General features: G+C 38.2%; 8 protein-coding genes across 13 annotated transcripts; 4 read left to right on the top strand and 4 right to left on the bottom strand.

Moving 5' to 3' along the window:
* Positions 1-1,714: 1,714 nt before the first annotated feature.
* On the top strand, positions 1,715-2,140 carry LOC117597637 (uncharacterized). Its single transcript, XM_034305681.1, has one exon. The coding sequence runs from the start codon at positions 1,715-1,717 to the stop codon at positions 2,138-2,140; it is 426 nt and encodes a 141-aa protein (XP_034161572.1).
* A 15,642-nt stretch (positions 2,141-17,782) lies between these two features.
* On the top strand, positions 17,783-21,966 carry LOC128318562 (C-C motif chemokine 14-like). The gene is made up of 3 exons (XM_053235225.1): positions 17,783-17,897; positions 21,512-21,629; positions 21,777-21,966. Exons 1-3 carry the CDS (start codon positions 17,828-17,830, stop codon positions 21,889-21,891), a joined length of 303 nt encoding a protein of 100 aa, XP_053091200.1. The 5' UTR covers positions 17,783-17,827; the 3' UTR covers positions 21,892-21,966.
* Positions 21,967-34,479: 12,513 nt separating this feature from the next.
* On the top strand, positions 34,480-35,712 carry LOC113546677 (C-C motif chemokine 13). The gene is made up of 3 exons (XM_026946654.3): positions 34,480-34,597; positions 35,225-35,339; positions 35,491-35,712. Exons 1-3 carry the CDS (start codon positions 34,528-34,530, stop codon positions 35,546-35,548), a joined length of 243 nt encoding a protein of 80 aa, XP_026802455.1. The 5' UTR covers positions 34,480-34,527; the 3' UTR covers positions 35,549-35,712.
* Positions 35,713-55,838: 20,126 nt separating this feature from the next.
* Positions 55,839-93,243, bottom strand: LOC113546645 (septin-7-like). 2 transcript variants are annotated; one of them, XM_026946602.3, is made up of 13 exons: positions 92,987-93,243; positions 85,752-85,851; positions 76,101-76,207; positions 71,906-72,006; positions 71,571-71,705; positions 69,632-69,749; positions 69,430-69,522; positions 67,078-67,174; positions 62,158-62,209; positions 61,178-61,303; positions 60,529-60,664; positions 59,101-59,246; positions 55,839-58,640 (listed from the first exon to the last, which is right to left on the bottom strand). In XM_026946602.3, the coding sequence occupies exons 1-13, from the start codon at positions 93,023-93,025 to the stop codon at positions 58,601-58,603; spliced, it is 1,290 nt and encodes a 429-aa protein (XP_026802403.2). In that variant the 5' UTR covers positions 93,026-93,243; the 3' UTR covers positions 55,839-58,600. The 2 variants fall into 2 exon arrangements, with proteins under 2 accessions (XP_026802403.2, XP_053091197.1); XM_053235222.1 differs by having other exon boundaries at positions 85,752-85,848.
* Positions 93,244-105,165: 11,922 nt separating this feature from the next.
* Positions 105,166-121,278, bottom strand: LOC113546661 (C-C motif chemokine 3-like 1). Of its 5 annotated transcripts, none has more exons than XM_053235224.1 (4): positions 121,090-121,278; positions 106,909-106,985; positions 106,157-106,277; positions 105,166-105,393 (listed from the first exon to the last, which is right to left on the bottom strand). In XM_053235224.1, exons 2-4 carry the CDS (start codon positions 106,970-106,972, stop codon positions 105,285-105,287), a joined length of 294 nt encoding a protein of 97 aa, XP_053091199.1. In that variant the 5' UTR covers positions 106,973-106,985; positions 121,090-121,278; the 3' UTR covers positions 105,166-105,284. The 5 variants fall into 5 exon arrangements, with proteins under 5 accessions (XP_053091199.1, XP_034161590.2, XP_034161589.2 ...); XM_053235223.1 differs by lacking the exons at positions 105,166-105,393; positions 106,157-106,277; positions 106,909-106,985 and adding exons at positions 114,601-115,997; positions 116,757-116,877; positions 117,509-117,626 and having other exon boundaries at positions 121,090-121,248; XM_034305697.2 differs by lacking the exons at positions 105,166-105,393; positions 106,157-106,277; positions 106,909-106,985 and adding exons at positions 114,601-115,997; positions 116,757-116,838; positions 117,509-117,626 and having other exon boundaries at positions 121,090-121,248.
* A 536-nt stretch (positions 121,279-121,814) lies between these two features.
* LOC113546673 (C-C motif chemokine 13) lies at positions 121,815-122,842 on the bottom strand. The gene is made up of 3 exons (XM_026946648.3): positions 122,731-122,842; positions 122,453-122,573; positions 121,815-122,255 (listed from the first exon to the last, which is right to left on the bottom strand). Exons 1-3 carry the CDS (start codon positions 122,792-122,794, stop codon positions 122,126-122,128), a joined length of 315 nt encoding a protein of 104 aa, XP_026802449.3. The 5' UTR covers positions 122,795-122,842; the 3' UTR covers positions 121,815-122,125.
* A 3,606-nt stretch (positions 122,843-126,448) lies between these two features.
* LOC113546633 (C-C motif chemokine 13-like) lies at positions 126,449-127,287 on the top strand. Its single transcript, XM_026946588.3, has 3 exons — positions 126,449-126,596; positions 126,785-126,905; positions 127,095-127,287. Exons 1-3 carry the CDS (start codon positions 126,533-126,535, stop codon positions 127,219-127,221), a joined length of 312 nt encoding a protein of 103 aa, XP_026802389.3. The 5' UTR covers positions 126,449-126,532; the 3' UTR covers positions 127,222-127,287.
* Positions 127,288-132,974: 5,687 nt separating this feature from the next.
* On the bottom strand, positions 132,975-135,370 carry LOC113546668 (monocyte chemotactic protein 1B). Its single transcript, XM_026946640.3, has 3 exons — positions 135,127-135,370; positions 134,263-134,383; positions 132,975-133,362 (listed from the first exon to the last, which is right to left on the bottom strand). The coding sequence occupies exons 1-3, from the start codon at positions 135,194-135,196 to the stop codon at positions 133,254-133,256; spliced, it is 300 nt and encodes a 99-aa protein (XP_026802441.1). The 5' UTR covers positions 135,197-135,370; the 3' UTR covers positions 132,975-133,253.
* Between the last annotated feature and the right edge of the window lie 8,809 nt (positions 135,371-144,179).

The following is a 144,179-nucleotide window of genomic DNA, read 5'->3' as shown; positions in this document are numbered from 1 at the left end:
GCGAGCCCCACGAGCGCAACCGCCGCTCTGCCTTGGCAGAAGCGGGGCCGGCACCGCGAGGCACGCTAGTGAGGGCTCCCTCCTCAAAGAGAGCCCAGCGGGAGCGGAGAGTGCGCAGCGGTTAACGCTCGCAATGTGCGCAGCCGGCTCCCTCGAGAGCCGACTGAGCGTGCTCCGCTCCCAAACAGGAAACGCACAGACTGTGTGTATCCCCACCTGTAATAAATCGTGGACAGGGAGGAACACACAGCCTGAAGCGCTGCCCGCTCTCGCCCTTCGTCTTATCCTTGGCTTTCGGCATGCCAATGATAAAACACCAACCAGACAGAAAATAGACAGACAATAAACACAGAGCGCTTGCTGAAAACAGGAATCTAACGTGGGGCTCGCCGCTCGGGCTTTTATGCTTCCGGGTTGCTACGTCACCCCGCCCGTGACGTCTCGCCCATCCATTGGACGGATTAGACACGTGATTCAGAGCGCGGTCATGCGGGGGCGTTCCCATAGCGTTTCGTGACGCAGCTCGAGTTCCTGAAGGGGAACTTTCAGTTCATCCACACTAGAGCATTGACAATCTGCTCATTTCTTCTCCACTGCATCCAGTAGATGCTCCATAAGGTTTAGGTCAGGGTTCTTGGAAGTGTTCCTTTAATAGGTGACTGGTATGCTTTCGATCATTATCCTGCTAAAAAAAAAAAAAACTTTGGAATAGTTTGTTTCGGATTGTAGCCTTATAGACTTTAACCAGCCGGTGAGCTGCGCTTTCCTTTGGAATTTACCCTTGTATGGATTCTTGCTTGCTACCAGTGAGTGTGAACTGTTTTTTTGTTTCTGAGCTCGTTATCTTTCCACTCCCTGCTTTAGGAGAACTGCTTAAATTCATTAAAGACTTTCAAACCAGTATTCCTGTCTGTGTCCTGCATGTGGGTCCAACTCAGTCACTCTGACTGTAACATCTGCCCAGACATGGACCCAGCAGGCACATAGAATTTACAGGACCTGCTGTACTCGCTGTCTAACACCACTGCTACCCAAGACCTGGTGCAGCACGTTAGCCAGCTCAACCCGCAGTCCTCATCTTCCATGCCATCACAGCAGCAATCCCGCGAACCTATGATAAGATAAACTTTATTGATCCCACAGTAGGGAAATTCACTGCCTCACCTGCGAACCTCACCTGCCACAACTGTTTCGCTGGAGAACCAGGTCTCTGCCCCTTTTTCCTTATGCAGTGCTTGGTGATTTTCTAATTACAGCCGTCATCCTTCCCCACCATCATATCGCTACTCACTGGTAAAACCAGGCTATGGGAAACGGCAGAGTGGGAGCGGCAGTTGGCCATCTGTTCCTCATATGACGCCTTCACCTGGGAACTTTATAAGATGTTCGATGCAACCACTTCCAAGCACGAAGCCTCACTGTCTTTGTTTGAGATGGCACAGGGGGATATGGCACCACGGCGTATGCAGTGGAATTCAGAACGGTGGCAGCAGACAGCGAGTGGAACCCGGCGGCGCTCTACGACACCTTCTACAGATCCCTCTCTAGTTGCCTTGATTCCTCGTTTCTGGCCCGAACTCCTGCCAAGGAGGACCCAGCACCGGACCTCAGTTCTGTTCTGCCAGCTTATCACAGCCTTATCAGCAAGGCCAAGGCGTCTTCGTTGCCCCCACACTGACCCTACGACTATGCGATTGACCTCCTCCCGGGAACCATGCCGCCGTGTGATCGGCTTTATCATCTCACTGGTCCCAAGAATCACATCCGGGCTGTCCTTCAAATGCTCCTGCAGAACCATCTGTATGTCAAAGCCGAAAAGTGTGAGTTCCACGTTACCACTATCTCCTTCCTGGGATTCATACTATCAGCCAGTAGCATACAGATGGATCCTGCCTGCCTCCAGGCGGAGAAGGACTGGCCATGTCCTGAATTCCGCAAGCAAATGCAAAGCTTCCTGAGCATTGCCAACTTCTACCGGAGGTTCATCAGGGGGTACAGTTCTGTTGCCACACCCCTTCATCAGCTCACCTCCTCTCTACGCATGTTCATCCTGGTCACCAGAGGCAGAGCAGGCCTTTCAGTAGTTAAAGGACCTCTTCACTTCGGCTCCTGTCCTGTCCTGACCTTCCCGTCTCTTTAGCTCATTTTGGAGGTCTCTCCCTGGCCGAGGGAATTATGCAGTGGGTGAATGGGAGCTCCTCGTGGTCAAGCTGGCCCTTGAGGAATGGCGGCATTGATTGGAGGGTGCTGAGCAGCCGTTCATCATCTGGAAAGACCATAAGAATCTCGAATACCTCCGGTCAGCAAAGAGACTGAACCCCAGACAGGCCCGTTGGGCACTCTTCTTCGGGCGCTTAAACTTTTCACTATCGTATCGCTCAGGCTCGAAGAATGGCAAGCCCGATGCCCTTTCATGCCAGTTCACGCCCCCAGGAGAAGAACCCGTAGAGGAACGAATCCTCCTGTCCTCCATCCTGGTACTAGCTCTCCGGCTGGATATTGAAAGGATGGTGCAGCAGGCCACTGCCAACCAGTCCGTCTCGGAAGGCTGCCCTGAGATTAAGCCTTTTGTCCCCAGTCACATGTGTTCTCAAGTCCTGCAATGGTGCCATGCCTCCAGGTTGTTCTGCCATCCTGGCACTACCCATACTCAAGCAACTCAGCAATGCTTCTGGTGGCCCACACTGAGGAGGGACGTTCGGGAGTTCTTCACCGCCTGTCCCATCTGTGCCCAGCAGAAGTCCTCCAACACCCCACTGGCTGGGTTTCTCCGACTTCTGCCTGCACCCAACAGCCCCTGGTCTTGCCTGGTTTTGGACTTTGTCACGGGCTTACCTCAAGTACACCATACTCACCATGGTGGACAGGTTCTCGAAGCTGCCCTCAGCCCAGCTCTTGGTTCAGCATGTCTTCCATCTCCACGGCCTACCGCGTGACAGCGTGTCTGATCGAGGACCCGAGTTCACCTCACTCTTCTGGAAAGAGTTCTGCCGGGTTCTTGGGATCTCAGTTAGCCTATCATCCGGCTTCCATTCTCAGACCAATGGCCAGACAGAACGTTTGAACCAGGAGCTCGAGACTGGTCTACGCATCCTGTGCTCCCAGGAACCTGCATCTTGGCCCTCAAACCTGGTCTGGGTTGAGTATGCACACAACTCCCTGTCATCAGCCACCCCGGGTCTCTCACCCTTCCAAGCAGCCTACGGGTTCCAGCCTCCTCTGTTCACTACTCAGGAGATAGAGGCCTCCGTTCTGTCAGCCCTGGCCTTCGTGAAGCGGTGTCGCCGCACCTGGAGGAGAGCTCGCCTCGCCCTGCTAGGAAGCTCCAGGAGTTACGCCAGGTGGGCTAACCGCAATTGGCGCAGTGCTCCACCCTACTGCATTGGCCAGAGAGTGTGGCTGGCCACCAAAGACCTGCCCGTCAAGATGGCCTGCCGGAAGCTGGCCCCCTGCTTCGTGGGACCCTTCCTTATATCCAAGGTGCTCAACCCTGTGGCTGTACATCTGAAGCATGGAGCCCAGAGCCCTGCGGATCCACCCGACCTTCCACGTGTCCAAGCTCAAGCCCGTCCAAGCCTGCTCGGCACATCCTGGACCCAGACTCATTGCTCAGTTCCACAGGGACCACCCGGAGCAGCCTGGGGGGATGTCACTAGACACCCCTTTGAGGGGGGTACTGTCATGATTGCATTTCCGGGTCGGTGGCCATTTTGGGAGGAGTTCTTCCTGGGGTGGCCATTTTGTGTCCCAGCACTATAAAAGGACTCCAAGAACATGTGCTCATCACCAGATGGTCTTCTCTGTTTACTTTGCGTATTAGAGTTGCTATCCCACCTGTTTTTTCATCAGTTCTCCCAGTTTGACCCTGCCTGTTGCCCATTTTTTGGTGTAAGTCTGCTTTGTTCTGCTGTTGTTTGTTGTTTGCTGGACCATTCAGACTGTTCTCGACCTCAATTTCAGCCTGCCCTTTGGATTAGTTTGTTTCGGATTTTGCCTTGTGGACTTTAACCAGCTGGTGAGCTGCCCCTTCATTTGGAATTTACCCTTGTATGGACTCTGTGCTTGCTACCAATGAGTGTAAACTCACTGTTGTTTTTTTTTTAAATTTCTGAGCTCATTGTCTTTCCACTCCCTGCTATTGAGAACTGCTTAAATTCATTTCAAACCAGTACTCCTGTCCGTGTCCTGCATTTGGGCCCAACTCAGTCACTCTGGCAGTGTTCTTTGGCTGAATCTCTGAGGGAAGTTCTATGTAGAACCCTACAACAAAGTGTTTCTCCATTAAAAAGGATCTCAAACAGGAATAAAACAGGAAACAGAATGCTTTTAGGAGGAGGCAATTTTAAAGAACCTTTTTTAATGATCCGTGAAGCATAGCCAGGGGAATTTTGTTGTTCTCATAGTTGTGGAAATCAGAAATCCACCATTATATTTTTTGTTGTTCTTTTGGCTGCTCCTGTTAGGCCAAATGCCCTTCCTGACACAACCCTCCCATTTTTTATCCAGGCTTGGGAAAGGCACTCAGAGTACACTCCCAGTGGCTGGGTTGGTTCCCTGCTCGGGAATCGAACCCGGGCTGCAGCAGTGAGAGAGTGGGATTCTTAGCCATTAGAATGGGTTTAATCCAAACCTCAATATCTCAAAAAACATGTTGGTAAATAATGTCAGCTGGAATTTAATGACAATTTTAATAAAAAGGTTTTCTGTTGGTGGAAAGTTAAAAAAAAAAAAAGCCAAGATACTGCTGTACATGTGTCAGGCAGCAGAGACGGCGACATTTGCAGAGAATGCTTTTATTAAAAAGAGTTGGCAATAGAAAAGAAATCCAAATCGTCAGGCAAATATTAAAATGACAAAATAGGCAAAGGGTCAGGTGATGTGCAAACAGAGTCTTCAAGAGCAAGGCAATAATGAAATCACTAGGAAGCAAACTAGGGTCGAGACCAGAGAGAGCAAACACAGAATACAGGCTTGGTAAGTCAGGTGAAAACACAGAGCTGAATGAATACTTTGCAAAGTTCTGATGTTGTGAGAGTGCTTTCTGTATGTTACAACCCCATTTAGTCTAGGGGTATGTGAGGAATAACAGTTATTTGATTATTAAAAAATATCAGTTGTCTGTGTGTAGTCAGGGACCATAAACAAGTAGTGCGAATCAACCAGGTGATTTGTTTATCTACATACAAGTGGAAGAGTGTGTGGTGCCAAGTGATAGTGATAGTATTTACAATTTATTTACAATAACAAGTAACAAGACACAAAAGGGGAAAAGGGATGCGAGCGGCCCCAAAGCAAAGAAATGAGCAAAACAAAAACAAGTCTAACTAGTTCCAAACCCTCTAACCTAACTATAACAAAAGATAGCAAAATAAGTCTTCAGTGTCCAGGACACGGTAACTAACCTACTCTATCTATCCAAACCAAAACGTCCAGAGGGTGGTGCTCACTCCTAACCTAATGTGTCTAATACAGAAAACAGAATTCCTACGTGCTGTACAATGTATGTCACGTGACTTACTTGTCTGTCCACTTTTCCCCAAATTAACAAAGTCACATACCAGGGTAACGAACACTAAGTTTAACTACACAAAACATGTGACTAGAACAAAGCATGGGTAACACAGACCAAATGACATACAAGAACAAAAAAACACAGTAAGGCAGCGTAACTAGAATAAAGAAAACAGGTAGAACTGGGTTTTGTTTTAACAGCCAGAACAACTCCTCATGAATGAATGGCTGCAGGTTTTAAATAGGCGGGGTCAGAGGTTGATTGGTTGTCACGACCAATGACATCAGTGGGGATAATCGAGACGGACAGGAACGTTATCCAATGAGGCAGTGCTGCAGAGAGAGAGAGAGAGCAAGAGAAAAGGGGAGAGAACAAAACACAAAAACATGCGAACATACCCCAGAACGTAACACTGTATATAATGTGTGGAGGAGTTTGAGTCCAGGTGTGTGCAATCAGTAATCAGGTGACTGTGAATGTGACATTGAATGTGGTGTGTGGGTGCTGTAGTCCAAGGTGTCCATGTTTGTAACCGGAGGTGGATTGAGGGAAATGAGTTCGACTCCGATTCCGGCGTTCACTTGACAACATGTTTAACCAATTAGCCCAATATCTCAATAGTTTATGTTTCAGTTTCAGTTTCAAATTTAAAATTTATTCCAGGAATACATGGCCTCTCAGCCCATTGCTCCACAAAATCATAATGAAATGGCAGATAGTCTTTTCTTCATTCCATGATATATATACAATGCCAATCTCCATGCATACCCCGAATCACAGATACTTCACACATCAATACAAACATCACCAACAAGAACAAGATCACCTAAGTATTTCTTATACAAATCCTCATACAAAGAGCAATCATACAAAAAATGTCTCTCATCTTCTATCACAGAAATATTTGATGTTAACTTACAATAACTACAGATTCTTTCTGCCATTGGTGTATTACTCCATCTGCAAGATGATGACTTGAACATCTAAAAAGGAACAATGATCGTACCAGTTGCATGTTATACACGCACGCAATGTAGCTCTCTTGTATCAACGAAGACTTGCATTGTGAATATATATTTAACTTATTATTTTCCAAAACTGATGTATACCACGCCTCATGTGCTTTTTCTTTCAATCGTTGGTTAAGAATAGCTGTAAATGTTCTTATATCACCTATACTTTGAGCCTCCCAGGCACTAAGTACAATATTTTGCACTAACCATTGTATATATTTGTTTTATTTGTATTTGTCTATTATGCCAAAACCTTGTGAGCTGCTAAACAGTCTTTCGTTGTTCAAAACAATGACAATAAAAATCTATTCTATTCTATTCACTAGAAAAACCATAAAAATACAGCAGAACTCTAATACAAGTAACCCATGTTTTTACTTGTTACTTCATCTAATTGAAAAAGCATATTATAAAATTTTCTTGGATAACGATTAGACATAGACACTAATTTTATCCAATACATGATACATCTTTTCATATAAGAAGTAGACAATACAAATCTACCCACATCACACAAGACAGCTACAGTGCTCACACTTGTACTGATACACAAGAGTTTTTTACAAAAAGACACCTGAAAATTTTCGATACACTCCGCTGGTTCAAAACCCCATAATCTCAGATCCATAATAAAGTATAGGTGCAACCATGCGATCAAACAAATACAAAGACTGATTGCAGCTAATTTTATGTTTACGAACAAACCTTAGCAAGGAAAGCATTGCTTTCTTGCCTTGGCTTGCTGAAAGTTGTCGGGTTTTTCACCATGACAACTTTGGTGTAAACCACATACCTAGATATTTGTAACAATTAACCACTTCAATCTGTTCACCAGCAAAATACCATTTTTCATCCTTATTTAGAGAGCCTCCTCTTCTAAACACCATAATTTTCATTTTACTCAAATTCACTCTCATACCATAAAGATTACAAAATTTTTCCAGCTGTTCAATCTGTTTCTGTAACCCTCCAATTGTATCTGCTATATTAGCCATATCATCAGCATATAGCAAGGTCTGTACTTCTGTGATACTTTCAATCTGAATACCTTTACAGTTTTTCTTCAACATTGTTATATATTCATTTAAGAAAAGAATAAACAAAAGTGGACTCACCATGCAGCCCTGTCTTACACCAATGGTGCAACCAAAATACTCTGTTAGACCATCAGTTCCTTTCACACATGATCTAAGTTAAGAATACATAGATCTCAATACAATAAGAACCTTTCCACCAATGCCATTCTTAATAAGAGTGAAATACAAAAGATTATGCTGAACACTGTCAAAAGCATTAGAGAAATTCATAAATATACAATACATCTTTCCTTTTCGCTTTGTAATATATTTCTGAACCACTGACTGTAAAATAAAAATATTATCTATTGTAGAATAACCTGACCTATACCCTACTTGTTCTTCATAAAACATATTATTTACTTCTACATAAGATACTAATCTCCTGCTCAAGACCTTTGTAAAAATTTTACCAAGCACATTAAGCAATGAGATCCCCCTATAATTTCCTACATCATTTTTATCACCATTCTTGTATAGCAGACAAATCACAGCCTCACACCAAATCTCTGGAAAGTCCCCTGTGTCTAATATTTTGTTATATAAAGACAGCATTATAGAACATAACATATGTGATGCTGCTTTCAGAATCTCAATAATAATGCCATCTGGTCCAGGGGCTTTTCCATTACTCATTGACATAATAGCTTTAAAAATCTCATTATAAGTAATACTACTATCTAAAATTTCATCTTCATTAAAAAATGCAACTTCATGATTATTCACACAATCTGTGACAAAGTTTTCAAAATCAGCATCTATATTAAATTTTGAATCAGATAATAACTTTATAAAATATGCTAGCCACTTATCATGTGCGATATTATTAGACTGTATATTATTAGACCTTCCATAACTTTTCATTTTCTTCCACAGCTGCTGTGTTTTCATGTTTTCCTGTAGTATTTTAGCTAAAATATTTAAATTATACAGTTTTTTTCTTTCTATTACATACTTTTTTAAATTTTCGTTTCTCAAGAATATAATTGTTCATAGTCCCCACATTACCTGTCCTTCTGAATTGATTTAAAACACTATATTTTACAGATTTCTGAAATGAACAATCTTCATCCCACCACTGTGGTTGTTTACCTTTAAATATAGACTTTTTAATTAGAAATCTACCTGCTTCATGTAAACAGTCTGTCAAAATCTTACCTGCTATTTTAGTATCTTCTTCCACTGCAGTAGAAAAGCCACCTAAAAAGTTTCCATTCGGTAAATAAGATAATCTTTGCAAAAACTGCCTCTCACCATTAGTTCCCAATTTAAATCTTGTCCAGGGTCTTACATCACTGATTTTTCCTCATTTTTGTCCTTGATTCAACACTACTTAACCTGGTGTATAATAATGGGAAGTGATCAGAAATATCTACATATAAAATCTCAAAATCTTTAACATGTGTAAAGAGTTCACTGGATATAATGAAATAATCAATCACACTACATCCAGCTGCTGACATAAATGTGAACTCTCCATCGATATCTTTCCCAATCCTTCCATTTACAAAATGAATATTTAAATTACGACACATATCTAAAAGACAGCGACTAAATGTATTAACAACCTTATCTTTTGATTTTCTATACCCTTCAAAATGATCATTAGTATAATAACTACCACATGCTGTATATTCAGAATCATCACACTCAATGTAATCACATTCATTACCAGTTCTAGCATTAAAGTCCCCTGCAATGATTAACTTTACATCTTCTCCAACTTGATCTAACACATTTAGAATTTCATTTTCAAAGAACTAATACCTTTTTACATTTTTCCTTTTACCTTAATACATTTTTCTCTTCTCTATCTCTATATGAACTAGATCCCTCAGGGAAGATATAAGTAAAAGTAAGAACAATATTATCACCAAATAGTCCACTCTTTTTGTCAGAATATAAAAATATGCAGTCAGTTGCTTGTTCACAAATCCGAGAAAAATATTTCACAATAGAATCATGTACATACACGCAGATACCTCCAATATTACGACCAAAATTTGACACACACTTATGCATGAGACAAAAACATGTATAATCAGACAATAAATGACAAAACTCAGTCTCATCTTGTGACCAAACTTCACTCAAACATATAATAAAGTTTCCCCGCAAGGTGTCCAATAACTCACTATTGTTGACTTTAGTCTTTAACCCTTGAACATTTCATGTGATTACAGTGAGTTCATTTGGGCCGAGGCCATCGTCCTACCTTACACGAGCGTCAGATATTCCTTCATTGTTCAATCCAATTTCAACCACAGACTCAGACTCGGTGTCATAAGTAAAAACTCTACCGTCCACAAACAATTTATCAAAACAAAGTGACAGCCGTATATTTGGTTGATTTTGATGTAGAGTTTGCATGTAGTTAACCAGCTTTCTCCGTATCTCACGCACCCGAGCACTAAAGTCCTCCGACACCCTAATTTGGCCATTTATTCCATCATCTTCAGTGTTACTTAGTTCACGCCATTCCCGTGCTTTCTGTCGTACTTTCTGTAGAATCTCTTCCTTGTCCTTCCACCTGGTGAAACGGACCACCATCGGCCTCGCTCTTCCAGGTGATCTCTTTCCAACACGGTAAGCACGTTCAATCGGGAGGTCCACATCGCTTTTGGCTCCGCCCAGATCAAGATATTCAGTAACATGGTCCCGTACCTTTTTCTCACTCTCTTCCCATGTTTCTCGATCCGACTCCGGGATGCCATAAAAGTCAAGATTATCCCGTCTATTCTGATTTTCCATGCGCTCACGCGTTTCCCGAAGTTCAGCGTTTTCATGCTCAAGTCTCTCAACTGTCTCCACACACTTTTCAACAAGTTCTTAAGTCCATAATTTCCAAACAGTGTTGTTTGCCGCGTTGTTCTCTCCGGCCTAAGCATCGTGTCTGGAATGCCACGCTTGCCTCTCGCGGGGCTGGGATTCTTTTCCACATCGCCCGCTAAGATTAAGAGAAGGCAAACAGCTAGCCGCAGCCGCTAGCCGCAGTCCACCAGCAAGCATACCACTATGAAGAATAATTGTGGCCACTGGATGGGAATATCGGCCTATTCTCTGCCTCCATTGTTCAATGGTGATCCCTGTGATACTGGAAGTTTATGTTTATGGTTTCTGTTCATAAAATACATACGTACTGACAGAGTCCATGGAGTTTCATTTCTAATTAAAGCCATGAAGTCATCATGAACCAGCAACTTTTCACATATCACATTTTATCGACCATTTATTGTGATGCTTATTGATGGTACAGAAGCTTAATGCAGTGGATTAAAAAAAAACTTTTAGACACACCACAAAATTAATTGGGCCACTTAAGGACATTCAGAGATTTGTGTGAAAGCCACTCCAGTGTTGTCTTGGCTGTATGCTTTGGGTCATTGTCAAGCTGAAAGGTGGACCTTCTCTCCAGTCTGAAGTTGTGTGCACTCAGGAGCAGGTTTTCTTCAAGAATCTCTCTGTATTTGGCTGCATTTAAATTCTGAAAAGTCTCTTTGTCCCTGCTGCTGGAAATTGCCCCCAAGGCATGATGCTGCCACCACCATGCTTCACCATATGTTTGGTGTTAGCGGTTGACGGGCATTACGTGTTTTTTTGCGAAATCTCATTCAACCAGAGAATCTTTTTTTTCTTCCTTATGAGTCTTTTAAGTGCCTGCCATATTCCTTTTACTTACAAATGGCTGCTTTGTCAGAAGTCCATGGAGGCGTGAAGTCCATGACTTGGTTTTTGGTCTGACATGCACTGGCAGACCTTATACACACAGGCATATTTTTAATAAATTTGCAAAAAATTTCTAAAAACCGAATTTCTCTTTGTCTTTACGGATTATTGTGTGTACATTCCTTTTATTGAATTGTTGTGTGTACATTCCTTTTATTGAAAAAAAGGCCTGTAATGGCATTACTACACTATATTTTTACTATAATTTCCACCCAGTGTGGTCACGAAGTCCCGAATGAAGCAGCAAATTCAGCTGACATGCAATACGTACATACACACGCACACACTCAAATGCACACTATTTACTCATCACATAACCTTTATCATCATAAACACACCACTGAGTGAATTACATGATTGATGAACATTAAAATTCAGAAATGAAATCTAACAGATACATGAACAATGTCGTAAAACTAGCAAATGTTGGAGAAAAGTAATGATTTTTAAACATTATAAATTTACATAGAGTGGCATATCTTGAGTATATGTCTAAAGCAGTTTTATAGCCTGAGTAGAGGAAGTGGTGATTTGAGGGGTGTGTTTAAAGAGGGTGGGGGAAAATAAGATAAAAAAAACAAACAAAAAAAAAAACGATGTTTGAAATGAGCCTGAATAAGCAAATCTGATGTTAGAGAGAGAAGAGAGCACAGCTTCACACACCTGCTGAGAACATGAAGATGAGTCGTGTGTTTCTGGTCCTGGGCTTCGTCATGATCATGGCGCTCTACTCAGACGCTATGCGTGAGTTTATCACACACTTTTTAATGGAGCTGTACAACATTAGTTTTATATGTAGTATAACTAAATATATAATATATAGGACACACCCTTTATTAGGTATTGCCTTTCATGTGTATACATATAGACATTAATAGGGTATCTTATTGTCCATATAGGTCATTGACTTACTGAACCTCATTTGTTGCACTGCACAAAGTATCGGCACCCTTTATCCTGTTTATCAAAGGGAAACGCCACCACTGAGTTGATATATTTTTTTGGGTGTGGAAGATTCAGCATTCTCATCACAGCTGTGCGGTCAATTAATGGATGGGGTTAGGGGTGCCAATACTTTATACAGTTCTACACATGAAAAATGGATAAAACATAACATAGATGTGAAGCATCTAAAAACAGCAAGTGTAAATTTCACATCTGTATTTGATGTATTTCTCTCTGTAATGGTAGTATTAAAATTAATAGCTGTAGCTGTACAACTTCAGTTGTACATATAGTTTAAGTAATATATTATTATTTATTATTATTATTATTATACATTAGGTATACCTTTCATATATACATATCTACATACATTGGTTATGTTATCACCCATTTAGTTCATTTTGTAAAATTACCAAATGTAGCATTTTTTGTTACTCTTATTTGTTCGTCAATGGAAACAGCTACCACTGAGTCGATATAATTTTGGGGTGAAAAACTCACAGATGAGCTGAAGTCAATAATTTTACAACTACAATGTGACTTATGTAGTAGCTATACTTCATAAAATATTACTCAGTTTATATATTTTAGTACAGCAGTGACTATATTTGACGTACATGTGAAAAATAAAACCACATCCCATACATACAATAACAATGATCACATCCCATACATCCAAACAATAAGACATTTGAGTGCATTGCAGAAGATATACAAAATGTGTGATGTGTTTATTAATTCTGGCAGTTTCTAATGACGTTTGCTTTTAAATGAAGCTGTAGTGCTCATTTACATTTATGCACTGATTATAATGTAATTTGAAAGAGTGTCCCTGTCTCTCTCTCACTCAGCGCTGAGCTTTAATTTCGTCCTGTGCTGTTATAACTTTTTTGAAGACGAAATTTCTCCTCAAAAGATCCTGAAGGTGGAAAAGATAAATTCACACTGTGCAAAGCACGGCTTCATGTGAGTATCTGCCTTCAGACATTAAAAGAACACGTATTACTGTTTTATTATGCAATTGAAAATAATGATTTTTTTTTTAAAACCAATTTCACTCCTGAATCATCTGTTATAAGACTCTGATCTGATTTATTTCAGACTTTTTTGACATATATGTTTTTTTCTCATTGTGAAGCCCATTGGGGGCTAAATCACATGATTTAATAAAATTTAAACATATAGTAAACTGTTAGCACCCTGAAGTTGATTATATTATTATAACAGCATGATATAGTAGTGTTTTATTCCTCCTATACCAAAGTATTTTTTTCATTTATTAAATAATGACACATCACATACTATTTATCACAAAGTGATGGAAACATTCCTTTAAGTTTCTGTAATTGAGGTTCGTTGTACCACATCCCAAATGTGCTCTGTGACTGTGACGGCCACTAATATATGTTATATTCCAGTCAAATTTGGCCAATTTGCTATTTTCCTTTATCATAATGATAGTTCCTCTCATCTGACTGGCCTAAAACTTAAGAACTTTGTCCAGACTATGCATCAGAACACATAAAATGAATGGTTTTGTTGATGTTTCATTAGTTTGTTTCAAATTTCCAACAGCCATCCTGTTCTGTTCAAATCTGACCAGCCTCAGAAGATGAATGAACCAGACCATAAAAAGATAAAAATAGAATAAAGAATGAAAAGAATAAAAATTCTCTCTCTTTCACACACACACACACATTCATCCGCTATGAAATTTCAAACACTACATTTAATGTTTCTGTTAACGAACATTATACTGGATTCTGATTGGTCAGAAGGTGTTGATTAATTTTCTAGAACAGCAGCTCTGACAGTAGTGCAGCTGCAAATCACAGGTTTATATTAATGCGCTCGTTCTAATACGTTATTGTGCAGGGACTTGTACTGTGGATGCTCCACATTAACAGATTAAAAAAATTTGTGTAATCCATGATATGGGTAAGGTTTTTCTGAGTAAGTCCCGTCATCCCATGCATTTAGCGGAACCCCCCCAAAACCTGATATCTTAATCTGATGAAATGACTGGTTTTCAACCTCCCCAAATAAATATACTGTATAACCAAAACAATATGCAAGGAAGGTATGGTGCCACCTCACTGCTCCAGGGTTCCTGGTTTGATCCTGAGTTCAGGTTAATGTCCGTGTGGAGTTTCACGTGTTCTTGCCATGCTCCCATGGGTTTCCTCAGGGTTCTCCAGTTTCCTCCTACCTTCCAAAAGCAAGCTGGTAAGGTGGATTTGGTACTTTAAATTGCCCATATGTGTGCATGATGACCTGTGCTAGGCTTAGCCTTTAGACTTAGATTTCAGTTAATTAATAAATAAATAAATAAATGTTTTCTGTGACAGAGCTAGTTTTGGAGGGGAAAAACATGAGGCAGCTCAGATTGATTTTTTTCCTAAACAATATTCTTTGCTAGCATTAGATTCCAAAATATCAAGCTATCTAGCCAATAAGGATAACAACTATAGAAAAAAATTATATATATTTTGCCAGGTTGCAAGATAGATACTACACATATCAGATGCTTCTCAGTGTGGTAGGGAGATTTTGTGTTCGCTTAGTGGTTAAGATGTTGGATTTCTGATTAGAAGGTTGTGAGTTGAAATCCTGGCACTGCCAAGCTGCTACTGCTGGGCCCTTGAGCAAGGTACTTACTCCTCAATTGCTCAGTTGTATAAATGAGATGAATGTAAGTTGCTCTGGATAAGGGCATCTGCCAAATGCTGTAAATCCCATTCACTTCTTGGACCCATGTACAGTTAAACTGTTAGCTAGTGTGGCGGAGCGAGTGCAGTACAGGTTTTAACACAAGCCCAAGTTCATCTACTTATAGAAGATTCGACTACGCCACCTGGGGGATTTTCACCCAGGAAATAGAGATAAACCCTAAAGATTATTATTAGGTCACACAGGTTTGCTTCTCTTTTAAAAAAAAGGTAGGCAGGAAACGTAGGGATCATATAAAAATACAAAATTTATTCACAATGAATTCAACAAGATAGAAAAATTGCTTAAAATAATCACAATGATAAGGGGCCACTCCTAGCAGCTCACTCTCAAATAACAGTCCAATAAACAAAGACAGACCAACCTACAGGGCTGAGGTTACCCACAGGAGTGATCACCAGCCCTATTTATCCAAACACACTTCCACACACCCCACCGTGCACTCAGATCACACACCCAAACACTGCAAAAGTGTCCCACGGCAAACGTTGACGCAGCCACCACCACCCGTGGAACCCCAGCTCCTGAAAGACAATCAAAAACAAAATAGATAAATCTTCTAACAGAAATGAAATTACAATATACAAATATTCAAAAAAAAAGGAAGAAAAACAAACTCAATTCAAACTACGAGGAAAACAGGACTCGTAAGGAGCGGCCGCGTAGTCTGTACGCCAGCTCCAATAATCAAATAGACGATCCTCCGCCCCGAGATAAAACAAAGAAATTAAATAAACCAAAAATAAAAATAAACAGAAACCAGACAGCAGCAGCAATCCCCTTTTATTAGTTGCGAGGTAACAGCGTTCTTGCAGCGCGGTAGCAAAAACGACAGCGCGGCAACAATAATCTCCCAGAACGAAAGGGAGAATCCTGCGGCAAATACGAATGACAAAACAGTGTTACTAATTACATGATCACCCACTAAAATACCCCACTCGTAACCACATGCAAGACACTTACCAACGAGGACAAATGTGCTTTATGATCCGTTCACAGGCCAGGATACACAGCTTTCATATAACGCGCTGCTAAACTAAAGTACAGGGAACTGGACATTACTCAATCCGACCGCCAAACTGTCAAGCCCCGAGCAAAGCTAAATCCATTTGCTACAAAACAGCTTTAACATACCTGAAAGGAGGGCAGTCATCAACTCCACTATTTGAAGCAACCAAAGGAGACACGCACAGATGAAAAGACAAGCTAGGATGCAACAAACGAATCATTAATGCCACATGAACAGTAATTGGAAGGGTCAGCGAACTGCTACGTGCTAACAGCACATACCTGAAACCATCGTCAATGAACAGAAAGGGGCAGATCCGGACGTGACGCATCACAGGCTGCAACCAACCCGCACTAAAATAGGAAGCACACGTCACTAATTGGTGGTCACAAGTGTCAATCACCACCACTTACCTCATTCATACTGTCACACTAGCAAAGACTATCTAGCCAGATCTTTTGATGTTGTACAGTATGAAAGCTCAGTATTAAACTTAAGATATAACTTCGATGTTTGTTATTGATTGCCTGTTGTGTTAAATATATTTAAGTGCTGCTATAGCCTATAGGTAATGTTCAGGATAATGTGTAAAGGGCATCTTTTCTAGAAACATGATTGAATTAACATGCTAGCTAATTAACCTAGCAAGCCTGATTTGATATAGAAGGAAAGTATAAAAGAACAAATCCCTGAGCCCTTTGGATCCTCTCCATGTAACTTCATATGACGGTCTCTCTGGGTTTTCTAAGATCTGCTATATCAGCTCTCACCCAGACCTCCACAGCCACCCAGTTGGTATTGCAGAGCTACCATGAACCCTGGCTATCACATCAGTCACAAAAAGTCTACACCATGCCATCAAGGCAACCTCAGCTGAAATCTAAAGGCTTTTAATCATTTGTTCCTTCCATTTACTCTCCACTCTTAACTGCTTTTTCATTGAATGATCTTGCCTAGTTTCTTGGTCTCTTGTCTTTTGAACTACTCTTGTCTCATCTTGGAAGTTTATATTCCGTGTACTTGCCTCTGCCTGTGACCTTGACTTTGCCTTCAAATTACCCTTTGGATATTATTGTTCACTGCATCTGGACTCAGAACATGAGCAAAATGACATAATTACAGAGATGACAGCTGAGCAAACTCCGCAGTGGGCAAACTTCTTCCCATAGTTGTGGAAATTGTCAGGAAATATTTTAATGGGCCACCTGCAGTACTCCCTGTTAACATGCTGTAGGTCATTTGTTTGTATAAATAAATTTAAGGCATTTAAAGGTGAGGAAAACAGGCATTTAAAGAGTGAGGAAAACAGTGCTAACAACACCAAAAGACAATATTTTTTAAAATAATTTTTCACAAAGCTGGAAAAAGCAAAACAAACATTAAAGTCATTAGAGGTAAGTGGAACAAAACTACAGATTTATATCACATTCTGAACTAAAAATTGCTCTCAACACACACCTTTTTTTTGTTACTGGTGATAGTGAGCGAATATCTGTAAAAGTAACTTGTGTTAAATGTTAGTTTCATCATTTCAAAGTTAAGCGTATGCAAACTTTTGCACTGTACTCTGTATAGCAGTGTTTGATGTTTAAATGATAATAGATGGGCCAGTTACTAACTTTTAGACAAATCATGATTATAGATCTTCAGCAGATGTTCGTTCAGTCTAGGTGGAGGATGTGGTGAGTTTAGGAGGGGGGGTTGGGGGGGTTGGGGGTCTGACTTTAGGTAAATAAAATGAGACGATAAAACCAGACCCCAACTAATCTGATGTTAGAGATAGAAGAGATCAGAGCTTCACAAACCTGCTGAGAACATGAAGATGAGTCGTGTGTATTTGGTCCTGGGCTTCGTCCTGATCATGGAACTCTACTCAGACGCTATGCGTGAGTTTATTACATATGTTTTTGTACAATCAAATACATATATAAGTTATTATTTTAGGGGCGTAATGCAATGCCACTATCTGTATCTATGTCTGTACAGTACTCAAAATTTTCATATCTGTATACAGAATCAGAGTCTGTCAGAATCAATTACAAAGCTGCTGTTTTTCCTTATAATGCCTGTATGATTTTTCAGGAAGATTTTCAATTGAATAATGATAGAGAATGTTACATGCACAAAGAATGCACAAGTTAATATATTTTTTGTAATTATTATTTTTTTTGGAGATCCTAGCAGAGATATGCTGCTGTGTGCACAGTGTGCGGTCTGAGTGAGCTTTGTGGAACAGTGGCTCTATAAATAAAAGCATCTTTCTTTTTTGAATTTCAGCCCAGTTTTGAGGAAAAAATAATAAAAATATAGGCCTCTTTGTATCTGTTTAGAACACATTATCTGCTCTATCCAAATGTACTCGAGGTAGAAATGGTGCAACTGTCACCAAAGTGTACATTATCTCATACATTATCATTTTTGTTTGTACCTGCTGTGATATTTTCGAAGAAATTTAGTAGGTACTTTATCCTAAAATCTAAACATATAACCAAAATCATCACCATCATCATCCTCATCATCATCATCTTCAGTAAACACTTTATCCTAGTCAGGGTGTCAGGAGCATATCCAGAACCACTAGGTGGATGGCAGGAGAATTCACCCTGGTGAGACTCTAGTCCATCACAGGACACATAAATATACAACATAAACATCACTCTAAACGCAAAGCCTAATTTAAACCCCCATGACCCTGACCAGGGACCACTGCAATTTCACATTAATGAACCCGCAAGCTTTATGCTCAAGCATGTTTGAGGCTCACATGATTCTTTTGTTCCTTTCCATGGGATCTAGTCTCAAATAAAAATTAAATAACATGCATACTATTCATAATCTCTATTCGTATTTGTTTAACGTGCATTATCTGTTCAATCTGGATAATATACTCTGAGTTCGGTTACATCCCTAATATACAGCACTGTGCAAACGTCTTAGGCACATGGAAAAAAATACTGTAAAGCAACGATGCCTTAAGAATAATGAAATTTTTTTCTACAAAAAAAATCTTCTGTAAAGGGCAGCAAACAGTGACAGACTAAACCATCATAAAAAAAAAAAAAAAAAACAATATTTGACATGAAAACCCTTTGCCTTTAAAAATTCTTCAGTAGTCTCAGGTTCATTTCATATACTTTACTAAGAATTTTGGCTGGTAGGTATTTCTTTAATGCGTGCTCAATAATGCAGAGGTCATGAAATAATCTTTATAACTTCTATGTATATAGAATATGCAGTATATATTCCATTCTCCTCCACTGACCTCGCTCATCAATAAGACATTTCCAGCCTGCAGGGCTGTAGCTAACTGGATGTTTTATATTTTTTGCACCATCCTCTGTAAACTCTAGAGATAGTTGTGTGTGAAAATCCCAGGGGATCAACAGTTTTTGAAAAATACTCAAATCAGCATATCTGGTACCAACAACCATGCCATGGTCAAAGTCAGTGAGATCACATTTTTCCCCAATTCTGATGTTTGATGTGAATATTATGTTAAGCTCCTAATAAAGTGGCCACACACACACACACACACACACACACACACACAAAACCATGCCAGTGTCAATGCTGTACTGAGAATAAACCAGCACTCATATCATATCTGCTCAGTGGTGCTCCTGCTCCTATGGTGGTCTTTTTACATTGATAGAAGGTGTCCTGGGGTGCCAATATTTTGTGACAAAGCAACAGATGAGCTACAGCCAGTGATTGTTCACCTACAGAGTGACTTTATAGGAGTTGGACTTGATAGCGTGACTACTCAGAGTATATACTGTAAAGCAATAATGATTACAGTTAAAGTTAATAAAACAAGACTCAGAATTAGTTAGAATCAGCATTTCCCTTACAGAAAGATCACACACATTTCACATGATCAAATGCTTTTTCCATGTGTTATTATCTGAGTAATCTATGATCACACATGAAAAAATGATTCGTGTGAGAAAATCTGAAAATGAAACCTACACGCCCTACATGTGGAAAAATAATCAGCCCCTGAAAGAACACGGTGTAATTTTTTCAGGTCATTTTTGAATGTACATTAGATACTATTGCGTGCACACCAGATATTATCTCATGCACAACTGAACGCTGTTGTGTCTGCACCAAATAGCTGCACAAACACTATTTAACATCCGGTACAATGAGTGTGTGTACAGCAGCATTGCTGGTCACTCAGTTGGTCCTTGAACCAAAGTTAGGGTTCTATATCTACAGCATGGCACGAATCTACAACTCCTCCAAGCACAGTAGCTACTATAACAAACAATCTGAGCAGAGAGAGAGAGAGAGAGAGAGAGAGAGAGAGAGATTATTAAAGCACAGACACTGAATCACACAATCACAGATCAGAGACAAGAGAGTGTGTTTGCTTGACTGTGAGTAGTCAGCTCGTACTGTTTTCTATGCCTCTTGTTGTGTTCTTGTTTTTTTTTCCCTAGCTTTTGTTTTGCTCATTGTGACCCCGGTTAATTTGTTTGTTGGCTTGGTAATTTTATTCAATAAAGACAATCCTACATCTGCATTCACCCCCTATGAATTGTGACAACTTGTTTTGGCGCAATACAATCGACCACTCAGTCACACAGAACATGAACTATGAACTCGAGCAGAAAGAAATACAAGGACTAAGGAATGTAAACCATACGATGGCAACACAAGACAAGAGCTAGACAAAGTATGTAGTGCAAGATGTAACTTAAATACTAGTGCTCATTAACAAAAATGTGACACAGGTGCAGGTGGTCATGTGACATTCTCGAATGGGGTGCAGTGGCTAATGGGAAATGTAGTCAAGCGCCAAAATCATTACAATATCATGACAATAAAATAAGTCATAATCATGACAATAAGATACTTTATTGTTATTGTAGCTTGTACAACGAAATTCCATTGATGACAGTCCTTAAAAGCAGCTTAGTAAAGTGATTAGTGATAAAGAAATATACATAGAATACACAGTAAAATGCACAGTATCTGATATACACAATGACATTAACAGGCTCAGTAAACAAATCAACAAAACTCGAGGACAGTAGCTTAAGAGCTTACAAGAAAAGGGCATGTATAGTGAGGTAGACTGTAAAAAGATCAGAGATAAAATAATACTATGGTTATTGTTTTAGGGTTACATACAGTACATGTGCATGAGACAGTATCTAGTGAGCACACAATAGTATCCGCTGAACAGGAGGTGCACATGTGATAATAATAAAAAAAAAAGACATCATTTCAGGGGCTCCTGAATGTGTGAAATATAACATACAGTTTGGCTTTTCTGTAAAGATAGAATTATACACAATACATACAAGATAATAATAATAATAATAATAATAATAATAATAATAATAATAATAATAATAATAATAATAATACTTCAAAAAGTGTTTCATTAACTGAAGAAATTAAGGATGAAATTTTGAATAATGTTCCATGCACATTTATTTTTTGTGAGTTTTTATTTAACTAAAAGTGCTTGTCTGTCTCTCTTGGTCAGCTTTGAGCCTTAATCAGCCCGCCTCGTGCTGTTTCAACTTTTTCAATGGCAAAATTCCTTCTGACAAAATCCTGGAGGTTCAAAAGACGGACTCACGCTGTTCACAGCAAGGCTTTGTGTGAGTATCGCATATACTCACATAGAATACTGTTTTATTGTGTGATTTAATATAAAAAAGTGACATTAAATCCAGTTAATTTCTAAATGAGACAAGAAAAGAAATTGTATTGATGTGTGTTTATTGATGTGTGTTTGTTTGTTTCAGAGTTACTACGCCTCGGTTCTCCAAGCTGTGTGCTCGTAACATCACTGTCAATGAAAGTGATACACCTGTCAGTGAAACTGTTACACCTACGCCACACTCCACACACACCACCTAATAATCTTCAAGCTTTGCCCATTTAAAAACTGAATCACTTTTTATCAGTCATTTATTACGGTTTATTGATGCTACTGGCGCTTATTATAGTGCAGATTCAAATAAAAGTTATAAATGCACCAATGAGTGAACTGCTTTTACAAATGTGACACTATTTAGGAAACAGTCAACCAAAACCAGAGGAGAAAAGCTAATATCAAAAATCAAAAGCAAGAAAAGGGCCATACAGAAGTCTCTATCACAATCAAAATCAATCTCACAACAGCTGAGCACTAAGCTGCCAGTGTTCCCTCTGGTGGCGCCCTTTATACCGTTGGGGATGATGACATCAGCGCACATGCAGATGTCCTCATCCCCAACAGATGATGTGAAAGGACCCTGGAAGTGAACGTAGCAGGACCTGGACAGAATATAAAACAGATGGAAACACAAACACACACACCCACACACAGGAAAAGGGCAGAGCATAACAAAATGCAGATATTGATCAGTTTCACAGACACACTGCTGATTCTGATAAAGTGTGAAAGGACAGATCCAGGATCAGATCTGATTTTATTAAAGTTCTCAGTTTTTATACTATATACAATTTTATATCCATTATGCTTTATATGAAAAAAAAAGATAGCTATTATACTAAGTAGTAATATTCATAATGTGTGTGGATTGATGTATGCTAGCTTAGTAGCACAACATCAGGGAAGAATAGAAAACTTAAAACATGTCCATTAAAATGTTGGAAAATTTAGTAGTTATTAAGGTCTAGGTGACCAGATTAGGGGGAAAATGCTATGCAGTATAGATAAACTGTAATTTATGAAGTAATTTAAAACAGTGAGTGTAGCGATAATATAAAGTCATGAAAACACTTGAAAACATCTTTCTGGATATGATCTATTTATGTATATTCTACAGCAGGAAGAAAAGTGACAAGAAATATACGAAAACAGAGGTTATTGACAAACACAGGTCTGAATCTTTACCACATTTAGTAGAATTTTTGGCAGAAGATTACCATACCGACATGTCTATATGTATGCTACCTTACTAGGCGATACACATATACATACACACACATTCACACTTGAGAGAGCAGTTTATTGTAGCCAGGGCATCTACTGTCATTTTTTGTGAAATGGGAGGAAACCACAGGCGGAACTTGTGAAACTCTGCACAGTCACCGAGCTCAGGATCAAAGCATGGACCGTGGAACTGTGAGGCAGCAATGCTACACAGTGCACCATCCTGTCAAACTCTCTGTAGACATGCTGTAATTTATTTAAATGTGCCTTATTAAGGCCTCTAATGATTTTAAATAATCTTGAAATTCCTCAAGGATTGAACAACACTTCTCTAACAAAACCTAAAAACAGTGCTTTTATAAAATAAAATTTCTCGGAACTGGAAAAAGCTGAGCAAACAGCAAAGTCATTAAAAGTAAATTTAATAACAGTAGAAATTTACTGTATGTCACTTTCAGAAAGGACTCTCTAATCACACATCTTTTTAATTCAATTTCAATTCAGTTTTATTTGTATAGCACTTTTAACAATGGACATTGTCACAAAGCAGCTTTACAGAAATAAATGGATTCAAAATATTCTGTAAATATGTCAATTTATCCCTAATGAGCAAGCCAGAGGCCTCAGAGACAATACGAGGAAGAAACCTTGACTAGGAACCAGACTTAAAAGGGAACCCATCCTCATCTGGGTGCAATGGATAGTGCAATTATAAATAAATCTCTTCTATTATTGTGTACTATATGGACAAATAGTGCAAACGTGCAACCAGTAAATTCATCACAGTTTTCGCGAGAAGTCCAGTTGGTTAAAGTCTATCCACTGTCCAGTGATGGAGTCCTGAGTACGAAGGTGCTCGTGGCAACTGCAGCCCCAAAACCACCACAGCAATCACAGTCCCAAGCCATTACAGTACAGCTCCCCATATGTGATCCCCAAGCCATCGCCACAGCCCTCAGGTGGCACCATCCCCAGCAATCCAAACAGTTCTTCAGGCCGTCCATATGGGGCCACCTCAGCAGCAGCGAGCAATCTCAACCGATGAGACTCCAACCAGAAGTAGGGCATCAGGATGGGTCAGGCAGGTCTGGAGAGCAGAAGGGGTCAGGATCACTGGCATCTCAGGAGCAGCATGTGTAGCTTGACAGAAAGAGGGAGAGAGAGGGAGACAGAGGGAGAGATTGTTAGGAAAGCAGAGTGCAAGCAGGGACTCCGGCAAGACTAGCTATGACAGCATAACTAAAAGGGAGAGCCAGAAGCTAACACAGACATGAGGGCACCCTGGGACATAAAGCAGCCAGCCACTCCACCTTCAACAAACCTGAGTGAACACGTGAGAGTGGGAGGGCGGCAGCATCCAAACATCCCAGTTCACCACAACACTCTATGCCTGTGAACCCTCCAGATCTGCTCCTTTACCTAAGAAAAAAAGCTATTCACAAAAGGCTTGACTAAACAAATATGTTTTCAGCCTAGACTTAAACACTGAGACTGTGTCTGAGCCCTGAACACTAAGTGGAAGGCTGTTCCATAGCTGTGGGGCTTTGTAAGGGAAAGATCTACCCCCAGCTGTAGCCCTCACTATTCAAGGTACCAACAAATAGCCTGCACCCTTTGATCTAAGTAGGTGTGGTGGATCATAAAGGACCAAAAGTCGCTCGGGTACTGTGGCACGAGATCATTTAGTGCTTTAAAGGTCATTAGTAGTATTTTATAATCAATACTAAATTTGATTGGGAGCCACTGCATTGTGGATAAGATAGGGGTGATGTGGTCATATCTTCTGGTTCTAGTAAGAACTCTTTCTGTTGCATTCTGGACTAACTGGAGCTTGTTTATGCATCTACTGGAACATCCAGACAGTAAGACATTACAATAATCCAACCTAGAGGTAACAAATGCATGAACTAATTTTTCTGCATCATGTAGTGACAATATATTTCTTACTTTAGAAATATTTCTGAGATGAAAGAAAGTGATTCTAGTAATATTATCTATATCAGCTTCAAATGAAAGACTGGAGTCAATAATCACACCAAGGTCTTTTACTGCTGCACATGTTGAAACAGAAAGGCTATCCAGAGTTATTATGTAACCAGAAAGCTTACTTCTAGCTGCATGTGGTCCTAGTATAAGTACTTCTGTCTTGTCAGAATTAAGTAAGAGAATTTAATAAGCATCCAGTTTCTAATGTCCTTTACACACTCTTCAACTTTATTAAGCTGGTGTCTGTCATCTGGCTGAAACATACAACTGTGTGTCATCAGCGTAACAGTGGGAGCTAATACCATGTATACAAATAATTTTGCCCAGAGGTAGCATATATAAAGAAAAGAGCGGTGGGCCTAAAACAGAGCCTTGCGGGACACCAAACTTTCCCTTAGTATGTGTAGAGAAGTCACCATTTACATCTACAAACTGATAACAATCAGTCCAATAAGACCTGAGCCAGGAGAGGACCATGCCCTTAACACCAACAGCATTTTCTAGTCTATCAAGGAGAATAACAAGATCAATGGTATCAAAAGCTGCATGAAGGTCAAGCAGTACAAGCAAGGAGACAACCCTAATCAGAGGCCAGCAGTAAGTCATTTACAACTTTAACCAGCGCTGTCTCTGTGCTATGATGAGGCCTAAATCCTGACTGATACATTTCATGAATGTTATTCCTATGTAGGTATGAGCATAGCTGCTGTGCTACAACCTTTTCTATGATCTTGGAAATAAAGGGGAGATTTGATATTGGTCTATAGTTAGACAGCTGACAGGGGTCAAGGTCAGGTTTTTTTAATCGAGGGCTTGATAACTGCTTGTTTAAAAGATTTAGGTACATAGCCAGTGCTAAGGGAAGAACTGATTATCTTTAGAAGAGGTTTGATTGTTTCTGGAAGTATCTGTTTGAAGAAATATATAGGTAAGGGATCTAGTATACAGGTTGATGATTTTGATGATGAAATTAGTTCAGTCTCTCAAAGGGGAGTAAAACATTGTAATTGTTGATCTGATATTATTATGTTATTATCTACAGGGTTAGTTTTAAAACTGTCTGGTTTTAAATTAATAGTCTGAATTTTTTGCCTGATATTTTCAATTTTACCATTGAAAAAATTCATGAAGTCATCGCTGCTATATAATGATTGTGTGCGTGTTTCTATTGTGGTCTTATTCCTAGTTAATTTTGCTACAGTATTAAATAAGAATCTAGGATTATTTTTGTTATCTTCAATTAGGGTGGAGAGATACATTGATCTAGCATTACTAAGAGCTTTTCTATAGCTCAGAAGGCTCTCCTTCCATGCTGTTTGAAATACTACCGATTTAGTTTGACGCCATTTACGTTCTGGTTTTCGAGTGATCTGTTTTAAGATTCGTGTGTGATTGCTATACCAGGGTGCTAGCTTTTTCTCTCTAATTATTTTTCTTTTAAGTGGAGCTAATTTATCTAGCGAGTTGCAGAACGTTGATTCTAAGCATTCAGTTGCTTGGTCAAGTTCTACGGGATCAGACGGTGATCCAATCATGGTTGATAAATCTTGGAGATTACTGATAAAACTCTGTGCAGTTGCTGACTTGAATGTACATTTGATGCGGTGACGTGGCAAGGTGCACATATTATGATTAAGACACATTTTAAATGAGATGAGGTAATGACCTGAGATAGCTTCAGACTGTGGAAATGAGCTTATATTTTCTATATTTAATCCGAATGTTAGTATTAAATCAAGCGTGTGACCACCACTATGAGTGGGTCCTATTACATTCTGGTTAACCCCTACTGAATCAAGAATGGACACAACTGCTGTTCTCAGAGGGTCATCTGGATTATCAAAATGAATATTAAAGTCCCCAACAATTAATGCTTTGTCTAAGGAAACAACCAGATTAGAGATGAAATCCGCAAATTCACATAGGAATTCCGAATATGGCCCTGGGGGTCTGTAAATAATAATTACTGGAATCACCTGGGTAGACTTATTTTTAGTGGCTACTTATGTTATATTAGCATAAAGACCTTCAAATGTGTTGAATTTATGACTAGGTTTTTGTGTGACGGCTAGATTATCATTATAGATGACTGCGACATCTCCTCCTCTGCCAGTTAGACAGGGCTGATGTATGTAACTGTATCCGGGAGGACTAGCTTCATTTAATGCTACGTACTCGTTTGGTTTAATCCACATTTCTCTTAAACACAGTACATTAAACTCCTGATCAGTAATGGTTTCATTAACAATAAGCGCTTTAGACGTAAGAGATCTAATATTCAACAGAATATTACCATGTTACACATTACGTTTTTACCATGTTTGTTACTGGTTATAATGACACAACATCTGTAAGAGCTAACCCGCATTAAATGATGGTTTCATAAACTTTTGCTGTAGGCTGTACTGCAGTGTTTAATGTTTAAGTAAAGATAGATGGATCAATTACTATCTTCTAGATAAATCTTGATTATAGAGCTTCAGTGGCTTGTATAGACTCAGTGGAGGATGTAGTGAGATGAGAAGGTGTGTGTAGACATACACTGGGTGGGAAAAAAATCTTCCATTAGTTAAACATTTAAATAAAACAAGAGTATTAAATCCAATTCAAGCAAATTTGATCTTAGAGAGAGAAGAGAGCAGAGCTTCACACACCCGCTAAGAGCATGAAGATGAGTCGTGTGTTTTTGGTCCTGGGCTTCGTCCTGATCCTGGCGCTCCACTCAGACCCTATGCGTGAGTTTATTACACACTTTCTGTGCGATTCTGTAGCCTTACAACAGCGGGTACAATAATAACACTAACAGCTTGCTAACAGCTACATTTATTACTAAATTGTGTGGTTTACGTTCCACTGATGGATGGGGTAGAGGGGTGCTAATACTTTGTCCAAAGCAACAGATGAGATAAAATCAGTAATTTTTATCCTCCAAAGTGACTTATATAGTACTTAAACTTGATAAATAGTGACTCTGTGTATATTGTAAAGCAGCAATGATTACAATTGTCCTAATAAAAACCTGTTCTGCACGTGAAAAAAGTGTAATTAATAATCAATTGTGATTTTATTATTCTTAGTAGCAGGTTTACATAAAAATGTGTTTCATTGCCTGAAGATCTGAAGGATGAATAATATTTGTTTGACATTTTATGCACATTAATTTTATCATTAGTTTCTATTTGATGAAAACACCTCATCTGTCTCTCACTCAGCTTTAGCTATTAGGTCTTTAGCTCTGGAATGGCCGGAGAACTGCTGTTTCACGTTTTACCTCGGCAATATTCCTCCCCAAGAGATCCTGCAGGTGAAAAAGACAGGCTCGCACTGTTCACAGAAAGGCTTCATGTGAGTATCTGCAAATTACACATGCATTACTGTTTTATTACATGATTTGATATCTGATGTTAAATTGAGTTCATTTCTAAATTAAATGAAAGTGGATGAGATTGTGTTAATATGTATGTTTATATATACACACAAACACAATTATTTAAAGCAGTGACAATATAAAAGTCATAAAAAAACAAACAAAAAATATAATTATTCATGTATTCTGCAGCAGGACGACTACAAAATTTCAAAAACCTATAGTGCTCAGTCAGTTATTGACAAACTCAGGTCTGAACCTTTACCACTTTTAGTAGAATGTTTGGTAGAATTTCATCATATTGACATGTCTATATGGATGCTAACTTACTAGCGTAACATAGAATAGAAATAGAAAGAAGAATAGAAATCCTACAGTTGAAGGATTTAATACTCATTAAGGTCTTTATTGTAAAAAAGTGATTTTAGACAAATTAAGACTTTTTAAAGACCAGAAAACCTCAACATGTACACTGTGACAAAAAAGGTCAAATCTAGAACCGCTAAGGGTTCTTTGGTTGTCCCTCTGTAAGAAGTGTTCCTCCATGAAAAAGGATCCCAGAAAAGGAACAAAACAGGAAACAGGAACACCTTTAGGAGGCAATTTCAAGAACTCTTAACTCTACAAACACTTGAAGGAGGATCCAGGGGATCCACAATTTTTGTTTTTCTTATAATTGTGTGTGTGTGTGTGTGTGTATATATATATATATATATAGCAAAGATGCCTTCAAAAATAATGAAACTAAATGTTTCTACGTTTAAAAAATACTATAATGAGCAGTAAACAGTAATAAATGAAACAAAGTCAATATTTGGTGTGACAATGCTTTGCTTTAAAAAAAATAGTAGTCTCAGGTACAACATGTGCAGTTTTATAAAGAAATTAGCTGTAAGTTTTACTGAGAAGCAGCCACAGTTCTTCTGGAGACTTTGACTGTCGACTCGCTTCTTATTTCTGCAGCGAAACCCAGCAGCCTTCATTAGGTTTTTATCTGAAAAGTGTCTCTTATGGAATCTGCTGCTTTCTTTACTGACATACAAACATTTTTCTGTAACATTTCATTTTGTGCTGGAAAACTAATATTTGGAATCTAAAAAGTTTTGGAATCTAAAAAGTCATAAAAAAAAGTCTATGACAAAGTTTGTAAAAAATAGGGTGCCTAAGACTTTTGCACAGTACTATATATATATATATATATATATATATATATATATATATATATATATATATATATATATATATATATATATATTTACACATAGTACTGTGCAAAAGTCTTAGGCACATGCAAAGAAATGCTGTAGAGCAAAGATGCTTCAAAAATAATAAAAATTAAATGTTCCTACATTAAAAAAAAATACTATAAAGAGCAGTAAATAGTAATAAATGAAACAAAGTCAATATTTTCTGTGAGGAACCTTTGCTTTAAATAAAAACAAGATTAGTTTCAGGTGCAGTGTGTGCAGTTTTATAAGGAAATTAGCTGTAAGTTTTACTTAGCATCTTGCAGAACCAGCCACAGTTCTTCTGGACACTTTGACTGTCGCACTTGCTTCTAATTTTTCCAATGAAACCCAGCAGACTTTTATGTTTGACTTTTATAGACATTATATTTTTATCTGAAAAGTGTCTCTTATGTAATATAATACATAATATAGTACATGAAATAAAAATCTATAACAAAGTCTGTACTGAAAAAATATACAGTACAGTATACAGTACAGTGCAAAAGTCTCAGGTACATGCAAAGAAATGCTGTAGAGTAAAGATGCTTCAAAAATAATGAAATTAAATGTATAGTGGTTAGGCCTCGGAGCTCTCAACACCGCAGCCTGGGCACGAGTCCTGGCCAGGGAACCAACCCCAGCGACTGGGGTTGAACATGACAGCCCAGTCCCAGCACCTGTCTCAAGCCCAGATAAAATTGGAAAGGGTTGTGTCAGGAAGGGAATCCGGTGTTTATTTAAAAAAAAAAAAAAAAAAACTCTGCCAAATCAAATATGCGGACCAATGATCTGCTGTGGCGACCCCTAACAGGGAGCAGATGAAAGAAGATTATATTTATTATGGAGTTCTTATAGTTTTTTTCTAGTCACTTGGACTGAAGTTCTGAAGAGCTTAATTGAAACCTTGATAATTCAAAAAAAGAAAGTTTATAAATAATGTCAGCTGCAATGTAATGACAATTTTAATAAAAAGGTTTTCTTTTGGTGGAAAATAGCCAAGATATTGGTGTACATGTTTAACCAGGCATAGACAAAAATTTGAGACAAAAATTTGACTAGTTGGATCATGTTCATAAAATAAATCTGTACTGACGAGGTTTGAGAAGTTTATTTTACAAGTAAAGGGTTCTCTGACTTTAAAACATTTGACAATCCCTGAAAATCCCTTTTATGAAGTGTGTGCATGAGAGGAAGATGTGTTGAGCAGGTGTAGATGAGAGTGTATTGATGTGTGTTTGTGTGTTTTTCAGTGTTACAACACTTAAGTTTTCCAGCCTGTGTGTTCGTGAAGTAACCCAAAATGAAGCAGCACCTGAGAAGGAATACTCAGACACATCCACGGACGCAAATGGACGCTGTGTACTCATCACAAAACCTTTATGAATCATTAATTATGATGCTTTTTGATGTTACTGATGCTTAATGCAGTGCTTATACTGTAAGTTATACTGTACACACACAACTGAGTGAACTGCATAACTTGTTAACATTAAAATGTAGATGCAGATTTCAGATCAGTGTCCTATCCAAGGTGTATTCCTGCCAGAGAGCCGGGGATCGGCTCAGGATCCACTACAACCCTGACCAGTGTAAAGCGGTTACTTATGATGAATGAATGATCAAATGTAAACTCTGGGAATGACGGGAAACTCGTGCGGCACTTCCAGTTGTTTTTTTTTTTTTCTTTACTTTTATGAGCAATATTAATCACCAACATTAGGTTCCAAAGCAACAAGCTATCTAGCCACTTAAGATGACTACATTAGAAAAAAGTCATGTCACAATTTCCTCTGTACACACTGCTCTTGTGTTATTAATGGTCCAAGAATAAAGTTCTGGTATCCTATCGTTTTTGTTTGAGTTTTCTCTTCTTTTTCCCTAAAACAAATCACGCAGACCAAACCATTAATCATAGAGACATAAAACTTTGTCATGACTTGGTACTCAGCCAGGTGAGACAAGCCGATGGTGGAGCTATAACGCAATGTTTTGGCCATAACATTGTTTTTTCCCCCGCTGTAATTCTTTGGGTTCTGCAAACAAAAAATCCTCTAGAAGCATTTAGCTCCATTCACCTTCTGAGCTAATTTTTATAATATGTAAAACTTACTTTTCTGAACCAGTCCTAGAATTTTTGGCATAACGTCACAAATTTGGGGTCTAAGTATTCATCAGAGTCTGAAACTCAATGATTGTCAAAAGCATGTTGAGATTTATACACAATATGGCTGCTACATATGAATCAATTCTAGCAGTTAATTTACTCAAAGAGCTGTAACTCATGATTGTTTGTTTGCATGGATTTGGATGAAACTTGAGAGATATATTCCGTATACAGCCATACATAAGGGACGGTGTGTTGGTCCTGTCTCCACCCCTGTCCTCTCATCGATCTGTTTCTGATTCTGATTCTGATGTTTCACTCAGATTAGTTTATCTATTTATACTCTCCGGTTTATTACATTTCTGGTTGGGGATCAATAAAGTACCATTTATCTATCTATCTATCTGTCTATCTATCTATCTGTGTGCGTGTGTGTGTGTGTGTGTGTGCGTGTGTGTGTGTGTGTGGGTGGGTGGTTGTGGTTATGTGTGTGATGCTCTTGCTTGCTGTTGGTTAATAATTCTATAATTCTATAGTTAGTGGCTGTGTGAGTGTGTGTGTGTGTGTGTGTGTGTGTGTGTGTGTGTGAGTGTCTGTGTGTGTGTGTGTCTGTGTGTGTATTTTGCTACTATCCGCACCAACACATAAATAGGGTTATACAATGGTATTTAAATTTGTAAATGAATCAGTTACTATTAATTAGAATATCTTATCACATGATCGTCAGCAGATATTTATATAATATTAATATATTATTGATTAATATATAATTTAATAGTTTTTAATTGGGAAACTGCTGTGGTATAATAGGAATAAAACACTTCAGGATGTGCTTTTATAGTTTCTTTCTTTCTTTAAAGGTAGATTGCCCCCTATCCCCTCTACATCTACACAGCTACACAAACCTCCTCAACTCACCACTTCCTCCAGTCAGGCTATACATCTGCTGAAGAGCTCCAGTGTAATCAAGATATATCTAGAAGATAAAGAGAAGTAGCTGAATCATCTATCATCATTTAAACACGAAACACTGATACACAGCCTAGAATGCAATAGTGTACATAGCCTTAGCTTCAAAATGATGAAATAACATTTAAGGCGAATTAGTTTTTACAGAAAAAACAGTTCCCTTAGTTCCCTCATAAGTAATAAAAATGGTATAATTTTTTTTTTTTTTTTTTCTTTAAAGTGTGTGCTAGCTAGATAGCAATGTTTTGTTCTGACTGTGAGAGCCACCCAGGATAACACTCTCTTCCTGTTTCAGCATGCACTTCTGGTTCATTGGCTATAAGAGCACACACCATACACCACATACACACCACATACACACACACACACACACAGGTTTATGTGAGGTCTACATCTGGTGTGTAATTTCTGAGCATTTGTTATCCTGTTTCTGCTTTGCCTGTTTTTTGACTTTGCTATTTCCTGTCTGATTGACGCTCTTGGCTTATCCCTGATTGAGTTTGATATATATATGGTGTTTTGTGTATTATTTTGGATACTGTCTAATAAAACACTCCATATGGATCCTAACACTTCTCCGGAGTCTAAAAGCATTATTCCACTTATCTCTAATGACTTTGTGGTTTGTTTTGCCTTTTCCAGTTTTATGAATTTTTTTTTTTTGTAAGTATTCTGTTTAGGTTTTATCAGATTTGTTTTGCTCACTCTTTTAGGAATTTTAAAACCTCATAATATTTAATTGTGGAAAAAAAAACAATATAGTTGCAAAATTACAAATAAAAAAACAAACATTTAAAAGTGATTGCATAAGTATTCACCCCATTGCTGTGAAACCCCTTAATTAATTCTGGTGGATTTTAATATAAAGTTTGTTAGAGAACCGAAACACACAACATCATAAATTCAAAGTTCTGGAAAAGCCGTCAATCAGGGTTTGATTCTAAATAAAATATCCCAAACTTTGAATATCCCACAGAGAGACATAAAATCCATTATTTAAAAAAATAGAAAGAATATGGCGCAAGTGTGACTTGCCTGGAGAAGAACATCCACCAAAAGTCAGTGACTGGGGAAGATAGCTAGAGAAGCAACTAATATTATGTGCTATTTTGTGTAGTCTCATGACAAGTCCAGGTTTTAACACTACAAAATGTCCTTAAAATGCCACGGGGTCAACTGCTTATGCAAGGCACTGTAAATATCACAGCAACTGAGTCTAAGTCAGCAGTTTTCATTATTAGCGAGATCAAAGGTTTGCATCTCTTTTAAGGATTTAAACTGTCCTGAAATTGTTCAGAGAATGAGCAAAATAACTCTAAAAGCTTTAAAACCTAAAGATAGTCATTCTTTTTTTCACAGATCTGGAAAGGGCAAAACAAACTTGAAAATGTCATTAGACGTAAAGAGAACAGCGGTACAGATTTATGTCACATCCATAAATAACTATGGCTACAGTATTTTAAAGGTGCAATAGTCTATTTCTCTATTTCTTACTTTTACAAATAATCTGAAAAATATGTAGAACATGATAAAAAATAATGCTTTAAGGCACGGCCTCAGCGAAAGTGTGTTATCTGGCTTGTGTCACGGTGACTCAGCTTTCTAACAACTCGGGATATATGAAGAAAAGAATTTCACTGTACTGTAACGTGCATGTGACAAATAAAAACTTTCACCTCTCTTCTATAAAAGCTAACTCTCGTGAAATGTTCATCAACTTTTGCACACAACTGTAGTCTGTAGTCTGGAGGATTGTAGGATGGATTATTTGATATCTTCTAGAAAAATCTAAATTATCAGCAAATGTTGGATGACAGCAGCCTGAGTGGAGGAAGTGATGAATTGATGATGTGAAGGGACGTCAATTAAAGTTTCTATAAAACGAGCCAGGAAAACTCAGCTCAAGCAAATTTGATGTTAGAGAGAGAAGAGAGCAGAGCTTCACACACCTGCTGAGAACATGAAGATGAGTCGTGTGTTTCTGGTCCTGGGCTTCGTCCTGATCATGGCGCTCTACTCAGATGCTATGCGTGAGTTTATCACACACTTTTGTATTTAATGTCTACAGGTGCAGATTAGACTTTAATACAAAAATAACTATTACAACAACTTAGATACAAAATACTATGTGTAATATTAATTTATTAATAAAAGAATAATATATTATACGACTACAATCAAGTGTAATTTAATAATTCATTATTAATAATATTAATAACGTTCAGACTAAAAATTCTTAACAGTTAAAAACAATTTGTGATTCTATTCTATATATCTGTTAATAAAATAAAAATAAAAATAGTTGATGATGACTATTCAAAGAAAAATAATTATTAATTTGATTGCTATTACTCATTAATTAAGTAATAATATAAAAAATTATGTTAAATACTTTAATAATAGAGATTATTATTATTATTATTATTATTATTATTATTATTATTATTATTATTATTTAGTATTGCAATATTTTTAACATATAAGTGTCTCCAAGGTTAAAGAACTGAAAGAGAAATAAAAAGTATAAAATATCTGATGTGGAGTTATTAATTCTGACAGTTTCTATATTTTTAAATACAGTGTAGTAATAATATTTTTAAATACAGTGTAGTAATTACAGTGTAACCTGAGCGAGCTCATCTGTCTCTCTCACTCAGCGCCTGATCCTCTTGCTGTCTCGTGCTGTTTCACTTTCTTCTCTGGCAAAATTCCTCCTCAAAATATCCAGCTGGTGAAAAAGACGGACTCACACTGTGCACAGCAAGGCTTCATGTGCGTATCTTTCTTTAGAGATTAAACACACTTATTAATGGTTTATTATGTGATAATAACAAGTTATCTATACTATTAAAGCTATTTCACTTCTGAATGATGTGTTATAAGCCTCTGTTAAACTGTGTGTTAATCTGTGTGTGTGTTTCAGTGTTACGACGCCTAAGTTTCCCAGCCTGTGTGTTCGTGAAGACCCCTTTAAAAAATAGTGAACTTTAATTCTGCAGCATTGATTGGAAAAAAATGCAAATGTAATAAACTTCATGTAACTCTTCATGCAAACTTTTATGCAGTTCAGTCCATATTTTTTGTCCCAATGTGAAGCTTCAATTCAATGTTCTTGAATGCTATGAATAAAAAAATAATAAAAAAAAAATTACACATATAATGCACACTGACTAAATCGCATGATTTCATAATATTAAAATGCATTGAGTAATGAATAAAACACTGCATGTCATGCTGTTATTAGCAAATAATCAACTACGGCATTATGTGATGAAGTGAAATTAATGTTACCCCCTGGAAGTTGATTATTTTCTTATAACAGCACCTTCTGACCTTATTTATTGTATACCACAGAATTTACAATTTTTTATTAATTAAAGAATGACGTCAGTTTTTTTTAGCAGTTTGTAGTTACATTTAATGTAGTGGATCATCTGTTAAACACATTAGTCCCTGTTTTTACTTAGCAGTTATAAACAGTTGTTCCCTCACCAGCATCTCATTTTTTCTCTCTCGTAAGGTTAATAAGACAAAATAAATGCAGGTTGTCATGTTACCGAGAAACTGTAAAGTGTAAACTCCTCTGTTCTGAACATGTCGGAAAACTTAAAGTTACAGCTTTACCTCTGACTATTGCAAAGCACTGACACTGGAGACTCCTTTCATAAATGTTAAATATATAAATCTCCTTACAGAAAACCTCACCAACAATTCAATCAGAGATTACACATGTTTTTTATATCTATTTAATTCTGTTCAATTCTGCAGAAACACATATTAGAAACCAATAACATACAATAAAGAATGTTATAGAAATAATAATAGAATCCAGAATTCAACAGTGCTGACATCAGTTAGTTCTGGTCCATTAATTCCAAGAGTGCTGATATTCACTATAACAGCACTGTACATTTCACTGTTTGTATCACTCCGCTTGTCTGTTACACTGAAACTTTACGACACTTACTTCAGTCAGTCTGTGTGTTACACGCAATACTCTATGCAGCTGCGGGTTATTTGGAACTACACTATATGGCCAAAAGTTTTTGGACACCTGACCATCAGACTCATATGTGTTTGATGAACATCCCATTCCAAATGTATTCCTCTGTGCTGTTATAATAAGCTCCACTATTCTGGGAAGGCTTTCCACTAGATGTTGGAGCGTGGCTGTGGGGATTTGTGATCAGGTGCTGATGTTGGGTTGGTGAGGAGGTCTGGGGTTCAGTCAGTGTTCCAGTTCATCCCAAAGGTGTTCAGTGGGGTTGAGGTCAGGGCTCTGTGCAGGACACTCGAGTTCTTCTACTCCAACCTTCACACACCATGTCTTCATGGAGCTCGCTTTGTGCACAGGGGCGTTGTCATGCTGAATAAGGTTTCCAGTGAAGGGAAATTGTAAAGCTACAGTATACAATGGCATTCTATACAATTGTGTGCCTACAACTTTGTGACAACTGTTTGGGAAAGAGCCACATATGGGTGTGATGGTCAGGGGTGCACATACTTTTAGCCATATAGTGTATTTTCATTGAAGGTGCAAACCAAACAAAATATTTGGCCATGTTGGTTCTGAAATGTCAGTTACTTGATATTAATTTCTGTTAACTGTTGTATAAAAGCGATATCACACTCACAGTCATGCTGCTGTAGTGAATATCAGCACGGCTGTGATTACCTGCAGCCTCGTGCCTGTGGCCCAAACACAGCTGTGCTGATGTTCATTTGTTTCCATTTTTGCCAGTGAAATCAGCCTATATTTTATTTTTATGGGCTGTATTACTTAATCTGTTACTTACTTTAATGTTATACAAACATTTAATTTTTGGAAAATTTATCTTTGAAAACCTAAAGGTTTCTGACACAGTAATAATTGTGATAATCGCTGACACATAAATATTTATATACAGTGGCTTGCAAAAGAATTCAGCCACCCTGAAATTGGTCAGATTTGTGTGAATAACAAATAATAAATACAGTATTTTTAGTGCAAACGCATGTTCTTTTAGAGTGAATTTTCAAAGCACCAAAACAAGACAGACAGTGGTGAAGGACGCCACAGTGAGGCCAGCAGTCACTCTGAAGGAGTTACAACGTACAGTGCCTGAGAGTGGATGCGCAACCGGATGGCCATTTCAAAACATCAGCGTAATTGAGGCCTGTATGGGAAGATGGCTAGAAAGAAACCATTGCTCAAGAAGAGCCTAATGAAAGCACAAGTGATCCAGTGAAGATGTGGTTTTTTGGTGTGATAAGGCTAAAGATCAAGATATGGTATTTGGGCAAGTTTCAAAGTGCTATGTGTTGTGCAAACCTAACAGAGGTCATACCATAATTAACACCATCCCTACAATGAAATATGGTGGTGGGGCCATCATGCTCTGGGGGCATTTTTATTCCTGCTAAAGTCTGCTAAAAACAAACAAACAAATAAACAAACAAAAACTAAAGCTTGGGAGAAACTTCACCTTTCAGTAGGACATTCCAGGCACAAGGACAAAGCAATGCAGGAGTGGTTAAAAAACACAAACGTGAATGTTCTATAGTGGCTAAGTCAAAATCCAAATCTGGACTTGAACAACCAACTAACTTGAAGCCCCTGGAGCAAATCTGCCAGGAAGAATGGGCAAAATCATTCTTTAACAGTCTGCAAAACTGGTAGCAACTTACACCAACAGACTTAAAGCTGTTATTGAAGCAAGGTGGTTCTACCAAGTCTGAATAAGTTGAATACTTATTTCAGTTTTTCATTTGTTTAAAGATCTGCTGCCAAGTAATGCATTTTGACTTTAAAAATGTATTTTAAGAGCAGATTGATTTGCAAGAAAAATACTGACTGGAACAATCTGAGTAAGTGCTATTTCTAATCCAGATCAATCTGATGACTTTTAAGGGGACTTTTAAGGATGACTTTCAAGACCCTGCAAAAGTTCCACCCTATTGTAAATTTCCATGAAATGGTAATTAGCGTAACATTTACCATATAAGGTAGGAATATGAGACCATTAAATAAGCTGTTGATGCTGAATAATAACTGCTGTATTCACTACTTATTAGTTGTATGTAATAATAATGTATGATCCCTGTTGCAAAAGTGTAGCTAAACAGATAAGCAGTGTAACAGAGAAGAAGATTGTGTTCGATAAGGTTGCATTTAATCTTAAATTTTTAATAACACTGCAAGCTCTTCTGCAGAAGTTCAGATGCTGTGGGAGATTTGGTTTCATCAGCAGGATATTCGTCTTCGGTTTCTATGCTACATCTTAAAACATGTTTGATTGTTTGGTGATAGCGATGGAGGAGGGTCAGAGATGGTGCTTGAGATGGTGTCTGGTCTGACCATGAACTTTATTTCCAATTCACTGTCATTCCCAGCTATTGAAGTATGGACAGAAACCTTTAGCGTCACTGCATACATGCAGATGGGTGACATTGGTGTCACTATTTTGACGCACTTGGTAATCATATTGTTATCAATAAAATGCATTTGCTTTATCTTTCCAATGCAAAAGGCAAATGCATTTACTGGCTTTTTATGGATGAACCTTGTGCTTCAAAAGTATGATGCAAAAAGGTGAATGAATGAACAAAATACAGTCCATAGTAAAGGATAACACTTGTGATTTTCTATTCACGTTGTTATTTAGAGCTAGATCCATCAGCAGAGGATCATAATATTATCATTATGATATTTCTCAGTAAGTAACGGAGTATAGCTTGTTTGTTGAAATCTCTTCGTTAATGTTTTTTTTTTTTTTTTTTTTGGCATGCTATCACGTTGACTGATCAAAAAACTCCAGGAGTTTTGGGGAAATTTACTGCGTAAAATTTACAATCAGGAGGACAAAGTAATAAATTTGACTTATAGTGAATCTTGTCCTAAGCGCTTCCTAAGTTCTAATTAATGATAAACTCCCCAGATGCCAATTCTATCAGATAATGATTCCAGCAGTATCATGATACATTTCCTGTTTATTTGAGCACCTTTTTCCACTGAATACATTCAGACATTCAGACTCTTGCCCACACACACACACACACACACACAAGAACAGGTTTCTAGTTTCAAAATGATTTGATCATGTTAGCCACATTTATCTTCACAAACTCTTTGATGTGTATTTGATGAAGACATGCTGTGTTATTTGGTGAGCATTCAGTTTCTGCTATTTTAACTGCCAAAATTAGCCTCGTTAGCCTGTCTTTAACTAGCTAATTTGGTGGTGGTAGATGATGATGCTATCCAGTGGAGGTTTGTCCACAGGGGCACATGGTGTAGAGCCCTACTTTATATACTATATCAGCTATTCAGCAAATGTTAATCTTCATAAAGATGTCCCCCATTTAGCTGTACAGAGTTATCATTGCACCTAGTGGTCAAAAATTGGAACTAAATAAGCTAATAAAAAATAATTGGAATTAAATCTAAAACAATTTCGCCAACAAAGTGTAAGTGCACTCAGTGTCTAAAGGTGTCTCAGTCTTCCAAAGTTTGGATTTATTTTTAGCTATTTGGAGATGTAGTTGGGCTGGAAATGTTGCTGAAACCTGACAACCCTGTTTTGTCTCGCAAATGGGAAACACACCAGCTCTATGGAACACAGTTCAATTGAAATATGTACAAAACCACTCAGAATGAGCTGCACGCTGCAAGCCTGTACGCTGGATGACTGTATGTTGTCGAATCTCAGCTGATTATTACAGTAAAATTTCATTCGATGGTAGCCTACAGGAGATGTCAAGTGTGATAGCCTCTCGACTTCATTTTGTTTGAGGCTATGATGTTTTCAATGTCATCCTGCAACTTCAAAATCTGTGGTGCCATTTTTGATGTTATCTAAAGTCTGATGCAAGCTACCATTAGATACCAAACTCAATCATTTTAGGTAACATTCCTGGATAAGTAACAGCAAATGATGAAATCAGCACTTAGTGTTGGTAAAAAGCACACTAATGTTTGCCATCTAACAGTGTTAACCAAGCTTACTCTGCACCTCATTTTATTTCACATAATGCTCAAAAGTCATTTTGTATGTAACATTATGGTATCTATCTGTATTTTTTTTTAAACCAATCGTTTTTAACAGCTTTGTGTTCCATCCACCGAGGTTGCAGCAGCTGACCCAAATGCTGGATTATCAGCTTTCTTATGGAAATTAAAAAAAGAAATGTCAATGTGATGTAACTGTTATGGCCACCGTGGACAATTCCTCCCACAGCCACCAGAGGGCACCCTCACTCACTTTATGAATCTGTTCTTTTGTTGTCTGCTCCATTTCCTTTCCTGATTTTGCACACCTGTTTTGTATTTCCCTGTTAGTTACGCTGTTTAAGTTCTGTGTTTTCCCTCTTTATTGATGGAGCGTTATGCTTATGTCTGTGTGTGTGTTTGCGTTCACGGTTAGATTTCAGTTACTGTTTGCACTGTGAATAGCTCTTGTTTCCAAGTCCAAGTTTTCCTTGCCTTGCTGTGCCTATTATTAGCCTTTGTTTCCTCTAGTATTTTTGGTTCTTTCTCAGTCCTTGCTTGTTTCTTAGCTGCTGTTTTTGTTCATTAAAGAGATTCTGCATTTGGACTCTTCGCATTACAGTAACAGCAACTGAGTGTAACTTTTCAGAGGAGATGGATGCAGGTGCTGGCTTTTCTTAATTTCTTTTCTTTTCTTTTCTTAAACAAAATACAAACTAAATGAAGACAGTCAAAGCAAGGATCAAAATGCTAGTGAAATGAAAACTAGGTACAAGACAAGGATACAACAGATAGCAGCTGTAACAGACTACATACAGCAACGGAAGCTGAGCAGCTAAGGAGTGAAAACACAGAACATACAGGAAAACTAACCAAGCAGGACACAAGCCCAACACAGGAACTCAGTGGGACGTAGACGTTGTTCGAAACTATGTAGGAGGCTGCCCTCTGGTGGCTTGATGGTGAACTGTCTGTGGTGGATGTGGTGTCGAGTAGTTAAGATGGGATAACATAAAATGAAATGACTCGTGAGTCATCAGGTTCTGTAAAACAACCCAGCATTTGTGTAATATTAATTAATACATCATTATATACTATATCATTTTAATATTATAAATTGATAATGGTTATGTAAATATATTACATTTCATTAAATATAATGAAATATAATTGATTATATTTAATATAATGTATTAGATTATTTATATTTAAATTAATTATATTTCATTGAAATTGTTGTTTGTCAAGTATCATTAATTCCATTTTAAGTGTTAAGTATTTGCTAATGAATGAATGAAGACTTTAGTCAACATAAATACAATTTGCAAATAAGCACCATAGATATTAATAAGTTGTTCAGCAGTGCTTAGTTCCTATTAATGATTTTTAAGTCACATGAGTTAATACTTAAAAAAAAATGTAATATTGGACATTATGCATCATGCTAATCATTACCATCATTAGTTAATGGTTAATCAACTTTAAACATGTATAAATTAATTTTTAATAATACTATATATAACTATTTTATATAGTTATTTATTAATTGCATTTGATTTTGTATTTAAACACACACACCCACATATTATATATATATATATATATATATATATATATATATATATATATATATATATATATATATATAAAATTAATATAAAGGTATATAATTAATTAATTGAAGTAACAATATTTTTTAATAAATATTATTGCATTGCTTCTATTATTAGTAGCAGGATTACAATTTTTCTAAGACATAAGTGACTCCCATATGAAAGATCTGAAGGATGAATCACTTAAAATTGGAATATATAAAAAATCTCATTTATTTTTTTGGTTTATTTACTTTAATTAATTCTGTCATTTTCTATTTGACATTTGCATTTATGCAGAGCTCAACTGTCTCTCTCACTCCGCGTTAAGAACCAATATTATCTCGTGCTGTTTTAAGTTTTTTGAACACAAAATTCCTCCTAAACATATCTCGAAGGTGAAAAAGACAGACTCTCATTGTCTGCATCAAGGCTTCATGTGAGTATCTGCCTTTAGACATTAAACATATGTATTACTGTTTTATTATGTAATAATAACAAGATAAATTTACCCATTTTACCCTGGATTCACCCTGGAACTCTTTTATAATGCTCTGTTGATTAGTGTGTATATCTCTGTGTGTGTGTGTGTGTGTGTGTGTGTGTGTTTCAGTGTTACGACACCAAAGCACCCTAGGCTGTGCATTCATGAAGATCCCTGGCAGATTATGAGGCAGAATGAGATAGAAATGCAAATCGGATCAACTTTAAGCATCTTTTTATGCAATTTATTTTTTTTTCTCAGCTTGACGCTTCATTTCAATGTTATTGATGCTTAATGCAATGAATAAAATAATTAAGTAAATTGCATTATTTCATAACATTTAAATGCATTGAGTAAGGAATAAAACACTCCATATCCCGCTCTTACAGTGAACTCTCACCACACCCGAAACCTAACGTTACAGCTTTACCTTGTCTGTTACGAAGCATTGACACTGGAGACTCCTTCCATCAATGTTAAACAAAGGTCACTATATCACATGGTTTATAATCCGTTAATATGGAGAGTTCACTGTACATGTCCCTGTGAATGAGTTGTTGCTATAGAAACGATAATTTATTAGAATGAGCACTTTAATATAAACCTGTGATTTGCATCACATTCAGAATTTAACAGCGCTGCAGTGTAAATGTCTTCAGCAGAAACATTAAGTTTCTGTGTTTGAACTTTTTGAGACATGCGTCTCTTTCTGCAGGTGAAACTAGAAACAGTCTCCATTTTGTTTTTATCTGCTCTGTTACTTAACCTATTACTTACCTTACTCGTATACAAAGATTTCTCTTTAACATTTAATTTTTGAAACATTTAAGTTTGGAAACCTAAAGTTTTCACTTTTCTACTGACATAGTAATGCGCAATGTAAAAAATTGCACGCTATTCTACATTTCCAGAAAAGGTTATTAAGATAACACTTAAGTATATTCAGGGCCGGGATAATGAGGGGTGTAAAGGATGCATTGCCTCCAGGCCCAGGCCATAATGGGGCCTGTTGCTAAAAAAAAATGTTTTATAAACGCAATTTGTGAAATAAATGTAAAAGTGCATGTGATTAAAAAGAAAAATGTACAACCTGGTTTCACAGAAAAAACTTTTGCATGCAACTTATTTGCAGCACCTTCTACACGATTTCTACTGACGCTCTGTCACATCTACATGATGCACATCAACGTATCAGTCTTTCACCCGAATGCTCTGTATGTCGTGTTCCACACTAACATCATTTAACCACGCTCACCTCTACCACTTAAACACATTGAGCGTAGCTCACTTCATGCATCAAGTTTGTGTTTTTCATGACATATAATTAAACTTACCAGGATCATGAAGTTATTCTAACTTCTCCTCTTCTCTGCAAACACAATCCAACACCAACGCAGCTGCCAGACTTCTCACGGGGACTAACAAGTATGAGCCTGTTACTCCTATTTTAATTGCATTGCACCGGCTGCCTGTTAAATATAGAATCGATTTTAAAATTCTTGTGTATGTTTACAAAGCCCTCAACAATTTGGCCCCTCAGTATCTGACAAATTTGCTCCGTCCATATACTCCCTCCAGAACTCTGAGATCTTGTGAACATTGGCTTGATCAAGGTTTTACTACTGTATTTGCTTTACTTCGTTGTCTGTTTTGTTTTTCTTGTAGTTTTACTTTTTGTATTTTTCATAGTTTTATTCTTTGTACAGCACTTTGGTCAACATTGATTGATTGATTGATTGAAGTCATGGTAATGCAGTACGGTAACACTCATATTTTCAAGATGCAGAAATTTCAGATAGTCTTTGTAGCCTAAAGAATACTCCACTCCCACATTATGTCTCCTTTAGGAGTATTCTTTAGACTACAGAGACTACAGTGTAATGTCAGTATGAATGTCAAGTAAGGGGATTGTCCTGTATCATTCAGGAGCAATACCTTTATTATCTGGCAATTTTAATCGCACTTGTTTCAACAATTTTATTTGTTTTCCAACAATTGTATTGGATAACACATCATACAATGTGTCACATAAACCCATAAGTTTAGCAAGGTGTGCTAATATGCAAAACTGATGCAGAGATGTAAATCAGGCAGTGAGAGACAGAAAGACCAGAAATGATGTTTGTCTGGAGATCAGCGTGAAGAAAACAACGTCACTGATTGTAACCTTAGGCCTAATGTTACATCCACCAGTGTGGCTCATCACGGTGACAGCGCTGAACACTGCATCTCTACAGCTCCTGACCATACTGACTACAGCACTGACCGCCCCAGCCCATCTAATGTGCTTCAAGGGAATAACCATAACCATGTTGGAGAAAAACCTGCAGCTGAGTTCTTGACTGTGATGATTTTTGTTGTCCCAGATAACATTAGATCAGATATTGTGCAGTATAAACCTCAACAAATTAGAGACTTTTGCTGGGAATTAGAGAATTCCCAACAAATGATGGCTGTTGTTTCACATCAGCTAATTATTTTCACAAAAAGTGGGCTCTCAGACTGTGACTGTGCCATCTTGTCATAATATTTCTTCATTCGGGATTGAGAAATCTGTAGAGCTTCTCTAGCCAAATGACAAGATTTATGCAATTTTTCATGCATGTGACTAACATAATCCAATACATTACACCAGACATCATTTTGGAAAAAAAGGTCTTCCTTTAAAACTTTTAATGGACCCCGAACTGCATGTCCAAACACTAGCTCAGCAGGACTAAAACCTAGGGATTCTTCTATGGCTTCTCGTACTTTAAATAATATAAATGGAACACCTTCATCCCAATCTTTTTCTGTCTCAAAGCAATATTTTCGGAGCGTCGATATTAAGGACTGGCGAAAGAGCTCTAAAGCACCTTGCGATTCTGGATTCAGGCTAGAAATTTGATAGTGAATTTTCAAGGAGGTCAAGGATGTAGTGGAGCAGGTGGGATGGTCTGGTGTGGTTTACCTACACTCTAACAAACATGACACGACTGGCAATATTTAGTGACATCACTCTTTAACACGGGCCAGAAGAAATGTTTAAGGACCAGAGTATAAGTCTTATCAATTCCTAAATGTCCAGACCAAGGGTTGTCATGAGCTAAGTGAAGTATTTGATGACGATATGCAGACGGCATGACAATTTGACGCACCGACGTTTCTACCAGATCAACACTGGGCGACCATTTACACATTAAAACTCCATTTTCCAGATAAAATCTAATTTGTTTTGATGCTATACTCTTAAGATTACAAGCAACGCGGAGACATCTTGCTAGACTAGGATCTGATTGTTGAGCCTGAATAAGCTGCTAACAATCAGCTTTCCTTTATCTCCCTTATTAAGGAATTCTACGTTGGGTGACAGAAGTGGCGTAGGAGCTAATAAATCAGCTTCGCTAGTAGCTTCCTTAGCCAAGAATGAATCAGTCAAATCTATAACATTGGCAAATTTACGCATCTGAGCCCTTGTAATCACACATGCAGGGAAAACTTTGGTCAAGCCCCGACATTTGTCAACTGGAAATAAAGAACAGTCTGGATTATCTAAAACTTCTAGGACAGGAAGTACACTGCCACTGGCTAAGCTGTTACCTAGAATAAAGTGTGCTCTGTCTACGGGCAATAACTGAGACACACTGCAACATTAACTAGACCAGTGACTAATTCGGAGTGTAACTGGATTTGTTGCAAAGGCAACTTCACATACGCCATACCAATACCACGACAAAATACATGGGTTCCACAAAACGTTTGCTCAATCAAGGGTATTACTCCTGCCAGGAGACGGTACCAAAGGAAAGAACAGAATAAAAGGCTTCTAACACTATTCTTAAATTTAACCTCTTACCCTGCTCCACTACCTTAACCTTTACCAAAATACAAGGGGTGGTACCCGCCTACTTACCTGTAACTAGACAAAGAAAACACTACGCGAGGTGAATGTAAGTGCAGGGACAGGGAGATATCACTGAGGACACACTAACTAACTCACTAAGACTGTTAGCACTATTAGCACACATTTAAGTACAGAGGCTTAGCATAAAGCTTAACAAAGCAAGCAGTGTCAAACACGAAGCAAACCCGAGCAAAGCACTAAAACAATGAACGGCGTGTATGTGAGCATGAGCCGAAGGCTGTCTCGCAGTCGTCACCATGAGTCTTTTAAAGCCAGAGCTCCTCCCATTTCAGCATGTTACCGTCACTGATTGGCCTAGCAGTTATGCTGAATGACGGTCAGTCCACCGTCAGGCAGGGACTGGGGAGAAAGGGAGAGAGTGAGAGAGAGAGGGATTTGGTTGAAAGAAAATACATGAAAATACACAATGAATTGGTTGAAAGAAAATAGCAGACAGACAGTGATGGCTCCTGGATCAGCAGTGGAGGCAGAGGTGATAGTAAACCTTCCTGATGCTTGTCCCTGACCACTTGGTTGTCAGAGATATAGCCTAAGTAGTGTGTTGGAAAAGGCGTTTCTCCACAGGTGGTTATCAAGCAAACATCTCAGAACCTTGAAAACCTTTACCTCTTTATCCAGCATGTCCCAGAACACATCACTGATGAGGGCCTAGAACAAAGTGTGGGTGTTAACCAGTCCATAAGGCATTACAAGGTACTCCTATTGCCCTCTGTCTTCTATTCATTAGCTTTGTGCATGTGGATACAATTTTATGCACTATGGAGTTCAAGTTTGGTGATGCAATAAGAGATGTTCAATGGCTGAAGGTGCCAAAAGGAACACAGACTATTATTTGAGTATATGTTTACTGAGTCCTCTTTGGAAGTGAGTGCACAATACAGTTTCATTCCAGCCACGAGCAGCAGCAGTGAAGCAGTGCATATGTAGCAGCTGGTTTATTAAAGCATACACAGATGAAACAAACTAAATCAAAGCAAGAACCATAAGTAAGAGCTGTGAATCTGTGGCATGAAAACACAAAAATACTATACAAGATAACAGGCTGAACATGACAAAAGCTTGACAACTGAACACACAGAAAACAATTTATATAGTGTTACTAATTAGGGAAACACAAAATAGGTGTGAGTAATCACTGAGACATGTAACCAGGTCATTTGATTTGCATGGAGTCCTTGTCGGCCATTTTGTAGCTGAAACCAGTGCTGACGTGACAAGTGTTTTCTTACCCATTAAAGCATTGCTTAAGTGGCAGCACTTTGCAGCTTCTTCCTGTAGTCATTGAAATGGTCATGAAATTTGGTTTCATTGTTGCTCAAAGTGTGCAAAGTTAGTCATCTCCTCATTAAATATGCTTAGGCCTCAGGTCAGCTCTTGTACATTATATATTATCATGGTAGGTATTATTATTATTAGTATGTTATCATTTGGAAGTTAAGGGTATGCAAACTTTTGCACTGTAGGCTGTACAGCAGCATTTAATGTTTAAATGATTATAGATGGATCAGTTACTATCTTCTAGATAAATCTTGATTATAGATCTTCAGCAGATGTTTGTGTAGCCTGAGTGGAGGATGTGGTGAGTTTAGGAGGTGAGTGTAGAGATGTGTAGATGTAGATGTAGTGTGAGTGGTGGAAAATCTGCCTTTAAATCAATTTGTATAAGACGAGCTAATAAACCCAGACTCAAGCAAGTGTGATCTTAGATATAGAAGAGTGCAGAGCCTCACACACCTGCTGAGAACATGAAGATGAGTCGTGTGGTTTTGGTCCTGGGCTTCGTCCTGATCATGGCGCTCTACTCAGATGCTAGGCGTGAGTTTATTACACACTTTTCGTACAACATAGAGTACAACTTAACACAAGAATAACTGTTAATTACTTATACGCTAAGTGGAACACGTTAGCGTGCATGCAGTGTGTGTTACTGGACCTACTTTTTTGAGCCACCTTTCAGGTGTAAAGTCTGAGGTTAAGTTCCTCTTTTTTTTGTACCACGCACAGTATTCATTAAGTTGAATTCAATTTGCTTTGTATAGCGCGTTGAACAACAGACACTGTTACAGATTGTAATCCTACTAATAATAATATTAGTAATCTAATAATGTTTATTAAAATGTACTTAACCATACTTGTAATTACGAATGTTATTTTATTAATATTAATTAAATTACCTTATAATCAATAGTACAAATTATATCTATTCTTTTTTTTTATTATTTCCTTGTAATTAATAATATGTTAATGCAAAAATTTAATTATTTTTAATTAATTACACAAAATTACAAAAAAAAAATCTAATCATATTTATCTCTTTAGTCTATATAGTTATTTATTCATTGTTTTGGTTTGTATATAATTACTTGTAAATAATAAACATTTGTATTAATATAACAATATTAAAAGTAACATATTAATTATAAATATATACAAAAAAAGAATAGGTAAATATGTACGTGAATAGTTAAAATATGTATAGCTATAATTATTAATCATAATATAAAGTTTATTTAATTATTTATTTTATTACTATTAATAACAATAATAACAATAAAAAAAACCTAAATATTAGTTTTAATAACCATTATTATATTGCTAATATTACTATTGTTAGGTTTGCAATTTTTTTAACACATAAACATCTCCAAAATGAATGATCTGAAGGATGAATCAATTCAAAAACTATAAAAATGTTTTTTTAAAATGTATATATAAATGATATATAGAAAGTATAAAATGACAAATGTGTTTATTATTTCTTACAGTTTCTATTTAGTGTTTGCTTTTTAACAAAGCCATTGTGTTAATGTACATTTATGCAGTAATTACAGTGTAACCTGAAAGAACTCGTCTGTCTCTCTTACTCAGCACAAAGCCTTAACGTTCAGTGCTGTTTCAAATTCTTCCATGGCAAAATTCCTCCTCAACATATCCTGAAGGTGGAAAAAACTGATCCACGATGTCCACAGCAAGGCTTCATGTGAGTAACTGCCTTTACGCATTAAACACATGCATTACAGTTTTATTATACAATAATGACAAGGTAAATTTTATATTAAACTCATTTCACTCCTGAATGATCTGTTATAAAACTCTGGTGATGTGCGTATTTATCCGTGTGTGTATTTCAGTGTTACCACACCTAAGTTCCCTAACCTGTGCGTTCGTGAAGACCCCCGGTAAGGAAATTCAACTTTAATGCTGCATCTTTGACGGAACACAAATTTTATGCAACTGTTAATTCACTGTATAATTTCAATGTTTTAATCTGTAATGCAGTGAATCAAAAATGCATACTGATTAAATAAGATGATTTCATAACAGTAAAAAGTATTACGTAAGGAATAAAACACACTGTGTCATTCTGTTATTGGAAAATAATCAACAACTGCATGGTGCGTTGAGGCAGAATTACTGTTAACATCCTGATGTGTTAAATCACACTGCAGATGCTAAATGAATCGATTTGCATTGACTCCGCCTCCACCCTGTATTTTGCACCTTTAGGTAGATCATATATTCTGATCTGTGTCCTTTGGCCCATCACATAAGGGCAGTCAGAGTGATATGGAGTCGCCGCTGTCTTTACTGCGAAAACATATTAAAGATAAATAAGGAGCACTATGGATTAGAATTGATATGAATAAAATGACAAAATAATCACTAAGTTAAAATGTTAAATGTTCTTTTAGAATTATGTAGTAATTAAAGCATTAAGCTTTAAGCATTATGGGTTTTCCTGACAAAATTCCCACAAATACATCCCGAAGGTTGACAAAGGTACGATCGAGCTGTCCAGCACCAGGCTTCATGACTATGTCCTTATCCATATACACCTGTATTACTGTTTTATTATCTAGTGTAGTATAAACTAATTTATCATATCCAGTGTTTATGTGTGTGTTTCAGTGAGGAATCAACAAAAGGTAGCCTGTACGACTCCCGGAATGAAGACGACACACCAGGACAATGTGCACAAATTACACACTGACGTGAAATTTGTGTGCTAATTTGGAGACATCACAACATTGTTTAATGATCATGTGCTTCCAAACGTAAATTACACACTCTGTGATGCCATCTAATAAACATCTCGCACCTGTTGATTTGTTACTTCACTTTTATTCTTTTATTTCTAAATTTGATGTGTCATATCTATCTTATGTAGGGAATAAATATAACAGGATGTGCCTGTTAGAGGAAAAGAATCAATTCCCAGTACACCAGCAGAGGCTTTGTATATGTTTTGCTACATGATTAAGGAATAAAACATGACGGGCTGTGCTGTTAGAGGAAAATTATCCATGCCTGAAGTGAATGATTTTTCTATAACAACTTGCTGAAGAGTTTTATTCCTCTTATACCACACTAATTTGCCAACAATTTTTTTTTTTTAATTTATTCAAGAAAGAAATGTCATGCTTTTTAACCATTTATAGTTACATTTAATGTTCGTGAATCAAGTTAGTTCCTGTTCTCTCTTACGCTATAGCAGCTGTAAACAGTCGTTCCCTCACCAATCTCTCTTTTTTCTCTCTCTCTCTCTTGAAGTTAATAAGACAAAAAAATGCAGTTTACTGAGAAACCGCAAAGCGTAAACTCCTCTGTTCTGAAGATGTCTGAAAACCTACACTGTTACAAAGCACTGACACTGGAGACTCCTTCCATAAATGTTAAATACATGTCTCCTTATAGTAAATGTCACCATATCAACTATCATAGACATTTCTCTTTGTTTTGTTGTCTTTTTTTTTTTAATATGTTTATTATTAGCATGAGCTCATGTGGCTCATGTGATTCCCCAGGCACGGAATCAACCCCAGCCACTAGGAGTGTACTCCCACTCCAAAAATGGGAGGGTTGCATCAGGAAGGGCATCTGGTGTAAAAAATACAGACCAATGATCTGCTGTGACGTCCCCTAATGAGAGCAGCTGTTATTAGAACAACAATATTAGAATGTGGCGCATCCACCATACCAGTCCCTGTAAATGAGCTGTTACCTTAAAAATGGTAATGAATTAGAACGAGTGCATTAATGTAAACGTGTGATTTATGTTAGAGCAGGAACTACTATCAGTACACTGAAAAATATTAAACATGGATTAACGTATTTAAAGTAAGAGCTTAAGTAAAATATGCAAGAAAAAGGAAATAGATAAATAAGAGTAGGTTTATGTTAAACTTGTTAAATAGAAATACATACATTTAAGAACTTGGTTTTTTTTGTACTAACATGGACATTATATCAATATGTAAAAGCTACATAAAACCATAATCACTTTTTAGAGTGCACAGGAAATTACAAAACATTCAAGAATTCAACCATAAAACATAAAGTTGATTACTTTCCTATAACAGCACATCCCCAAGTGTTTTATTCCTCTTATGCCACAGCAGTTTGCCAACAATTACAATCTTTGCGTCCATCAAGTCCTGCAGAAACAAAAGAGCTACAATTTTCAGCTGATTCCAAATGAGTGTGTGTGTGTGTGTGTGTGTGTGTGTGTGCGTTTTCAGTTGTTAAAGATATAAAATGAGCATTATTCAGTGTGCAGAATTCGACAGTCCAGTTCTGCCTGATGACTCAACACTGAGTCTACAGGACATGCTTTTATCAGTTTTCACACTTTTCCTCTTTCTATACGCTGAGAGGAAGATGTGGTGAGGGGAGGGATGTGTGTGTGGGTGGGGGCGGGGGGCCGCGGGTGTAAAACGGGTGGAGGAGTGTGTCTGCTTTTAAATAAACATTTGTGTATAACTCATCTATAAAACTCTGTGAATGCCTCCATCAAACATGAAGCTGAGACGTGTGTTTTTAGTCCTGGGCTTCGTCCTGATCATGGTGCTCTCCGTAGACGCATCCCGTGAGTTCATTACACACTTTTACACAACAGATTAGCTTTAAAAGGCTTTTAGAAAACACATTAATAACTTTTAACATTAACTTATTAATTCCAAAGTAAGGTAAAGTTAACACCCCCAAAGTTTTCTTGTATTTTCAAAAAGTATTTATTTTATAAACATGAATATGAGATGAAAGATCAAAATTTCAGCTTTCATTTCCTGATATTTACATCTAGATGTGTTAAACAACTTAAAACAATTTTTAGGTGAGCAAAAATATAGGAACAGATAGTCATAAAGTAAATTAAATTAAATAACACTTAATATTTGGTTGCATATTCCTTGTTTGCAATAACTGCCCCCTTGCTTGCTTAACTGCTGATGTCCCACAGTCTCCTGGAGCTGAAATGCTCCACTGGGTTAAGGTCTGGTGATTGACTTGGCCAGTCTAAAACCTTCCACCTTTTCCCCTGATGAAGTGCTTTGTTGTGTTGGCAGTGTGTTTTGGGTCATTGTCTTGCTGCATAATGAAGTTCCTCCCAATTAGACTGGATGTATTTCTCTGTAAATTGGCAGACAGAATGTTTATGTAGACTTCTGAATTCATTCTGTTGCTACCATCATGAGCTCCATCATCAGTAAAGATTAGTGAGTCTGTTCCAGAAGCAGCCAAGCAAGCCCAAGCCATGACACTACCTCCACCGTGCTTGACCTATGAGCTTGCATGTTTTGGATCATGAGCAGATCCTTTCTTTCTCCACACTTTGGCCTTTCCATTACTTCGGGAGAGGTTAATCTTGGTTCCAGAGCTTTTCTGGATCATCTCTGTATTTCTCTGTGAATTCTAATCTGAATTCCAATTCTTACTGCTGATGAGTGGTTTGCATCTTGTGGTATGGCCTCTATATATCTGCTCTCAAAGGTTTCTTCAAACTGTGGATTGTTATATCTTCATCCCTGCCCTGGGAAGGTTGTTGGTGACATCACTGCCTGTTGTTTTTGGGTTTTTCTTCACAGCTCTCACAATGTTTCTGTCATCAACTGCTGTTGTTTTGATTGGCCCACCTGTTCCATGTCTGTTCCATGTCTGGTTGTTAGCACACCAGTGGTTTCTTTCTTTTTCAGGACATTCCAAATTGTTGTACTGGCTATGCCCAATGCTTGTGCAGTGGCTATGGTCGATTTTCCTTCTTTCCTCTGTTTGAGAATGGCTTGCTTTTCTCCCATAGACAGCTCTCTGGTCTTCATGTTGGTTTATCCTTTTAACAACAAATGCAGTCTTCACAGGTTAAACCCAGGGCTCAAACCAAGAGTAGACATTCAGTGCTATTAACTATTTAAACAATCAATCAATCTAACAGGACACACCTGGGCATTTTTTTGATGACTTGAAAACTGGGTGGGTTCAAACGAAAGGTGCCATGTTGTAAGGTGTTTAACATATCTAGCTGTAAATATCAGGAAATGAAATCTGAAATTCTGCTCTATCGGCTCATATTCATGGTTTTATCTCAAACCCAAATGTCTTCAGTGTATAGCAAAAACAAAATGACTGACCTTGCTATTCCAATACTTTCAGAGTTTTTTAATTATTATGATTTTCATTGGTTTGGTTTTAATTATAATGATAATTATATAATCAAATGATAAAGAAACCATCTACCAGCTAATTATATTTTTTGTCAACAATATTTGTATTATTTGTAGTATTTCATTCCTATAAAATAATGATAATCATAACTGATTATTATTAATTCATGCCATATATATGATTATATTCTTATTTTAAGTTATGCATACACACAATAATATACATAACTGTATATACAGTTATGTATATTATTAATTTAGTAAAGCTCATCTCATCTCTCTCTTGCTCAGCTCAAGTGCTCATCGGTTCCAACTCATGTTGTTCCTCCTTCTTCCGTGGAAAAATTCCCCCCAAGTTAATTGTTAAAGCGGAAAAGACAGACCCACGTTGTGCAAAGCGAGGCTTCGTGTGAGTATCTGCCTTCAGAAGATGCATACAGGAAATGATTAGCTCATGAATTATCAGTAAGACTCACTCTGTGTGTGTTTCAGGGTCACGACACCGAGGCAGCAGTTGTGTGTTCGCAAAGTCTCCGCTACGGGAAAGTAAACTTTAACACTGCAGCTTTCAGTCAACTGAAATGCAACACATGCAGCAGAAAAGAAATAAATGTAATTCAGCGCATAATGTTTGTCATTTTAGCTCAGTGTGAAGCTTCATTTCATACTGGTGCTTAACGCTGACTAAAATAAAGAACATTGAGTGATTCAATCTCATGATTTCATTACATTAAAAAGTTTTATACTTCAGTGCTGCTGAAATCTGATTGGTCAGGAGGTGTTGAGTAATTTTCTTTAACAGCAGCTCGTTCTAATACCTTATGGTTTCTATAGTAACAGCTCATTCACAGGGACTTATACGGCGGATGCTGTGCATAAAGTCTTCTGTAAGAAGTTTTTTTTTTCCTCATTTTTGGAAGGAGTCTCCAGTGTCAGCTCTTTGTAACAGTCAGAGGTAAAGCTGTAACGTAAAGTTTTCCGACATCTTCAGGACAGAGGAGTTTATGTTTCTTTGCGGTTTCTTGATAACATGACAAGCTGGGTTTTTTTTGTCTTATTAACTCGAAGAGAGAGAAAAAGAGGCTGATGAGGGAACGACTCACTGTAGTATAAGAGGAATAAAACATGCTTTTTACAGGAAAATAATCTTCTAACTTCATATATTCTAACTTAACTAAATAATCTAACTTCAGGGTTGTAACACCAACTTTGCACTTTCATCGCACCACCCTGTTGTTGATTATTTTACTATACTTGCACGACATCGAGTGTTTATAGCTGCTGTAACAGGAACTAACTTGTCTCGTGGATATCCCACAATATTAAATACAACTATAAACAGATAAAACATACAACGTGTCATTCTCTAATAAATAAAAATTATAAGTGTTGGAAATTCACTGTAGTATAAGAGGAATAAAACATGATTTTATAGGAAAATAATCAACATCAGGGTTGTAACTAACTTTGCTTCATTGCACCACCCTGTTGTTGATTATTTTACTGCACCTGCACAACACTGAGTGTTTTATTCCTTACTTAATGTTCCTAACTAACTAATAACTAACTAAGCAGTAACTAACTAACTTCAGAGCTAAAGGTTGAGAATGTGTGTGTGCATGTACATGTTACTAACATCTACATGAACACTTATATAGGTTTGTACAGCAGTATTGTTTAAAAAAAATTAATCTGTTATTGTGCTATTATTAAAATCTGATCATGTGATCTTCAGGAGATGTTTGATAATTCAGCACTGAGTTTCTGTATCAGACATTTTCTCTGATTATTACACTTGGTTTCTTAGCACACACAGTGTTCAGTGATCAGAGGTGTGTGTGTGTGTGTGTGTGTGTGAGAAGATTCAGGATAACGAAGACGCATCATGATGTGTTTAGCATCACCGTCTCATCTTTAATAGTAATAATGTACAGTTAGGATGGACAGAATAGACAATAATAAAATGCAGGGAAAAAAAACACATTATGATGAAAACAGAATACATATAAAAACATAAAAAGTGTGTGTGTGTGTGTGTGTGTGTATGTGTGTGTGTTGGGGGATTGATGTTGGGTTCTCATGGTAAAGGTTGAGAAAATTTTAGATAAACTTTGAGGTTAGTTCTAGTGAGATGTTTGCAGCGTGAGCATTCGCTAACTGATAGCCGGAAGAACTGTTATATTTGCATAGTGGAAACTGTGTGTGTGTGTGTGTGTGTGCTTGTGTGTGTGCGTAGCTGTACAGACAAATAAACCAATATTGATTACAAATTCTTAAGAATTAATAGCTGATGTTAGCAGCTGTATGTGTGTGTGTGTGTGTGTGTGAGAGAGAGTGTATGAGTGTGTGTATTTATGCTAGTATCCTCACACACTACTGTAAATATTCTATTTCGCCTGACTGAAGCTAATCTTAGCGCCTCTTAGCTGTCCATCAAGCCCTCTGTTCCACTTCCTGTCTGCGAGAAAGCAGGAGAAATGTCAGAACGGACCGATACACTACAGATATACATATTAGAGACACACACACCTTAAAAAATGAAACTTAGTGAGTGAAAATATCTTAAATTTAATCAAATGTATTTAATATTTCCTATTAGAAGATTACAATAAATCGAATATATGATCATTAAACCCATTTCTACCGATTATTTACTCATTTTGAGCTTTTTTCTCATTTTAAGCATTTACTTCTATAAAGAAACAAAAAATCTGCCAACATAATAAGAACAATTACAGCTTTACGTGAGTAAGAGCATCTAAAACAGGCTGAAAAATGTAATATTTGATTTATAATCATCTCATAATAAGAAATATTACATACATTTGCCCATATTCAAGGTATTTTCTCTCTCCTTATCTATATACTGTATATAGATATTTTTCTATTGGTTAATAGAACATCATATCATAAATTTTTCCATTGTTTTAAAAGTTACGATGCTTACATTACTTAAAAGATGATTAGCTAAACTAGCTAGGCAATTTTCTCTGCAAACACATTAGCTAGGTAGCTTAGCCTTTTATATGCCACTATTTATTTAGTGAGATTTACTTAAGCAAGTAAGACTTCAAACAAGTCACTGTTGTAGAAGGAGTAGATTTACAAATAAAATTTACTTGTAAGTAATTAGAGGTGATGTTGCAGTGACTTTTTGAAATTTATTTAAAAAAACAAACAAATAAATTGCATTATAATGATGTATCAAGATAGGAACTGTATTTTATTAGCACAGATTGAAGAAATATCTTCGATTCTGTCATGTGCTTTAAAGAAAAACACGAATAAAGTCAATATGAGCTTGGCTAGGGCTCTAATATGTACATCTATACTGTGTTCGCACACACACACACACACACACACACACACACATATTACTGTGCACATGATCAAACGGGGTCAGAATTAAAGCTCAGGTCTCCTGTATACAAATTCCCAGTATTTGATGGTCAAAATTTTAAGAACTGTGTGTCAGGGCCGGCGCCGCGAGGGGGCGTGAAGGGCGACGCCCCCTCCCCGGGACTATCCCACCCCCTCAGTCAAGATGAATATGTAAAGGGATTTTAATGATGAAATACGCTATTTTTTAAAAAAAAATCACTTTTGCCAGGTGCTTCAGCTTTGTAGTGTGAAAACAGCGATATTTTATTTAAGGGCAGTATTTTACACAAAGTCACATTTTGATTGGTTGTTTGATTAAAGCGTGCTTTCACACATTAGCCTACGTTACGTTACGTTAAACTTCCTGTGGCACGAAAAGCACAAAAGTACATGCATTGTATAATTTCAAGGCTGCACTGCATTAGATCGTTTAAACATGGAAATTCGGAAATGGATTAAAAAGAAAGAAACTAGAAGAGCTGCTACTACTGCTGGTCCTGGGCTCCAAACAAGCAGCCAAGCAGACGCAGTTAACTGCTTTTGGTGGTGGTGGTGTCATGGCAACTTGTCTGTATTCGCTGTAAAACTGCTGAAATGGTGCATCTGAGATGTATTTATATCTGGTGGTCTAAGACGTATTTATATCATGGCAATCAATGAGTCGAGTTTTTGAACAGGTCTAGGCTTTAGTAAGATTATCTGTACGTTGCTCTGTAGCTTTTAATTTCATGTTGTAGTAGCGACATGTTTGTTTACGGCCCGACAAATATGTTTTTTTTTAATAGCTGGGAATACTTTGCATTACGTTATCGCCCCTTTCGGTATTTCAAACTCCCCCTCTTCAGTACTCTGCTGGCACAGACTCTGCTCTGTGTGTGTGTGTGTGTGTGTGTATTTGTGTGTGTGTGCTTGAAATGGAACGACCAGGCCTTCTATTAGCTATCAGAGGACTGGTAAATAAAATCCTCTTCGTCATTAAAATCTAGGATGCGCTCAGCCGTGAGTGCAGTAACAGTCAGCGTCCACACGAGGGCGTCTCATATCATCGAACCGCAGTTACAGAGCTGTGACACAGATCAGTTCATCTACAAAACAAAAAAATCATGCGTCTGGAATGTTCCAAAAGAAATGTGGGTGCAAAGCGAGTGTGTGTGTGTGTCTATGTATGCGTGTGTGTGTGTGTGTGGAACCTGGGGGTCATAATCATGCGAGCAGGGAGTTTAAAAAGGAGTGTGTGGTGCTGAGGCAGAGGGGAAGGACGTCGGCCTCGTTAAAAGATTTTCCCTTTTTTCTTGTTCTTCTCCATGGTTCTGAAAGAAATGAGACAGAGGATAAAATTTAGCAAACGCTAGCAAAAGTGGAAGACTCAATACTGATGACAGAGCATTTTAATATAAGGTAAGAAAAAAAAAAAACCAAGGGGTGTGTGTGTGTGTGTGTGTGTGTGCGTGCGTGCAGGAGTACATGACTGGAGTACATAACAGATTTTAGCCTTTAAGTGGATGACTGTCTGGTCCTCAAGGAGAAAAGTGTGTTTGGGTTGTGTGCTGGAACTTGGAGGTGTGTATGATGGTGTGTGTGTGTGTGTGTGTGTGTGTGTGATGAATAATGTGGATGTTTATGATGACAGATAGTTCAAAATTGGGAACACAATCTAGGGCAGATTAACTTCGCAACTGTGCGTGTGTGTGTGTGTGTGTGTGTGTGTGTCTATCTGTGTGTGTGTGTATGTTTGTGTGTGTGTGTGTCTGTGTGTGTGTGTGTGTGTACTTGGAGGCGTCGAGTTTCTGCTGCTCCAGCAGGCGTTGCTGTGCCTCCCAGTTTGCCTTCTCCTCCTCATACTGCCTCCTCTTCTCCTCCAGCTCCTTATACTGCACCTCCAGGTTCCTCTTCATCTGCTCATGTCTTCTCTCCAGCTGCGCACACACACACACACACACACACACACACACACACAGTTATACATACACGTATCCACCAAAAAAAAAAAAAAAAAAACACATTTACATTAGTGTTCAAATGCATTTCAGTAATGACGACTCTTATTATTTTCCCCTGATACACAGGGCTGGCCATTACGACCAAAATATCATCGTACACATCATGAAACTTTAAAATATTTGTATGACACACAATATCGAACATGATATACACATAATTTAGTTAAAAACTGCCAGCAAGCCAGATGTGCTGCATTAATAATTAAACACTGTTAAACTGAATTCAATGCTCCTTTTATTTAATGTCTACCAAAGTAGTAGACATTAAAAGGAGGGAAAAAAATCTTGAAAAAATTCTAATTTTAAAGATTAAGTGGAAAAAAAAAAAAATAGAGAATCCTTTACATCTAATCAGCTGCTTCCAGTCAGTCCCACTTAGTTTGTAGTTATTTCAAAAACGTCCTAAAAACATATGCTAAAAATCAGAAAAGTGTATCGTGGCATTTTATCACGATAATTTATGACAATATCGATATTTTATCATCATATCGCCCAGCCCTACTGCTACAGATAAAGAAAACACTAGCACGAGAGTGACATCATTTGTGTTCGTATCACATAAACCACAGAAGATGATTGCGTGGTTCACAGTTTAACAATAATCATTATTGTTGCAATTGTTTTTTTTCCCTTCTCACTGATTTTTAGCTTGATTTTAAATTTTTTTCTGCTACATGAGATCTAAGTCACTTTCAAACAGGAAACAGGATTTTATTTATTTTTTTAATTTAAGCCTCAAATACACAGTTAGGCCAAATCCCAAATGCATTTATATTCCGTATATAATCACATTATTTATTCAGAAACCTTTTTCTGCATCAATCAAGGGTCATTTAGACATAAAGTTTAGAAAATAAGTGTTTTTTGACAGATTTACGTTACTCGACTTAAACAATATGGATTTTTTTTCTTTGTATATATTACAAACTATAGAGAGTATTTGAATAGTGCAGTTTCTTCTGAAACCCTGAGTACACATCGATTACACTCACACACCGTGCTATAACACACACCTTACTGTCATGATGACACTAACACACGTCACAATAACAGATTCTTCTTACAATATTTACACTGTATTATTTACACAAGGGGTGGGACGATAAACCTGTGTGACAGTACTGCATAATAAATCTAAAGAGTCATATGGTTTGCTAACAGCTAAAAGAAACACACACACACACACACACACACACACCTCAGCCTCAGAGTCCTTCAGTTTCTGTTTCTTCTCTTTGACCTTCATCTCAAACACCTGCTCCATTTCACCTTCCATCTTCTTCATCTTCATCACATGCTCCCTTCGTTCCTCCTCCATCTGAGCCAGCGGACTCCTGAAACACACACACACACACACACACACACACCCCTTTAGCAACTGTTAGGATTCATTAGCAGCGACATTTGCATTTATTCTAGCAATGTATCGCTCATAAATGAGTCGACTCTTTGAGACAATTCTTAATTTGAGAGCCGACTCATATTCATATATGTTTTTTTTAACAATGCTGTTACTCTGGCTGTGTAAATGAATTAAAATGCAGTAAGACAGGGAGCACTGCTGTACTGTCACTTAGACATTTAACTGTGACTGACCAGGATGCAGCAGTTGCTGAAGATGAATAACTGAATGAATGAATGAATGAATATGCAGCTTCCTTAAGAGAAAAGCTATGAAACGATCTGGCAGCCAGATATTACAATATTACAGTAAAGTCAGTATTGCTGAATTGCTGATACACAGACACACCCTGTCCTCTACAGACAGATACTGAGCCGGAGGTTTGTGTACAACTGGGCTGGGATGTGTTTTAAGAGCATCAGGGACATGGTGGTGTAGGTCGTACTTGGTCAGTTGGCCTTTGCTCTTGCTGGCGTCCACTCCGTTGCAGGTGACGGCGGCCAGCTTCTTGCTGCGGTAGTTCTCGTAGTGCACGTTGTTAGTCACGTCCTTCAGGTCCTGCATGTGGGTCCTGAGAAGGAAGAAAAGACTGGCCTTTCAGTACATTCATGCAATTCTCCTAAGAGCTTGAGTATTCTGCATACCTCAGGTGTGTTTTGCAGCTACCTGTCAGGTTGATAGATGACTGCTGTACACACATTACTCTATTTTTGTTGTGATTGTATTATAGTTATTATATTGCAGTTTAACCAAGAAAGTGGGGAAGTGAGAGAAAGGTGGGGAGTAAAAATACAGTAAACGGTAAAGAACATACGGGACATTTTCAATACAGTCCTTACATAAATACTGGAGCTTGTCTAATGTTCCACGTAGAAACCGTGAAATTGTTCCAAAACATTTTTACTGCGTTTTTTTTTCCTTTTTTGTCAGGATTTATTCTCTTTTGCCTGAAACTGAACGTGTTGTTTTTTTGGCCAAAAATTTTTGGTGGCCAAAATTTTGGTGCATTCCTAATTAGTGTTAGCCAAGTTTAATGTTTAAGTTGAACACACATTGATTTTATTTCAAATTAACAAACTCTAAACATTCTCTAATTACAGTGAGGGAAAGTGAGGACGCCACGTCAGTGCATTTTCCAAGCAGTAAAATTGAGTTGAGACAAGAATACCGGCCAAAAGATTCCTAATGTGAGATGAAGAACATCTCATCCGCTGTTTTTATTGGGGGAGAAAAAAGACGCCTGCTCTTTTGGCATATTTTTGAGTACTCTCATATTAAAATGTGGAGTTCCTATGCAAAATGTGTGAAGGTTGGAAAAAGAAGCTGCGTCTAGACCTGTGTCTGACTTCCTTAAGCATCTTTATTTCTGTCTCTGTAGAGGAAGTGTGGTGTGTGTGTGTGTGTGTGTGTGTGTGTGTGTCTCACCTGATAAGCATGTTTCGTAGGACAGTAAAGTCACAGTGCTCGCCGTTCTCCACTAAAACAGCAACAGAAACACACACTGGAGTTAGTTTAGCATCACCAAAAGACCTAAAATGCACAACTTTACATCGCTCACACTTTAAAAAGATGATGTTTGACCTGTATAGATTCTTCTTGCCCATACATCTCCATGGCTTCAAAACTGATCTTTAAGCACAATAGTGGATCACATTGAATTGCATCGAAACAGCTCTAAATTGTAACATGTTATATTATTGGCTAAATTTGATCTATTATTCATCGTATTGTTTATCTTGTATCAAGCTGTGCATTGTATGGGCTGGGAAAGAGAGATACACACACTTTATGTTTTCAGTTTTCATGGTACACAATTTGCTAAGACATAAAGGACAATGTGAGTATAAGATTTCTACAAGATGGAGCTGGAAGTTTTTAGGATATAAACTGAATGGAACCAGTGATGATATGGGACACAAAGTAAATGGGAGATTATAAATTAAACTGTTTAATAGACAGAGATATTTTGTCCAACACAAACCAGGCATTTCCACTATGAAAGCAAACACTTCAACATTTCAAATATTAGACAGTGAAAAGGGATGATTAGCCTTGACAACAGACAACACGTGAGATAAACAGAGACAGAAGTCATCCTGTAGAAATGGTTAGCAAGTAAACAAACTGACGAACCGACAAACCCAGATATTTACAGATTAAACATTTAAGCAGCTGTGCACAGAAAGACAAGGTCACATGGTTATACGAGCAAACACGCAGACCGACGGCTCGTTAGCACCTTTAATGGAAAAACAAACCACATAAATGAAAGACCTGGTGATTTCAGTTATTAGTTGTGGAAAAGACTGGAGACACTGTTTCCTTCATGAAGCTGTGGGTTTGAGCCATGAATCATGTTTCCATCCATTTTGCAAAAAAAAATAAATAAATAAAATGCCAGTGGCTGTGTCTTTCCATGAAATAATATTAAATTGAATATTCTAGAGAAGAGCAACAAGGGGATGTCATCAAAAGAATGGATCCGTGTTAAATTCACAACGATAAAGTCAGCTGCAGAGGAGTGTGTATCGAGCAGTCAGAGCAGTGTGATTAAAGCTATCTCCTTTCCTACATAAGCAGGTTTTAGTGTTTGAATTAGTAAGTTTAACTTCTTGGTGTGGTTTGTTTGGGCAGATGTTAATACCCAAGTCACATTTGAGTGTGGAACAAAAGAACCGGTCTGAGAGCGCTTGTGAGAGGTAGAGAGGTCTTGTTCTACTTCCAAGTTCAACTATAGTGCAGTTTAATCTGGATTTGACCCTAATGCAGGAAGTAACTGAAGAATAAAAGACTTTTCCAAACAGGATTCCAGGCTTGTCCCTTGTCACAAGCCCTTCAGCGAATATCTCTGGCCTGCGATGTGAAACCGAATCAAACTCATAGAAAACAAACTGAACGTTTCAGATTTTACGCTGGACTGAGAACTAATCCTGCATTCCACTTAACTCAAAAGTGGAAACTTGAAATTACGTAATTTTCGACCTCCATGCCTTGGAGCAGTAAAGTGGGGAAAGAAAACCATAGATGCGTCCATGTTCATTTTGTTAGCAACAATCTAGCGAGCTAACTGATGTGTTGATGTATATTTACCTCCTCAAATCTGAGAACTGTATGACTAGTGTTATAGATTTAACAAGGGAATATGTCTGTGTGTTGATTGATCCAAAAGCAAACACTAGTATATACAGTATAACTTATTTAAAAGTAAATTAGTGCTACTTCGTTTACTTGATGCTGTGAGCAGCCATGTTCATATGATGTCACATGCTGAACTTGGGGTCGAGGAGACCACCCTGAGTTTCTGAGAAGGAACATTTTCTTTGTTTTTTTCTAGTCGGAGTTCGGAAAGTCTGAGTTTTAGTCTGAGTTTTAGTCTGAGTTTTAGTCGAACACAGCATAATAGGTAATACAGCAACCTTTTAGATTCAATTTCACAGAGTTAGGTAGGCATTATGTAGGTGTTTGAGCACAATCAAATTTTGCTGGTTTGGAAAATATACTGCGTAGAATGTGCTGAAGTCTATAGTGTCATCACTCGATCACTTGGGATCATTAAAAAATTCCAGTTGAGATGAAAAATAACGGAAAATTATGAAAATCTATTTCTTCTCCTTGACTATACGCCAGCACAGAGACTTCAGCCACATTTTTTTAATGTTACTTCCATGCATTATTTTATATTTAACTAATAAAAAAAACAGGTGAATGGAAACCCCATTATGGATATGTACTGTACAGCTGTTAACACTTTATAATGATAATCTTATTTAACATGCTCCAGAGTCTACGTGGAACGAGCAATGTCTTACCCATGAAGAGGAACCGACGCCCCAGGTGTCAATCATCCACTACACCCACCTACCTGTGTCCGAGCCTCTGGAGGGGCGGGGTTTTGGAGCTCAAAGTCTGTCCTGCGGCAAAACCTGCGACCCTGATTGGCTACTAAGTCTAAGAATGACGGGTGGGAGGTGGGGTTACATGGCATGGCGATGACAAGCAGAGGAAAAAACAGCCTGACTGATGGAGGAGGGTCAGGGGAGGGGTCAAAGAGCCATGGGGGATTATGGGATTTGTATTTCTACTAAGAGGGGTCACAGGGAAAACATATACAATTTAACCCATCTGTTCTGTTCGGGTAAAATAAAATGACCCACAAGTAAAACGATACTAAAAATCTATTTTTGCAACATAAATCAATGAACAGAACATAAGGATTAAACTGTAAGCCACAGAGGCCTATTTTTGTGCAGGCGCAAGTGTAACTTAGAAGTGTAGCTAATTTTATTGGGACCGGTTTTCAACTAATTGCTGCTTTTATGATCAGAAATCAGTGCTGATGTGGGTTGAGCCGCACAGTGGGAAGTGTGACATTTGAAATTGGCGAACACAGTGGTACACTACTTTAAGCCAAAAATAAACAAAAATGCAATAATTTTACTACATATTAGGGCCCTCTTAGTATAGATGCAATAATAAAACCAGTATTTTCCTAACAAGCATAGTCGGTTTTGTGGAAGTATGTTATATAGGTCACCTCATTTCAACAGAAGTAGGCTACAAGTAGGCTAAATAAAACTGACAACTAGCACAAGTATCGCTACTAAAGATGAACCAGACAGTTGTTGCAAGGTATAAGGAGAAATAAGCAAGGGAACATTATATATTTAATAGAATCAATAAAAAATGTAATACCACATATGTTTCATTTCAGTTCATTTGACTGACATCTTTACACTCTCATGTCCAGATGAAGTAGAATACAATCAAGGCTTAGAGCTGAGAGAGCGAGGACTTTACGGCTTAACTGTGGATCTCTGGCATTCTGGGGATTTGAACTCATTTTTCCAGCCAGTAACACAGAACATTTATCACTGAGCTTCAACGGCTTAATTATGTATGGAACAAAAAGCCTGTCTCTATAAATTACTGCATGGTTCTTCTGACATAATGCTATAATTAAGCCTGGGATCAGTTATGGCTCTCTGTGCTTTAGGAGATTATGACAGAACATCAGTATTTTTTAAATGATTAGCTGTTATTCAGAAACAAGTAGCTGAATTTAGGTTTCAATCCTCAGTGAGAGGTTTATCCTGGTCAGAGGTTGCAGTAGATCCGGAGCCTATCCCGGGAACGCTGGGTGTGAGGTGGGAGTACAGCCTGGGTGGGATGCCAGTACATCGTAGGGCACCATGGACACAGACATTCACAAACAGTGGGCAATTTAAAATAGCCAATCCAACATGTTTTTGGGAGGTGGAAGGAAACCAGAGAACCCTGAGGAACCCTACATTGGACACAAGGAAGAACTCCACACAGATAGTAACACGAGCTCAAGAACCAGGGACCACCATACGTCTTTACATCTTAACCTTTTTTAACAGACCTAATTACTGTGATACTGTATATAGTGGAAATGTTCAGAATAGTAATATTTTCATCACATCGCCCACCCTGTTAAACATTACTGTAAGTGTTACTGCATATTGTGACCCCACATGTAAATGGATCCTTATAAGAGAAAAAAAAATGAGGGTTGGAATCAAATGATGGGAAGCATGCACTTCTGGGATAAAGGTTTTCTTTGTGAAAACATGGGAAATAATTAGGAACCTATAAACATGAGTTAGAGAGCGATGTTGCTCTGTTTCTACCAGCCAGTGTTTATAGGTTTCTCCACGATGCTTGGTAGAGCACGACCTTAAACCATGAGTACAGTCAGAGCAACATAAAAGAGTGAACGAGAAGGCAGGGGGGGGCTTAGGGGACGTAGGAGAGGGGAAGTAGCATAAACATGAGAAATGATGTTTACCAAAAATGCCCTCTGTCAGTCATGGAAAAGAACAGACAGAAAGAAAAAAGAGAAAAAAGAAAGAACGAGACGTGAACGACCGAGGAAAGGAAGAAAGGAAAAAAAAAAAGAAACACTCACCACCACATTCAAGTACGATTCAAACACACACACACACAAAAAAAAATATCTTTGGTAAAACAGGGAATTTGTAGAGAAAGAAAGTAAACATGGAAAAATAAAAATACAACAATCAACATGACACCAAAGTCATTTGTGGTGTGTGATGCAACAGGGGTGACAGGGACTGTTCATTAGATATAACTGAACTACAATACCCAGTGTGCACTTGTGCCTCCTTTCCCAGAGGTCTTCTCTTGGGAAACTGATTGAGGAGGAATGGAGATCATATTTTGAGACTTGTATAACTGCGCTTACACTAGTGCTCCATTCATTAGCACTACTGCACCCCCATTCTGTAAAAGTGGTACAGTCCTGATAACATTCATATAGGTCATTCATAACATTCATACGGGACATGATGGGGTGGAACGTACCTTCTGCCACACCCCAGGGGTACTGACGCCCTCTGACCTTCCTGCCGTTCACTTCGACCACCACGTTGCTGCCCACTACGGCCAGAGGCATCCGCTCCTACCGCACACACACACACACACACACACACACATACATGACTGATGAGAAGAGACAGAGCCAGTGGCACGTAGAACAAACTTACTGATCTCAAAATCAACCAAATATCAATGAACACGTTATCATCAGTATTGATTGCTCTAGAAGCTGTTGGAGGAATCAGTCATTACAGAATAAAACAAATATCACCAATACATCCACTGTAGCTATCAGACTGAGTGATTATAACGATGAATAACCTAAACAACAAATTCCTAAATGGATATTTCATTATACACTATATAAATATATTATATATTATATCCCATGACCACAAAAATACTCATTTCTGAATCTCATTGGCTGGCGAATGTTCATTATCATTATTTTATCATGATGTATGATCGTGGCTTGCTGACACAAGGAGGGGTCCTAGACTAAAATAACAATTAAAAAAATTAAAATCTATAAATAAGCCTCCATTTTGACACTCCATTGTTACTGGGACTTATACTGGGCCTCATATTTTACATATGGCATGTGCATATTTATACAAAATGGGAACAATACTGTACAAAAATAACACATTATATACAGTCAGGTCCCTAAGTATTTGGACAATGACACAATTTTCACAATTTTTCTTCTGTACACCACCAATGGATTTGAAATGAAGCAATCGAGATTGAAGTGTGATGATTGAAGTGAAGACTTTCAGCTTTAATTCAAGGGGTTTAACAAAAATATTGTATTAACCGTTTAGGAATTACAGTCATTTTTTTACATATGTTTTTCCAAATGTATTTTGTATGTAACAGTATACTGATCTGTGAAAATCTAAAACAGTACAGCACTGCACTGACTGTACTGCATCTGGATCTTATACTGTGTACTGTATGTTATTTATGATCGTGCTTGTAGTATACATTATACAGTTTATATATATATATATATATATATATATATATATATATATATATATATATATATATATATATATATATATACACATAGAGTTCTGTGCAAAAGTCTTAGGCACATGCAAAGAAATGCTGTAAAGCGAAGATGCCTTTAAAAATAATTAAATTAATGTTTCTACATTAAAGAAAATACCATAAAAAGCAGTAAACAGTAATAAATGAAACAAAGTCAATATTTGGTGAGACGACCCTTTGCTTAAAAAAAAAAACAGTATCTGAGGTGCAGTGTGTGCAGTTTTATAAGGAAATGAGCTGGAAGTGTTACTGAGCATCTTGCAGAAGCAGCCACAGTTCTTCTGGAGACTTTGACTGTCGACTCGCTTCTTATTTCTGCAGCGAAACCCAGCAGCCTTCATTCTGTTTTTATCTGAAAAGTGTCTCTTATGGAATCTGCTGCTTTCTTTACTGACATACAAACATTTTTCTGTAACATTTCATTTTGTGCCTGAAAACTAATGTTTGGAATCTAAAATGTTTTTGTACTGAATCAATAATGTAAAATTATAAAATAAAACTCTACAACAAAATTTGTAAGAAAAAAAAATAGGGTGCCTAAGACTTTTGCACAATACTGTACATTATATTTAGTTTATTAGTTTAATATAATACATTATATTATATACAGTACTGTATATTTTATATATACATATATATATATATATATATATATATATATATATATATAATTTTGATGAGTCATAAACTATTATCATTTCATTTCATTTTCCGTATGTGATATAATCCTATTACTGTGCAATCATATACAACATTCAGATGCAGTACAATCAAATATACTCACAAATAACTTTCCGATATGAATTTGATGGGAATGTATGTAGTTAAATTATGTATTGTTATATTATCTAACATTACGTTTTATATGTATCCCTTGTTTTGTTGGGTGAATTGTAGGGTGAATGTCACCAGGAGCTTCATGTTCCCCGCACAGCACTGGAGACAAAGAGCGACTCTGAAGTACCCAGTGAAAGCTACAAAAAACTCTACGGCCCCGTTCACACCTGGCATTAACATGCGTCCTGGGGGATCAGGACACTTCTTTCACAAGTGTACGGCGCTAAGAACAGGTGAGAACGGGATCAAATGCGTCTGACGTGAAGACTGACGTGATAAATATGCGTGACAGCCCAGTTTATGACTCAACATTATGTGGAAATATTTTATATAACTGTATTTTATATACATATATATAATATGCATTTGACCATACAGTATGTGGGTGTATTTTGTATGACTAATACACTGATATTCGTGTATATGGCGTGATCTTCTCTCTACCTTTATCTTGCGGATGAGTTTGCTGTCCTCGTCCTCCTCTGTGTCGGGAAACTCATAAATCTTAATTTTGTGTTCTTGAATCTCCTTCATAATCTAGAAGAGAGTTAAAAATAGACATGTTTAGAGGACAAAACAGGGAGAAAGCATAATCAGTAAGGAACACACAATATGCACAGACACACACACACACACACACACACACCTGTTTCTTGAATTGCTGGCACTCCTCCGGTGTGAGAGTGTCGGCCTTCGCGATAAGCGGGATGACGTTGACTTTGTCGTGTAGACGCTTCATGAACTCGATATCCAGAGGCTTTAAACTGAACAGACATTTTAACAGATATTAAAATGAAGTTTTACCAGTGATCAATTTGGTATTAAAATACGATTCTCTGTGTATTAGGGATAGATTCAGTCCAATACATTATAAACAATGTATTTTGTATACATTCAGTAATTAAATACAGAACATATGAACTCTATTAGCTATGGATTTAATAACAGAAACATATTAAAAACTCATAACTGTTGATACGCTAGAAAACAAGAAAGGTGACGTATACACACACACACACACAGGCACACACACACACGCGTGCGCCCACACACTGTTTCTTTAGCCTTTCTTCCATACGTAATCACCTCACAGAGTTAAACGCCTGGCTCACATCGCTGTGTTTTTCTCACTACAGACAAAGACCCTGTTCTTCTGCATGGACTGTGTCTGTGTGTGTGTGTGTGTGTGTATGTGTGTGTGCTCGAGTGTGTGAGACACAGGGCAAGTGAGGGGCAGTTTATTCATTTCGGGAATGTCAAGCATCACAGAGTTTATAGGACATGGAAGTAAATGTGGTGCACGAGGTCACAGCAAAACTAGCCTTTGTGGGAAAATTGTACAGCTGTTTGGTCAACATTTTCCATAATACTTTGAGGAAAAAGTGTTTTTTTTTTTCTGTGGAATGCGCTAAATAGATTCATATGGCCATGTGGCTGAGACGTATTAGCTCTCCTATAGTGTTTAAAAATTATGTTCAAATAGCTAAAACACAGAGAGCGAGCGAGAAAGAGTTTTGTACAACTGTAACATTCACTCTGGCTTTGACCCAAATGGCTCCCCATGCACGCACACACACACACACACACACACACACACACACACACACACCTGTCTGACCTTTTTCATTTTCCATGAATTGTCTGTCATTGTACAGTTTTGATCTACTAGCGTGTTTATCTAATTTCTGATTGTCTTTGCCCTACATATACACATATATTTAAACACAAATATATACATACACACAGTAGGCTATCACATGCAGAGAATTTAAAGTTATTAGCTGTTCATTTATTTCATTCTAACTAAATACGGGAGTGTGGAATGCTGGAGCAGGGAATACTGTTTCTTTTGAATACTGTTTTCCTTTTTTTTTTTAATGAACCAAAATGAAAAATAAATTGTTTCTAATCCCTGGTATATAGTGAAGTAATCCTATACTGCACATCCTGGATCCTTAATAGTAAATATTCATATCAATGTTCAAAAGTCTTAAAGAACCTACATTAAGTGGAGGAGCATTACAGGAAAAGACATGAGGTTGCTAAATATTTATATATTATAATAACACTGACTGATACACAGTGACTAATATGCTGAAAAGGTAAAATTTAAAGTCGTCAAAGCTTCGTGTCATATCCATAACTCTAAAATTAAAGTGGGAATCTGGAAGAGACCAACTATAAGGGATTTTGAGGAAAGGTGTGTCTGATTATTTAAAGAAACAAAGAGAGATAAAGATAGAAGAAGAGAAAGATGAGGCGTTCGAGGGAACATGATCACATCTCATCTTCTACAGAGCATGCTCAGTGAGGAGACCATTAGCTAATCTTTTTAGGTCATGGTGCAAAGCAACTGCATCACTGTCTCTCTATCTCTCTCTCTCACACACACACACACTCTCTCTCTCGCTCAGTCCACCTCACATCACCTCATTTCCCCCGATCCATCACCAAAACCATGTTACTTCACTTCCACTTGTCCCAAACACAAAAAAGTGTTCCAGATCGATGCTCTGCTGCTTCCTCTGTTACTCTGTCTTGCAGGACACTAATAAACGTCCATGCTTTGTGGCTGCAGTACCCACCCATGACCAGAGGGGGCGATGAAGTACAGACAGCAGTGCACTCGGTTATCTGGCATTTGTCTTCGGTTGACGCGTGATTCGGCATTCAGGAAGTCCTCACACTTACTGTCGATGTAGTTGATCACTGGCTGCCAACTGATGGATAGAGAGAGAGAAGTGAAGGAAGAGAACGAGTGCCACACAGAGAACGGAGCAGAAATTAGGACATAAAATGCCCAGTGACATTTTTACAGCACTCCATGTGACTCGGTTTAGAGCCTGTGTTAAAAATACATATCCCAAATGTTCAAAAAGTTCACAGTGCCCCATTTCTTGGGAAACATGAGGAGACTCACCAGTTGCTGTTGTCCACAGCATCACCGAACCCTGGCGTGTCCACTATGGTGAGTGTGAGCTGCACTCCCCCCTCCTTAATCAGCACTTTGGACTGCTCCACCTGAGGAACCAATCAGATCAAGAAGACAGAAGCTCTTACTGCATGGCTATTAACACCAACATCACTATAAAACATCATTACAATAAAGTTTTTCTGTTCCAAGGAAGGAGGTGTGGTCTGTGCGCTTGTCAGTTTCACTTAAGGAGGAGTGGCCTCTGTGCCTGTCACTCACAGAGAAGGAGGCAGGGCCTCTTTGCTTGTCAGTTACAGTAAAATAGGCGTGGCCTCTGTGTGATGTGGCTTCTGTATCAGTTAGTGTAAAGGAGGCGTGGCCCCTGTACTTGTCAGTCTCACTAAAGGAGGTGTGGCCTCTGTACTTGTCAGTCACTGTTGTCTGTTAGGCACAGTGAAAGAGACATGGTCTCACTGAGAACCACATTCTCTGTGGTTGTGGCCTCTGCTTATCTTTCTCAATAAAGGACTTGTGGCCTCTGTGCCTGTCATTTACAGAGAAGGAGGTTTTGCCTCTGTGCTTGTTGGTCTCACTAAAGGAGGTGTGGCTTCTGTACATCTCAGTCACAGTGAGAAAGGTGTGGCTACTACCTCTGTGTTTGTCAGTCACCATAAAGGAGGTGTGGCCTCTGTGTCTGTTAGTCCCAGTGTAAGAAGTAAAGGCTCGGCTCCTGTCAGTCGCTGTGAAGAAGGCGTGGCCCCCTTCAATCAAAGTAAAAGAGGTGTGGCCACTGTGAGATGTGACTTCTGTGTCTGTCAGGTCCGACGTAGGAGGAATGGTCTGTGTGCTCGTCAGTTAAAGTGAAGAAGGCGTGGTCTCTGTGCTTGTCAGTTAAAGTGAAGAAGGCGTGGTCTCTGTGCTCGTCAGTTAAAGTGAAGAAGGCGTGGTCTCTGTGCTCGTCAGTTAAAGTGAAGAAGGCGTGGTCTCCGTGCTCGTCAGTTAAAGTGAAGAAGGCGTGGTCTTTGTGCTCGTCAGTTACAGTGAAGAAGGCGTGGTCTCTGTGCTCGTCAGTTACAGTGAAGAAGGCGTGGTCTCTGTGCTTGTCAGTTAACGTGAAGAAGGCGTGGTCTCTGTGCTTGTCAGTTAACGTGAAGAAGGCGTGGTCTCTGTGCTTGTCAGTTACAGTGAAGAAGGCGTGATCTCTGTGCTTCTCAGTTACAGTGAAGAAGGCGTGGTCTCTGTGCTCGTCAGTCACAGTAAAATAGGGTGTGGCCTCTGTGAGACGTGAATTCTCTGCCTGTCAGACCTACCCAAGGAGGTGTGGCCTCTATGCCTATCAATTACGTAAAGTGCAGGAGACAGTAAAGGAGGCGTGGCCTGTGTGCTTGTCAGTTTCACTAAAGGGGGTGTGGCCTCACATTCCTTATAGCGAACATCATCAAGTCTGAACTGCTTCCTGAATCACACCATGTTGCACTTACTGTATTGAGTCAGTGGCTGCTTTAAACATATTTTAAATACATGACATCATTGATCATGTATTGAGATTCACATTATATCACCTCGGATGCACACGCCTACTACTGTGCGGAATGAAAAGCAGACGATAAACATAATCTGATGCCTCATTTCCCAGTTATGCTTCTTTATTCCGTCTATAAAGGACAGGTTTAGTGTTTTCCTGCTCCAACACACCTGCTTAATTCAGGTGAGTCTCTAACAGCTTGAACCGTGTGTGTGTGTGTGTGTGTTGGATTTGTTAAATCAGTTGTGTTAGAGATAAACAAAAGTGTGCAGTGCAGAAAAACTAAAGAACAAACAATGAAGAACCATTGTATTAGAGCATCATGGGAGCATGTGTGGTGTGAAAAGTGTGAAGATCGTTGGTCACTATAGTTACAATGATTAGCAAAAAGAGCTCCAGAGGTCAAATAGCACTTCTGAAAACCGCAGACCTTCTGTGTGTGTGTGTGTGTGTGTGTACTGCTGGTAACCTGCAGCAGTGAGGTGAGATGTCTATCTCTTGTTCCTCATGACTGAACCGCGGCTACATCGTTTCCTGTAGTTATTTTAGCTGCGTTGTTCGACGATCTCACTCTCACACGCCTCGTTATTTTTGTCTGACCTGCTTGGTAAAACATGTAGTCTCACTCTCTGCATCTCTCACTCCATCTGCTTCCCCTTTTCTCACACATACACATGCGCGCGCACACACACACACACACACACACACACACACACACACAAACACACTAACAACATGGTCATCTGATCTACATAGTCATGGATAGCAGTGCACAGCAGAGAGAGACAGAGAGATAGAGAGAGAGCGAATAAACGAATGCAAGTGTGTCCTCTCCTCCCACCCTCATCTAGGGTCATAAGTCGTGTCTGAAAAAGCGAAAGATACCACAAAAATGTTCAGCCTCCCAACCGCTGCCGTTCCCATGACCGCAAATATGGCAAGCACACCAGATTGTTTGAGAGTAAAAATATACTTGCTGGTGTCTGCATGCTGGATAAACACACACACACACACACACACACACACACCCTAAAGTATTTTTCGTTGCATAATTTACAAATAAATAACACGATTTCCAAAAAATATTAAGATCCGCAAATACTTTGGCTTCCGAAATAAAACATTCGTTCACAAATGTGCATCTAGCACACAAACACTCTCCATGTGTGTTTCAGCATTTGCGGATTTCTGAAACATTTCTCGCACAGACGCTGCAAATCAACCTACGTGTGTGTGTTTCACTGGGTCTGTATCAGCCAATCCGGTTGAGCGACAACTTTTTCTAACACTCACGTTGACAAAACCTAGTAGAAATTTGCTCAAGCAATCAGCCTTACAGATGCTGCAGGTTGGACTGGCAAGCCTTAATTGTTATGAAATTGTTAAGAAAAATTTAGCAACTTTTGCAGTGCTGCGAAATACAGCAAACAATACAAGGTGTATCAGTAACTATATGTTAACGTATGTTCTCAGGGTAGGAGGGGCACTTGGTCTCTCTCCCTGTCAATCACAGTGAAACTAGCCAATCGCGGGTGTCTGTGAGCTCATGTATGTGAAAGAGGATGGATAGCGCTTTGCTCTGAGTGTGTTAAGCTGCTCTGTGAGTTCAAAATGACGCAGATTTCTGGCTTCGTGTATCTCAGAGGAAGCATGTGTTAGCCTTCACTCTCCCTGATTGGTAGCTGCCCTATGATAGGGGAGAGCTGGCTGTTAGGAGGGAACTGGCCAAGATTAAACATAAAATCCAACTGTTTACAACAAAGACATATTAGAAGGCAAAAAAACACAATCTAATCTTTAAGAGCCAAAGCTCCACTTTTAGTTTTTCAGGCGTTTCCTAAAGTTTTGCACAGCCAGTGGGCGTGTCTTTGAGCTCATATACAAACTGGGAGACAAGCTCAAAACGATCCGCAGTACTGCTATACTGCTAATCTATAAAAGCTATAAAATAGACTCAGTATCATCTGAATGCATTTAAATACATTTGATCATTTAAGTAAATAATGCAGATGCAAATGTGTAAAGAATTTAGACAAGTATCAAGAACGCAACAAAAAAGAAAAAAGAAAAAAACACACAGCTCCTCGAGAGACCGTCTAAAAACTAAAACTAGCCAGGAACGAATGTTTTTAGCACTAATGCTGTTTAGGCATCGCTCTCCATCTGAACCAAGACAGTGATGTGCGCTGGGAAAACTGGGAATGTCGGGAATGCTGGTAAAGCAGTCGCCTCTGGCTGTTGATGTTTCGTGGGAACATTCCTAAGATCCCCACTGAACCTTGCTGGCCTCTGCTGGAATGTCAACACCCCCACCAGAAAAATGAAAAGAAAAAAAAAACAACAACAACAACGCTTGACTCCAATCAGCCCAACTCCCAGCTTGGATCTTGTCCTCCATCTGGACCCCCAGACTGAACCCTGGCACTGTTTATCATCTCCTAATATGGGTAAAACTCCAGGCTTCGTCTCAGATCCGGCTCTCGGGGCGTTTGCTCTGGCCGGCTTCATCATAGCCTTTAATGCAGCAGCAGCAGGAGCTCTGTGTGTGTTTGCTCAGGCCTGATTAGAGGCTCTGATGCAGACTTGTGCTCGGAGGTCAGAGTTCAAGGCAGATAAAGAGAACGAGATAGCTGGATCAGTCTTGTGAAAGGTCATGGGTGAAGGGGTGTGGCGTACCTGCACTGTCTTTTTGATCCTCTGAGACGGTCCGGGATAATCTTTGGAGTACAGGTCAGTCAGAAAGAGCGAGTTGATGAGCGTCGATTTGCCCAATCCAGACTCACCTGGGAGAGAGAAACAGCCAATCAGACGCTAGAACCACTGAACAGGGCAGAGAGAGGAAATGAGCTGCAGGGATATTTCTCGTTTCGGCAGAAGAAGATGCACACACAACTGGACATAGGTGCTAAATACAGACACACACACACACACACACACACACACACACACACGCAAACACACACTAATGCACAAACAAACGCTCACATTTTGGTGGTTACTTCGATTGAGCTATTTTCTGTTTCAGTGGGCAGCTATACAGGAAGAGATCCATTACTAACGAGAGAGAGAGAGAGAGAGAGACAGACAGAAGGACAGAGAAAGTAAAAGCGAGAGATAAAGATGGAAAGACAGAGAGACAGACAGACAGAGAGAGAGTGAAAACCAGACAGGGAGAGAACGAGTAACAGAGACAGACAGAGAGAGAGAGAGAGAGAGAGAGAGAGAGAGAAAAACATACAGACAAACAGAAACAGACAGAGAAAGAAACAGAGAAAGAGACAGACAGAGAGACAATGACAGAGAGAGAGAGAGAAAGAGATAGAGAGAGCTTTAATTGGAATTTTACTACTTTAGGAAAAGGCTGGAGGGAGACTCTGAGCGCGTCAGAGAAAGAAAAACAGACAGCTTTTATTCAAAGGGAGGAGGAGAACATGTTTTACTCCCTTCTAATAAAAGCACCCTCTCTTTCCCTCTCTCTCCATCTTTCTCTCTCTTTTTCTGCTGTTTTTTGCCACCACTCAGTCCTGGTTTAAGGGAGAAGTCTGAATGATGGATGAGTATGTGGTTGTGAAAAAGGGTCAAGAGGGAAACAGCAGCTTTGATGAAGGCAGGGGGCTCATCGCACACACACATACACACACACACACACACAAGCTAATTTATTAGCCACTGTCACAAGTCGCTCATTAAACTCAATGACGAGCTTTGATGAGTGCTTTCGCATTCACGAAACGTTGAATCACCAGGAGCGCAAATAAATTCCTGCAAAAATGCGAGATTCTGCAAAAAATAGCATCACCATTTTTAACAGTGACAGAGCTAACAGCTAACAGAGAAAGCCTGAATAAACACCAGAGAGTGAAGAGTGGTTTTCTTAGAGCCATAGTAGAGGAGGTCATTTGGGGTTCATTTAAAAATAGCAGAGTTTACAGGGATGATGTAAGAAATGGAAAATGAGGCTAAATATCATTTTAAAAAAAGCTTTTGAAACAGTATTTAGGAGATTTTATGTCACTGTCACATTTATTTTTGCTCACTGGAGGTTGAAGTCTGTAACGTTGTCTGTAACGCTGCAGGCGATGAAGTCTGTAACGTTGTTTGGAGAAAGATTTAATAATCTCTCTCTCTCTCTCTCTCTCTCTCTATATATATATATATATATATATATATATATATATATACACACACTTCTATTTTTTTCCTGAAATGTAATGGCATCATTAAGGCTTGTGAAACTGCAAAACTATAAACCGCAACCTTATACACCCACTCAAACACACACACACACACACACACACACCTGTTAAAAAGCCCCTTCAGCCAGAGGGCATGTGCGTATGTGTGTGTCTCTGTGGTGTGTGTGTGGGTTTGTGGTCTAAGGTGTACGTTTACTCATCAGACACTGGGAGGGTTTGGTGTCTGTGTCGACTAAACAAAGGAGGGCAGTGTGTCTGTGTGTGTGTGTCTGTGTTTTCAGGTGTGTGTGTAAGAATTCAGGGTGTTCACAGTTCTATTCTGATGAGAAAGAAGGAGGGAGAGATAAAAAAAAAGCGAGGAAGAATGTCTCGCTCTCTCTCACACACACACACACACACACACACACACACACACACACACACTATGATAACCATCCAAACCACTACAACAATATCAGCTCACAGTTTCCCGTTTTCACAGACAGGAACATGCAAATGCGAATGAGAGCTCAGTAACCCAAATGTTATCTAAAGTATGCTTAAAATTAAGATAATCGCCTTTAGCCTTTAGTAATTTATCAGGATAATGTAGAAACTGCACCTGCATGAATAAGCGAATGAATAAGAGTATGATCACTGTGATCACTGTTCCCTCTAAGCTGGGCACTTCTGATGATGCTCCCATGCAGAAAAAATAAAATCCTCACAGAAAGCTGACACAAAAAAAATTAAAAGTTTGGCAATGGATCTTTTTTGCACTTCCATGCTTACAAATCTAGAACCATAAGTAGTAACGTTTCAAAACTTCTGGTGAGCTTTCACTCATTTCCTACCTAAAGAAATGGCTTTGTGCTATTTGCTTATATATATGATATATATCTATATGATATATATATATGATAGCTACATTAGTGGTGAGCTTAGCAAGCCATCTTTATTGTTCAACAGTTCTGACAGTCAACCATTAAATCAAGTTAGCATAGAGGTTCTGCCAAAAGTTGTCTTCCTAAGCTAGCCAGCTAATGCTAACCAGGCGGGGTCAATCTGTGCAGCTCTTGGGGTTCTTCTGTTCAAATGGCCAATAGAAATAGGTTTTGCTCAGTAAAAAAAAAAAAAAAAAAATTGACGAAACTGTCTGTCATACTATGGGAAAGCGAAATGCTTTCGTTTTGCCTCTTTAAGGAAAATGTAAATACATTATGTCATATATTTTCAGTACTAGAGTAGAGTTTTAATTATTTACAGATACATTTCTTTCATAAAAAAGTTGACAAACATTTTCCGTTTTAGATTTTTCATCAATAAAATGAACACAGCAGGTAGTGCTGATTGCAGCTCGACTCTATCAGGGGATCAGGTGTTGCTCTTATAGGCACATCTTTTCTCCACATCTGGAAAAATCTCCTGATGTGCCTGCTGAAAAAGTGTTCGAAACTGGACAGAGCAAATGGCAGATAGCAACGGTTGCTAAGCAGTGATTGGAGGATTAAGGGGGTAAAGCCATTTTTTGAAAAACGTTTGACAGAACTGTCATTTGATGCAGAGATTATCAATTTACTAACATTATTATTTTAAAAAACTGCACAATAACATCACAAAACTGTAATTAAAGGTTGCACAATTATCTTTTCATGACTAATCCCATGGCTATAACCTTTAGTTCATCACCTTTGCTTCTCAGTAATGACAGGCTGATAAATATTTCAGTATGTTTACAGTAATTCCCCCTTCCACCACCACTATAAAAAATCCCCGGAAGGTTAAGGGCAAACCAATTACTCGGTCTTTTCTTATGATTAAAAAATCTGCCATGATGATCTCTACAAACGTCACATTCAGAGAAAACGCTGAGTTCAAAGTGAAACATCTACAGCCTGTGTTTGTTGTTTCTCTTTGTATTTTCTGTCCTTCTTTCTCCTTTCCTTTTTGGATTTTTCCCTGATTTTCTTCCTAATTTAGTCTTGGCCAATTCCCGCCCACCAGCCAGCTCTGCCCTATCACACAACAGTTACCATCCAGGGAGGGTGAATGCTTTCACATTCTTCTTCTGATCTGCTGTTCACAGGGCAGTGTAACACACTCGCAGGAAAGCGCTATCTACCCTCTTCTGCATACATGAGCTCACAGATGCCCAGGATTGGCTAGTGTCGCTGTGATTGACAACGTATGCCACTCCCACCTGACCGATTTTGCTCTCTTGGTCTCCTGGCCACGCATGGCTGGGGCATCGATTTGAAAGGGAACGATTGTAATGAATCGATGCAACAATCATGAATCTGTTATTATTGATAAAGGACAAACAACTGATGTGTAAAAAAAATAGATTTTTTAACTAATAGGCCTTGATTTGCCTGTAATGAATCTTAAAATACTCCTTCTTCTTTGTCACCATTGTACTAAATCAAACTGAAATGTATCGTATTGTATCAGTAGCAGATTAAATGGTATCGTCAAATATCAAATCGCTGCCTTATGAATCGAAATCGTTTCATATCATGTGGAAGCTTGAAGTTTACACACCTATAATAACAATATTAGTTTTCTGAAATCCTGAATTTTGAAATTAAATATAAACAAATAAGATAAAATGACAACTTTAATTTGACTTGATGGCTGTATAAAAATCATTATTGGCATCAGATTGTTTAAGAGATTACCAAATTATTTGTTTGCTGATTTATTTAAGGGCCATTTTGCTTGTTTTTGAAGCCCCTCCTTTGTCTTTCACTTTAAATCTAAAAAAAAAAAAAAAAAAAGCAAACATTGCTGTTCAACCTTAAACCAGGTCATCTGGAGAACTAAAGAGCGACAGCTGGAGAAACAATTGGCTGTAAAAAACACAGGACTAGCAGAACCTCACACACACACACACACACACACACACGCACAGATGGAGAGATGACAGGAGCTTTCGTACAGATGGCTGAGTGACAGCAGTAAGACAGGGATAAGGCACACAGCTGGAGAGATAGAGCCACGCAGAGGAAAGACAAATGGACATGTTTCGAGAAATTCCACTCATTCCTGCCTTTTATCTTGTCTTCCTTTTCTTCCTGAGTGTCCGAGTTAATGACCACTGTTTACCCCGGGGGGCAGGGGGGGTTGATCTGCCACGTTCTGCTGCCCCCAACCCTTTCCACATAGCGCTCTCTCTTTCTCTCTCTCTCTCTCTCTCTTTCTCTCATTCTGGTAGTGTGGTGTCTCTCTGTAACTGTATGCTACATAACATAGCAAAATATTTTACTCATTTAACTTCTACTTTTTGTAAATCAAGTATTACATCTGACATGCAATGCATTGTGGGAGTTTCTCCGCTACTACAAAGAGAACAGTGCGAAGACTTGGAATTTACACGATCAAGATTTAGTGTTAGAGCAGATTGTAAGCATTCTAGAGTTTGGGTTGTTTCTTAAATTGGCTGATGTGAAAATGGAAAAATGTGAAACAGGAAATTGGTTTGGAATTTTCCAAATATGCTGAACATTTGTGTGTGTGAAGAAAGTAAGTGAATGCTGAAGAGGTGCTGGAGAGAGAGAGAGAGAGAGAGAGAGAGCGCAGTACTGAGAGAGAGAACATAATACAATAAAGAAAGAGCAATACAGAGAGAGAGAGAGAGAGAGAGAGAGAGAGAGAGAGCAATACAAACAGAGAGAGTATAATACAATACAGTGAGACTCCTGTTGGATGAGTGCCTGGGGTCAAAGGTCATTCACTGATAACCGACACTACCCATACAGAGAGATCAAGTGGAGATAGAAATCAGGAACACACACACACACACACACAAAGAGTAATGAAACAAAGCCTTACTGAGCTACTTACCTAGGAGTCAGTAAAATGAAGCTTAGCTTTAGCAGACATAAGGCATGTCTGAATGAAGTCAACACCACACACACACACACACACACACACACACACACACACACACGTTTCGGTGTAATGTGATGACCTGCTGAGTCAAAGCTTTCCTGCAGGACAGCAGGTCAGTTGGTCAGTGTGCAAAGGCTAATCCAGTTAGCCCTGATTACATCACACACACACACACACAATAGGACTGTCAAATTTCTTTGAAAACTGCATGCAAATTTTTTTATTTAAATATAAAAACTGTATTTGAATATATTTGAATATAAAGGCTCAGAGAAATTTTGGCAGGAATTCAAACTAATACATTCTGTCCATTCAGTTCTCCATCCAAGGCCATGCTAGCGCGAGGAACGCTTTCTGAATATGACTGACACACAAGTAGAGATGCTGCCTCGTCCAACCTAAGTGTTAAAAACACACAAGCCACTGGTGAAAAAGACTTCCTGCACTTCCTTGCTGTATATATATATAAAAAGCGGAAAAAAACACACTGTTTTCAACGACTTTCCCATAAAATCTCTTGCACTGTCAGTATTTATCCCTTTACTATTATAACCTGAAAGACAGAGCAGATAGGAGGAAAGGTGAGGCACTGAGCAATAAATAATTAAATAAATAGATACATAAATACATAAAAATCAGACTTGCATGGTAGTGTGCAGCTCTGCTAAGTGTTGTTCTACTCAGCAATGCTGTGGTTTTGTGTGTTTGATAGCCGTTGTGCATGATAAAGTTAGGAAAGTGCTAGGAGTGTTAGCAGAGGTAATAATGTAACTTGTGTGCAGCAGTAGCAGATTAAACACGGCCAAAAGGTGGCTGCTATAGTGTGATTTAGGACGAGTCCACAGGGAAAATCATGAGGGATGAGAAACACGGCATTAAGGAACTTGACTGGTTTAAAAAATTAACACGCAGATAAATAGCTAGTAGCCAGAAATGCGTTTTGTTAACGTGTCAGCGGTGACGCAACCGCCGCGATCATACGCCGTGACTAACTGACATCCCATACACACTACAAACCCAAAAGAGTGTCATTTGAGATTTGAGCAACTCCGAAATTGTTGCATTCAGAAATGATGCACTTGGGAAATGACATATATTTACTCAGAGCCCTTATTTGGTGATATTTGTGCATAAAGTTTAGTAAAAGTTTTTAAATAGACTTTTACTAGAACATGTAAAGAGTGAGAGTTAAACAGTTCAGCAGGTTTGAATGTGAAGAATGTCTACAGCGTGAGAGATCCTTCACACCGACAGCCTTGAAATGGAGAACAGGACGCGCAGAATGTTACCGTCAGCAGCCTGTGTGTGTGTGTGTGTGTGCATGTGTTCTAAAGTATGAACACAACACATATATCACGTCAATTATTTTGTCTATCTGAGCACTGCAGCTGTGATTTGGCTTGGGCAGCTGGCTCAGTGTATCCTCAAAATTATTCCATAATTAGTCCTAAACACACACACACACACACGCATACGCAAGTTTGGTTGATGTTAGTCCCCCGTATGAGCGTCGGTTACTGTAAACATCTCTCCTCCAGCAGCTGAGCGTACATCTCTCCACATTCTTCCCCTGACTCTCTCCAGCTGGACTGATACAAGACCAGGCAGCGGAAATGCTTGTGGTGGGAAAAAAAAGAGAAAACGGGGGAAAACAGAGAGAAAGAAAAGAAGGACAGGAAACATTTTTTCTCCTCTCTGCAGCTTTGGAGAGAAAAACGCAGAGCGGAGCCAAAACTCTGCAGCGTAAGTGACAGCGGGATTTCAAGAGAAACTCAGCAGCACAAACGCTTCATTGCTTCTGTTACACTGTTCTGGGATCAGTTCTTTCTAACGCTTCTCTGGTTCACTTACATCTTCTCTAACTGCTCCAGGATCAGTGCTGTGACCCTGCTCTGATTCTATTACTGATTCCAGGACTGTTCTAGGATCAGGTTAATCAGATCTGTTATAGATGCTGTCACTGATCTGGGATCAACTAATAGATATTCTCTCAATTTCAGAAACAGAATTAGTCTCCGAGATCTGGGATCAGTCCTACACATTACTGATTATATCGCTTATATATCCTCTGACTGATCTGGGATTAGTTTTGAAAATAATTTCTCATTCAGCTTGCAGGCGCTCTCACTGCTTAAGTGTCTTGTAGACAGCTGAGATCAGTCCTACAAAAACTTTATCACCTCTGTTACATGCTCTATAATTCATAATGGCATTTTCTCTTACTGTTTTGAGATCAGTCTTACTAACACTGCTCTTGTGTCTAAAAGACTCTTTTATATCACTGATCTGGGGTCAGTTTCTGAGTTCTCTGATGCATCTTCTTTTCATCTGTCTGGTTCACTCCCTGTTCCAGGATCTTATAACCACCTCCCTGTTTCTCCTACACATTCTCCCAGCTGCTCTGGAATCAGTTCAATAATACCTTTCTTTGATTCTCTCATGTATGTTCTTACTGCTCTGGGATCAGCCTATAATAACACCATTCTGTCTCTGTTTTGGGATCAGCACTTTAATAAGCGTTATCATCTCTGATTCACGTACATATTTACTTCACTGACTGGGGATCAGTTTTAGAAACTGATCCAATCTTCTCAGACAGAACTGCATTCAGTATACAAATACCTCTAAGACTGTTCTGGGATCAGCTGTAAAAAAAAAATCATTAGGGACTCACATCTTCTCAAACCAGTCTCATAAATACTTCCGCTTTTCTCTTATGGATTCTGTTCTGAGATCAGCCACAGATGGGGTTCCTCCTCTCTGCTCCGTGCGCTCTGATTCATTCTCACTGTTCTGAGATCAGTCCTGCTAAACAATGTAAGACACTGAGGTTCTCCAGCTGTCTCTCATTACACCCTCCACACAGCCGCTACACAGCGACGTCTCACTCCTTTAGTGTGTGTGTGTGTGTAAGAGAGAGAGAGAGAGAGAGCAAGAAAGACAGACAGAAGTGATAACGAGGGCAAGATGAAGAGAATGAGAAGAAAAGAGACTGAAAGAGTAAGAGAGAGAGAGAGAGAGAGAGAGAGAAATTGAGTGTGTGTGTGTGTGTGTGTGTTATGAGTTTGAACTAAAAAGAGAAGGGATGCAGGAAAGAGAAGCCAGAGATAAAGCAGACAGAGCTGAGAGAACAGATAGATAGATAGATAAATAGATAGATAGATAGAGAAACAAAGCTAGAAAGAAAGAGAGAGAGGTCCGACAATGCCAAAGTCATCCAAAGCTATCTCGTTCCTCCTCCAACATAACACTCTCTCTTTTTCCCCTTCATCTCTCGTTTCATTATCTCTCTATCTTTCTTTTTCTTAATCTCTCGCCTTTCTCTTACTCCCTCCATGTCCTTCTGTCTCCCTTGTTTCTATGGTGAAGTCTGATCCATATTTCCAGTAGTACATTAGTCACAGCTCACACTGTACATGCTAAACGAGGACACCACAGCCCAGTACACACCCACAGTGTGTGTGTGTGTGTGTGTGTGTGTGTGTGTGTGTGTGCAGTAAACTTCTGTCTGTTCCCATTAGAATGATGGATGCATACTCCCTGCTCTCTCTCTCTCTGCTCCAAATCACTGATGGTCCTTTTTCCCACCAAAATCTGGAAATGTGCTGCTTCTCATCTGGAGAAATGGGTTCTGTTTCAGCATCATGATGCTGATGGCGTGGAAGCGAGAATCGTTGACGTAAGAGGCTTGTGGTCGGCGTCATATAATCACCATGACAAAAAGTGGAGCAACTCAAGTTACTAACATGACTTTTTGCGATTGAAATAAGAAATGTGCAAGAAGCATAAGCAATGCATAAAAATAAGAATTGCAATAACGTAACGCAAATGCTAGCAGTTTTCTTTGTGCGGCTCCTCATTCCGAATAAACGGCTAAAAGTCAGTAACTGCTTTAAGAATGATAGGATAAATGGATCTTAAGCTATGAGGGGGCGTGGCCTATGTACCTGTCAGTCACAGTTAAGTAGGCGTGGCTAACATTTCTGAAACTTCTTTGGAGGCAAACACACTCTGTATGCAGACATGATTCATCTCTAGTCACTCTTACACACACACACACACACACAAACACACACACATGCAAGTGAAGAATGTGTCACTCAAGTATGAACACCTGTGCGGGTGCTTTCTACACACATACACACACACACACACACACACACAGATAAACAAACAAGTAAAGAATGTTTCACTCGAGTATGACCATCTCTCTCTCGCTCACACACACACACACACACACAAACAGAGTTGTGTGACTTACCTACAACCATGAGTGTAAACTCGAAGCCTCTTTTGACAGATTTGCGGTAAACTTGGTTGGGCAGGTTGGCGAATCCCACATATCCCTCCAGATTCCTCTGCTGGAAAACACCAGTCAGCTCATCAAACACCAATCAGCTCATCAAACACACACCCACACACGCACACACACACACAGAGGCACTGTTCCCTCTAAGCTGCGAGCATGCATGGTTGTGAACTTCTGATGATGCTCCCATGCAGAAGAAAATAAAATCAGTGCAGATTCAGTGCCAACACAAAAACGTTTCAACGAAAAAGTTAGTCAATGGATCTTTTTTACACTCCCATGAAGCGGAAGCAGTCATGTTTCAAAATTCGTCACGTTCAAATACTCATGTGGCATTTCTGCTCAAATGCCCAACAGAAATAGGTTTTGCTCAGTAAGAAAAAATAGAGGGAACATTGCACACAAGCAGTGATAGAGTGTAACACATTCCACACACTCCACCATTCAACATACCGCAACATTTAACTAGCACAATGTTATTATTACAGGCTCTTCACTTCTCATATCTTCTCATATCGTCATGGTCTCTGTGGTGTACTGGACAGAAGGCAGCCCGAGGATGTGTTTCTGATAAAGTCTGTCCCATTGAGAAAGCAGCATAATGTCAGCTGTCTAGTAAGGATCGTCATTTTAGACATGGTCTGTAAAAACCTGTCAGAAGTCATGACAGCTGAATTCCAGAAAACAGTCAAAAAAAAAAAAAAGACAAAAAATTGGGTTCTGAGGTTTTCATCCTTGCCTTGGTGCCTTCCAAAGTTTAAAATGTTTCAATGACCTAATAAAAGAAATTTAGCCAACACACCAAAACTGATAATGAATCAGTGATTAATTCTCGGATGTAAGAGTGATCAGTCGAGTGAAGAAAGGACGAGGCTCCAGTTTGTTAAACGCTCACAGGTGAATTTTACCTGAGGTGATGAGACGGAGCCTGATGTGGGTGATGCTGAAAATCAGCAGTTCTCACTGTAAAGTTATAACCCTTCACAACTTTAATGTTGTCTTTCCATTAAGTTATAATTGTAGAGTTAGGAGGCGTGTTTTTTTTTTTTTTTATTTGAAGGTATGCAGACTTTGAAAATGCTTAAACTTTAATTCTGGATGAGACGTGTGCAAAAGAGAAACGTACTGAAGTTCAGAAAAATGTGTAATTTTCCGAACCAGAGTAGAAAATGTCACAATTTGACCATGTGCAGGGTTTTTCCACACAGACACACATATTTGAAGCAGCATTGTGTGTCCTAATGTGTTATTCAATTGTTTTTTAGAATCCACTATTTCAAATAAATAGTAAACTGAAACTGGGCAATAAAACAAGATGATGTCAATATGATGATTCATTTCAGCACTGTAATAAAACTTTAGCAGTATTGTAAAAAAAAGTGCTTTTAAACTGACTCACGGTACCAAGCAGCTGCCAGGACGCTAAACTTCCTCGTTAGAGCAGTTGTTTTTGTTAATGAACCAAAATATCATGTAGCCACAGCTTTTCAGGTTACTTTCATTTGTGCTGTTTTGAGTTTGCTGGAGTTTGTTAGCAAAATTAAACTTTCGCTATATCATCGACCCCATCATAAATCATAACGAGGTGTTAAGGGAATATAATGAGAGGAAAATTTAATATTCACACATACCACGTCCAACAACATTAGAAGAGCATTACTGTTACTCGGATTATATTGATTCATATCGCGACCTGTGGTGTTCGTGGTTGTGGCCGTCGAAAGCTGTGATTCATCCAAAACCCACAACTTGCTGAGATTGGTCAGCATGATCATGCACACACACACACAATAATTTAAAGACTCGCTAAAGGCTAAAGGAGACAATTAAAAATATCGCAAATCTTCATAATATCAAAATAATGATTTACGAACAACATATCGCGCAGCTCTTGATCCACCGAATCATTCACAACATCAGGCCTTTCACAGCCTCTGTGCAAACACTGAACTTTGTGATGACGATGGAAAGAATGTTAAAATGAGAACATCAACACTGCTATCAGCCACTCAATAAAATACACTGCACTGCTTTTAATGTTTTATTGCACAGTGTCTGCAGAAAAGTTTAAAAAAAAAAACCTCACACACAGAAGATGTGTGATTTGCGATGACTCTGACCTATGTTTAGTGGAGTTCAGTAGAGTAATGAGGGAAGAACTGGGGATGTTAAAGGTAGAAAGAGGCAAACAAAGAGAGAGAAAGAGAAAGGAGGGACACGGGCAGCTAAAAAAATCATTTGGGACAAACCCAGTCTAAGTTTATGGATGTTTGGGAGGAAGAAAGGGATCAAAGGCTAACTAAAAAAAAAAGAGCAAAAAAAAAAAGAAAGGATGAGGAATAATTCTGAGACGGTGAGGTAGAGAGAAGTGGTGTAAAGAGAGAAAATGGAAAATTAAGAGAAAGAAGGAACAAGTAAGAGAGAGATATGAGAAACAGTTCTGAGAGAATAGGAAGAATGAGAGAAAGACAAAACAAAGAAAGTAGGGAACAAGGGAAGGGAAGAGAGAGAACAAGATAACGGAGGGTAGAGATAAGGAGACGAGATGAGAGAGAGAGAGAGGGAGGGAGAGAGAGAGAGAGAGAGAATGATAAGACGGGAACAGGGAAGAAAATGTAAAAAGGAAGGGAGAGAGAAAATGACATTAAGAGGAAGACAGATGGAGGTACAAAAAGTGAAAAACAACAGATAAAAAAGACAGATAAGGAGAGAGATAAAAGTGGTAGAGAGACAAAGAGACAGAAAAACAGAGCAAAATAGGGATATAAAGTTATAGAGAAAGAGAAAAACGATTGAGGGAAAGAAGAAAAAGAGAGATGAGGCGAGTATTAAGGGGGAAAAGTTGCTAAATCTCAGTATTTACGTTTCGGATCAGATCCATGACGAAGTCTAAAGCATCATGGAGGAAGTTGATTTCGCTCCAGATCTCTTCCAGGGCGTCTTCCAGTTTTTCGCTCTCCCTCTCATCCTGCTCTGTCCATCCTTCTTTTTCCTTCTCCTCCTCCTCTACTATCATTCTTGAGACATGCACTAAGAGGCTAACGTGATGAACCTCTCTGCTTTTCACGGAGCCGAATTTAAAAAAGGGAAAGTAACTGATCATTCATATTGGAAGAGAGAGAGAGTGTGAGAGAGAGAGAGAGAGAGAGAGAGAGAGAGAGGGGGGGGGGGGGGGGGGGGGAGAGGGCACATCAGATTGCCGATGAACCTTTCCAGCTCTGATTAGATGTGACAGTAGTTCACTCCGATGCACACTCTATTACAGAGCGGTGACTGAACGTGGGAAAGTCGACTCATGATGTGTGTCTGCTTTCAACCACAAATAAAAAAACCCGCAAAAGTAAGAGGTTGAGCAAAATATCGTTTGCTAATCGGCATCACAGTGTTATTTCCTGCTGCGTTATTGATAAACCAGAGAGGGCGGAGATATGCAAATGAGCCACATTAAATCTGTTGGGATGCTGCGATCATTCTGTGTGTGTGTGTTTGTGTGTGTGTGCTGATTAATGAGACTGATGTTGGTGTTATGTAAGAGCGCTTTTAGGACGGACAGTGTGGAAAATGCCCAGAGGCAAATGGAGAACAAGGCCAGTGCTATGAATAGTTCTCACTCACTCACACACACACACACACACACACACACACTGAACTCACTATAGATTGAGTTTTAGATAGGTTCTGCTGTGTTGAAAGCTGGAGCCTAATCTGAAAACTTTTCTACTGTTAAATTAGTTGAAATCCTGCAGGTCTACAACCAATGAGCTGTGAGTTCAGGGGCTTGGGGGCGGAGTCACAGTGTCACCATGACATCAAACCTATTTACATGACCATCATTAAGAAGTGAACAGTGTGTGTGTGTGTGTGTGTGTGTGTTGAATTGTTGTTGAAAAAGGGCTACATGAATATTGCAGCGAAGAATCTACCTTTACTGTACAGTTTACTTTTTGTTTTGGTTTTATTATAAATTAGTTACAATCTATAATAAATTAGTTATAATCAATAACAAGCCTTTTAGCTTAGGTAAGCTAAACACCACACACAATAATCATTATAATAATTCTTATGACTATAATAACATTGTGTGTGTTAAACTTTTCGTTGTATAACCTGACTGATTATAGGCATAAGCTCAGCTTATAGGTTAATGGTTGGTTATACCAGAAGTTGTTGATTAATTTTCTATAACAGCAGCTCTGACAATAGTGCAGCTTCAAATCACAGGTTTATATGAATGCGCTCGTTCTAATAGATTATCTATGTTAACTTTCTTTTAGTGATGCACTTGACTGATTTTCCAGTCTATTATTGTGACAAAGGACCATCTCCCGAGCAGCTCTGGATAACATGTCAGTTTTTAGGCCTCTCTCTCTCTCTCTCTGTCTGTCTTTATCCCTTCATTAATATGCATCTCCACTCCTCTTGGCTAATCAGGAAGTGTGTGTCTTCCTTATTAAATACTCTCATGAATCCACTACATTTTGAAACTATTCCCTAAGCATGTAATTTTAAACCATAACGCTCTAATAATAATAAATAATATGTACAGTAATAAATTAGTTAATATGTTTTAATGCCCAATTACTAAAAATGGCCCAGGAACATTTCTATACTCTATCTTTTGTGAAAAGGTTTTATTCATGGTCAGGATCTATGAACATACATAAATATTCAATTTAAAAATGTTCCCTCGTTATGCTAAACAGCTTGTTAGCTACTAATTTATTAATCTGTAGTAAAAAAATGTTTTATCTAGCACCATAAAGGATTTTTCAGTCACAGAGTTTGGTAATTAAACTTTGTATTAAACAACATGAACCACTTAACTAGCTACCATTATTACTACTGCGTCAAATATGTCTACATCAACCACTACACCAAATCTTACCTAAAATCATAAACTTATTTATTACTATTCACTATTATAGCCCAGTGTGGAAACCCTGAAAATCCACAGAATGATGTCATGAGGAATGATTCCTACTGCCTCGATAAATTGGTAGTTTAAGGTGTTAACAATGGTCTGTATGGGCTCCTGTAGCTGCACTACGTAATGCTGCGTACAACGTGCCTTGATAATGGTCATTTGCAGGTTGGAATGGCATCATTTTCCACCTGGGTAATTTTAACTTTCGAAATGGAAAAAAAACATGGGCACCTCCATGTTTGTCTTTTGTTAGCAACAAGCTAGTCAGATAATGGTTCCTCAAACAGTGAACTGTAGAGTCAGTGTTACAGATTTAACAATGTGTCTGTATGTTTATTGATCTGAAGCAAATACTTATATATAGAGTATAACTCATTTAAAGGTAAGAAGTGCTACTTTGTTTATTTCGGATGCTGTGTGTGGCCATGTTGATTTGACGTCACTCTGTAAACAGGGAAAGAACTCGTAGGTGAGAAGAATACCCCAAATTGTTGGCGAAAAGGAATTTCAAGCTGAGATTGTGTTTTCACTCTTTGTTTTTCATATAGAAAAGTAAAGTGCTGTTAACTATAATATACAGTACGTGTGTACATTTCAGATTTTTTGCATAGATTATCGTCGATCACTTTGCCAATCATGAGTGTCTACAAAACAGAGAAAGCACCATAGCAGCCGACCTTAGGGTGGTACCCTTACACTACCTCACTGGTACCCTTACGCTACCTCACTGATACCCTTATGCTACCTCACTGGTGCCCTTACACTACCTCACTGGTGCCCTTACGCTATCTCACTGGTGCCCTTACACTACCTCACTGGTACCCTTACACTACCTCACTGGTACCCTTACGCTACCTCACTGGTGCCCTTACACTACCTCACTGGTGCCCTTACGCTATCTCACTGGTGCCCTTACGCTACCTCACTGGTACCCTTACGCTACCTCACTGGTACCCTTACGCTACCTCACTGGTGCCCTTACGCTATCTCACTGGTGCCCTTACGCTACCTCACTGGTGCCCTTACGCTATCTCACTGGTACCCTTACGCTACCTCACTGGTACCCTTACGCTACCTCACTGGTACCCTTACGCTACCTCACTGGTACCCTTACGCTATCTCACTGGTACCCGTTTCCTAAATTTCAGCCAGCTACTACAAATAATCTGTAATGAAACCTTTTACTGCTCCACAGATAAGCATTTAGTCATTCATCTTCATCCTCAGCACAGACTGATTCATTCATTCCAGCAATATATTTCTGCCAGCTAATGAATATTAATGAGCATTTGGGGTTCGCTTATGAATATTAATCAGTGTTGGGCGGTGTTAGAGAATCAGGCTGTAAGTAGGAGAGGCAAAGAAAGGCAACAATTTATAAAAAAAAAAAAACAAAGACATGAGATGTTTTATAGACACGAAGGAACTTTAGAAAATGCCTGATAATACAGCACACCAGTCTCATAATATTAAAAACTAAGGTGTGTTTTCTAAGCTAAAATTTTCGTATTTATTAGCCGCTACATATTTTTTCTTTTCTCAAGATACTAATTTGTGACAATAATTTTTAAATGATCAGCCAGCATTTTCATTATGGCCATTTTATGTATCAAATCACTACATTTCAGTATTAAAAACTGACTTTAAATACTAAGTCGCTGTGATTGTAGCTAGCATGTTGCTAATCCGCGCCTCAGAGACATAACGGTCATTTTTAAAAAAATTGCTCAGTTATGCGCTCGCGCTCTGTTAGAAAGTAACGGTCACTCTATCAGGCGTTATACTCAGATTTAAATAACAAAATATTCATCTACAGAAAGAAAAGTGGCGGATTTTACCCTTGGATAAGATTTACAAGGATTGAAATATGCTGTTAAACCATTTGAAAGTAGTTTAAGTTCAAAGTGGACGATTAAAAATGATTAAAAAGCAGAAAGTGTGCTCAGTCACGCGCGCGCTGTTTGCTACTGTAGCATGTCTAATACATCTGGATGCACGCTGTCATGTAAAAAAGTAGTTTTTAAAGAATATGGATAATTAGAGAAAGGTGTCATGGGTTAAACTACAGCCTTTCAGCCTTTGTTGTTATCAGAAATTAGGAATAATCCGGAATTTCTCCCAGGAGGTCCTGAGATTGAGATGATGATGAGATTACAAACCAATCTATGCACTGCACCATCATGCAAATTCAATTAATGAGCTATGTTTATAGAAGGAAACGTTTATTTTAGTGTCTATATAATGCATAGAGCTCGATACTCACCGCAACGCTGGTAACAGCCGAGTCTGGTCTTTCAATCATTGTAGTACTGTGACACCACCCAGGCTCCGTCCTGATAATTAATGCATAAAAAAGCAAAGCAAATCAAATGAAACAGAGCGATGCCTTTTTTGCTTGGGATTAAATGTGGCTCTGACACATCAGATGATCAGATCAAAGCCTGGTGAGCTGAATGGAGCAGGAGATGTAATGCGGGATGCGCGCAGCGGACAGCATTCGGGGAAAAAGCGATTGTCGCCTTACGTTATGGTTCCCTACCCGTATTCAGGCAAGCCACGCCCACCTGTGTACGGATTGGTTACCCAAGTTGGTGACGTCATCGCTGTTTGCGGAAGTCCGAGTACAATGAATGGGTTTAAACATTGTAGTTGAAGATACAGAGCATATATTTTTTTACGTGTAGTTTGTGTCAGTCTTTTTGGACAGAATTGCAGGACTGGATGATAGAGAACGATGTGGTTGCTGATGGTTTCACTCTAACCTTACAAGATGTAATGTACGGAATAACCAAAGAAGGCTCTGTTTTGTTTGATCTGATTAATAATATTATATTATTGCCAAAATACTTTATACATAAATATAGATATTTTAAATCCCCTCCTTTGTTTATTGTATTTAAAATTGATCTAAAATACTTCTCAGATGCCTTTAGTAAAATGAAAAATCCAAAAGCAGTAAAACTGTTTAATTTGTTTGTATTATTTGTTTGTAATTTTATACTTTTTTATGTTTCTATTTATTTATTTATTATTTTATTTTATATTTTATGTTTCTTGGAATGTTTTGTTATACGTTTTGTCTGGAGCTTATTATGACTCTATTGTGTTCAGCCTTCCATACCAGATTCTTATTTGTATACTAATTAATGCCAGTTTGTTGTATTCAGATTTTGTACTTAATTTAAAAAAATAAAATAAAAAATGCAATGAATGGGCTTCGGCTACCGTTAAGGATTCAGAAAGATTGCACTCTTTTACTCGGATTAAATACTTATTATCGTTTTTTTTTTTTTTTTTTTTTTTTTTTACTGGTAGATCATTAAATGAGTTTTTAAAAATATGTCGTCATTGTTTAATAAAAATAAATAATTTAATAATTTAAAAGCTTGGCAGCTCTCAGTGTAAAAACTGAAACTAAAATATGTGAAAATATACCATATCTTCAAATATAAATTAATTTTAAAAAAGGTAATAAAAAAACCCCGTAATATTCATTATAAGCTCGTGCAGATGCCAGTTCACGGGCCTCCCTGTTACCATAGAAACGTTAACCGCTCCTTTACCAGGAAGCGGGCCAATCTTTCTAGCCAATCTCATTTCAGGAGGCGTGATACTTCTGACCAATCACAGTGCCGGAGGCGGGGTTTGTCTGAATACGGGTAGGGTAAATAAAATAAAGCGGTCCTCCCGTATGGAACTAAAGCGGTCATTGGTGTACGTTGTGAACGATTTCATACAGCTTCAGCCGCACGCGCAGTTCTACTGGAGCAAAGCATTGTGGGAACTGAAGTTTACAAACGCGGAAGCGGTTTACGTCACTGTTTAGACGTTTTAATGTAATTGAAAATCAAGTGTAATTAAAATTATTGAATATAACTGAAACGTAATTAAGAAGAAATCAATTTTAAATGTAATGATTTTAGCCATGATTTTTAAATTAATAATTATCTGTGCGTATATTTTAAAGATTTGTTTTATTTATTATTATCAGGAGTTGTATTTATTTATTTATTTATTTATTTGATAATTTATAGAAAAATGTATTGCTCAGTGTTTTTACTTTTTGTTTACTGCTTTCATTATTCACTTTTACACTGCAATTTCCCTCAGGATCAATAAAGTTTCTATCTATCTATCTATCTATCTATCTATCTATCTATCTATCTAATAATTTCCTTCCTTTTAACTGAAAATAATTATATAATTAATAATTAAGCACAATAATTAATTATGGATTTTATTAAGTAAATATTATTTTTAAAAACTTGTCTATTCTAGATGTATTTTATTTCTCGGCTGTAGAAGGCTGAAGGTGGCTGTTTATTAAGATTATCTGCTGTTCAGTAGTTACACTATCGAGCCTGTAGATGTCTGTAAACTCTCAACAAAACAAAAATCTGCTTCTTTCTTTTTCTTCCTCTTTCACAAAGCGGCCAACAAATTTGATGAACAGACGTGCAGCGGCGCGTGACCACAGATTTCGGTGAAGCAGGACGACGATATTAATAACACAGCCTCAAACAAAATGGAGTCAAGACTCTGAGTCACACCTGGGGTTACAGGCAAGTTTCCTTCAACTTCAACTGTTAATATAATAATAATAATAACAATAATAATAATAATAATAATAGGGGCACAATGGCTTAGATAGCACATTTTCCTGGCACCTCCGGGGTTGGGGGTTCGAATCCCGCCTTCGCCCTGTGTGTGTGGAGTTCGTATGTTCTCCCCGTGCTTCAGGGGTTTCCTCCGGGTACTCCGGTTTCCTCCCCCAGTCCAAACACATGCGGTGTAGGCTAATTGGCATTTCCACATTGTCCGTAGTGTGTGAATGGGTGTGTAAGTGTGTGTGTTTAATGTGTAGGGTAAGCGGTATAGAGGATGGATGGGTGGATAATAATAATATATATAAACCATTAAAGAAACATGCTAAAAAACTTTAAAACAGACTATTTTGAGTAGTTTTTGAGTTTGCTGTCAGAGACAGTATTCCTCATACAACACCAATTTGCCAATAATTACAATTTTTATCTTATTTATGAACGACACATCGCACACGTAACCATTCATAGTCACGTTTAATGTTACAAAACATCCACGAGACTCGAGTCTTCAGTACAGAGGAGGTTTGCGCTTTCTGGTTTCTCTGAAACATGACAAGCTGCATTTTTTTGTCTAATTAACTTATAGAAAGTTCAAGAACAACTGTATATAGCTACCAAAATAATTAATAACAGGAACTAACTCCAGTGTTCGGAAACTTTCTGAGTGTTACAAAGCACTAAATGTTGAATAAACATCTTTTCTCAACACAAAATGTCACCATATTAATGCTTATACACTTTTCTTTGTTATATAACAAGGCTTAGATCATGAGGAGCATTCACCCTGTGAATAATAACATATTAGAACGAGTGCATTAATAAACCTATTATTTATGTTATAAAGCAGTCATACTAATATCTTATACTACTGTATATAATTAATTAAGCACATGATTCATGTCAAGTAGATTGGTTAGGCCATTCAAGGCCTTCTTGAGTTATTTCAGCTGTATATTTGAGATCGTTGTCTTGTTGGAATGTCCATCTTCTCCCCAGATTCAATTTCTTGGTTGGTGAGATTGAATTCTCCTCTAATATGTCTTGCTACATCGATCCACTGATGTTTCCTTCAATAAGGTGTAACGCCCCAGTACCATTTGCAGAGAAGCAGCCCCATATCATAATGCTCCCACCACCATGCTTCACTGTGGGTATGATGGTGTTCTTGAGATCATTCACATAACCCTTCTTTATACAAACATGGCAAACTGAATTATTTCCAAATAGTTCTGCTTTTAATTTTGTCTGACCAGAGTATATTGTTCCAAGAAAGTTCTGATTTGTCTAACTGCTTTTAGATGAACATCTCTGTGCTTAACTCACTAACAATCTCAAAAACACGTGTAAGACTGGAAAGTAGCCCAAAACAATGGGCGTTGGCAAAGGGAGACATTTTTGTTTCCAACATACAATTTAATGTTACAGAAAAATGTTTGTATGCAAGTTAAAAAAAAAGTAACATAATACACAAAACACAGCTTTTCAGACAAAAAACTAAGTCTGAATTAGTCTGAACAAAGAATTAAGTCTGTCAGCAAATGCGTCAGCCAAAGTCTCCAGAAGATCTGAGAAGATCTGTGACAGATTCTCCAAGATGCTTAGAAAAACATACCAGCAATTTCCTTACAGAACAGTACAACGTCTACCTGAGACTACTGAAGGAAATATTTGCTTTTTTGTTTTCTTCTGACTTCATGTCCATTTACTAATGTTTTATGTTCATCTATGATTCTGTGTCAAATATGCTGAATGTTATATATTTGTGTTTCAGTGAGAACTGAGAACACACATCTTTGCTTTACAGCATTTCTTTGCATGTGCCTAAGACTATTGCACAGATTTAAAAGAGGAAATTCATCCAGCAAAGTGAAACTGATATATTTGCATTTGTCATTTTCACCAGAATGGTTAGTTTCACATGGCGTCCACCAGCCAAAAGAAAAAAAAGGGAAGTTTTCGTAAGGAGCTATTGCTGTAGTAATACTTAGAATGTTGATAGCAGGGAACAATGAGCAGATGTAAGAAATAAAACATGTGACATGTGCTGTTATAGGACAAGTATTGCCAGATTACATAATATACAGTGAGGGGAAATACGTATTCAGACACTTTCGTTTTTTTATATTTAATGTTATTTAATATACTTATAGTGCATATGTCCACTTCAAATGCACACACAGTGTCTTTTGGCTTGGTAGTTATAAATATGAACAAAAAGGTATGTATACTTAAGCAGAAACAAAGATGTGTTTAAAAAACAAAATTGATAGGAGGATAAAGTATTGAGACACCACAAATCAGCAACATTAGTACTTTGCTGCGACGCTGCTGTTGGCAATTACAGCTTCGAGATGTCTAAGGTAAGAAATAATTCGATTTTTGTGGTTCAGTTTTGGCCCATTCCTATCATCTTCAGTCTTATGGACTTGCAAACTCAAAAGAAATTTTCATTGGGATTCAGGTTATGGGATTGTTTAGGCCCATGATGTGTAAAGCCTCAGTACCATTTGCAGAGAAGCAGCCCCACATCATGATGCTCCCACCACCGTGCTTCACTGTGGGTATGATGGGACGCTTGGGATCATATGCACAGCTCTTCTTTCTCCAAAATGATGAGCTGAGTTATTGCAAAACTAGTTCTATTTTGTTTCATATGACTGCAGTATTTTGTTCCGAAAGAGCTCTGATTTGCCTGAATGCTTTTGGATGCATATTTCGGTGTTTTGTTTTTAGCAGAGGAGTTTTGTGTGAGATGTAGGAATGGAGATGATTACAATGCAGTTCATTGCTTATTGTTCTCTGTGTAACTGTTGCTTCCGGTGCTTTCAGGTCGTCCTGCAACTCTTTTCAATGACTTCAGGCTTCTCTCTTAACTTACTTATCATTGTTCTGACAGCATGCAGTGAAATCTTGCATGGGAACAGTTGTGGATCCATGAAGTTTCCACATGTATATCATTAAAATAATTGTACTGACAGCGATGTTTAAGGTCTTTGCTACTTGTACTATTTCTTCACCATGTATACTACTTCTTGAATGAATTCTTCTGGATCAATAGCAACAAGAATTTTCTTTTTGCAGAATTTAAATCTCAAATTTGATTTATTTTTACGTAAATTTTACATATCTATATATTTTTAATATAGTGTCAATACTTTCCCCCATCCATTTTTTTTCAAATCTTTGTTTGTACTTATGAATACATATGTTTTAGTTCATAACTATAAGTGCAAAGTCAAAAGACATTATATGTGTAAATCTGAAGTGAATATATGCACTGGAACTAACCTTTTCTTTTCATTATTGATTGATTTTCACCTCTGTATTTTATCTTTCTGTAGGCAATTGACATTACCTTGTCTTATCCTATTTTCATGTAAGAAATTTATCCAAAAGAAGGTTCTATAATGTTCCGCTGTAATGTAACTTTCTGTGACGCACACATAAAAAACATACTCCTTAGATGGATTTCAGAGACTGTACCTTCAGGATGGCACAAATAATAATGAAACATATCAATCTATCAATCTGATCAATCAATCTGATCAATATATATATATACTTTTAATAAGATATGCAAACCAGTTCTGGAATATACTGATGTAAATATTTCTATTATAATGTCTAGATTAGTTATATAAAGGAGAGATTGAGAAGACCCAACCACAGCTGATGTGTTAGACTATGTGATCTGAATTTTAAACTGATTTATTTGTTAAAATACATAGCATTTTTAAGGCTATGTTGAGCCAATGTTTTTGTTGTGGCTTGGTTAAGGCTTGATGGTGCTGAGTTTTTTTTCTTGAGTCTGTGTTAGAGTGGCATTTCATATATATTCAATCATTTCATATGTAGTCAATCAGCCAAATAGGACTCATAGTTATATTGATAATTCGAATGTTGACAGCAGGAAAAAAAAAATGAACATCTTTCTGATCAAGCGACTGTCATGTTAGCACTGAAATCAGCACCGGACTACACTACCCATCAGCCCCTGCGCATCACCTGACCCCACTGATCACACTCACCTGTTCCTGATTGCACCTAATGAGCACTGTATTAAGTCCTGGTTTTTGGATGTTCCTTTGTCTAGAGATCCTGGCACCGATGTTCCTTTTGTTCCTCTGCTCTGCACATTCTCCCACTTTTTATACTCTAGTATGATGATAGTGGTACATACAGCAATCTGTAACCATTAACTCTAGCGTTTATATCCCATACAGTCAAGTAACCCTTGACTATCAGATATGTTAAGAAATAAAACACATGGGATGTGTTATTATATGAACTGTTTGCTAGATGACATAATCATTTACACACAGTACAAAATGAAAGTGTGTGCGCAGAAAGATCATATTTTTCAGGAAGGTTTTCAGGAAGACTCAGTTCACAGTAAGTGAGCAACAGCGATGTTCATTGTTCATGCATAAATAGAAGGAGTGGGGACTTTTCTGTGTCTGTTCAGTGAAAAGCACAGCTGAGCAGTTTCACATGTATTATACAGACCACAAGAGCAGAAGGAAGAGAAGGAGGTGCCAGTCTGAATACAGACAATAATACCTAGAAAGTGAATGTCTTGGGTTCCTTGACTGTAACCCTGTTCCCTGAAAAAGCTGGAACAAGATGCTGCGTTTCAATAACGCTTATGAGAACATTCTTTGTTCGACCGGTTGTGAAGCAAGTGTGCCAAACATGCCAAGAAGTGGCTTAAATAACCTTGGTGGGTGACGTCATTTGATTACGTGCACCTGCAGGTTATAAATAGATGTGGAACGGACATACCCTCAGGTTAAAACTTGTCTGAAGAGACACCCAGTCATGCCTACAGTGCGACATTGAGGCGCAGCATCTCATTCCCGCTTTTTCAGGGAACAGGGTTACAGTCAAGTAACCCGAGACGTTCCCTTTCAAAAGCTACTCTCGATGCTGCGTTTCAATAACGAGAATACCAACGCCACCGCACTGGAAGTGTCTGGACCCCTCAAGGTTGTGTAGTGTGTGTGCACAAGTATTGAAGAGGTCTCAGACATGACTCTGGGATGTTGACTCAAGGACATGCAAGCCCGGAGTAGCACGAACATCCAAACTATAGAATCTGACAAATGTGTGCGGAGAGGGCCAGCCTGCCACTTCACACACTTGCTGCAAGAGGACACCTCTTGCCAAAGCCGTAGAAGATGCAACCCCCCTGGTTGAATGGGCCTTTACTCCTAGAGGCGAAGCTTGACCATGTGCCTCGTAGGCTAGGGCAATAGCATCCCTCACCCAATGTGACATTGTTTGCTTAGTGGCAGCTGCCCCCCGGTTGCGGCCCCCATAGCATATGAAAAGCTGCTCCGACTTACGCCACTGGCTAGTGCGGTGGACCTAAATCTGACGAGCACGTACTGGACACAGTAAGTGAAGTCTTTCTTGCTCCGGTGTCCTGAACGGCGGAGGGCAGAAGGCTTCAAGAACGACTGGATGTATGGTTGAGAATGGAACCTTCGGAAGATAATTAGGATGAGGATGCAAAATAGCTTTGACCAGCCCAGGGGCAAAGTCTAGGCAGGATGGCGAGACTGACAGAGCCTGCAAATCCCCAATTCTCTTCAGAGAAGTAACAGCCATTAGAAAAACCATCTTTAGGGTCAGAAACCTGAGAGGCGCTGACTCTAGTAGTTCGAATGGGGTGTCAACCAGACCCTCGAGCACTATAGCTAAGTCCCACAAAGGGACTGTCGCTCTAGTGGGCGGCCTCAACTGCTTGGCTCCACGAATGAAGCGGGCAACTAGAGAGTGCCTTCCCATAGAAACCCCATCAATCAGAGCATGGCAAGCCGAAATAGCGGCCACATAGACTCTGAGAGTACCAGGCCATATGTCTGAGGACAGTTTCTCTTGCAGAAACTTCAGCACTGAAACAATTTGGCAGTGAACTGGGTCTGCATGGTGTGCCATACACCAACTTTCGAGAACATGCCATCTGAGGGCATAACTTCTCCTAGTGGAGGGAGCCCTAGCACTTAGAATAGTCTCTACTACATCGGCTGTAAGGCCAGCATCTCTTAGGTGGTCCCCCTCATGGGCCAGACATGAAGGTTCCAGAGCTCGGGACGGGGATGAAACACTGTCCCCTGTGCCTGAGAGAGATGATCCCACCTGACCGGAATCACCGACAGCGAGCCGTTGAGGAGGGATATTAGATCAGAGAACCACACTCTGGTCGGCCAACGGGGCGCTATCAGTAAGAGGCGAAACCCTTGTTGACGGACCTTGGCCAGGACTCCTGGGAGCAGAGAGATCGGGGGAAATCCTTAAAGATGCAGTCTGGGCCACATATGGGCCATCGCATCCAGACCCAGGGGAGCTGGAGGAGTCAGAGAGAAGTAGAGGGGACATTGTGCTGTCTCCTGTGAAGCAAAGAGGTCCACCTCTGCTTCGTAAAATCTTTCCCAGATTTGACTGACTACTTCGGGGTGGGGTTTCCATTCCCTGTGTGTCACAGCTTGTATGGACAGCAAGTCTGCTCCCACATTCATATGCCTTGGGGATGTAAATTGCCCTGAGGGACAGGAACTTGTCCTGTGCCCAAAGCAGAACCTTCTGCACTAGCCTTTTCAGGCAGCGCGAACGCAGTCCGCCTTGGCAATTTATGTAAGAGACTACCGCAGTGTTGTCCACCCGCACTAGGACATGGTAGCCTCTTAACTGCTGGAGGAAGTATTTCAGGGCCAGAAATAGAGCCATCATTTCGAGGCAATTGATGTGCCAGTCGAGAAGATGACCTCTCCAGATCCCTTGGGCTGGAAGGCCATCTAAGACCGCACCCCAACCCGTGAGGGAAGCGTTTGTCGTTGGCATCTTGGGATGACAACGCGTGTCTAGAGTGGGACCCAAAGTCAGAAACCAGGGTCTGAACCACATAGATAGGGTACGAAGCCCCTGGTGCATAACCCTTATTTGCCTCTGGGGATTGGCCCTTGGATGAAATCCCCTGGCTCTTAGCCACAACTGAAACGATCTCATATGCAGGAGGCCCAAAGGTATAACCGTGGATGCAGCTGCCATGAGACCTAGAATCCTTTGAAAGTAATGAACTGTAACTTTCTGGCCTAGCTTGATGTTCTTTAGGGTGTTTAGAATGGACTCGACGCGTGCAGGAGACATCTGTGCCCGCATCGTGATCGAATCCCTTACAACCCCCAAATACTTTGTCATTTGTGCTCGACCCTCAGGACTTCTTCCTTTTGGACGAAATGATCGTCCTCAGATCCGGCCTCTTGCTGGGCTGCTGAGAGTAGAGTCCCTACGAGGGGGCGCACGGCTCGCCAGACTCTCTTTCTGCGACTTTCGCCGCAGGGAAACCAGACTGGGTCGGGGCTGGGTGGCCGACAGCCCCAACCCCTGAGCACGGCGGGGGAGAAACTTATCAAAGGTGTCCACGTGTCTTTTGGCCTCCCGGAACCTACTGACGACCTTATTAATGGAATCGCCAAATAGGCCGGAAGGCGACACAGGGGGCATCAAGGAGGAACACCTTGTCCCTATCCTTGATGCCTGTGAGGTTGAGCCACAGGTGTCTCTCCGTGGCAACCATAGCAGCCATAGAACGGCCAATGGCGCGGGCTGTCTGCTTGGTCGCACGAAGAGACAGATCCATGGCTCGGCGCAGCTCTGAAAATGCCTCCTCACTAATGCTCCCGCCTGTGCTCAGGTCTTGCAGCAGGTCAGCCTGGTACGCCTGCAGAACCGCCATGGTGTGCAGGGCAGCACCAGCCTGGCCCGCTGCTTGAAATGCCTTCGCCACCAGCGAGGATGTTAATCTGCGAGGCTTGGTGGGGAGGGTTGGCTTCTTAAGTGACGATGAACTCCCAGGGGAGAGATAGCCCGCAAGAGTCTCTTCCACCTGAGGCATCGTCACATACCCCTGCGCCTTAGCACCCATGATAGTCGAATAAATCGACGTCGTGGGTACAAATATGCGCGAGGAGTATGGCTTACTCCATGAAAGAGACAACTCGTCATGGAGATCTGGGAAAAAAGGGAGAGATCGATGTTGGGATCTCTCCCCCTGGCCACCCGACAGAAATCTGTCATCTAACTTGCAGTGCCTGGGGTTCTCTTGCTCTTGTGGCCAGTCCAATTTAAGCCTGGCCACAGTGTTAGTCACCAGCTCCAGCAATTCCTCAAACGCTCTGTCAACGCTCAGAGGCGGCGCTCTCCGTTTCCATTTCGCCAGAAGCAAGAGAACCCGCATCCTCGGCTCGCTCTGAAGAAGCACCGGGGCACGCTTCAGCAGCGAGGGCGGAGACATCACAATCTGGGGAGACCGCGAGAGAGAGAGGAGGCTTGCGCGCTCCTCGTCTCTCAGCAGGCCCCACGATCTCAATGCGGACGCAGAGGCTCACCCCTCCCGCACACACACACAGTGCAGTCTCTGAAGAAAAGAAAACCTGAGGGTATGTCCGTTTCACATCTATTTATAACTTGCAGATGCATGTAATCAAATCAGGTCACCCACCGAGGTTATTTAAGCCAATTCTTGGTGTGTTTGGCACACTTGCTTCACAACCGGTCGAACAAAGAATGTTCTCATAAGTGTTATTGAAACGCAGCATCGAGAGTAGCTTTTGATAGGGAACTCTATAACTAGTGGAACCCTTCATTAAAATGTGTACCAGTAAATATATTCAAACAAATACTCCTAAAGGGAACAGCCGAAAGAAGAACAACAAATAGATTCAAATAAATGACACATGACATGAAGGATATTTTTTGCTTAAACATATGGGTGTAAAGTTTTAATGAAAATACCTATATATAATTTTTTTTTTCACAAAAATCATTACAATTATATGCAAATATTCAATAATAGTAATGCTCTCATGAAACCATATCAAATATTACACTATATGGCCAAAGGTTTGCAGACACCTGAACATCACATTCATATTTTCTTGATGAATATCCCATTTCAGATTTATTCTCCCTTTGCTGTTGTAATAACATTCACTCTTCTGGGAAGGCTTTCCACTAGATTTTGAAGTGTGGCTGTGGGGATTTGTGTTCATTCAGCTACAAGAGCATTAGTGAGATCAGGCGCTGATGTTGGTGAGGAGGTCTGGGGTGCAGTGAGTGTTCCAGTTCATCCCAAAGGTGTTCAGTGGGGTTGAGGTCAGGGCTCTGTGCAGGACATTCGAGTTCTTCCACTCCAACCTTCACACACCATGTCTTCATGGAGCTTGCTTTGTGCACAGGGGCATTGTCATGCTGGAACAGGTTTGGGCCTCTTAGTTCCAGTGAAGGTAAAATTGTAATGCTACAGTATAGAGAGACATTCTATATAATTGTGTGGTGCCAACTTTGTGGCAACAGTCTGGGGAAGACCTGCATATAGGTGTGATGGTCAGGTGTGCACATACTTTTGGCCTTATAGTGTATATCATGTATACTGTATATTTATCAGAGAAAGGACAAACCCCATGATTTTGATGCAAAATCCAGCTGTAACTTTTAACTGTAATAGGATAAATAAGTCAGGATTTGCCTTCTTTTTCTCGGTCTGGAAGTCAGTCTTGGACTTCAGTTGTTGGAAAGTTCAGGAATAATAAAACTCCATGGCCCCAATAAATAGCCAAAAATGTTGTACACATTTAAATAATGAGGCTACTATTTGAATAGTTGGATTATGTTCATAAAATAAATCTGTGCTGTGGAGGTATTTATTTATTTTTTTTACTGTTTCATTAATTGGAACCACAGATCTCTTACACACACTAGGTGGCGCTGACACATTAACGCTCAGAGGTTAGAACATGTCAGTAGAATCCATGCTGCTGATCGTATGAGTCAATAATTACAAATGGCTTTTTATTTCAGAAATTGAAACAGGAATTACAACATTTTTACAATAAATTAAATAAATTCTCTAAGTTAAACAGTTTTCTTTGTTGAATTGCCGTCTAATGCTGAGCTTCAGGGTTTTGATACTGAGGTTTTTCTATCATCCACGAACTTCATGTGACCGCTGACCCAAACAGCGTTGGGATCCACACAGATTGTCCTGTTGAATTTAGTCTCAAAGCTGTGACCCGAAAAAAGACACGACGGTGGTGGATTAATACAGGAGAATCAGTGAAGTAAAGTAAAATATATACATCTGTACATTTATATACAAATACATGGTCTACATGGTCAAATCAATAAAATGTTATAAACCTAAATGACTTTCTCAATGTCTTCAATAACGCTCTCAAAATGCTCAGTGAGTATTGATTATATTGTGCCGTGTAGAGGTGTGCATCAGGACCGGGATCATACAGCACCCAACAAAAAAGTTGCAGAAGCGGTGATTTCTTTCTTAACCATACTTTCAGTCTTTCACTTTTTTACCATACTTTTACTATTCCTGTTCAGCATATTTCTTGTTCTGATGAGAGCTAAAATGTATAAGATATAAAATGTACAGCTAACTAGCTAAATACAAATAAAATAATGCACTAATCAGTGTGAAAATCAGTTGTTTGATTTACATGTTATGTGCTCAGTTTCATACAAGCTTCCTTCTCAGATTAGATTAGCAATGCGAGCTAAAAAAACAAATAAAAAAAAAAAAGATTAACAAACAAGAGTATTGGGTGCTTGTGCCTGTTTGAACCTGGTCAGAGTCACAGTGGTTTAAAATTGAAATTTCTGTATGTTTCAGGAAACAAAGCCAAGTTCTTTAGAAAGTATCTAAAGAACATACAAATAACATAAAAAACTTCTGGACTAGGAATAGCATTGGGATAAATAATGACAAAAAAAAATCTCAATAACACCTCTAGTGTCAAGCAGCTGATACTCACACAATGGCTTTTATGCTGCAGCTGCTGCTGGTCCGCCAGTAGTACTTGATGTTCAATTTAGGGATCTTCACATTAGTTTTTCCTGAACAGCAACCATTTTTGTAATCAAAAGCGTTGGGAGCTGAGAGAAAACATCGGTTATAATTTCAGAATCAACAGAAATAAATCCAATTTTTAAAGATCATTTTTCCATTAAGAAAAATATCGAGCCTCTGGGATCACACTGCTACCTCCAAAACAATAAACTGCTAAAAGTACAAGATGAACAAAAGCTCTGAAATTGAGAAATGTGCCTCTACAATCTGAATTTTAAATTTAATGAAGCTTTGTTGTTGGTCAAATTGAAATTGTAGTCCATGGCATGAATTTGTGTGCAAGGTTTCAAATTCATTTTTTTATGGCACAATCCATTTCCATTCATTTTCAAACCACAACATCTTTGCCAAGGAAATGCATGGTATATTATTTTGAAAATCTGACTCTCAATTCTGCTGATTGTTGTAAAATTGAATTTGAAACCTTGTACACAAATTCATGCCCTGCAGTACAAGTTTCATTGGATCTAATTCAAGTGCAAAACTTACAAATGCAAATAAAGACATAAAAATTCAGCTTTCTACAATTTGAATTTTAAATTCAGATTGTAGCAGCTCATTTCTCATTCTATAAACATTGCTCTGCTGCTTTCACACTAGTCGATATTAAGAGGAAAAAACGAGTGCACAGTATTAACAGATTGATTTAATACTCACCGCTAGACACCAGATGAAGAGAGCAGAGCGACAGCAGAAACAGCAGAGCCGCCAGGTTCCTCATTCTAGCAGAACGTCTGATTTCACACAGAGACGGACCGGAGTGAGAGCTCGAGATCCAGGAGAGAGGAGTCGAGTGCTGGATGAGTGAACTGCTCTCCATCTTATATATACACTGAGAGAGAGCAGGATCTGTGTGTGAGGGAGATTTTCTCCTGGTTCTCAGTACCAGGCTTCCTGCTACAGTATAACATCCTTCCTCTTCTCTTTTTCCTGAACATTACTTCTAAGCAAAGACTTTACTGAAAATGTTCGGTATAAGGGGCTTCTTACAACTTAGACATCTGTCTTGTTATTATTAAGCTTTAAGAAAGTCATTACACATCAGGGTGGACAAGCAATTAATAAAAGCTCTAAAGTTTACAAGTTCCAAATTTTGGCCTGGAAAACCTCACTAACGAGGCTAAAAGGTTGTAGCGAATATAATGTAATAACATATGGAGAAACATATAAGAGAAACAAAGGAGTGTATGAATTTCAGGTTAGAAGACGACTCTGCAGGCATAGTTCCTATCTTCTCCTGATTATTTTTAAGGAAATGAAAAGATGTGGTATTAGAGGAGTAAACACTTCGGGACATGCTGTTATAGTAAAATAATCGACTTCTGGTAGTAAAAGTAACAGTAATAACCAGGACACAAAATCTGCTTGTCTCTGCTTCCTGGTGAAAGAATAAAATATGTTTAGATAAAAGGCAGGGAGCTGAAACACGGACCTGGAGTTCAGGAGATATCTCAGTATATCAGATTACACGTGATATGTATGTAAACCTTCATACACAGTACAGCATGGCCTGCAGAAAGATTATATTTTTGAAAAAGTTTGTACCAAATCAGTTCCTAATAGATGATGACACAGCGATGTTCAGAGTGGGAAGTTTTCGGCGTGTCCATTCAGTGAAAAGTTCAGGCCACAAAAGCAGAAGGAAGTGATGGAGGGGCTACTCTGAATATGGGCAATAATACCTAGAAGGTTACGTACAGAGAACTCCATAACTATTGGAACATTTCATGAAAATGGGCACAATTTTGGAAATTGGTAATTTTTTGTACAGGTAAAAACTAACCTAAAAATGAATGCAATTTTTTCAAAATACAAAACACTGATTTTGTTATTATTATTATTATTATTATTGTTATAGCATGTTTGAAATATATACAGTTATATATAATATATAGAGTTATTGGTTGTAAATCACTGTATATACCACTATAACCATACTATAGGATAAAAGTGGAAGAATGGTCAGAGCAGAGGGATGAAAGGACAGGACTTGAACATCTGTTGATCAGAAAGATGCCTATTTCTCCCTGCTGTCAACATTCTGAGTATTATTATATCAATAACTCCATCACTTCCCAGTTTTTGGCCGCTTGATTGCATATGAAATTCTGCTGAAAATGACAAATTGCAAATATCAGTGAAATATGTCAGTTTCACTTTGCTGGATGACTTTCTTGTTTACATATAAAAATAAAGGGGGACAAAGAGACAAAACCACAGCACCATCAATATTTAACACAAACGACAACCAAAATTCAGCTCGACGTAGCCTTAAAAATGTTATGCACAATGTGGATGAGCTCCATTTAACAAACACATCACTTAAAAGTCAGGTCAAATGTTCTTACACATCAGCTGCACTCGGGTTTACTCAGTGTCTTGTATATGTAAACATTCTAGATGAGCATTTATTTCTAGTTGAAATTTCTATATTTTTAGTAGAAATATTTATATTGGGTTTGGAAAGAATTTAGACCCCTTCTCTTATTGCAGTTGAAGTGCTCAAGATTTCACTTAAAATGGATTAAATTTACTTTTTTGGCAGTTAATCTACACACAATAATCTATAATGGCAGAAGATTTTTTTTTTTTTTTGCGAATGTATTAAAAATCAAAAAATTAAATCTTATTCAGTATTTAGTACTTTGTAGAAGCTCCTTTAGCAGCAATTACAGCTTCAAATCATCTTAGGTAAATCCTAGGGAAAGGATTTGGGCAGTTTCTCTCATTCTTCCTGGCAGATTCTCTCAAACCTGATCAGATTGTGTATATATACACTGAGATCTCAAGGCCTTGTTGAGTTATTTCAGCTGTATGTTTGAGATCGTTGTCTTGTTGGAATGTCCATCTTCTCCCCAGATTCAATTTCTTGGTTTATGAAATTAAATTCTCCTCTTATATGTCTTGGTACATCGATCCATTGATGTTTCCTTCAGTAAGGTGTAATGCCCCAGTACCATTTGCAGAGAAGCAGCCCCATATCATAATGCTCCCACCACTATGCTTCACTGTGGGTATGATGGTGTTCTTGAGATCATTCATGTAACCCTTCTTTATACAAACATGGCAAACTGAAATATTTCCAAATAGTTCTGCTTTTAATTTTGTCTGACCAGAGTATATTGTTCCAAGAGAGATCTGATTTGTCTAACTGCTTTTAGATGAACATCTCTGTGCTTAACTCACTGAGTAACAATCTCAAAAACACATGTAAGACTTGAAAGAAGCCCAAAACAATGGGTGTTGGCAAAAGGAGACATTTTTGTTTCCAATGAACAATTTAATGTTACAGAAAAATGTTTGTATGCAAGTTAAAAAAAAAAGTAAGATTCTCCAAGATGCTTAGAAAAACATACCAGACAATTTCCTTACAGAACAGTACAACGTCTAACTGAGACTACTGAAGGAAATATTTGCCTTTTGTTTTCTTCTGACTTCATGTCCATTTACTAATGTTTTATGTTCATCTATGACTCTGTGTCAAATATGCTGAATGTTATATATTTCAAATCTTTGTGTTTCAATGAGATCTGAGAACACACCAAGGTCAGAGGTGACATATTGTCAGACTAGGCCTGCCTCTCTCTCATCTCTCCCCCTGCCTTCACTCCTTCACTGTATATATGCTGCCCTCTCGGTTTCTAGAGGGATCTGGTGAAACCTTTCTGAAGTTATACTTCTGTTGTTAAAAAACTGATCTGAAGATTCTTGAAGCACATAATAAACATCAAAGTCTGAAGATCTACACTGGTCTCCTGTGTACTGACTCATCTTTGCAGAATTTCTAACACTACTGATGCAATTTAACACCAAATATTGACTTTGCTTAGTGTATTACTGTTCACTGTTCACTCATTACAGTAGATTTTTACTGTATAAACATTTAATTTTCATTATTATTGAAGGCCTCTTTCCTTTACAGCATTTCTTTGCATGTGCCTAAGACTATTGCACAGATTTAAAAGAGGAAATTCATCCAGCAAAGTGAAACTGATATATTTGCATTTGTCATTTTCACCAGAATGGCTAGTTTCACATGGCGTCCACCAGCCAAAAGAAAAAAAAGGGAAGTTTTCGTAAGGAGCTATTGCTGTAGTAATACTTAGAATGTTGATAGCAGGGAACAATGAGCAGATGTAAGAAATAAAACATGTGACATGTGCTGTTATAGGACAAGTATTGCCAGATTACATAATATACAGTGAGGGGAAATACGTATTCAGACACTTTCGTTTTTTTATATTTAATGTTATTTAATATACTTATAGTGCATATGTCCACTTCAAATGCACACACAGTGTCTTTTGGCTTGGTAGTTATAAATATGAACAAAAAGGTATGTATACTTAAGCAGAAACAAAGATGTGTTTAAAAAACAAAATCGATAGGAGAAAAAGTATTGGGACACCACAAATCAGCAACATTAGTACTTTGTTGCGAAGCTGCTGTTGGCAATTACAGCTTCGAGATGTCTAAGGTAAGAAATAATTAGATTTTTGTGATTCAGTTCTGGCCCATTCCTATCATCTTCAGATCCCCAAGGTTACGAGGATCCCTCTGATGGACTAGAAAAAGAAGTTTTCATTGGGATTCTGTTAGGGCTTTGCTGGGAATCGAACCTGGGTCACTGGCGTAGTAATCCAGCAAATCCCCACTAGGACACCAGGGGAATGACTCAAGTGCAGAGGAGTGAGGCGAGAGTAAAGTAAAGGAAACAGTTTATTAATTAAGATCCAACATCCAAGGCAAAAAATAACAAAAGTATAATCCAAACGCTCAGAAGATACAAGGGAAAAAAAATAAAAAAATCCAAAAGTGCACAGTCCAAGAAACCAAAAATCAGAAAAAAAGAGGCAAAAATCCAAACGCTTAGAAGATCCAACAACAGCAAACTCAAAGTCCAAAAAGTCCACAAGAAAGCAAAGTACCAAAAACAACACAAAGACATAAGTAAGGAACACGGAACAGAGGTTACTAGTCTTAAACATAACAGCACAAAGACTCCGTGACAAGAGGCCAAACTGAGGGGGTATAAATACACAAACAAATCAAGGGGGCAAACTGAAAACAGGTGTAAGTAATGAGGACTAGGCGGGGCACAAGGCACATGGAAAAACAAAAGCACATGGCTGTCAAAACAAAAACACAAAACACGGAAGCAATAGCGGCCTCTAGAGGCCAAGATAGTCCAAGTCCTAACAGATTCAGGTTATGGGATTGTTTAGGCTCATGATGTGTAAAGCCTCAGTACCATTTGCAGAGAAGCAGCCCCACATCATGATGCTCCCACCACCGTGCTTCACTGTGGATATGATGGGACGCTTGGGATCATATGCACAGCTCTTCTTTCTCCAAAATGATGAGCTGAGTTATTGCAAAACTAGTTCTATTTTGTTTCATATGACCGCAGTATTTTGTACCAAAAGAGCTCTGATTTGCCTGAATGCTTTTGGATGCATATTTCGGTGTTTTGTTTTTAGCAGAGGAGTTTTGTGTGAGATGTAGGAATGGAGATGATTACAATGCAGTTCATTGCTTATTGTTCTCTGTGTAACTGTTGCTGCCGGTGCTTTCAGGTCGTCCTGCAACTCTTTTCAAGTGACTTCAGGCTTCTCTCTTAACTTCCTCATCATTTGTCTGACAGCATGCAGTGAAATTTTGCATGGGAACAGTTGTGGATCCATGAACTTTCCACATGTATATCATTAAAATAATTGTACTGACAGCGATGTTTAAGGTCTTTGCTACGTGTACTATTTCTTCACCATGTATACTACTTCTTGAATGAATTCTTCCTGATCAATAGCAACAAGAATTTTCTTTTTGCAGAATTTAAATCTCAAACTTGATTTATTTTTACGTAAATTTTACATATCTATATATTTTTAATATAGTGTCAATACTTTCCCCCATCCATTTTTTTTTCAAATCTTTGTTTGTACTTATGAATACATATGTTTTAGTTCATAACTATAAGTACAAAGTCAAAAGACATTATATGTGTAAATCTGAAGTGAATATATGCACTGGAACTAACCTTTTCTTTTCATTATTGATTTAATCACCTCTGTATTTTATCTTTCTGTAGGCAATTGACATTAGCTTGTCTTATTTTATTTTCATGTAAGAAATTTATCCAAAAGAAGGTTCTATAATGTTCCGCTATAATGTAACTTTCTGTGACACACACATAAAAAACATACTCCTTAGATGGATTTCAGAGACTGTACCTTCAGGATGGCACAAATAATAATGAAACATATCAATTTATCAATCTGATCAATCAGTCTGATCAATATATATATATACTTTTTATAAGCTATACAAACAAGTTCTGGAATATACTGATGTAAATACTTCTATTATAATGTCTAGATTAGTTATATAAAGGAGAGATTGAGAAGACCCAACCACAGCCGATGTGTTAGACTATGTGACCTGAATTTTAAACTGATTTATTTGTTAAAATACATAGCATTTTTAAGTCTATTTTGAGACAAAGTTTTTGTTGTAGTTTTGGAGTCTGTGTTTGTGTGGCAGTTAAATGTTTTGTGCTATCTGTATGTCTTGCAATGATTGTTGAAAAATCAATAAATATATAATGAAATACATTTCATATGTAGTCAATCAGCCAAATAGGAGTCATAGTTATATTGATAATTAGAATGTTGACAGCAGGAAAAAATGAACATCTTTCTGATCAAGCGATTGTCATGTTAGCACTGAAATCAGCACCGGACTGCACTACCCATCAGCCCCTGCGCATCACCTGACCCGACTGATCACACTCACCTGCTCCTGATTGCACCTAATGAGCACTGTATTTAAGTCCTGGTTTTTGGATGTTCCTTAGTCTAGGGTTCCTGGCACTGATGTTCCTTTTGTTCCTCTGCTCTGCACATTCTCTCACTTTTTATACTCTAGTATGATGACAGTGGTGCATACAGCAATCTGTAACCATTAACTCTAGCGTTTATATCCCATATACACTATAATTCCTTGACTATCCGATATGTTAAGAAATAAAACACATGGGATGTGCTATTATATGAACTGTTTGCTAGATGACATAATCATTTACACACAGTACAAAATGAAAGTGTGTGTGCAGAAAGATCATATTTTTCAGGAAGGTTTTCAGGAAGACTCAGTTCACAGTAAGTGAGCAACAGCGATGTTCATTGTTCATGCATTAATAGAAGGAGTGGGGACTTTTCTGTGTCTGTTCAGTGAAAAGCACAGCTGAGCAGTTTCACATGTATTATACAGACCACAAGAGCAGAAGGAAGAGAAGGAGGTGCCAGTCTGAATACAGACAATAATACCTAGAAAGTGAAGTCTATAACTAGTGGAACCCTTCATTAAAATGTGTCCCAGTAAATATATTCAAATAAATACTCCTAATGGGAACAGCCGAAAGAAGAACAACAAATAGATTCAAATAAATGACACATGACATGAAGGATATTTTGTGCTTAAACATATGGGTGTAAAGTTTTTAATGAAAATACCTATATATAGGGTTTTTTTCACACATTAAAATGGATGATGATTTTTTTGTTCGACAAGGCAGTGGTTTAAAAATTATTCAATATTTATTCATCCAAGAGTCTTCTCCTTGAACTTTTCTTCACATATCCATACTTGGAAGGAAATGTAACACCCTAAAGATGGCTGTGGATGTTCTTCCAAAGACTGCACTTGCCAAAAACAGTCTACACTTAAGTCTTAATCAGTGAACAGTCATTAGCTTCCCTTTGATACGATAGACATGAAGTTAAAACTCTAACGAAATCAGAAATGACTCTGACGCTCATACACAAGTTCCTTTCAATACACTCAAGGTTTCTTCAACTGTCAGAAAACTCCTTAAAAGGCAAAGCTCACACAGGTGAACTGATGAGTAAACAGCAAGAAAAGACTTCCTCAGAGGGAGAAGTGAAAGTTATTTTGTTTAACTTGTGCATTTGATGTGAATTAAGCGATGTGAAAAGAAAATGGTTTGAAATAAAAACGTTGAAAAAAATAGATATCTACTGTACTGCACCTTCATTTTTCTCTTCTTGATCTTATTTTCCTAATTTATGAGTTTGTTTGCTTGCTTTTTTTCTTTATTTTTCATACTAGTATTTCTTTAGTCATTGCCTTTAATATGAAACGACTGGGTTTCACAAACGTTTCATTAAATCTGTGTGTGTAATTGAGATACACAAGCTCTTTAATCTTGATTGTGTAATCGGTATATAAAAGTGCAGCAACTCATCATGATTCATATGATTTGAAGCTGATCAATCAAGGTTTACATTAGATAGTCTTCTTATTCATAAATTCACACATACACACACACTCTAGAGCACGAGTAGGATACAAATTTTATTTTTCTGAAATTACAGGATTTCTTATGAACATTGAGTTTATGAATAAATCTGTTTGTATCCAGTTTGATAGATGAGGCTGAATGTCTCAATGATTCTCCAAAGAGAGAGGAGGGAAAAAATCATTACAGTTACATGCAAATATTCAATAATAGTAATGCTCTCATGAAACCATATCAAATATTACACTTTATGGCCAAAAGTTTGCAGACACCTGACCGTCACATTCATATTTGCTTTTTGAACATCGCATTTCAGATTTATTCTCCCTTTGCTGTTGTAATAACATCCACTCTTCTGGGAAGGCTTTCCACTAGATTTTGGAGCGTGGCTGTGGGGATTTGTGTTCATTCAGCTACAAGAGCATTAGTGAGATCAGGCGCTGATGTTGGTGAGGAGGTCTGGGGTTCAGTCGGTGTTCCAGTTCATCCCAAAGGTGTTCAGTGGGGTTGAGGTCAGGGTTCTGTGCAGGACACTCGAGTTCTTCCACTCCAAGCTTAACACACTATGTCTTCATGGAACTTGCTTTGTGCACAGGAACAGGTTGCATTGTCATGCTGGAACAGGTTTGGTCCTCTTAGTTCCAGTGAAGGGAAAATTGTAATGCTACAGTATACAGAGACATCCTATACAATTGTGTGGTGCCAACTTTGTGGCAACAGTCTGGGGAAGACCTGCATAAGGGTGTGATGGTCAGGTGTGCACATACTTTTGGCCTTATAGTGTATATCATGTATACTGTATATTTATCAGAGAAAGGACAAACTCCATGATTTTTATGCAAAATCCAGCTGTAGCTTTTAACTGTAATAGGATAAATAAGTCAGGATTTGCCTTCTTCTTCTCAGTCTGGAAGTCAATCTTGGACTTCAGTTGATGGAAAGTTCAGGAATAATAAAACTCCATGGCCCCAATAAATAGCCAAAAATGTTGTACACATTTAAATAATGAGGCTACTATTTGAATAGTTGGATTATGTTCATAAAATAAATCTGTGCTGTGGAGGTATTTATTTATTTTTTTTACTGTTTCATTAATTGGAACCACAGATCTCTTACACACACCAGGTGGCGCTGACACATTAACGCTCAGAGGTCAGAACATGTCAGTAGAATCCATGCTGCTGATCGTATGAGTCAATAATTACAAATGGCTTTTTATTTCAGAAATTGAAACAGGAATTACAACATTTTTACAGTAAATTAAATAAATTCTCTAAGTTAAACAGTTTTCTTTGTTGAATTGCCGTCTAATGCTGAGCTTCAGGGTTTTGATACTGAGGTTTTTCTATCATCCACGACCTTCATGTGACCGCTGACCCAAACAGCGTTGGGATCCACACAGATTGTCCTGTTGAATTTAGTCTCAAAGCTGTGACCCGAAAAAAGACACGACGGTGGTGGATTAATACAGGAGAATCAGTGAAGTAAAGTAAAATATATACATCTGTACATTTATATACAAATACATGGTCTACATGGTCAAATCAATAAAATGTTATAAACCTAAATGACTTTCTCAATGTCTTCAATAACGCTCTCAAAATGCTCAGTGAGTGTTGATTATATTGTGCCGTGTAGAGGTGTACATCAGGACCGGGATCATACAGCACCCAACAAAAAAGTTGCAGAAGCGGTGATTTCTTTCTTAACCATACTTTCAGTCTTTCACTTTTTTACCATACTTTTACTATTCCTGTTCAGCATATTTCTTGTTCTGATGAGAGCTAAAATGTATAAGATATAAAATGTACAGCTAACTAGCTAAATACAAATAAAATAATGCACTAATCAGTGTGAAAATCAGTTGTTTGATTTACATGTTATGTGCTCAGTTTCATACAAGCTTCCTTCTCAGATTAGATTAGCAATGCGAGCTAAAAAACAAATAAAAAAAAATGATTAAGAGTATTGGGTGCTTGTGCCTTTTTGAACCTGGTTAGAGTCACAGTGGTTTAAAATTCAAATTTCTGTATATTTCAGGAAACAAAGCCAAGTTCTTTAGAAAATATCTAAATAACATACAAATAACATAAAAAACTGCTGGACTAGGAATAGGTTTGGGATAATTGTAAAAAAAAAAAATAAAAAATCTCAAGAACACCTCTAGTGTCAAGCAGCTGATACTCACACAATGGCTTTTATGCTGCAGTTTCTGCTGGTCCACCAGTAGTTCTTGATGTTCAATTTAGGGATCCTCACATCAGTTTTTCCTGAACAGCAATGATTTTTGTAATCAAAAGCGTTGGGAGCTGAGAGAAAACACTGGTTATAATTTCAGAATCAACGGAAAGAGATTAAATTTTTAAAGATCATTTTTCCATTAAGAAAAATATCAAGCCTCTGGGATCACACTGCTACCTCCAAAACAATAAACTGTTAAAAGTACAAGATGAACAAAAGCTCTGGAATTGAGAAATGTGCCTCTACAATCTGAATTTTAAATTTAATGAAGCTTTGTTGTTGGTCAAATTGAAATTGTAGTCCATGGTATGAATTTGTGTGCAAGGTTTAAAATTCATTTTTTTATGGCACAATCCATTTCCATTCATTTTCAAACCACTACATCTTTGCCAAGGAAATGCATGGTATATTATTTTGAAAATCTGACTCTCGATTCTGCTGATTGCTGTAAAATTGAATTTGAAAACTTGTACACAAATTCATGCCCTGCAGTACAAGTTTCATTGGATCTAATTCAAGTATAAAACTTACAAATGCAAATAAAGACATAAAAATTCAGCTTTCTACTATTTGAATTTTAAATTCAGATTGTAGCAGCTCATTTCTCATTCTATAAACATTGCTCTGCTGCTTTCACACTAGTCGATATTAAGAGGAAAAAACGAGTGCACAGTATTAACAGAGTGATTTAATACTCACCGCTAGACACCAGATGAAGAGAGCAGAGCGACAGCAGAAACAGCAGAGCCGCCAGGTTCCTCATTCTAGCAGAAGGTCTGATTTCACACAGAGACGGACTGGAGTGAGAGCTCGAGATCTAGGAGAGAGGAGTCGAGTGCTGGATGAGTGAGCTGCTCTCCATCTTATATATACACTGAGAACGCAAGGCCTTCTTGAGTTATTTCAGCTGTATGTTTGAGATCGTTGTCTTGTTGGAATGTCAGTCTTCTCCCCAGATTCAATTTCTTGGTTGGTGAGATTAAATTCTCCTCTTATATGTCTTGGTACATCAATCCTTCAATAAGGTGTAACGCCCCAGTACCATTTGCAGAGAAGCAGCCCCATATCATAATGCTCCCACCACCATGATGGGTATGATGGTGTTCTTGAGATCATTCACGCAACCCTTCTTTATTCAAACATGGCAAACTGAATTATTTCCAAAAGAGGTCTGATTTGTCTAACTGCTTTTAGCTGCTCTCCATCTTATACAGTCAGGTCCATAAATATTGGGACATCGACACAATTCTAACATTTTTGGCTCTATACACCACCACAATGGATTTCAAATGAAACGAACAAGATGTGCTTTAACTGCAGACTGTCAGCTTTAATTTGAGGGTATTTACATCCAAATCAGGTGAACGGTGTAGGAATTACAACAGTTTGCATATGTGCCTCCCAATTGTTAAGGGACCAAAAGTGAGGGGACAATTGGCTTCTCAGCTGTTCCATGGCCAGGTGTGTGTTATTCCCTCATTATCCCAATTACAATGAGCAGATAAAAGGAACAGAGTTCATTTCAAGTGTGCTATTTGCATTTGGAATCTGTTGCTGTCAACTCTCAAGATGAGATCCAAAGAGCTGTCACTATCAGTGAAGCAAGCCATCATTAGGCTGAAAAAACAAAGCAAACCCATCAGAGAGATAGCAAAAACATTAGGTGTGGCCAAAACAACTGTTTGGAACATTCTTAAAAAGAAGGAACGCACCGGTGAGCTCAGCAACACCAAAAGACCCGGAAGACCACGGAAAACAACTGTGGTGGATGACCAAAGAATTCTTTTCCTGGTGAAGAAAACACCCTTCACAAGAACACTCTCCAGGAGGTAGGTGTATGTGTGTCAAAGTCAACAATCAAGAGAAGACTTCACCAGAGTGTATACAGAGGGTTCACCACAAGATGTAAACCATTGGTGAGCCTCAAAAACAGGAAGGCCAGATTAAAGTTTGCCAAACGACATCTAAAAAACCCTTCACAGTTCTGGAACAACATCCTATGGACAGATGAGACCAAGATCAACTTGTACCAGAGTGATGGGAAGAGAAGAGTATGGAGAAGGAACGGAACTGCTCCTGATCCTAAGCATACCACCTCATCAGTGAAGCATGGTGGTGGTAGTGTCATGGCGTGGGCATGTATGGCTGCCAATGGAGCTGGTTCTCTTGTATTTATTGATGATGTGACTGCTGACAAAAGCAGCAGGATGAATTCTGAAGTGTTTTGGGCAATATTATCTGCTCATATTCAGCCAAATGCTTCAGAACTCATTGGACGGCGCTTCACAGTGCAGATGGACAATGACCCAAAGCATACTGCAAAAGCAACCAAAGAGTTTGTGAAGGGAAAGAAGTGGACTGTTATGCAATGGCCAAGTCAATCACCTGACCTGAATCCGATTGAGCATGCATTTCACTTGCTGAAGACAAAACTGAAGGGAAAATGCCCCAAGAACAAGCAGGAACTGAAGACAGTTGCAGTAGAGGCCTGGCAGAGCATCACCAGGGATGAAACCCAGCGTCTGGTGATGTCTATGCGTTCCAGACTTCGGGCTGTAATTGACTGCAAAGGATTTGCAACCAAGTATTAAAAAGTGAAAGTTTGATTTATGATTATTATTCTGTCCCATTACTTTTGGTCCCTTAACAAGTGGGAGGCACATATGCAAACTGTTGTAATTCCTACACCGTTCACCTGATTTGGATGTAAATACCCTCAAATTAAAGCTGACAGTCTGCAGTTAAAGCACATCTTGTTCGTTTCATTTGAAATCCATTGTGGTGGTGTATAGAGCCAAAAATGTTAGAATTGTGTCAATGTCCCAATATTTATGGACCTGACTGTATATACACTGAGAGAGAGCAGGATCAGTGTGTGAAGGAGATTTTCTCCTGTTTCTCAGTACAAGGCTTTCTGCTACAGTATAACATCCTTCCTCTTCCCTTTTTCCTGAACATTACTTGTATGCAAATCCTTCACTATTTGCAGACTTTGCTGAGGATTTTTCACTTGACGGGCTTCTTATCATTTGGACAGATAGATTGAGAGATAGAAATGCATATCTTAGATCTTAATTAAAACTAATGTGAACAAAAACTAGTAAATCAGTGGTTTGGTATACCAAAATATGGAAGTGCGAATCACAAGTTGAAGTGCTATGTCATTATTTTGACTGAATAAGTCATTATATATTCTTGTTAGATTATCTTTATATTTAACTGCACTGTGACGTACTGTGCATGTTGTGCTACAAGGTGAGTTAAATAACCGCTTTACACTGTACAAGTGTTTCCACAAACCTGTCTTCCTGATTCTGAATAGACCACCTGTCATCCCTGTGCGCTAATTAATCCACTTAGTAAAATCTTTGTACCTGGAGTTCAGGTGACATTTCAGTATGTCAGATTACATGTGATATATAGTCAGGTACATAAATATTTGGACATTGACAAAGTCGTTGTTATTTTAGCTGTCTTCCACATGATATTGAAGTTAAATAATGAACAGCTCAAAGTGCAGACATTCAGCTTTAATTTGGCGGTATTTACATCCAAATCAGGTGAACAGTGTAGGAATTACAGCACTTTTTATATATCTTATATATCTCTATTTTTTATATCTTCCCCTGTTTAAGGGACAAAAAATACTTAGACATTTGGCTGACAATTAATTCATTATTCACTTTCAACTCCAACATCCTGTTATAGACAGCTAAAATAAAATTAACTTTGTCAGTGTACAAATATTTATGTACAATACCTGACTTTTACACACAGTACAAAATGGCCTGTGGAGAAATAATATTTTTGAGGAGGGTTCTCTAGAGTTTCACAATAAGCGATTGTTGCCCCTCTGGCCTGGTGTGTGTAGGGAGGGTGGATTCATAAACCCTGCAGCTGTACGTAGACACAAAGAGGCAGAATAGTTAAGCTTGTTTACAGCTTGACTGCAGGATTTATTCTGCTTCCTCAAACATGGGAAACACTTAACCAGCAACTTCCAGAGGTAACCAACAAATTGCTGGTTGTAAGTTATAATATCTTCAAGTACAACAGATGGCACAACATTTGAAAACCCATTTGTTCTCGTTTGGCTACTGTTTGGCACGGCACGCACAGATAATACAGATTATACAGATACAGACTTATGGTAGGCATAACTAGTACATTTACTGCCCATATTAAGCCTATTCTTTAGTCACACATTCACAAATTGCTGTATTTGCATCTCCTCTGGACATCTCCTCTAGAAGATGTGATTTTGAGGAATATTAACTCACCTGTATGTAGAAACAAAGAGGCAGAAAAGTTAAGCTTGTGTACAGCTCGACTACAGGATTTATTCTCCAGCGCTTGTCTCCAAGGGATTTTAAATTCCTCATGAATGCTATGCTCCATCTAGTGACTTCTTTGAGTATCGTACTGGCATGGTTAGAAGTAGAGTTCAATGAAATTGGCATTTAATCACTAGTTTAAACATTTTTAACCCCTAACAGAGCGGAATAGCACATGTAACTTACAATCTGAAATACTGTACAATTAATATGAAACATAATACAGTGGGAAATTTTGTCTATTTTTTTGTTTTGAGTGTTTTTTAAACATAAAAATGGATAAGGCTTGTCTTCTGGGCAAGTACAAATAAAAAAAATTACTCAGAAGTCAGCACCTAGTGTTCTGATTTGTCTATTCCTGCTCATCCCACTATTTGCATATGGATGTATGCATACAGTCCCATTTATATGTATTCTCCAGTGTGGTTGAAATTGTCCAATCTAACTGAGGACATTCATTCAGATGCTAATATCATCAGCATAACCATGAAAATTAAGACTATGCCTTCAGATAATTTGTCCAACAGCAAGCATGTATGTGATAAAATTGAGTAATAATGTCTCAAACATCCTCTAAATGGCTCTGACTGTAATAATCTCATTAACTACAATTATAAAACTGCTGCAATAATACAATTATAAAGCAATGACTCCCAGGAAACGATAACAAATGCTGCATAGTGTAAGTATTTATTAGAGAAAGTTACATGTTACATGTGCGTAACACCATTTCATTTAATTTTACTGATTCATTAATTGGGAACAAACATGAAGACGGAAGAGACAGTGATACTGAACTCTGAAAAACACCAGGTGACACGTCACACTGAAGCTCAGAGATGAGAATATGTCAATCATATAAGTAAATAATTACAAAATGCTTCTTTTTTGTTAAAAAAAAAAAAACAGAAACAGTAATTACAAAATTTGATCAAAATATTAGGTTATTCTGCTGTGTTGCAATCTCCTCTAAAGCTGAGATTCAGGGATTTGCTGTTAGAGGGGTGTTATTTTTACGATCCACTGCTTTCATGTGACTGTCGACCCAAGGTTCTGTAGGATCCACACAGAGTTTATGTTTCACATTCTTTTCTTTATTTAGAGTCTCAAAGCTGTGACACAAAAAGAGAGACAAAGGGATGCTTGATTAATACAGGATAATCAAAGAGCAGATGTTGTAATGTATATACATAATAAATCTGTAGTCTACATGGATTAACACTAAGCTCTGATTTTGATTCTGCTTTATTTGATTTTAAATGCTGATAAAATTAAAATACTATATTTGTAACAAGCAGGTGATACTCACACAATGGCCTTTATGTTGCAGTGGCTGCTGGTCTTCCAGTAGGTCACGATGTTCTTTAGAGGGACCTTCGCTTTAGTTGTTTCTGAACAGCAGCGATTCATGTGTTCTAAACCGGGGGGAGCTGAGAGAAAACATTGTTTATAGTTTTGGAAAAAGATCATCATTATTATTATTATTATTATTATTATTATACATCATACTGCTACCTACAAGACAATACAGATGTGTTCACACGGGTCAAGAGTGCTCTGCTTTTAACAGAGTGATTTAATACTCACCGCTAGACACCAGATGAAGAGAGCAGAGCGACAGCAGAAACAGCAGAGCCGCCAGGTTCCTCATTGTAGCAGAACGTCTGATTTCACACAGAGACGGACCGGAGTGAGAGCTCGAGATCTAGGAGAGAGGAGTCGAGTGCTGGATGAGTGAACTGCTCTCCATCTTATATATACACTGAGAGAGAGCAGGATCTGTGTGTGAGGGAGATTTTCTCCTGGTTCTCAGTACAAGGCTTCTTGCTACAGTATGACATCCTTCCTCTTCCCTTTTTCCTGAATATTACTTCTATGCAAATCCTTCACTATTTGCAGACTTTGCTGAGAATTTCTCACTTATCATTTAGACAGATAGAATAAGAGAAATGCATATATTAGATAATAATTAGAGCTAATGTAAACAAAAACAAACAACTAGTTAGTCAGTGGTTTGACTCATTATTTCAAGAGATTATGCCATCATTTCAACTTGATCAAGTAACAGCTAATACAAACATATTTTGTGTTTGTGTCCCAGTCAAAAAGTCACCAATCCATTGGTGAATGTTTTCAGGTATGAGGTGTGTGTGTGAATGTGTGTGTGTGTGTGTGTGTGTGTGTGTGTGGTGTTCTGTCTTCGCATTAGTCAAAGTCAAAGTCAACTTTATTGTCAATTCTGCCACATGTTCAGCACATACAGAGAATTGAAATGATGTTATTCTCAGAGCCTAGGTGCATACACATAAAAATATTATTTGAGTCTAGATTGTATGTTTATTTTCTTTATGTTTTACTGCAATGTGATGTATTGTGTATGTTGTGCTAGAAGGAGAACTAAATGGAGGCTTTATGCTGCTCTAGTGGGGTGTTTCAACAAACCTGTATCTTCTTGATTCTGAATGGATCGCCTGTCATTCCGTGTCATTCTACCGTTAATCAGATCGAACCTCAGTCTCAGTGTGTAGCGCAGCAGGTGCTGGGATTTTAGAAGCATGCACTGTGATGTGCATTGAGTTTAAACATCAAACAAAAAAGTTTTCTTTGGTAAAAGTCTGTAGGAAATATGGTTTCCTTTCTTTCTGTAGTTGTTGAATCTGCATGTCTTCTAAAAGTCTATTAATAAATGACTAATAATATGGTGATTAAATCTGATTTGTCCCTCAATGCACATTCATTTATAGCTCCTGAAGAAAGAATAAAAGTAGATAAAAGCAATTTACATCTACACACAGTACAAAATGGACTGCAGAAAGATCATATTTCTTAGTTCTAAGACTCAGTCACAATAACTGATGCAATAGCAGTCTGAAATTCTGTATAAAAAATACCAGCCATAAATACAGCGGGAAATTTTTGGCATGTCAGTTCAGTGAAAAGCTCAGCTGAGCAGTTTCACTTGTAGTTTACAAACCACAACGGCAGAAGGAAGTGGTGAAGGGGCTACTCTGAATACGGACAATAATACCTAGAAAGTTAACTACAGAGAACTCCATTATTATTGGAACACTTCATGAAAATGTCACAAATTATAATAAATACATGTTTTGAGCTTTTACATACAGGAATTCTGTGTAGGTTTATTGTAATGTGATTTTTTTTTATTTTCAGGTTTTCTTTGGATACAGGATTGTCCTGTATTTGGCTTCCATCCATCTTGCCCTAAAACCTCGACAGCACCCCCACGACACAATGCTACCACCACCATGCTTCACAGTGGGGATGGGTTTCTGCCCAATGTACAGTAGCACTTTGTGCCAAGGCCAAAAAGCTCAGTCATAATCTTTTCCACATGTTTGCTGAGGCTGAGGTTTGTTTTTTTCTCTTCTCGTCACTCTTCCATACAGCCCAGCTTATTGGAGTGTCCATGCTATGGTTGTCTCTCATTATATCTGGGATCCTTCAGAGATACCATGATTACTCATTATTCCCAGTGCTGACCAGAGGAGGATGAGCCTTGTTTATCATTACAGGAAGAGACTAGGGTAGCCTCACTTAATATTATTGTATAACATTTACAGTGATAAAAATTTTAATAATAATAATAATAATAATAATAATAATAATAATTTGCATTATACATGTATATGTATAATAACATACCTGTATCAAATCAAACATATTTAGGACATTATTACTGAGGTTGCGGGTTAATAACATATTAATTTGATCATGTAGGCAACAGATTTCCGTAGATCACTGTTCTATTCTCCTGTATCAAGTCAACATATTTGTATCTTTCTCACAGCTTTGAGACTGTTTAAAAAAAAAAAAAAAAAAAAAAAAGCAAGATAAAGATCTATGTGGATCCTACTCCCTCTTGTCTCATAGGTCACATGAAAATAGTGAATATTAGGGAAAAAAGACTTCAATATCAAAACCCTGAAAATCATTTGTAATTTCAACACAGAAAACTGTTTATTAGGTTAAAATAGAGAACATATTAAAAATATGGCCAAAACACTATTTTAAATTCTTTATTTATTTATTTTTCAAAGAAGCCATTTGTGATTATTTAATCATATGGTCAGTAGCATGCAGGATGATGTCCGATTACTCTGAGTCTCAGTGTGACAGCACCACCTTGTGTTTGGCATGTTTCAATTCTTACAATACAATAAGTGATGAGAGGAAAAGTGAAGAGAGATAATTGATGCATAAAACATCCACATCTATGATTAAATGATGCATTGATGGATTTTTTATGTGATTTATTAAATGTTTTTTTTATGAAGGTTTAATGAAACATCTAAAGAAGAAAGGGAAATTTAGACTTACATGTTACATGTACTCTGTTTTTATCATTTTGCAGATTGATGCTGATGTTTATTTATCTTTTCAATCCTGTGTTTTGATGCAACAGTAAGAAATAAATTATAAAATGTTCCTTTTTAGTGGTGAATTTCTACTGTGTTTGTTACTTAATTTGCTGATACAGAATATTAGAAAAGGTTATGGATTTGGAAAATGCTGAAAATTTTCTAAACCCTCTTATTGTTGTTATTGCTGTAAGAATTGAATTATAAAAAGCTTCTCAGGTCAACATCTTAATATGTAGTCAATTTTACTCAGTCTACTGTGGTCACAGAATATTAGAATATGTTTATGGTGGATTTGGAGAGAACTTTTTAAGTCCTGTTATTAAAATGTGATTTACTGATGCCATAAATAAATATTGTTTTAAACATATAAGTGTGTATGAAAGTAAAAGCCTAAACCAATAAAAACTTGTGTCACAAATGACCAGAAAATTCATTAAAAATGTTTTTTTAAATCAGTCTTGATAAAAAGGTTCAGCCATGCTTCTTCAGAATATGATTTTAACTTTTTTTTTTTTTAATTAATTAACATAGTCAACACCTTCAGTATATCAGAAATGCATTAGGTGTTGGGGTACAAAATGTGTAATAACATGTCTGAATTAAATGATAGACCCTAATTCATGATAATGTCATGTAGATAGATAAAGAATGAAATAATGCATAAATAAACCTGTCAACATAATGACATAGCACTTCATCCTGTGGTTCAGGTCTATCCAACTGTTACCACAGATTAATTTTCTTTTTTTAAAAAAATTTGTTTACATTAAGTTGAAAAATCTACAACATGCATTTCTATCTATCTGTCTGTCTAAACTCTACTAAGATTCTTAGTAAAGACTGCAAACAGTGAAGCTTAGAAGTAATGTTCACACACAGATCCTGCTCTCTCTCAGTGTATATATAAGATGGAGAGCAGCTCACTCATCCAGCACTCGACTCCTCTCTCCTGGATCTCGAGCTCTCACTCCGGTCCGTCTCTGTGTGAAATCAGACGTTCTGCTAGAATGAGGAACCTGGCGGCTCTGCTGTTTCTGCTGTCGCTCTGCTCTCTTCATCTGGTGTCTAGCGGTGAGTATTAAATCACTCTGTTAAATGCAGAGTGCTCTCGTATTTCCCTCCTAATATCGACCACTGTGAACACATCTGTATTGTCTTGTAAGTATAAGTATGATTTTTTATAATAATAATAATAATAATAATAATAATAATAATAATAATAATCTTTTTCCAAAACTATAAACAATGTTTTCTCTCAGCTCCCCCCAGTTTTGATTACAAGAATCGCTGCTGTTCAGAAATAACTAAAGCGAAGGTCCCTCTAAAGAACATCGTGACCTACTGGAAGACCAGCAGCCACTGCAACATAAAGGCCATTGTGTGAGTATCACCTGCTTGGTACAAATATAGTATTTTAATTTTATCAGCATTTAAAATCAAATAAAGCAGAATCAAAATCAGAGCTTAGTGTTAATCCATGTAGACCTCAAATTTATATGCATACAACACCTGCTCTTTGATTGTCCTGTATTAATCAAGCATCCTTGTGTCTCTCTTTTTGTGTCACAGCTTTGAGACTCTAAATAAAGAAAAGAAAATCAATCATTTCTGTGTGGATCCTACAGAACCTTGGGTCGACAGTCACATGAAAGCAGTGGATCGTAAAAATAACACCCCTCTAACAGCAAATCCCTGAATCTCAGCTTTAGAGGAGATTGCAACACAGCAGAATAACCTAATATTTTGATCAAATTTTGTAATTACTGTTTTTTTAACAAAAGAAGAAGCACTTTGTAATTATTTATTTATACAACTGACATATTCTCACCTCTGAGCTTCAGTGTGACGGCGCCACCTGGTGTTTCAAGAGTTCAGTATCACTGTCTGTTACGTTTTCATGTTTGTTCCGGATTAACAACTCAGTAAAATTAAACGAAATGACTGTTTGGTGGTGTAACACACATGCAACAGATGAAGAAAGCAATCCTGTCATATTTATCCATTTATAGTTATTTAACTAGCAAGGAAATAGTCCATACTGTTTCGGTTTTTACATTTTACATTTTGGTTTTATATAAAAATCATGAGTTTCTCTAATAAAGTTATACACTGTGCAGTATTTGTGATGGTTTCCCGAGAGTCATTGCTTTATTGAAATTGTTATATAGTTGTAATTAATGAGAATGTAATTACGGTCAGAGCCCTTCAGCCCTTCAGAGGACATTAAAATTATTAAATTTCAAATTTGGTGCCACAATCCATTTCAGATTCAGATTCCAGTTTCCAAAAAAACTACATCCAGCAACAGAGCACAGAATTGATCGCCACCATTTTAGTCAATGATGCAGTGACTTAAAAATTTGAATGTGACTTTGAAGATCATCATTCTGAAAATGCAGTTTATGTTTTCTCTCTGGTTAGTAAGACACAATCCGATAATTTCGTGGTCCACAGGCGAAGTCCTACAGTGGTGCGACTAATGCTTCCCTGAATGTTTCCCTCTCCAACCTCAGTCCCTCCCGGTCTGTACCACGTCCATAGAAAGCCCCATAGAGCAACAGTCTGTGGTCATTCGTGCCTGTTATGACCAGTACAATGATGTCTTCTGCCCAAAACGAGCCTCCCAGCTACCATCCCATAGGCCATGGGACTGTGTCATAGACATTATACTGGGTGAGCCAGTGCCTAAAGGGAAAATTTGGAAAATTTTAGGGAAAATTAAATCTGTCAATTCCGGAACAAAAGGCCATGGAGGAATACATCCAGGAGGTGCTACAACAAGTCTATATTGTTCCGTCTACTTCCCCTGCTGCTTCCAGCTTCTTTTTTGTGGCTAAGAAAGACGGAGGTCTCCGGCCTTGCAAAGATTACCGGGCACTCAACAAGATCACTGTTAAGTACCGTTACCCACTTCCCCTTGTCCCAGCAGCATTGGAACAACTACGAGGTACCCGGATATTCACCAAGATGGACCTTCGCAGTGCATACAACCACATCCGGATACGAGAGGGGTATGAGTGGAAGACTGCATTCATTACCCCCACAGGCCACTACAAGTACCAGGTTATGCCCTATGGTCTTGTCATCACCCCCTCTGTGTTCCAGGGCTTCATAAGTGAGGTATTCCAGGAGTACATCAACTGCTTTGTCCTGATGTATATCGACAACATCCTAGTCTACTCCAGGGAAATGGCTGAACATCACCAGCACGTGTTGAAGGTCCTCCAGAAACTCCGGGACAATCAGCTTTACCTTAAGGCAGAGAAGTGCATGTTCCACTAGTCCTTGAGTACCTTCCTTGGTTATCAGATTAGTGCCACATCCAGATGGATGAGGGGAAGGTCCAAGCTGTCAAGACGTGGCCAATACCCACAACTGTTAAAGAGCTTCAGAGGTTCTTGGGCTTCTCTAATTTCTACCATCGGTTTATAAAAACTACAATTCTATCACCTCCCCACTTACCTCCGTCCTTAAGAAAAAGCCCAAGTCCCTGTCCTGGACCCAAGAAGCCACCAAGGCCTTTGAAGCCCTGAAAGAGGCCTTCTCAATGGCACCCCTCCTGTGCCACCCAGACCCCAGTAAGCCCTTTGTGGTAGAGGTTGATGCCTTGACCTCCAGAGTGGGTGCCATATTGTCTCAGCAGGAGGGGAATCCCTCACATCTCCACCTATGTGCCTATTTTTCCAAAAAAAACTCACCCCGGCAGAGCAGAACTATGACACCGTGAGTTACTGGCCATCAAGTTGGCATTGGAAGAGTAGAGGCACTGGTTGGAAGGGGCTCAGCATCTCTTCCTTGTCCTCATTGACCACTGAAACCTTGAGTATCTGCATGAGGCCAAGAGGCTGAACCCTAGACAAGCCACGTGTGCCCTCTTTTTTACCCAATTTAACTGTGCTATTTCTTATCGTACCAAGAATGTGAAAGCAGATGCCCTGTCTCATCTTCATGGCCCAGAGGAACCTTCCCATGAACCAGAACCCATCTTGCCTCCAGAGGTAATAGTGAGTCCCATACGCTGGTCCCTGGACGAAGAAATAGCAGAGGCAGTAGCCATGGAACCAGCTCCACCAGGGTGTCCCGAAAACTGCAGGTATGTCCCCAATTCCTTACAAAATAAACTAATCAAATCCGTCCACGACTCCCTAGGCACTGGTCACTCTGGGACCAAGATGACCCTCTTGCTGCTTCAAGATCAATTCTGGTGGCCCAGGATGGCTCAGGATGTCAAGCAGTTCATCCACGGATGCCAGGAATGTGCTATGTCCAAGAACCCACGACATCTGCCGTCAGGTAAACTCCTTCCCCTTCCGGTTCCTCTAATAAAAAAATCCTCTAATAAATTTGTTTTGGGTTTTTAGCTCTGTCTCCGAGTCTGGTATATCCTGACACTTTGCTAATCTAAGCTGAGAAAGAAGTTAGCATTAAATTGAGCACATAATATCTAAATCAAACACTGATTTGTGCATTATTTAATTTGTGTTTAGCTAGTTAGCTAGAGGCTATACATTTTGGTTCTCATCAGATTAAAAAAAAAAATGCTGGATGCCACGGGTGAGGGAACTATGCTGAATCTAATCAAGCATTATGCATTTTATTGAAGACATTATTACTGAGAAAGTCATTCAGGTTATTAATATTTTTTCTATTTGACCATGTAGGCTACAGATTTATATACATTATAACCTTTGCTCATTGATTCTCCTGATTAATCCAGTATATTTTTGTCTTTCTCATTGCTTTTTGACCAAGACTGGAAGGAGGTTCTGCATGGATCCGACGGCTACATTAGCAATCACGTGAAAGCAGTGGATCTTAGAAAAAACACATAATCAAATCCCTGAAGCTCAGCCCTCTATGGCTTTTCAACACAGACAACTGCTTCATAAGTTACTATGGAGAACTTAATCTAATGTCAAAATGTGTACTTAAATTAAAATTCTTTATTTTTTTAAAGAAGCCTTTTGTAATTATTTACTCATACAATCAGCAGTGTACATTCCCGTGACTTATTCTCAGCTCTCAAAGTGACAGTGCCACCTGGTGTTATATATATATATATATATATATATGAGTGTGTATTATATATATATATAATAGCATATTAATATATAATATTCTTGTATATATACCCCTTGTATAAATTCCACAAACCTCCTCAGCACATTTCTTTATATTTTGAACATAATCTCACTATGTAAATATTATCTTCATTATTTAAATGTGTACAATATTTTGGGCTATTTATTGGAGTCATGGAGTTTTTATTCCTGTACTTTCTACCATCTAAACACAAGTGATGTTAATTATATGTATATTAATTATTTATAAACTTGTTTTGAGATTCATGTGATGAGTCAAACAGACTAATAACTATAAAAACTATAAAAAACATAATAACTTTGATAATGGTGGATTGTGGTTTGTAATTGTGACTGAACACAGTCATACAGTGTACAGAAGAAGAAGAAGAAGAAGAAGAAGAAAGCGGATCATGCTTTATCCTATTACAGTTAACTAAGTAGCAAGAAAATAATCCATACTGTTTTGGTTTTTACATTTTGTTTTTGTCTCTCATAAATATATACACTACGCAGTATTTGCTATAGTATCATGAGTCATTGCTTTATGATTTACTGTGAACTTTTGAGACTTTCTTACTCTTTTTTAAAATCACATACATGCTACCTGTTGGACAAATTATCCGTTGTCATGGTCTCAGCTTTCATTGTTGTACTGATGATATTCAGTTACACTGTATGTCGTGCAAATTCTTCCACACTTCCCAATAATAATTCCTCCATCATTCCAACAATACAGGTTTCCAACAGACAGCATAAAGCTTTGGAAAAAAGAAAACTTTATACTGAGCACAGATGAAACAGAAGTATTGCTAGTAGTCCCATTCACATTGCTAGTGCATTACTTCATGCTTTCAGTAGGGCTGTAGTCGAGACTGCCATAGACATGTTCAAGACAAGTCCAGGACCGGGACTAACCAAGATTGAGTCAAGACCATGTCTTAAATGGGTTAAAGCCAAGTCAAGTCCAAATGAAAGCCATTAAATCCTTTTTGAGGCCAAGTCTTCAACTAGTTGTTCATTCATACATTGCATAAATGATTAGGCTGTTTTTAGAAGCAGGAATTATTTCTTGTCAAACATTGCGCATTGTGCAAATAAAGGACTACACGAACATTATTTTTACAATCCCCCAGTCAATACCAAAACCATATTTAGTGAGAACAAAGCCAAGGACCAAGACAAGTCCAAGTACAAGAGACAGTAAGTCTGAGACAAGTCCAAGTCAATACAGAAAATGTCTCGAGACCAGACTCGAGTCCTACAGCCCTAGCTCTCATACTGATTATTGTAATGCTCACTTTATTGGTCTACCAGTTAATGTTCTCACAAGCTTTAAAACTCAGATGCTAGAGTACCAACACACACACTAGGTGACACACGCTTCTCTTATACTACAGCACGATTAAATTCTTCAATCAGAAGGTGATAGTAGATCCAGCTCTAATATAAATCACAGGTTTATATAAAAGCCCTTGTTCTAATATGTTTTTGTTTCTATAGTAACAGCTTGTTCAAAGGGACTTGCATGGCGTTCATTGCATAATACTATAAGGCTAATAATAAAGAGATAAATTAAACTGATGTTAACAAAAGAAAAATGTAGAATTGTTGATGTGGTAAAGTTTTCTGTTAGGAGACATTTTATGTAACATCTATGGAAGGAGTCGCCAGTGTCAGCACTTTGTAATAGTCAAAAACTTTTCTGACATGGGAAAGTCTTTAAAAAGTCTTTAAGAAGTTTCCAGTTTCTCTGTAACATGACAAGCAGCAGTTTCTTTTTCTTTGTCTTGGTAACTTCAAGAGAGAGAAAACAAGAGGCATGGGAACAAATTTTCTAGTAGTTTGTCTAGCCTCTTGTTAGAAAAAAAAAACTCTGAGTAAACTTGGCTACTTAGCTGCTTGATATGTGAGGTGTATATGTTTTTTTTTTAGATTTGATCCTTAGATCCAAGGATCTAAACCCTTAATCATAGATTTGATGAATTTCAGAAAGCCAAGCATTTGTTTCTGTTTTATTTGCTATATTAAGCAAGTACACCCCTTCATGGCAACGGTATTCCCTAATGCCAGTGGCCTCTTTCAGCAGGATAACGCTCCCTGCAACACTGCAGAAACCGTTCAGGAATGGTTTGAGGAACATGACAAAGAGTTCAAGGTGTTGACTTGGCCTCTAAATTCCCCAGATCTCAATCTCACATCTGTGGGATGTGCTGGACAAACGAGAAGGAAGCCCCACCTCACAACTTACAGGACTTATAGGATCTTGACCTTGACGGGCCAGAGATGATTTGGCAGCACAAGGGTGACCTTACACAATATTAGGCATGTGGTTTTACTGTATATATGTAACCAATGACAACCAAGGGAATGTTTGCATCTCTTCACTTTATTTATTTTTAGAATTTTAGTTTCCACATATTACACACATTAATACAGGTAAAATAGAATAGAATAAAAATAGAAAACAAAATGAGTATAACATTCATAAAGAGAACATTCATTCTGCAATGGTAGCTTTAATGTGGTGAATTATTAGTGGTATTTCAGAGATTTGTACATCATTAGAGTTTGTGCAAATCTGCTCGAAATCCATCAGAGAATTCGATCATGATGATAATGATGATGATAATGAAGGTCAACATGATTAAATGGCTCCCTGGCTTCCTAATTTGTTGTCCAGAAACTTGATGAGGTCCTTCACCCAGGGGTCAGTGAGTTTGGCACACACATCCTTTCCTCTCTTAGTTTTGAACCTGTAGTGAAAAAAAAGCAACTAAGTATCAATGAAACTGAAGATTATATGCCAAACTCTCTCAAGCATGTGATCAGAGAGGTCTCTGTGTGAGTAAAGTGACAATTCTGCATAGTAATGAACTATGAATAAAAATATAGGAACATAATAACACAAGTCCAAACTTAACTGAGGATTTTTAAATTTATCAACTACACAAAATTAGCACAAAACCAGAGGCGTGCTGATGGATCATGAAAAGGAAATCTAAAAGAGTGGCACTGTCATAAGTAAATAATAAAGCACTTTGTGTCTAAAGAAAGACGACTCATGAATTTAATATTAATAATTAATTTTATATGTTTAAACTCTCTCTCTCTCACACACACACACACACATGCACACACATTTGACTGCATTGTAGACAGCAGGGGGAGTCTGAGTTCTCTGTGCAACTCTGTGAGGTTATTTTAGTACTTTTTGCGCTTTCAACATCCTGTTTCTATCTGAATCAGCACATGACCTAACACTGCTTCATGGGGTAAAAAAAAAAAACCCTGTGATGTTATGATTTTTCCCAAAATTCAACTTTCTGTTAGTTTCTCTTTCGGTTTTTGTCTTTCTCCCTGTCTCTCTCTTTCTGTCTCTCTCTCTGTTTGTCAATCTGTCTCTCAGTCTGTCTCTTTCTCAGTCTGCCTGTCTGTCTTTATCTCTAGCTGTCTGTCTGCCTCTTTCTATCTGTCTATCTCTCACTCCCTGTCTGCTTCTCTTTGTCTGTCTATCTGACTGTTTGTATGACTCTCTCTCTCTCTCTCTCTCTCTCTCATTCTCTCTCTCTCTCTCTCACACACACACACACACACACACACACACACACACAATAATCATGCACAATAATAATACCAGATAATAGCACACTTACACTATGGCCTGTTTAGAGCACTGCGGGCTGGTCAGGCTGTAGCTGGCCACCATGTTGGCCTTCAGAGCACGTTGGTTGAAGGAGTAGCAGCAGACATTTGTCGTGGCTTTGTAACGCATTCCTGTGAAATATCACACAATCAGTAGAGCTCTACACACAGTTCTACACAAAGTCAATTATATCCATTATACTGATTGTTGAAGTGTCAGGCCTACATAACACACAGACTCATACTTAAATTCTGGCGTAATAAAGGTCTAACACCAGTTGCTATCAACTTTATAGTTTTCCCACTTCCTCTTGATATTTAATTTATATTCTTTCACAATTCAATCCAATTTAATCTAAAACAGCTTTATAGGCTTGAAAGTGTGTTGTATAATAATGCCAAAGCTGAACATATTTAGCAGATTTAAGTAAAAAGAGGGTGGTGTGATGAAGCGGAGTTACCGTTACCACACCACAGCTGATTATTTTTCTAAAAGCGCACGTCCCAAAGTTACAGCTTTACCTATGACTGTTACAAAGCACTGACACTGGAGACTTCTTCCATAAATTTACAGAAAAATTCACAATATCAACAATTACACGTTCTTTTAATCAGTTCGTGTGATGATTACGTGAGCGAATTAAAATAAAACTGTGATTTGTGTGATCAGAAAATTAATCAACACTTTCTGACTAATCAGAATCCTGAATTCAATAGCACCGTGGCATGTAGCTATTTTAAGTTAGTATACGTATTCAAAAATATTTTAAAAATTTGAACTAATACAACAAAAATGAGCAAAAAAGAGGAGCATAATAGTAAATGGTAAAAAAGCCACCCAACAACTTTAACGTATCAATAGTCAAATAGTTCACCTTCAGTGAGTGTGACTGCACTCAGCAGCACCACCACGACGGACAGGAGGATCAAACGGCAGGCCGACATCTTGCGTTCCTGTTCAAGCTCTTCGGCTGAATCGAACCCAAAGGACTAATGGATAGATTAAAGAAGATGAGCACCTGAGGAGATCTCACTGTGTTGTGGTCCATTAGAGAGGCAGCTTGTTGATTTTTATACACAGCAGTTGCAGGGGAAGCCCCAGGCTGGAGGAAGGAAGTAGTGAGGGTGCTCTATAGTTTCCCTACGTGTTGGAAAATGTCCAGAGGGAGAATCTGCCTTTGTAACTATATGACATTCAGTGCGAACTGTGAAATGCTAAGAATGTTTGAGTTAAGAATTTTCACTTCCCTTTTTTTAAGTGTCAACATGCTATGGTTCTGAAAAAAAAAAGAGCGGAGGTGGGGAGAGTCACTGGACACATGGCTCCAAAATAACAAGTCTTTAATATTATTTTGTGATCCTTATTATTATGGTTTTAAACAAATAAATTCAATTAATTCTAAAAGGTGACGGGGTGGCAGGGGTGGCAGATATTCATACGAAATAACAAGTCTCTGGAAATGTACAAGCCTCTGCGTGTCAGCTTTGATGTTGCGTTTGAGCCACAGAGCTGTCGTAGGAGGTGAGTAATTATCGAGGTTCAATCAGAAAAAAAGACAATAACAGCAAGTCATAATATCATGACAATAAAGCATGTATACCTTAGTCACAAGCGTGTGTGTTCTGGTTAAGGAACTTTGTCATCTATCATAAGTTCACCCTTATCTTTAGGGACCGGTGTTCTTTCAGCCACATGATTACAGAGCCTAATTTTCTCAGTATCATTGAAATTCTCTATTGAAACAACCCAAATCCTGCTACATTTTTCTAATATACATGTTTCCTCATTATATTTTTAGAAAAAAGTCCTATATTTCTAGGGTATTTCCAGGGACCAATTTTTCTTGGGTTCTAACCTTCTAGTGACCCATGTTTCAAGGGACCTTCCAGGGTCCAAAGTTTCTAGGGCCGTATGTTTCTAGGCTTCTATTTTTCTAGGGTCCTATACTTCCAGGGTCATATGTATCTAGGGTCCTAATTTTCCAGTGACGTTTCATGGTTCTATGTTTCTAGGGTCTTATGTATTCAAAGAACCTTCCTGGCACCTATGCTTCTAGGGTGCTAGGATTCCAGGGCCCAATGGTTCTAAGGCTATGTTTCTAGGGTAATAAGTTTCCAAATCATATTTTTTTGGGAAACGGTCCTTGATTTTTTTTTAGGGCTCTGTGTTCCCAGGGTTCTATGTTTCATTCCCATGTTGCTTGATTCTTCTGTTCCCTCAATTTACAAACATACAATACTTATTCTGATATTTTATGTTCAGTAAATAATTTATACTGCATGGGTATTTGAACAATTCACAAGATAGTTACAGAAAAGAAATAAACTGTTTAATTAAAAAGCACAGCCTTTAAAGTTCTACCAAAGTTCTATTGAATTTTGGCTATTATAGAATGAGTGTTTTGCTGTTCTTCTCCTCCAAATGTTACGAGGATTTTTCCCAAGTATGTTGGATGTATCATTTTTATCCAGCTGCCTTTAGAGCCAAAGTGTTCAGTGGAGTGAACAATACCAAAGTAAATTATTTGTAAAAGTGAGCCTTTTAAATTAATCTGAAAAACGTGTTAATTAAAGGTTTTTTGGTGACCCTATGACCATAATCATGATCCAAGGAAGTCCCTTTCACCAGGTTCTCTCATATTGAGAGAGCACAGTACCGTGGGTATCTTCCCCCAAGGATTATGATACAATACCGTACAATACATGGGCCTGCTTTTGTTCTTCTGTTAGCGCTAACCCGTTCTACAATTAAATTCATATTGAGGCATGCTAATCAAATGTGGCTAATTAGAACAGAAATAATAAACACTACATAATGTTTATGTTCAGTGTAAACCCATACTATGAGTTTGTTGAACAGTCCATTACAGATTTATTCCTCCTTTGCTATTATAATAAGCTCCACTCTTCTGGGAAGATCCACTAGATTTTGGAGCGTGGCTGTGGGGATTTCTTCATTCAGCCACAAGAGCATTAGCGAGATCAGGCACTGATGTTGGGTGAGATGGCCTGGCATGCAGTCAGCGTTCCAGTTCATGTGTACCGTTCAATTTCTTCCACACCGACCTTGGAAAAGCACATTTATAAACTGTGCTTTGTGCACAGGGCATTATCATGTTTCAGCTAGGCCTTCTAGTTCCAGTGAAGGGAAATCTTAATTCTACAACATACAAAGACATTCTAGACAATTCTGTGCTTCCATATTTGTGGCACGAGTTGGGGAAGACCCACATATGGGTGTGAAGGTCATGGGTCCTACATACTTTTGGTCACATAGTGTATTGCTGCTAGCACTGCTAAGTGTACACTAAGTGTATAAAACAAATAAAATCTTCCACTATACCTACTTATCATAGGTATAATAATATATGTGTTAGTAGTCTTACATGATACACAAGTGAAACTTTAGCAAACTAGTGACCTGACAGGGGGCAACCTTTGAAGAACTTAAGCTCAAGTCAGAAAGCATTATGACAAACATTGCTGAAGTTACTCTTCAGGTTCTGAGTCTCTCCAGCTCCAATCTACAGCATGTACTGAGGCGAAGAATAACGTCCCTTAGAGTCATTTGCCTGTTTTTGTGAGATTATGGTAATGTAATGATTATGCACCCTATCTTCATATATCAGCTACAGAAAGAAAAACCACATATTAGCATCTCATCAGATAGTCACCTGCTGTTTCATTCAGACACTCACTGATTTCACTGATTTGATCATAACATGTCCCGTGATTTTCTCTCTATCAGTCATGCATAAAAATGGCTTTATAAATTGAAAATGTATTCTTTTTTATCTTCTTCTTCTTCTTCTTCTTAATAATAATAATAATAATAATAATAATAATAATAATAATAATGGTGGTGGTTTTGGTATTATAAGAGTTCTCTTAAATACATTGAGAGGAAAAATTGTAAAATGAATTATACGTAAGGTTAAGATTCTAATTTCTGACAAAAAGAAATCTGCTTATTTTTGTATGTGGATACCTGACCATCATACCCACAAAGATGGAGGCATACAATTGTCTAGAAATTCTTTGTTTTCTGTAGCATTACAATTTCCCTTCACTGGAACTAAGAGGCCAAAAGCTATTGTGCGCAAAGCGAGCTTCATAACAAATAACAAGGTTGGAGTAGAAGAACTCAGGTGTCCTTCAGAGTCCTGACCTCAACCCCACTGAACACCTTTGGGATGAACTGGAACACTGAAGGCACCCCAGACCTCCTCGACATCCCAACACCAGTGCCTGACCTCACTAATGCACAAAATCTAGTGGAAATCCTTCCCAGAAGAGTGGAGCTTATTACAACACCAAAGGAGGGAACAACTCCAAGTACATCTGTTTGTGATGGTCAGGTGTCCACATACTTTTGGCCATATAGTGTAATTATTACTGAAAATGACTGCAGTTATTTATTATATTTATATCTCATTACATTATATATAAAGTCTATGATATATGATGTCAGTGTACGGGGTGTATTATTATGATTAGTACAATATAATGTTTTGTTTTTTTTCTACTGAAGAGCAGTGATCATGAGCAGTGTGCTGTTCAATCTAAGCAACACCCCCCCAGTTTCAGGTCCTCTTTCAGTAAATCAGGCAGAAACTGATGGTGAGATGTAAAATAACACGGGGAGAGAAGATTTTTGAGTTTTTTCCCCAAGCTGTTTCGAACTATCTATTTTTGTGGGAGGAACTGCAACAACGAAATTAAAAAATTCAACCTTTTCAAAATGTCATCCTTGATCCAAAAACAGCTTTCAGTAGTACGTTATATAAAACAAACACTGTGTGGATTGTTTTTACATTTACTTATTTGGTAGATTCTTTTCTCTAAATCCACAAACAAGTGAGGCAGATGCCAAAAAAAAAAAAAAGCCCACAATCTGGATATTAGCACAGCATTTTAACCACTGAGCTTCAAAAAGCAGAGCCAGAAATCAGCTTCAGGAGTTTTCTACCACAGATTTACTGTTTCTGTTTTTAACAACTAAAAGTCGTAGTGTTGAACAATTAACTTGATTCAATTTAAGGAAACATTAACACTCAGTTGCCAGTTCATTAGTTATTTTGATCAGTATACTTAATAAACTAGTGACTGAGTGTGTGTGTGTGTGTGTGTACACTGCCAGTCTTTTTGGAGTTTGTTTATTACTATTTAATCACTATAAGAACTTCAGTGCTATAACCTTTACAATTTATACCACAACACTATTGAATTCTGAATTCTGATTGGTCAGAAGGTTGGTGATTAATTTTCTATAACCCTAACCCTAACCCAGCTCTGACAATAGAAGAAGGCTTTATTTGTCACATATATATTACAGCACAGTGAAATACTATTTTTCTTTAGTAACCACTACTGCCCTATAGTAACAACTCATTCATATTGATGTGTACAGCAAATCCTCCATATTAAAGATTAAAAGACTAAGATTAAGATTAAAATCTAAGATTAAGATTAAAAAACATGTGTATTCTTTGAAGCGGTGACGTTTTCTGTCAGGAGATATTTATGTAACTTTTATAGCGGGAGTCCCCAGTGTCAGCACTTTGTAACAGTCAGAGGTAAAGCTGGAACTTTACGTTTTCTGACTTCATCAAGACAGAGGAGTTTACACTTTTCAGTGGTTTCTCCGTAACATGACAAGTTGAGATATAATTCTAAGCAGACAAAAAGTATGCCAGGTCATCTTTTATTCAATAATATATTGCAATACTGGAAAATTGCTGTGGTATAAGAGGGAAAAAAATCCCTCTTTAAAAAGCTTCAAATTTACTTTGCATGACAAGATTTAAAATATGAGGCTGTTGCTTAAATTCAGACCTAAACTTCTGATATACTCACGGTTCAAGGGTCTTTATATATATATATATATATATTTATATATATATGGGACCACACCTTCAGTAAAAAGTTTTTCTTCTTCTTCCTCTCCTCAGTCGCGGTAGATCGGTAGATTTATAGTCCCAGGTTTATAGCTTTTTGAATAAGCCCAGTTCACTTACACACACTCAAACATTGTTGATTGATATTTCATTGCATTAAATAGGGGCTTTAAATTCAATTCAATTCAATTCATTTTTATTTGTATAGCACTTTTTTACAAAGGTCATTGTCTCAAAGCAGCTTTACACAAACAAAAGTAAAGTGAAGTGTGTGTGTGTGCCGTCTCTGATGAGCAAGCAGGGCGACGGTGGCAAGGAAAAACTCCCTGAGATGGTGATAGGAAAATTGCATTAAATATAAATGTAAAGAACTGTGTGAAATTATAAGTTTCTTTTTAAATTAAATCATTAAATAATTAATTTATCCTGGGCTCAGAGCAGACTTTTATTTGGTTTTGCGGCCTGTGAACACTGTCGTAAAAACAGCAGAGCGAGTTGAATTACTCTCTAATAAAGACAGATGATCTTCACTCTAGAGCTTTTGGGAAAAATTAGAGCTTATACTGAATGTGTGTGTGTGTGTGCGTGTGTGTTAAACCCAGTAGGTCTGTTCATATCCAACATAACACAATTGTTATACACACAATGTTGGCTCCAAGCCCAGACTCTGATCCAGTGTGTGATGCTGGAGATTACAAAACTTTCCCACATGATTCTTCAGTGGCAGCCAGGTGAATTTTTACTCTTAAATAGAAGACTACTGAGTGACAATACATTTAGTCATGGTAATGACATCATAGGTTAATAGTAATAACATAGAATAAACAGATAAACACGTGATCGTTGAAATGTTGAAGTTGTCTGGAAGGAGATGCTCCAGTATCAGCACTTTGTTACAGTCAGAGGTGCTGTAACTTTACATTGTCCAACATTTTTTATGACAGAAGAGTTTAGACTTTTTTTTTTGTAACATGACAAGCTGCATTTTTTTTTTTTTTTTTGGCTTGAGAGAGAAATAAAAAGAGGCTGTTGAGTAAACAACTCTTTATAGCTGCTATAATGGAAGTGAGAACAGAAACTTACTCGTCTAACAAACGTTCCAAAACATTAAATATGACTATAAATGGATAAAAAGTAAAATTGATGTTCGTTAAAAAAAAACATTTTCTATTTATTGGCAAACTGCTGTGGTGTGTGAGGAATAAAACACTTCAGGACATGTTGTTATAGGAAAATAATAAACTTCAAGGTGTTAACAGTAACTCGGCTTCATCACACCATTCTGTCGTTGATAATGTTTTATGATAAAATCTCAAGTCACATTATGTACCACTATTTTTTAATTAATCTTTACATTCTGCCAATTTTTACATGTAAAGGAGAAGCACATATTCTTTTCCCCTAATTTGCTTCTCTGATTCACACACACACACACACACACACAACAATACACACTATTTCCCCTGTTCTGTGGTAAACTCCACGGGACATGAGGCAGGAAAGCACCCACCAGCCCTCCATGAATAAACACACGCTGCTTTAAAACTGCACATTGTTTATATATATACGTATATAATGTATATAGTTAGGTCCGGAAGTATTTGGAAAATGACAGAGTTTTTGTGATTTTGCCTTTATACACCACCACAATGAAATAAAACAATCAAGATGTGATCGAAGTGTAGACTTTCAGCTTTATTTTAAGAGGTTCCACAAAAATATGGCATTTACCCTTTAGGAATTACAGCCATTTTCAGCAAAGTACCTCCATTTTCAGGGGCTCAAAGGTATTTGGACAAAGTGACATAATTGTAAATATAACCATAATTTTAATACTTGGATGAAAATCCTTTGCATTCAATGACTGCCTGAAGTCTGGAGCCCATGTTCTCAAAACTCAAATTCTGAGTTTCCTCCCTGGAGATGCTTTGCCAGGCCTTCACTGCAGCCACCTTCAGTTGCTGCTTGTTTGTGGGTCTTTCTGCCTCCAGTCTTGTCTTCAGTAAGTGAAAAGCATGCTCTATTGGGTTGAGATCAGGCGACTGACTTGGCCATTGAAGAATATTCCATTTCTTTGCGTTCAAAAAGTCGTGAGTTGCTTTCGCAGTATGTTTAGGGTCATTATCCACCTCCACTGTGAAGCGGCATCCTATCCTATGTTGAATGTGAGCAGAGAGTATAGCCCTATACACCTCAGAATTCATCTTGTTACTTCTGTCAGCAGTCAGATCATCAGTAAACACCAGTGAGCCCGTTCCATTGGCAGCCATACATGCCCATGCCATAACACTGCCTCCACCATGTTTGACACATGATGTGGTATACTTTGGATCATGAGCTGTTCCTTTCTTTCCCCATACTTTTCTCTTCCCATCATTCTGGTACAAGTTAATCTTGGTTTCATCAGTCCAAAGAATCTTATTCCAGAACATGGGAGGGTTTTTTAGATGTTTTCCGGCAAAGTCTAATCTGGCTTTCCTGTTCTTGAATGTTACCAGTGGTTTGCACCTTGTTGTAAACCCTCTGTATTTACATTCATGAAGGCGTCTCTTGATTGTAGATTTTGACAATGGTACGCCTACCTTCTCCAGAGTATTCTTGACTTCTGTTGATGTTGTGAAGGGGTTTTTCTTCACCAAGGAAAGGATTCTGTGATCATCCACTTTAGTTGTCTTCCGTGGTCTTCCAGGCCTTTCGATGTTGTTGAGCTCAACAGTGATTTCTTTCTTTTTAAAATGTATCCAACTGTTGATTTGGCCACACCTCAGGTTTTTGCTATCTCTCTTATAGATTTATGTTGTTTTTTCAGCCTAATGATGGCCTCCTTCACTTGCATTGAGATCTCCTTGGACTTCATATTGGTAGCTCTAGTCGAACAGCTGCCAAATGCCAACTCAACACCTGATATCAACTCCAGACCTTTTATCTGCTTCATTTGTCTTGAAGTAACGAGGAAATGGACCGCACGTGGTCAATTAACTTCTTGTCAGTCAATTGTCCAAATACCTTTGAGCCCCTGAAAATGGAGGTACTTTGCTTAAAATGGTTGTAATTCCTAAATGGTAAATGTCATATTTTTGTACGACCTCTTAAAATAAAGCCAAAAGTCTACACTTCAATCACATTTTGATTGTTTTATTTCAAATCCATTGTGGTGGAGTATAAAGGCAAAATCACAAAAACTCTGTCATTGTCCAAATACTTCTGGACCTGACTGTATATATATATATATATACACACACACACACACACACACACACACACACACACAAGCCGGTGCTGAAACACTTTCCCTAGGAAGGAAAACCAAAAAGAAGAACCTTTAGTCAAATGGCATTTTATGGTTAAACTAGGAACCACAAAAGATGGGGGACTGATTTAGGAACTGAGAGAGACATCAGTACACACTGCATACCACTCTCCCTGTTTCACTTATGCCCTTTCACTCTGTGGTTCATATAAACCCACTGAATTGATGAGCTATATAGTTTTTTTCTCCAAGAAATGGTGCCTTGCTCCCTGTGTTCTATGCTGGTGCACAGTACAGCACACATTATCATCAGTCCATTGTGGATTTGCCCTAAACCATCCTGAACCCAAACTACCTTCAAATGGCACAATGCATTATGGGTGTTCTATACTCACTGGTGCACCTCATTGCAAAGCAATGTCAGTAAGTCTACTGCATACATCAGAGTACAGCCAATCTGATTGGTCCATTTGAAAATCAGAAATCTTTCTGTGTTATTTAAAAACAAATTAGCAAGCAAGCTATATTCATTCATTCACTCATTCATCCATCCGTCTTACGTAAGCCCGGGAACACTGGGTGTGATATGGGAATACAGCCTGTCTAGGGCACCATGCACACACAGGGGCAACTTAGCATATCTAGTGCACCTCCTGGCATGTTTTTGGGATGTGGGGGAAACCATAGATCCTGGAGGACCCCCAAGCAGACACAGAGAGAACATATGAAACTCTGCACAGGCAGTAATCGGAGCTCAGGATTGAACCATGTAGCTGTGAAA

Source organism: Pangasianodon hypophthalmus, chromosome 7, assembly GCF_027358585.1.
Source record: "Pangasianodon hypophthalmus isolate fPanHyp1 chromosome 7, fPanHyp1.pri, whole genome shotgun sequence".
Taxonomy (NCBI): Eukaryota; Metazoa; Chordata; class Actinopteri; order Siluriformes; family Pangasiidae; genus Pangasianodon; species Pangasianodon hypophthalmus.
The sequence above is the reverse complement of the archived record's forward strand: the minus strand, read 5'-3'. Positions and strand labels throughout refer to the sequence as shown.

Coding starts and splice junctions, on each gene's coding strand:
- LOC117597637 (XM_034305681.1), top strand. CDS start 1,715: ATGCCGCCGTGTGATCGGCTTTATCATCTCACTGGTCCCAAGAATCAC.
- LOC128318562 (XM_053235225.1), top strand. CDS start 17,828: ATGAAGATGAGTCGTGTGTATTTGGTCCTGGGCTTCGTCCTGATCATG. Junction 17,898..21,511: donor ACTCTACTCAGACGCTATGC/GTGAGTTTATTA, acceptor TCTCTTGGTCAG/CTTTGAGCCTTAATCAGCCC. Junction 21,630..21,776: donor TGTTCACAGCAAGGCTTTGT/GTGAGTATCGCA, acceptor TGTTTGTTTCAG/AGTTACTACGCCTCGGTTCT.
- LOC113546677 (XM_026946654.3), top strand. CDS start 34,528: ATGAAGATGAGTCGTGTGTTTCTGGTCCTGGGCTTCGTCCTGATCATG. Junction 34,598..35,224: donor GCTCTACTCAGATGCTATGC/GTGAGTTTATCA, acceptor TCTCTCACTCAG/CGCCTGATCCTCTTGCTGTC. Junction 35,340..35,490: donor TGTGCACAGCAAGGCTTCAT/GTGCGTATCTTT, acceptor TGTGTGTTTCAG/TGTTACGACGCCTAAGTTTC.
- LOC113546645 (XM_026946602.3), bottom strand. CDS start 93,025: ATGATTGAAAGACCAGACTCGGCTGTTACCAGCGTTGCG. Junction 62,210..67,077: donor CCCCTGGGGTGTGGCAGAAG/GTACGTTCCACC, acceptor TTGCTGTTTTAG/TGGAGAACGGCGAGCACTGT. Junction 59,247..60,528: donor TGAAGGACTCTGAGGCTGAG/GTGTGTGTGTGT, acceptor GTGTGTGCGCAG/CTGGAGAGAAGACATGAGCA.
- LOC113546661 (XM_053235223.1), bottom strand. CDS start 121,191: ATGAGGAATTTAAAATCCCTTGGAGACAAGCGCTGGAGAATAAATCCT. Junction 116,878..117,508: donor TCTTCATCTGGTGTCTAGCG/GTGAGTATTAAA, acceptor GTTTTCTCTCAG/CTCCCAACGCTTTTGATTAC. Junction 115,998..116,756: donor TGCAGCATAAAAGCCATTGT/GTGAGTATCAGC, acceptor TTCGGGTCACAG/CTTTGAGACTAAATTCAACA.
- LOC113546673 (XM_026946648.3), bottom strand. CDS start 122,794: ATGAGGAACCTGGCGGCTCTGCTGTTTCTGCTGTCGCTCTGCTCTCTT. Junction 122,574..122,730: donor TCTTCATCTGGTGTCTAGCG/GTGAGTATTAAA, acceptor GTTTTCTCTCAG/CTCCCCCCGGTTTAGAACAC. Junction 122,256..122,452: donor TGCAACATAAAGGCCATTGT/GTGAGTATCACC, acceptor TTTGTGTCACAG/CTTTGAGACTCTAAATAAAG.
- LOC113546633 (XM_026946588.3), top strand. CDS start 126,533: ATGAGGAACCTGGCGGCTCTGCTGTTTCTGCTGTCGCTCTGCTCTCTT. Junction 126,597..126,784: donor TCTTCATCTGGTGTCTAGCG/GTGAGTATTAAA, acceptor GTTTTCTCTCAG/CTCCCCCCAGTTTTGATTAC. Junction 126,906..127,094: donor TGCAACATAAAGGCCATTGT/GTGAGTATCACC, acceptor TTTGTGTCACAG/CTTTGAGACTCTAAATAAAG.
- LOC113546668 (XM_026946640.3), bottom strand. CDS start 135,196: ATGTCGGCCTGCCGTTTGATCCTCCTGTCCGTCGTGGTGGTGCTGCTG. Junction 134,384..135,126: donor TGCAGTCACACTCACTGAAG/GTGAACTATTTG, acceptor GATATTTCACAG/GAATGCGTTACAAAGCCACG. Junction 133,363..134,262: donor TGCTCTAAACAGGCCATAGT/GTAAGTGTGCTA, acceptor TTTTCACTACAG/GTTCAAAACTAAGAGAGGAA.